We start from the raw sequence: 101571 nt of genomic DNA, 5'->3' as shown, positions 1-101571 counted from the left end.
TTATTTAGCCCTTTTTAAGTATGTGCATTATATTTGCAGGTAGTTTTTAGGGTCTGATGATGGTCCTAACTCAATTTTTTTTTTGGATTTTTTGGGAAAAAAATGTCTTGCTATAGCCTTACTTTTTATTTTGGTGATTTTTTTTTTTTTTTTTTTTTTTTGTCATTTTTTTCTGCCTTACTGCCTTTTTAGCCCTTTTTAAGTATGTGCATTATATTTGCAGTAGTTTTTAGGGTCTGATGATGGTCCTAACTCAATTTTTTTTTGGGATTTTTTTTTGAAAAAAATGCCTTGCTATAGCTTTACTTTTTTTTTTTTTGGTGATTTTTGTTTTTTGTTATTTTTTTTTCTTTACTGCTTTTTTTTTTAGCCCGTTTTAAGTATGTGCATTATAGTTGCAGTAGTTTTTAGGGACTGATGATGGTCCTAACTCAATTTTTTTTTTTGGATTTTTTTTGAAAAAAAATGCCTTGCTATGGCCTTACTTTTTATTTTGGGTGATTTTTGTTTTTTGTCATTTTTTGTGCCTTACTGCTTATTTAGCCCTTTTTAAGTATGTGCATTATATTTGCAGTAGTTTTTAGGGTCTGATGATGGTCCTAACTCAATTTTTTTTTTTGGATTTTTTGGGAAAAAAATGTCTTGCTATAGCCTTACTTTTTATTTTGGTGATTTTTTTTTTTTTTTTTTTTTTTTGTCATTTTTTGTGCCTTACTGCCTTTTTTAGCCCTTTTAAGTATGTGCATTATATTTGCAGTAGTTTTTAGGGTCTGATGATGGTCCTAACTCAATTTTTTTTTTTGGATTTTTTTTGAAAAAAAATGCCTTGCTATAGCCTTACTTTTTATTTTGGGTGATTTTTGTTTTTTGTGCCTGACTGCTTATTTAGCCCTTTTTTTTTTTTTTTTAAATGATTTTTTTGGCTCCAGTGGCCTTTATATGACAACTGCTTGACAGGAAAGGGGTCAGAGAGAGCAGGGAATGACACGCAGGAAAGGGTCCCAGGCCGGGAATCGAACCTGGACCCGCTGCAGGTGAGGAACTACAGCCTCCGTACATGGGGCGGGCGCTCACCCACTGAGTTCCTTTTTTTTTTTGTGATTTCTGTTTTTTTGTCATTTTTGTGCCTTACTGCTTATTAGCCCTTGTTAAGTATGTGCATTATATTTGCAGTAGTTTTTAGGTTCTGATGATGGTCCTAACTCAATTTTTTTTTTGAAAAAAAATGCCTTGCTATAGCCTTACTTTTTATTTTGGTGATTTTGTGTTTTTTTTTTTTTGTCATTTTTTGTGCTTTACTGCTTATTTAGCAATTTAAGTATGTGCATTATATTTGCAGTAGTTTTTAGGGTCTGATGATGGTCCTAACTCAATTTTTGTTTTTGGATATTTTTTGAAAAAAATGCCTTTCTATAGCCTTACTTTTTATTTTGGTGATTTTTGTTTTGTTTTTTTTTGTCATTTTTTGTGCCTTACTGCTTTTTAGCCCTTTTTAAGTATGTGCATTATATTTGCAGTAGTTTTTAAGGTCTGATGATGGTCCTAACTCAATTTTTTTTTTTGGATTTTTTTTGAAAAAATGCCTTGCTATAGCCTTACTTTTTTTTTTGGTCGTTTTTGTTTTTTGTCATTTTTTGTCGCTTACCGCTTTTTTTTTTTTAACCCTTTTTAAGTATGTGCATTATTTTTGCAGTGGTTTTTAGGGTCTGATGATGGTCCTAACTCAATTTTTGTTTTTGGATTTTTTTTTGAAAAAAATGCCTTGCTATAGCCTTACTTTTTTTTTTGGTCGTTTTTGTTTTTTGTTTTTTTTGTTTTTTTTTGTGCTTTACTTGTTTTTTAGCCCTTTTTAAGTATGTGCATTATATTTGCAGTAGTTTTTAGGGTCTGATGATGGTCCTAACTCAATTTTTTTTTTTGGATTTTTTTGGAAAAAAAAATGCCTTGCATATAGCCTTACTTTTTTTTTTTTTGGTGTTTTTGTTTTTGGTCATTTTTTGTCCCTTACTGCTTTTTTCAGCAAATTTTTAAGTATGTGCATTATATTTGCAGTAGTTTTTAGGGTCTGATGATGGTCCTAACTCAATTTTTTTTTTTTTGAAAAAAATGCCTTGCTATAGCTTTACTTTATATTTTGGGTGATTTTTGTTTTTTGTCATTTTTGTGCCTTACTGCTTATTTAGCCCTTTTTAAGTATGTGCATTATATTTGCAGTAGTTTTTAGGCGTCTGATGATGTCCTAACTCATTTTTTTTTTTGGAAAAAAAATTCCAAAATACTTTTTTATTTGGGTTATTTTTGTTTTTGTGCCTGACTGCTTATTTAGCCCTTTTTTTTTTTTTTTTTTTAAATGATTTTTTTTTTTTGGCTCTAGTGGCCTTTATATGACAGTTGCTTGACAGGAAAGGGGTCAGAGAGAGCAGGGAATGACACGCAGGAAAGGGTTCCCAGGCCGGGGAATCGAACCTGGACCGCTGCAGGTGAGAAACTACAGCCTCCCTACATTGGGCGGGCACTCAACCCACTGAGCTACTTTTTTTTTTTTTGTGATTTTTGTTTTTTGTCACTTTTTGTGCCTTACTGCTTATTTAGCACTTTTTAAGTATGTGCATTATATTTGCAGTAGTTTTTAGGGTCTGATGATTGTCCTAACTCATTTTTTGTTTTTGGATTTTTTTTTGAAAAAAATGCCTTGCTATAGCCTTACTTTTTATTTTGGTCGTTTTTGTTTTTTTGTTTTTTTTGTCATTTTTTGTGCCTTACTGCTTATTTAGCCCTTTTTTAGTATGTGCTTTATATTTGCAGTAGTTTTTTGGTTCTGATGATGGTCCTAACTCAATTTTTTTTTTGGATTTTTTTTGAAAAAAATGCCTTGCTATAGCCTTACTTTTTTTTTTTGGTGATTTTTGTTTTTTGTCATTTTTTGTCGCTTACCGCTTTTTTTTTTTTTTAACCCTTTTTTAAGTATGTGCATTATTTTTGCAGTGGTTTTTTAGGGTCCTGATGATGGTCCTAACTCATTTTTATTTTGGATATTTTTTGAAAAAAATGCCTTGCTATAGCCTTACTTTTTTTTTTTTGGTGTTTTTTGTTTTTTGTCATTTTTTGTGCCTTACTGCTTAATGCATTTTTGCCCGAGTTTAAGTGTGCACATCATATTTTTATTATTTTTTTGCCTTACTATAGCTTTATCTCTGATTTTGGATGTTTGTCACTTTTTTCTAATTTTTCATTCCTTACTGCATTTTTGCCCCAGTTTAAGTGTGCACATCATTTTTGACCAAATATTTAGGTTCATGTGATAGCCTTATTTCAGAAAAAAAATTCCAAAGTTTTTTTCATTTTTATGCCTTATCTCTGATTTTGGGTGTTTGTCCATTTTTTCTAATTTTTCATGCCTTACTGTATTTTTACCTTAGTTTATGTGTGCACATCATATTTGATCTAGTATTTAGGGTCTTGTGATAGCCTTATCTCAGAAAAAAAATTCCAAAGTTTTTTTCGTTTTTATGCCTTACTATAGCCTTATCTCTGATTTTGGGTGTTTGTCACTTTTTTCAATTATTTCATGCCATACTGCATTTTTGCCCCAGTTTAAGTGTGCACATCATATTTGAACAAGTATTTAGGGTCTTGTGATAGCCTTATCTCAGAAAAAAAAAATTAATATTTTTTTCATTTGCATGCCTTACTTATAGCCTTTTCTCTGATTTTGGGTCTTTGTCATGTTTTTCTCATTTTTCATGACTTACTGCATTTTTACCCCAGTTTAAGTGTGCACATCATATTTGCACTCGTTTTTAGATTTTTTGAAAGCCTTATCTCAGGAAAAAAATTCCAAGTTATTTTCATTTTTATGCCTTACTTATAGCCTTATCTCTGATTTTGGGTGTTTGTTACTTTTTCTCATTTTTCATGACTTACTGCATTTTTACCCCAGTTTAAGTGTGCACATCATATTTGCACTAGTTTTAGGGTCTTCTGATAGCCTTAATCTAAGGAAATGTTCATCCACTCCGCCTTTTTAAGTTCAGGCATTACGACAAACAGTTTTTCAACAACATTATAAACTTTATTGCTCTGTATTATACATAATTACAGTAATTACATGTGAGGCAGTAAAATATGACCATAATCATCAGGTTAGTAGAACATATGTAATTCATAAAAAAAACTATATTATACTTCATTTACATTAAATCCTTCTAAAATCTATCAATTTCCAAACAAAGACAGGATGTGTTTAAGCCAAAGTCACACGTTGTCCAGGTTTAAAGGGGACTTCTCCAGTTCCAGCAAAGCTTTCGTACCTACAGGAGAAAAAGGAGTTTCATTAAATCACACTCAGTCAATAGGACAATTTTATCTGCATAAATCTTATGCATAATAGTCCCAGGAGATAATTCATCAACAGGCTCATGTAATGCTGTGCAATATAACGATATACAGTATATCGTAGTGCAATATAAAAAAAGTCTACTGTACGATATAACCATCTATTGTTTATAATGCTTGTTTTACGTGTGTGGTCTTGCACTAGACCTTTACACTGTAATGGAAATGAACCATATCTTTGTCAAATTGTTGTGAATGTACTCTTTTCTGTATTGAAAAGAAAGAATTGAAAAGCAATCAGGTTTTTTTTTTCAATATAATAAAAATACTCAAGCATTATTGTAAAAAATAAGAAGCCTTAGTCAGAACTTTTGAAACAATATTTGGAAAAAGCTGCTGCAAAATCAGGCATTTTAGGCCGTAACAATCACAGAAATTGGTCGGGAAATCCTAAAAGTACTAAAATAGGAAAAGGTTATGTTACCAATTTATTTACAAAACCCATGTTATAGATAATAAAATATATAGGGGTCTATTCTCCCGTCTGGACTTAAGCGCTTTTTTGCACGCCTGCAGTTACGCACTTCTCTCCAACGCGTATTCTCCGGTCCAGGCTGCTGACACGCCCGCCGCATGTAAGGAGCCAAAAAGCGCGTATGTGTGAATGAAGGCGGGCTGAAGGAAAGGAGGCGTTGATGTCATTTTTTTTGGGCTATCTAGAAATCACGGAACCTGGAGTTTTCCCAACGCTTGTAAAAGTCATTGAAATCCGTGAAAATGATAAAGTACATTTTTAATTTGAAACGCCTTCATTGATAAACAATATAACAGGTTGATTTGATCAGATTATTGCAGTGTGACTGAGTCACAGTTAAAATCTCTCTCCTTGATCATCATCATCATCGCTGTAAAGCGTGACTGAGTTAGATGCTGGAGATATGAGGAAATAACACGGCCGCAGAGCGTCCTGCTTTAATACAGAGGGATGTTTGCAGTGAAACAGAACTATTGGCTTCCATAATACGCAGTTTTAAATATAAATAGTTTAAAGTGACCTGAGCCTCATTAAAATATGTGTGGGAACAGTTTCTGGTCCATCCTCATCCACATATGACAGCCTGTTTCACTCTGTAGTGGATCAAACTGTGACTTTACGTTGGACATAGAATAAAAATAGTTGAATCAATGTGACCAACGTGGACAGAAATCTACGTCTGTCAGAGTTTTAATTAATCACACAGCAGCAGCTGAATCATCACAGCTGCTGCTGCACGAGTCCGTGTGGCTTCAAATGTAACTAAGTCCATATTTCTAGTGCAATATATTGTTTCACCTTATTGGGGCGCTACACTTATAAGAGGTAAAGGACTTACGCACACTGAAGAATGCGCGTAAAGCCAGGTTTGAATGGGAACACACACATTTCAGGGCTGCTCCACCCACAGTGCGTAACTGGGGGAAAGGCGCACAGCGACTGACTTACGTACAGGGGGGAATAGCACACAGCCAAAAACAGCATCGCTGTACGGCTTTTTGGACTTACGCACATGGGAGAATAGAGCCCATAATAAACAGAAATTTTCCATATATTTCATGTAATTTTAAGGAAGAATTACTACATTGGGATATACTGTATATCGTTATTGTGAGATAAAATGTTCTCCATATGCCACACCACTAGACTCATGTGACACTGTTAGTTATTTAATGTTATTTATTCTGTATTCTTTATCATAAGTATCTTGTATCATCGGGTTTGATTGCTTGTGAGGGGACCGACTCCTTTTTGGGCGGCTCTTGAGTCTGTACGAGTGTATATTCTGCACTATTTGTGTTATCACAAAGTCAGATGTCTTGATACTCACAGTTTGGAGTATCTGTTCCAGTCGGCTTGACTGAGGGACGGTCTGGTTACAGCCAAGGCGGCGTTCAGATGAGCTTGACACAGCAGCAGGGCTGGCTGGTTGGAGGCTGAATGCACCCTCACACACTCACTCTACATACACAAACGTACGCAGTTAGCTTACGTAAACGGTCGAAACCGATCGAAAGACTGAGTTGTAGTTTCTTACGTTGCCTAATTTGTAGCTTGCTTTGATGGTATTGACGTCTTGTTGCAGGCGCTCCAGCTGCTCGTGGCTGAGCTCTTCGTATCCTCTTTGTATGGAGGGCATGTAAGCGAGAGGGAGTGAGCTGATAGGCTCACGGGCTGATCCCGCAGGGGAATCCTGGTTCACGGAAGTCGGCCTCGAGATGCCTTGGGAATTCTGAGGTCAGGGAGAAAAGTTTGTTTTAAATAAATCTCGTAATCTCTATTAAAGAGACTCTAAAACACTCGCACAGTTAAACTGAAATGAGGAATATGGATCTTTTGGAATTACGGCCTTGACTGTTGGTAAATTGTCTTTACCATGACACAAATAGCAATGCTGCTTTTCTCTATTCAAATCTGATTCAGGAATAAGAGAAAGGGGGTGCTTTGAGTAGCACTACTTTAGACCATTCAATTCAGCCCACAGGAGAAAGTTAAAAAGAGAGAAAACACACTCAAAATGACCAAATAATTAATTTGTAGGTATCTCATCCCTTCTAAATACACAAATTCAATGAAACTCCACAATATTTGGAGGGTTGCAATTTCCCCATGGTATTATCACCTGACTGCAGTCATTTCAAATCTCAACTTGTTCAAAGAAGTACATTTTCCTCAAATTAAATGAAAATGGTAAAAAAAAAAAAAAAAAAATCAATAAAATCACAGGGACTTATACCTGTCAATTATTGCCTGGAAATTGTCTGGGCCTTAAATCATTTATATGTTGTGTAAAATGCAAACTTGGGGACATTAATGTTGAAATGACTAATTTTCCTGCCTAAAATTTGTAGCCCACTTAAGATTAAACTACTTAGTATTTCGCCCCTGAATTAAAACTAGTTTGACACCCCCGATCTAGAAGGAGCTTTTTAAAATGTTCAAATCATACATTTAAGGAAAAGCGGATTAGAAATCAAAGATGTCTTTGAGGCCAAACTAATGAATAAGTGTGATCTAATAAGCCTGTAAAGTGGTGTTGGCCTTTTAATGTTTTCAGTATATTAACAAATATCTTAATTTCACAGGTGTGCGCAGCATACCCCTCCTGAAATGGGTGAATTTCTTGAGTCAGACTCGTAGGAGCTTCCAAAGTAAAGTCTCCAGACGTTACTGTGCAAGTGTTCATCTTGGGCCTGGGGCTCGTTGTGCTCTAGAAGGACCATAGACTGCTCCAGCCCCACGCTCAGCTCCCCGTCTCCTACCGAATCCTCCGAGCCGCTGCAGTTGTTTGGGAAGGTCATGGAGGACAGGCTCATGTCACTGTCTGATCCAGAAGTCAATTCCTGAGAGTCACACAGAAGCAAAAGAAGAAATGAATAAACGTGGTGTGTTAAGAAGCTTCACTTTGCCGTATCCCCAGTGCCTAAAGTAGCTCAGATTCATCAATCTTCTTCTTGTCACCTTGGTGGAGTTAATTGAAGTGCTGTTGTGAGCAGTTAATGGATTCAAAGGTGGAGCAGCTCACACAGGCTGAAATGCATACAAATCATCTTAATTTAATTAGGCTTCAGGGGAGTGAAAAACAGCCTGGCTCCTTCCACAACAGCAATAAACAATATGAAAACGGAGCACTCAACAATCCCCAGCCTGTTTTATATACGCACAGCCCATAATAATCAACTCATCGTCCTCATCCGTCAGGTGAACTCACAGCCTGTGCGCTGCTGCCTAACAGGATGTGGATAGCCTCTAACTGGGCGTTGTAGAGCAGCGCCTTCAGATCGGCCCCAGTGAAGCGCTCTGTGGCTGCTGCGAGCTGCTCCAGGTCCACGTCAGGCGCTAAACACACGTTTACACTCAGAGCTCTGAGGATCTCCACACGGGCTTCCTGTAGATGTCACACAAAGTCATAAGTACATTACAAGCAGCCACACAGATGATTTCTCTTTTCCTCTCTAATAACAATTGTTTTAAAACCTGGTCTGGAGGGGGGCAGTACAGGCATTTGTCCAGTCGTCCAGGTCTCAGCAAGGCCGGGTCAATTAAATCTGGACGGCTGGTGGCAGCGAGCATATACACACCTGCAAACACATTACAGAGTTATTAAACCGTGCATCTAGATTGGAAATTTAAAAAATGTCTTGATCATGGGCGGGGCTCCTGGAGCAGTTATGACACACTGAGTTTAAACTATAAAATCTCCAAAGAACAATCTGTGCTATGCTAATTAGCTACTCATTACTCACTGTACCTTTCTATTCACAATCCAACCTAATCACCACAGATTAAAGAGTCCAGGTGCTTGTTTTTATAAGAGGGGCGTGGCCAACAGTGATGGTTTGTCCAGTAAGAAGCCACAAAAACTTCAGCCAATAGCAAAATTAAATTGTAATAGCCTGGTTTCAACCCATAGAGGGCAGTCACTCTTACATTTTTACAACAAAATATGCCAAATTTAATTACTTTGACTAAATTTTCAACTTCATACGCAAATTGTGCCACTGACCTTTAAATTGTGTACCATTATATAATGTGTTTATTGTAATGTGTTTTCATTGAGATGTTATGTCTTATTTCCTAATTATTGTCAAGTTTGTTTTTACGTGCCTTAGGATTACAGATGCAAATTAGCATTTTTGCTAAATCCGTCATACTTACATTTATGTTTGCAATAACGTGCAAATGTCCTCATCAAATAAACAAACACATTTTAAAGTGTTTGTCTCTAAGTAGAGTCCAGTGATCTGTTATTTGAGGCAGCTCAACATTTTGGCCAAGCAACCAGAATCAGTTGCTTGTAGAATAGGCAGTAATTGGGTGAAGTGTGTGGATTGGCTCACCCTGCAACCCCTCCACTCCGTCCAGCTGGGTGAGGAGCTGATTGACCACACGGTCGGTTACGCCCGTGTTGTCGTGACCTCTTCTTGGAGCGAGGGCATCAAACTCATCAAAGAAAAGTATACAGGGCTTGGCCGCTTGTGCCCTGCAGCAGCAAACAGGCAGCAGAGGAAGTTACTTCAGTTACTTCAATTCAATGAATGTTTGTGTGAAGCAAAGCTCACCGACCTCTGGAATACTTCTCGGACTTTCTGCTCACTGGCTCCTATGTACTTGCTAAGAAGTTCAGGGCCCTGCAGATACAATAACACATATTGATGGATAAATATCATATCATTAAAAATCTCTATTACAAATGCACACAGACTTTACACGCCTACCTTGATACAAATAAAGTTCATTCCACTGTCTTTGGACACAGCTCTGGCCAGCATTGACTTTCCTGTACCAGGAGCTCCATAGAGCAGAATTCCAGAGCGGTGACGGATGGGAAGTTTAGAGAATAGAATAGGATACTGCAACACAGCAAACATCAGCAGTCAATCCGCACAAAATATGGACAATTTATGCTTTTAAAATCTGGTCTATCAATCTATGACGCACACGGGTGTCCAAACTATACCATTGAAACCAAGTTTCAGTCCTTTTTCTGATCATCAACAGGAGCCATTGAGGCTGAAATATTAAAAATCTAATTAAAAAAAATCCTAAACTTCATGGCGACTGGGAGAAGTATTTAAATTGTTCCGTGCTTTTTCACTAAACAAATATGTCTTTATCAAAATGAGCAAATCACATTAATGTCTTTAATTGCAACACAAAATATTTATTTAAGTTAAAATCTTCTAAACTTCAACTATTTTAGTGGTTGCTGAGTTACTTTCATCTGCACTTCTTAATTCCTGCCCCTGTGAGATGCTACTACAGTCGTAATTTGCACTCACTTGAATTATTCACTTTAATCATTTTTTTCCTCCTGAATGCAACTATTTTTTGCCCGACTCGCTGTGACTTTCTGGTTTGTGCTTAGCAGTACCTTAGCAGGAAGCAGTATGGTGTCCATTAGCTGCTGCCGCACCTCTTTCAGCCCCCCTACCCCCTCCAGGCCCACGCCACTCGGAGTGTGCAGGTCTACACCCCACAGTGAGGGTGGAGTGAAACCCTTCAGAGCCTGAGCAAAGTCGTCTGACGTCAGACACACCGCTGAGAAACACAAAGACAGCCAATGAGAAAAAGCAGAGCCAGTTTTTATCCTAAGGTGAAGATAAACGCTGATTGAGGAGACGTGTGTTAATACATTGCCCACTCTTTCCTATCTTCACAGTGTTAGCATGGGTTGCTCGCTCCAGCAGCAGAGTCAGGTCTTGAGGTGTGTATCCCTCTGTCTCCTTGGCAACAGCTCCTAAATCAAGCGTCTGTAATGTTTCCTCCGAGAAGTGAGGCTTCCTCAGGATCAGATGGTGTAGGATGTCAGCTCTCTGAGTCTACAAACAAACAAATAAAGATGAGTCAATTATCCAGTATCTATAAACATGATAATCTGATTAATGAGCGGAGACCTGGTTTGGCAGCTGAATGTTCACAAATCCCTGAATGAAGTGGGAGCCCTGCACCTCCACCAGGGACGGGTGAAGGGAGTGGTCACTGTGGCTGGTGATGATCAGGCTCACCAGGCTGCCTTGAAGCACCAGCTCGTCAACAACATCCTTCAGACCTGCAACCACATCACCATTATTCAACTGTTGATTCCAACCAGAGCTGGGATCAATTACAATTATGTCTTTAATTATCCATGCTTAATTACAACTCAATTACGATTATGGTGACTGACATATTTTTCCAACTACAATTACAAATAAAATTATTATTATTATTTTCCCCCTGAAAATTAATTACATTCTCAATTACTAAAGTTCAATCACAGTTACAGAGTCTGAAATAAATCAACCCCTAAAACGTACCCTTCCCCTTGTGTTAGCCGTCTGTTAGCGTCTCTTAAGTTATGATAACGGTTTTGACCCATGTCTTAAATCAGCTGTAAATTACACTAAATCATCTATCATCAAATTTGTTTTTCATCTCTTGGTTACCTTGTTAGGCTTCTTTATTCATGATAATATAGGTTTTAAGATTTTTGGTGGGGGCGTCTGAGCCTTTTATGTCCGTATATGCCTCAATTTAATTTTTTTTAAATGATAAAATCATTCACAGGTAGTGGGGAAACTTGATATGAAATATATATTATCAATTGTTAACTACATGTGTGCACGCCATATAATTAACATGGTTCACCAGTGTTGGGCTAAATTAAATTGTAGATGACAGCTTTTATATTGATTCCATGCCAATTGCAATTCAATAAATTTTCTGACTCGGTTGCTCCTTTTTCAGGGTTGCAGGGCCAATTACAATTAGAAACTCAATTATCTGAACTAAATTTCATTTTATTTTGTTTTATTACAATTACAATTATGTCATGATTGTAATTAATTATCAATTACCATTATAATTTACCCCAACCCTGATTCCAACCCACAATGAAAGCTCCACTCTAATGTCTGAGAACGTATTATGAAGCTCACTCTGCGCCACGTGCAGATGCAGCAGAGCATCAGGACTGTGCTCGTGTTCAGGAGAAGTTAGCGCCTTTGCTAAGTGATCCAAGTCATCCAGCAAAACAACTGAAGGCTGACTCCACTCTGCCTGTTCAAAAGTATCCTGCAGAATTTGTCGCACAGTTTCGGCTCTTTTTCCTGAAAAAATAAACAGAATATTGAAATAAATAGGGTTTATTTCTTTTCTTTTTCCCCAACTGTTATTTGAATAGTTGTTCGTGAAGCGTCCTTTGACCTTGTAGCTTTTTGCAGTCCACCAGCACCACATGTGCATCCAGATCCTCTCTCGCTTTTCTGCAAAGGGCTCGAGACAAAGTGCTCTTTCCACATCCCTGTGAGAGAAAAAAAAACAACTGACCAGGATCAGCTTTTATTGACCCCTGCACAGGATACAGTGGGTAATTGGTAAACAGTAGGAAAGAAACAGAAACGGTCTATAGAGACAAACCTGAGCTCCAGTAATGAGTAGCGCTCCTCCTCCCAGTCCCTGTCCTAAAGTGCCAAGCTCACGGGACAGTGGGCTACCCAGAAGGCTGTGAGAGATGAACTTGAATCCAGTGTTAGCAAGCTCATCAAATCCACTGTAGAAAATAAATATTACAATATAAAAAGAGGCAAATTACTGATGTAGAAAAGTCATTTAGTTCAGTCTCAATAAAAAGTGGAATACCCAAGAGTTGTGAGTGAAGGCAGTTCTGGATCGGATGTTTTAGCTTCACCTTTTAAAGTTGGCTCTGGTACTGGAGATTTGTCCACCTAGAAGTTTGAATACAAATTAAATTATGGAACATGGAGTTTGTTTTCCCTAAAAATACTTGATGAATGCTTGTTCTCTCTTCTGCTCCTCGACAAAGGTGGTCGTATTTTTCTCTGCTCTCCCTCTCTTCCCACCCGTATCTGTTCTTGCTGCTGCTTTGTTTTTGTCTGGTCTTGTGAATCTAAAAGGGGCCTCTCCTTGCATCTCATCCAAAACTGGAATTATGGAATTGATCAGTTGGTCTCTTCATGCAATCGACCAAATTTTTTCGACAAGAAGATAGGTCAGAAAGCTGGCAGCTTTCTGACCTATCGCAAAGTCCGTATTATATTGGCAGCTGTTTTGGGAAGGCTACCAGTCATTTCTGAAAGATGGAGCAGGGCTCTCAACACTCAGAATATTGTGATGAATGATCTCAAAAGCAAACAGGAGCTGCTTTTGGAGCGTTTATGCGAAATTGAATCCGACTTGGAGAAGTTGAATGGTCGGCTTGCTGGTTAAAATAAAAAGGCCACCTCATTGGATTACTGCAGGGAAACCCAGGACTCAAGGCTATCAGAATTGAGCTAGCCTGAATCCAAAACAAATTGCTAATCTCTTTGGCTCCCAAAGCCAGCCTAAGCTCATCTATCGCCTGATGTTATGCAGAAAAACGTGGGCATTAGTTTAAAACCTGCCTTTTCCCATCACCTCTCCTCCCGTTGTTCTCCCATTTTTCATCTAAATACGGGGCACCGTCCTTGTGGCAACGCACAGTTCTCCCGCTCCTGTGCTCCCATGTTATGTGTGTTATATGTGATTGTCTTTTGATGTTTTATTGGACGAGATGACACTGAAATTAAATTGTGTTGCTCTGTAACATGTGCAATGACAAATAAAATTGACTCTGATTATGTCTACATCCTGCTGCACATGCTTAGAAATACCTGTATGTCTTTATTCTTTAGAACAGTTGGAGCCAGAAGAAAGAGCTGGTCTGGAGGATCATCCTGGGGTTCTGGTTTCAGCACTGAAAGAGCAAACTCTGACTTGTCTGTAAATAAAAAGAAAAGGTGAAGTTTATATTGATTTAACATATTAATTCATAAAAGTAATGTGTGTATTGGAGATTTGTAATTTTTGGGGTTTAAAGCTTGAAACCAAAGACTATACTCACCGTCATTTCTATGGAGGACAACAGAGCCAGAGCGTAGAGTCAGACAGGCTAAAGGTTCGTGACTCTTTGTGTGCAGCCAACCAAGGAAAGCATTCTGTATATCATCATCATCATCCTCAGGCTGAAAAGACAAGTGATATCCATATACAAAAGCTAATCAAATCGTTTGCAACATAATTATTGCACGTACTAACTGCAGATCCTCACCAGTGGCTTCAGTGGTTGTAGGTGAATGGAAGTTGCTGTTTTGAGCGATGATTTCACAGGTTTTATTCTCACAAGTGAATGCGCCTCAATGTTTAACCTGCCGGCCAAAGGCTGAGGGATCTGAAAACATCAGAATAGAGATTGTGTCCCACAAACATGCAACATAATAAGTAATTCTATGCTGTGGACCATACTCACCCATACATTCGCACTGTGGATCTCTCCTCTGCTCCTCTTCTTGTTGACCATCTTCTCCATATTGTGACATACTACTCTGACCACTGAGGTTTTCTTCTCATCCTCCTTTCCTCCCTCTGTAGGAACATCTTCTTTAGAACTTCCAGCTTTTCTCTGTGTCTCTGCAGCCTTCTTCATTTTCTCTTTAGATTCTTTAGGAGACAAGACTTTGGACATCAAGCCGTACGTCACCAGAGCCTTACCTCCAGTCAATTGATCCTTCAAACTATGTCTCAAAGGAAATAAGTGAACAACGCCGGATGAAATACTGCTCATGCCGGAAAGAGATTGTGGAGGTGCTCCACACACTCTGTAGACTAAATCAGTGAGGATGGCGGGGATGTCGGGCACAGGTGGCTGCTCTTTAACTGTGTCGTAGGTGCCTTTCATCACATAGCGCAGGAGGCTGCGCAGGCTGGGTATGCCACCCGAGCTGTGGCTCAGCGGAGCAGAGGTGCTACTGCTGTACGAGGATCCCGAAGAAGACGTGGAACTGATGTTTTCCCGTCTTTGAACATGGTGCGCTGGGCTGGATGCTGCAGAGGAAGCCCTCGGGGGCCTGGCTCCTGCACGGATCTTTGGAGACACAACAAGTTCTGTGAACTGCTCCAAACGACCAAAGGCTCCACCTGGGACAAGAGAAGCTGTGCAGAAGTCGCAAAAAAAAAAAATAAAGTTTTTTTTTTTTTTGTTCAAAGTGTTTTTATTGTAGACATGTTACAAAACAGAAGAAAAGAAAAAAACAACATTGTCTTTTTTTTTGGCTTATAACCCCCCTCCCCCCTCCCACAGAACACTACCACTTTGTTGCACCTTAAAAAAAATTTTTTTAAAAAAAAACTAAAAAAATTACCAATAGAATAGAGATATGAATACAACATCATTCTGATAGAATAAGTGAGGGATCCACCTGTTTAATTTGATCCAAGATGGGTTGCCAGAGAGTGAAAAACTTACTGGCACAACCTCTTATAGAGTATTGTATCTTCTCCAGTGTTAGATGAGACAAAAGGTCAACAAACCACATTCTAAACAATGGAGGGCATTTGTCTTTCCATTTAAGCACTATAAGCCTTCGGGCATTAAGTGTAGTAAACTCAATCACATCTTTTTGCTTTTGATTACATTTAGAAAATTGAGGTACAATACGAAATATGGCAGTTGTGGTGCACGGTTCAACATTAATCTGAAATACATCTGAAAGAAATCTAAATATGGATTCCCAAAAGTGTGGCAATTTTGAGCAGAACCAAAACATGTGAGATAGAGTCGCTGGTTCAGTTTCACAGCGATCACAGTGGGGGTCTAGGTCAGGTTTAAATTGAGTCAGTTTCACTTTTGACCAATGCAATCTGTGAACAACTTTAAATTGATATACCGTATGTCTTAAACAAATTGAAGAGGAATATATACTATCTATTATCTATCTAAAAGTTTTAAAAACAGTATAAACATTGGCTTCGGATTCAAAAGTGTGAAATGAAGCCATAGGGAGAAAAATGTACATTACTTGAAAATATTGAACATCATGTTGAATTCTACAAAAGACTGATAACTCGTTTATTGCTTTAATACTAACCAATCTGAATGTAGATCGCTGTGTGGTTGTCCACCCACAGGGGAAACACAGCTCCCTGAAAGACCACCCTGATCTGATTCAGTAACTGCTCCTCCAGTGCAGCACTGTGGAGCTCCTGTTGGCAAAGAAAAGAGTCAAAATCATTATTTTCTAATGATTTGCTCAGGCCTGCATGTGGACAGCTTCTAACAACTGGAAGTCACTCACCAAGATCTCCCAGTCATCTGATGACAGAGGCTCCACAAAAACCTGATGCAATGAGGAAACCTGATGACAGGTTCTTAGAAAGCCCTGAGAGAAACCACAGAGCTGCTCATTGACTAATAACACCTTATGGCACTTTGCACTTTAAACAGTCTTTACTCTTTTTTAATATGTAAACAGAAAAACATGCCATAGCCTGTACCTGCTCTCCATCTTTAAGACCAAGCTTCTCTCCCAGCTGTCGACTTAGCTCCACTTTGTAGTTTTCCCAACTCGAAGAGGCTCTAACTGGAGCCCAGCTGAGGAACACCTGAGATCCATGACCCCAGGACAACTCCAAGGCCTGGCTCTGAAAAAAAAAAAAGCAAATACCATATTTCAATCTCAATCAAACCAGTGTAAAGTACACACAGATCACTGATGGCAAATACAAAGTGTCACAATTGAGTAAAGGTCAAAGCTTTGTGAAGGAGAGCAGTGAAGGTATTATGAATCATAATTAAAAATATATATATTTCAAGGTAGTTTTTAAGCACTTAAGGTCAACATACTTGGAGTATTTTTTTAATTTTTAAAAGACACGTTAAAAATCATTGTAGATACCGGTACTATATTCCCATTGATCAGTTGTCCAACTCTAATGTAGTTCATTGTCACCCCCCAGTGTGACTGCAGAGGAACTACAACATTAAACTCAAGACAAACAAGTCTTTCAATGAACTCTCTATTAACTCTCTGCTCAGAGGTGGGACATTTAGCAGCAAGTACCACATCTCTCTTTAAAAAAGCAGGTACAAATGACAAAGCATAAACTGTAGATTACATGCTAAGGGAGTAATTGTGATGACTATATGAAGAAGGAAATTGTGAGAGAAGTCAAGCTCAATAAGAGATGAACAGTGCAAGATGAAATTACTGAATAAATATAATCCTGGTTCTGATAGAGAGATTTTAGAATACACACAGAACTGCAGACCAGTCTAAGAGTAACAACAATGTGCAAGTTAGCCTCCAAAATCGATTATTACTTTCAGTGCCTAAAGGCTCAGCAGCTGAGGTCAAGGAGCAAAACAGATACCACAACACACGTTCAAAAGATTAGAAAAACCCATCCCTTAACAGCTTAGGTCTGGTTTGACAGCAAAATGGGTTCTTCAAGCCATTTGGCAGATTCTAATATTGTAAAGACCCATTGGGGTATGTAATGACCTTTAAACCAGGGGTTCTCAACTGGTCTCACCCCGGGACCTACATTTTGCCACAGTCATTAAATCGCGACCCACTTTTTTTTTCTCTTTTTTTTTAGAAATCAACCAACCAAATTTCGTTTTTCAAAAATAGCTGTTGAAAACATTCACAGATAATCTTTTTTCAAACATAAATCTATATATTTTCCTGTGTAACATGCATTTCACAGCAAGTGAATCAAAATAAAATACAAAATAAAAGACAAGTCCAATTTCAGAGGTACTTATTTTTGACCAGCAGCACTTAGTACAGGTCCGTGACCCACTTTTGGGTCCCGACCCACCAGTTGAGAATACATGCTTTAAAAAGAGAAATTTAACTGCTTTAAAATATAACAACAAAACACTGTGTCAGACTGTATCTGATTAGGGAACAGAGAGTTAAAGGTATTGTGTGAATGTGTGTGAAATATAATAAGTGAGGTCAGTACTGTTTAATCATTACAGGGACAAGAGGCAGATCTGGCTGTGAAAAGAAATACACAAACTTATGCCAATCGTTGACTTTACAGCTAAGAACAACTTCTCTTTAGATGAAAAAAATATATATATATCCAAAAAACAAACATATCAACCTCGCTTTCCCTTTATTTCCTCATTGAGAACCCCCTGAAATAGTTAAAGTAGATAATGTGATTTTTATTTTATTTTATTTTTTTGCACCATTCTTCTTTGTTACGGTTCGACTGGTTTCCATTATAACTAGTGGCTACTTCCGCCGAAGTAGCTAGCTGCTAGCAATGGCAGCTCTACACAACTATTATACAAACTATGTAACTATTACTATATATTTTCTAATAACTAACTATGTACCTATTCTAATAACACACGTTTATTGAGATGAAAGGCTGATGTTGGTTCGTTTCATTTGATTCTAGTTTTAACTTTGCCAGTACCTTGAAGCAGTCGAACTATTGATCATCAATTTAAACAGAAACCAGTTGAACCGTAACGCTAGCTTAGCTAACTCACCTCACTCAGAGCAAGATGCGATATCAGCTCCGAGGGCAGATGTAGAAAGCAGTTCTTGATGTTGTTGAAAACAACAGTTACAGGCTGAATACCCTGACTGCTGAACATATTCATACTTTAGCCAGACAGGCTATCCTGCTAACGACCAATGTGTACAAGCCTCCATCCTGGATCGACCTTATCTGAGTTCATCTAGGCAGACCAAAGTAGCTGATAGTCAAACTAGCAACTTTCACAATAGAACACTCTCCATGACTCCGCGCAGTAAACTCCACCGGCTTGGCTCTTATTTTGAAAGAACTCTTGTCAATAACATCATGGCGGCTCCCAGCAAGAGTGATTCCAGTTGTTGGAGCGTTCCGAAGGTTTACAAACATCACGAACAGAAGAGAGTTTGTATTTCTCGATCCAAATACAGAGAAGGAAGGACAGCACGAGCAGTTAAGGTAAATAGAAATAGAGCTACAATGCAAGAATATACGATTATCGCCAACCATGATGTAGCTTTGTATAATTTAACATCGTTAAAATGAGACCCATTATCAATGAATCAAAACGTAAAGATTTGCTAGTCAGGAATAAAGTGAGATAACCCATACAATCATCAGTAATGTAAGGTTTTAGAAGGAAAGAAACTAGGGAAGTGACAACGTAAGCTGCTCAAAAGCTAACCAGTGGTTCCCAATCTTTATGGCATAAGTAAATCCGCCATAATTTCATATGCTTTTTTTATTTTTCATTAAAAAAAAACATTGAACTTTTTTTGCGAATACTTCAGCAGTAAGTAAATACGGTCTTCTTTGTGTAATGTAGCTAATGGCCTCCACAGCATAAAATAATCCCTTTTCAATAAACTACAATAATATATAGTATTTTATTAAGCATTATTACTGTTAGTTTGTGGTGAATTTGTCCAAAAGAGGAAAAAAAAAGCTTTAAAAGGAACAATTATTTTTTTTAATTATTTGTAAAACATTTCCGAGTACCCCTGCAATGTGCTCCTTTAAACCCGAGGGGTATGCGTACCCCTGTTTGGGAACCATTGCTAAACCACCAACTCCTTTATTACATCCACCCTTTCACAACACAGTCTGCCACTTTATAAGAAACACAATCTTATAAATGAACATCTATATCTGAAAATAGATGGTATTTCTTTTTTTGCTGACAAACCTTTTCCATAATGAGAACAAGTTGTGATACTGGGAAATGAATCGACGTGTAAAAACATTTTGAGGATCACTGTATTTGTCTCTTTCTCACTCACTCAGCACAAAGCACTTTGAAAGTTTCAATAATAGACACAACGAGGGAACATCTAAGTTTTAATATTTTGCTATGGGGATTCTGGAAGAGGATTGTTTATTTTTTTATTTTTTTATTTGAGCAATATAAAAAACACTTTATGTACAATACATAACACGTATTCAAAGGAGAAAGTGCTCAAAGAGAATAGGCAGAAGTTCACGGAACTTATAGGTGCCTACCCCTCCTTCACAAAATAACTTTTTAAAGGTCACATTTGGTTTTTCATTGTGTAAGAATACTATACAAACATAAACATACATGTTTTTTATTGTTTATGTTCATTTGTAACAAAAGTAATGGAAAAATAAACCAGAATATTTTCTTTTTTATCTTTTATTGTCGTTTGTAACAAAAAGTAATGAAAAAATAAACTAGAATATTTACTTTTTTATCATTTATGTTCATTTGTAACAAAAGTAATGAAAAAAATATTCCAGAATATTTAGATTTTTATTGTTTATGTTCGTTTGTAATAAAAAAGTATTGGAAAAATTGTCTGGAGGAAGGTGTGATAGATTAGTGATTAGAAGTTTGGTTGACCTCTGTAAGCAAATCTTCAGTGTGTTTACAGTACAATGCATTATATGCCATCAAGCTTTATTTCAACAATGTGTAATGTGATTATGAATGTGTGTAGTGCACGTTACAGTGATTGAATGACCTAACGCAGTGTTGTGTTTCCTACTGTGCCCCCAGGTGTACACCATCAATCTAGAGTCCCGTTACCTGATGGTGCAGGGCGTTCCAGCCATAGGCGTGATGAGAGAGCTGATCCAGCTGTGTGCTCTGTATGGAGTGGTGGAGGAGTACCGACCCTTGGATGAGTATCCTGCTGAGGAGTTCACAGAGGTTTACCTAGTCAAGTTTCAGAAACTCACAAGTGCCAGGTATGAGGTTTTTTACTGCCCTGAGAAAGCGTATTATATGATAAAGTTTATTAGAAAGAGGATTATATATGTTAAGGTTTCATTTATACAGACTAGGGTTCCTCTGGAAATCCACTTTGATCTCCTGACATGTTTCAACTGACAACTGTCAGTCTTCGTCAGAGGCGTCTGCTGATCGCGTTGATGTTTCCTTTGAAGTTTTTTTAAACTTCTACGTAATAACATTTTTGTGAATAAATGAAACCTTAACATAATATTCAAAAAGAATCTTGCTGGGATTTTATTCGATCTTTAAAAAAACAACTACTAAAAATAGATTTGCGTTTTAATCAATTGTTATGAGACAGGTGGAGCGTTGTTAGCACTAGTACTTCTAATCATGTTTGCTTTCGTTCAAACCTTTTAATTAACAAGAGATTTGATGTCCAAGCTTGATGTATGTTAGCGTTATTAGCAAATGGCTCACAGTGATCAGCTTCTTGGCTGAAAAACAGATGTAAAAGACACAGATTCCACAATATAAATTCAAAGTTTAGTTTTGTTTTTCTCTATTTCAGAGCAGCCAAGCGACGCATGGATGAGAAGAGTTTCTATGGCGGCGTGCTGCATGTGTGCTACGTGCCAGAGTATGAGACTGTGGAGGACACCCGTCTGAAGCTGCAGGACCGAAGGAGTTACGTGACAAGGATGTCTCAAAGAAGAGGTGCTCCCCTACATGGATAATAATAAAACACGTTGAATTGTTCTGATGCAAACATAGAGAATAAACATCAAAAGTGGTTCCAGTGCTGAAACATCCATGTATGATTTATTAGTCACTTATTTAGTTTGATGGAGAAGACTTTCTAGTTTGATTTTTAATGCTTGGGTTTTTAAAAGTTTAAATACACCATCAGGTGCACTTAAACAAAATGCCTTGATTATGGGTGTTGCTCCTAGAGTAGTTAAGACACGCCCAGTCACAGCAGCCCCGCCCCCACAGCGGTGCACATTTCTGCTTGGAGCTGTCAATCACTGCTCAGTGAGGGCTGTGATAGGAGGAAACCAGTCCCTCCTCCTATCTTCTATAGGAGGGGCGGGGCCAACAGTGACGGTTAGTGATGTCACTGATCTAATCTCAGCCAATAGTGAAATTGAAATGCAATAGCCTGCGTACAACCCATAGTGGGCAGTCACTCTGACATTTTACAACTAAAAATGCTCAATTTAACTTGGATAACAATGTAAAGTGTGGGACTAGGATCAATAAACTACATTACTTCATATCTAATCATATATGTATTCAGAAAAAAAAAAGTGCTTTTAGGGTGGACATACACTTTAATGAGTTGCTAGCAAAGTTTTGTTATGGTGTAGTCAAATGACTGAATAGACTTTCTTTCTTTTTAAATCCTACAGAAAGAGAGAAAGCACAATTGGAAAAACCCAAAGAGACCACGTTATCGGACTCCGCTACCACTTCAGATACAATCACCAAACAGAACCAAATGTCCAACAGAAACACTGCAGAGGTGACATCAAGCATCAGCCACTACTCCAGCTTTCCTCTGCTACCTTTGCCCCCCCAAGAACAGCCTCTCTACAGTCCTGTACACCAACAAGGGAGCATGCAGACGGAGGACGGAATGGGGACTTTACACAACGCCATCACTGACCCACAGAGGCAGCGAGTGCACGGCTCTGACCACACGTCCTCCAGTCAGGGCCAAAGCGCAGAAAGCAGACCACCCACTAGTCACGCCTCTGGTGTCAGATTGATACCAAGGATAACGCACTTAGAAAACAGGAAACGCAAAATACAAAACCCTGGTCAGCACTTATCGTCCGTCTCTGGATGCAGTAACGTTTTCATTGGACCAAAGCTACCAGAACCATCAAAGCTGGATATGGAGGATGCCTCCCTGGACACGACCGTCAGTCTGATCAGAAACGCAATGAAACAGGTACTCAGTATTTGTTCATGTTGGCAGCGCTTAAGGAAAACACAGAATGGCTGTAAAATCTTTATTTATTTTCTTTTAGGTGGAATCAGTTCCAGATCTCAAACCAGCCAAGAAAAAAGTGAAACCGCGTCGTCGAATTTGATGGTGTTCATGGTCCTCACTGTGGATTTTGTTGATATTTTACCTGTCACACTGAACATTTCAGGCTTTCCTTTGAATTTTCAATGTTCACATATATTGAAATGTATGTGTATTAAAAGTGGTGAAGCAGCACGACTTCCTTCATGTTTCAGTGGCATTCTGAAGACTGAAATACAGACCGCTCAAACACCTCAGTACTCTGAAAAAGAAGAGAAACAGTGTTTAAGAAAGTTGTGAACAGTTAAGCTAGTGATACTATAAAGCAGCTTTAAAGAGTGTTTACTATAGAATCAGGAAGACATGTTCCAAAGGCTTCAAGCAGCAGGTTCTCCTCTTTCACCGCCTTTTCAAAGTCTTGGAAAGACAGTCGTCCATCATGATCGTGGTCCTTACAGAAGAATACAGAAGTGACCAAATTTGGTAAATAAGCTGCTGTGCAAACCAAAGCAGTGCTTTTTTAAAATTTTTTAGAGAGATCTGTAAATCTCTCACCATCTTTTTCAGTGCGATCTCCACCAGGTCTTTAATTCCCTCATCAGGGTCCTCCTCCGTAGGCTGTCGGATCAAGCTGCTTTTCAGCATGTGAAACATCTCTTCCCTGGAGATGTAACCATCACCGTTCAGATCATACACACCAAAGCAGTCTGAGCCACACAGAAAGAAAACAAAGTTATTCAGTTATAAAAAATAACTTTAAAAAGTTAGAGTCTGAACTAAAAACGTGGATGATTGTTGTCCAGTTCGTTTTTTAACTAATTTCATTCAAAGTACATATTACAGAGGAAATAAGAAAAAGAACTAAATGAGAATAACTCTTTTTCAGCTGTTTGACAGTTTAAGGTGATTAATTACAAGATTCCACAAAGTCAGGAACAAATCAATTCTGAATGATATAGTATTTCTGTGTTCCATCAAATAAATCATCTATATTCATACTGTCCATAGGAACTAAATCCAATATATAGTATCATGGACCCAGTGGCAAGTCAACACTCGGCATAGATCCAACATTTCTGTTTGAATCCTTAACAAATGGTTTTTTAGTATTTGGAAGTCCCAGAAAATGTCTGGTCTAGCACAGATTTAAGCTATTTAAGACATATTTGAATGTAATCATAGGAGTTTTTCAGTAGCTCATCTAATTTCGAGGTAATCTCTTTATTATAGGGCTTCTGGTGATTTTGTGTCCTTTTATGCAGGCTCTTTCCAATTTTCCATCTTCCATAACATCTATCTCAAGCATTGGAAGTGCATGTGTGGGTTTGGAGGTTAATGTAGAAAATGCAAAGCTGAATACTTGCATTTTATTCTTTCATCCAAGGTTCCCCGGAGGAACACAGACAGTCCCTTGATCCACTCTTTAACACTTAGAAATCCATCGTTGTCTTTGTCAAAGGTCCTGAAGACTACAGGAGAGAACATCAATCAGTACAATGAGGTCATCTTCATTAAAACTGCAGTGATTATTCATAAAGCTAAAAAACTGAAGTTGGGACGATAGCTCGTCCAACCATATTAAAACATCACAAGATCTATCGTCACCGGTACAAGCGGTATCGCGATACCACTGTCCTGAAAGAGCATGTCTTTTAAAGTGGAGAACACGTAGAACACATCAATGTTGAAAGATCTCAATTGCTCCCAGAAAATGTAGACATGTTAATATTGGTGAAAAAGTACATAGGCTTATCTTGAATGTGGGCTGTGTTGACTGTTCTAGTTTGGATGTTTAAAAAAAAAAAAGGCAGTGGCTATCCGTACGGTTGCCGTATCAATATACCGACATTCTATTTGTATGCAGCGCCCCTCATTGGCCAGTTTAGGTCACGTGACTAAGACTAAACCTAACCGTAAACCCAACCCTAACCCTAAAAATGATTGCAATATAGGTTGATAACCTAACTCTAACCCTAAAACGCTACGTACGTGTACTTCGGTAAACTTACCAACAGTATCAGGGGTTGTCTGTACGGCAACTGTACGAATAGACACTTTCATTTTTTTAAAGCAAACCATCTTTGGTTACAAAACATTCTAAATCCGTGAAGTACTTTTGACAGAATCCTACTAACAGACAAACAAACAAATAAACAACTCTATACAACCAGAATACAAAAGCAGAAATTGACAATTCATGCCAGTCTAAAATTAAAACTAAATCAAGCTGTCATCATGACATTCTTCATAACAATATTCCTACCTGTGCATGAACATACTTTTTTTGTTTTGTTTTTTTAGTGTTTATTCGTTGGTACGTTTACCGAAGTACACAAACATAGTGTCTTGGGGTGAGGGTTAGGTTTAGAGTTAGGGTTAGGTTATAACCCGATAGCGCAACAATTTTTAGGGTTAGGGTTAGGTTTACAGTTAGGTTTAGTCTTAGTCACGTGACATAAACTGGCGTATGGATAGAATGTCGGTATACGGCAACCGTACGGATAGCCACTGCCTAAAAAGATCTGTTTAAAAAATCAGAAAATCCCTATCTCTTAATATTGGTAAAATTTGAAAACTTCATATCTCGATTCGTAACGATCTTTATGAAATTTGACTTCTCAATTACCTCGCAAGTTTCATCCAGATCGACCTGGTTTGTACATGCTATTTTTCAAACCAACTGGGGTGTTGTCCATGCATTTTAACTTACTTTTTAAATGGTGATAAACATTTCTTCCAAGCCTTTAAAGTGTGAACGATCATGGTACCGTGATCAGGATCGATCCAAATAACGGCCAATATCAGGCAACGATATTGGCACTGTTGTTGTTTTTTTTTTTGCCTTTTCCTCCCTTTCCAAAATATTGCATTGTTATCGTGAGGCCAGTATCGTCTATCGTATCGTGAACTCACATCGCCACTAAAAGTCGGTTCAGTTGGACAGAGTACCTTGATCCATGATCATTCTGTCAGTCATCCCAAAGTCTTCATGGAGAATGTTCCTGAACTTTCCTCTGTCCACACCTGGAGCTTCTTTCCCGGGGTGATTGCTCATCGGCTCCTTCAGAAGAACATGAAACTCCCGGATGAGGCGCTCAGTTTCCGTTTTACTGACTGCAGAATTAACATAAACAATACAACAAAAAAGTGTAAGAGCGAGTTTAGAATCCATCCAAGAACAGCATGTTGCTGCACTCACAATGTTCCACTTGCTTAGAGATGTTTTCAGCCAGCGTCTGGATCACCTTCCTGTTCATCGCAGACATGTTTAGAGCTGGACCTGTGTTTATATGCTGTCGCTATGGCAACGACGTCCCACTAAGGCTCCTGTTTGTCCTGCTGTGAATAAAACCAGGACTGAAAAGTCCACCTGCAACACTGTCAGTGATCACTGAGAGGAAAACGTTCATCTCTACAGATGTCACTATTAAAATGTAAATGTAAATCTAAATGTTAAATATCAATTTAAATGTTAAATCTAAATCGAAATGTTGAATGTAAATTAAATGTTAAATCTAAATCTAAATGGGAAATGTTAAATATGAAATCTAAATGTTAAATATGAAATCTAAATGTTAAATCTAAAGCTAAATGTTAAATGTAAATGAAACGTTAAATCTAAATATTAAATATGGAGTCTAAATGTAAAATGTGAATTAAATGTTAAATCCATGACTAAATTTTAAATCTAAATGTAAAATGTAAATTAAATGTTAAATCCACAAATAAATTTTAAATCTAAATGTAAAATGTAAATTAAATGTTAAATCCACAACTACATGTTAAATCTAAAGCTAAATGTTAAATCTTAAATCAAAATGTTAAATCTAAATGTCGCGGTTGATATTTTAGTTGATATGCAAATGAACAGGATGTACCAAAATAAAAGCGTTTTGACGAGAACAAATCGCTGTAAATCTGGTCAAAAATAACATAAAATTCACGTGGCTTGTTGCTAAATGTCACAAGAAGTTGCCGTTTACATACCAGCTACTGTAAACAGCAGCAAACAAATGATCAATGTTTTCTCAATCTATGTCAGATTTATGTCACTTAAATACTTTGCACAGTATTTGTTTGCAGGAGAAGCATTTAAATGAGTTCATAGATACTGTGTGGTATAAATTATGATTTCAGCTCTACTTGTAGTTAAAGACAATTGAATGATTTCTTGCAGGATGGAGCTTGTGGCAGTAGATTCATGCACGGCACAAAAAGCAGGTGTGTCAGTGCACTATTTTACTATTTAATTCTGTTTATTGCTATATTTTTAATGCTTTATACAGCAGTTATAGCCACTGAAAAACAAGAGAAAAAGCAGGTTTAGTGATAATGATTGTGTAACTAAGTAAATACTCCTACATCCTGCTCTACCGTGTACGTGTGTGTGTGTGTGTGTACTGAGATAAACATTGTAAAACAATTTCATTAAAAAACTGTTAAAATTTCTTCATTCCTGTGGATTTAATCTACCATGGGAACATGGATCACAGATTATGAATATCTCATGATTATTAACTTGCACTGAAATATGTCACATTTTTGTTGTTGCTGTACTCAATCAAATAGCAAAACACACATTTTTCAGTCGTATACCTGATAATATAAACTGTATACAACTATACCATCCATCTGCTTCAAAATGATCAATGTAAGACAGTTGTCAACACTGTAATTGATCCAAAGCTACAAAACTGGTCCTTTGTCACAAGGTAAATCAGTCATTTATTACAGTTGTGTATTATATATTACAGTTATGACATTTGATTGAAGACTGCTGACATGACAACTTCAAAAAGTAAAGTCATTTGCAGAGCATAAGTTAATAATATTAATAAGTGTAACTAATGATAAAGACTTTAAATAAACAAAAACTCCCAATCCCAAACATTTGAGTCTGTGAGTTATTGGAATTATCTTCTTTGTTTCCAATGCTAACACCGCCATCTGCTGGACAATAGTATGAATTAATATTTATTTTTAGGAAGATACATTTATTTTGGTTATGACTGAAATATGTGGCAGTGACTTTAGTGACGTGTACAGTATAAATGTTGGAGTCGAATAAACTATTACAAATGGATGCCTCGAGTCCGATCGGCTGCACCTGCACGTGTTGAGTTTGCATATTGATGGTATAAAATCTTATATTTACAAATGTGTAAATGATCATATCATATACTTTATATTAATAAGATTTAATGGATTTCCACAGCTTAATATAAATACATGTTAGTAAGCTGGAGCTAAAAACACTTCATTTTTAATGTACATTTGCATATTAATGAAATCTCCAACCATTTAAAAAGCCTTTACCTCTTATTAGCCAGACTGAAGTTCTGGAAATAGAGACAGATTCGGTTTCAAAATAAAGGTATTGTGACAGGTTATGAAATATCTGGTAGTCAGATTAAAGGTGCAGTCTGCAACTCTTATAAAAGTGACTTTTTGTCCTATTTGCTAAAGCTGTGACTATGTAAGGACAGCTTTACATAAAACTAGTAGTTTGTGTGAAAAAAACAGACTCAATGAGGTTCCCCATGGCTGGCGACCTGGACAAGGAGGACACAACAAAATGCATACAGTACGCAGGACCTGGCAACCCACATCCAACACAAAAACATGCAACAGGTTGCAGAGGTGTAAAGATTACTGATATATCCTACTTAAAGGTGCAGTCTGCAACTCTTATGAAAGTGACTTTTTGTCATATTTGCTAAAGCTGTCACTATGAAAGGACAGCTTTACATGAAACTAGTAGTTTGTGTGAAAAAAAAAAAAAACAGGCTCATTGAGTCCCCCTGCTGCTCCTGCAGCCTTTGGCAGAGTGCCAGAATGCACCGCGACCACGCAAAAAGTACCAATCAGAGCCAGGATTGTGTTTGATGAGCTGTCTAACAGCTGTTACTCACAGGCCCCGCCCCTTTCCCAGAGCACCGTCTTTTTTACAGTGTATGGTCTGGAGGAGTAGAAGACGGAATTGTGGACTTTTCTGCTTGAAAGGTAATTACTGCTGCTTGATTTACATTATGTTTGATTTGTAATTGTTACACTAGAACTCTGTAGTGCATGTGTTCATGTGTGTGCAGCAGCCTCCGCGTGGGCTGCTGTAAGTGACACTGAGTTGTTGCTGCTGCTGAGGTGTGTGAACATAGAGAGAGAGAAGCGCAGCAGTAATATGCTTTTAACAGAGCATGTTATATTACTGTGATGTTACTGTCTGACTTACGTTAGCTTGTTAGCTCCTCTGAGGGAGGGACTTTGAAAAGTTTGGAGGCAGGGCAAGAGAGCAGCAGGGAGGGGGAGAGAGGAATCTGAAAGTTGCGGACTGTACCTTTAAGGTAAATGAACTCCTTTTGAACCTTCCACGATGACATTTATTCTCGCATTAATGATGTTTGTTCTACTTAATTATAACTGAGAAACAAAAAGTGAAACATAAACCCGTTGCACATCCAGATATAAATAATCTCATTGACACTTAGTACATGAATAAATGCACTTCTATGACTGCTTCTGTGAGTCTGTGTGCATTATTACAGGAGAGAGGTTAGACATTCTGATATAAAGAGAGTATTTTGAAATGTTACATGTTTACTGTATGTGGTTTTTAAGCCCTGAGTCATTTGGAACGGTTTGTGAGGTTAGTTCTGATCGGTAGCGTGGTGTCGATCCAGTGGTTTGGGTTATCGATCATCGAGGTCCACACAGCGACCTCCTCCGCCGTGGAGTCCATCCAGCTGACGGCCTCGCCATAGCTCTGACCTGCAGCACAAACACACGCACATGCACACGCACAGCTCATTAATCACAGTGCAGGCGTTCCCAGAGAGATGTTAACTGCAGCCACACACTTAGGAGAGAAGTTTTTACTTTGGGACGTTAGCTTGTTAGCTCCTCTGAGGGAGGGACTTTGGAAAGTTTGGAGACAAGAGAGCAGCGGGGAGGGAGGGGGAGAGAGGGATCTGAGATTTGCGGACTGCACCTTTAAGGCAAAACTGGGGAACCATGTTACAGTTATGTCTATTTCTTCACATAGTAAACAATTATTAAAACATGTTTCGTATCAAGCTTTCCCACATTTCACCATTAAAAAAAACCAACTATATTTTCATTGATTAGGAAGCCTAACCAGGTCACCAATAGATAGAAAGAAATTAATATTTGTTTTTAGTGTATTTTACAGCTGATTTAGGACCAGTTATTATAAGAGATGCGAACAGAAAGCTAACACAAGCAAAGGTTAACTTTTATTAGGTCATTTATTTATAATTTTTTTTAAAAAAAAACAATAAAAAAATAATTGGAATGAATTGGAATTGGAAAAAACGCAGGTTACTGTAATAGTAATTGAATTGGAATTGAACGTGGGTAATTGAAAACGTAATTGTAACTGAAAAATGTAATTGACCCCAACCCTGATGCACAGTATGTGGCATGGCGACATGTGAAACACAAACAGAAAAAGGAATTCCACAATGCAAATGCTGTAGCTAAATCTACAAATAACAAACTTGCATTGCAGAACAAATGCCTGATCTCCTCTCCTGACACGAGGAAACTTGGACCTATTTTGCAGTGCAGCACTGAGATCTTAAGCTCTATTAACAAACACAACAGGAATGTTTTGGAGTGTACAGTAACACTGTCAGATATGACACAACCGTCTGAAATAGTTGTCATGCCAGTGAGAGAAAAGTCGGTTCTATATGGAGAACGTAACAAAGTGTGAGACAGCGAGAGTTAAAGAAAAGAAGAAGAAGAATAAAATGTAGATAAAAACTGTATAGAGTAATAAGTTTTACTACAACAGACATATGGGCAATGTATGAGATGATGTTTTATATTATCATATATATTCATGCTGTTATTAAGGATCGGCCGATATGGGGTTTTTAGGGCCGATGCCGATACCGATTTTTTTTTTTTCCATCAGCCTTAGCCGATGACCGATACGGACTGCCGATTTTCTTGAGCCGATATTTGGAGCCGATACTACTTTTGCTCCCTCAATTTACATCATAAAATTTACACAATGATGACAACAAATGGTACAAGTCTCAATTAAAAAAAAGCAACATTTAATGAAATTAACAAAGGTGAGGTAGAATGACACCAAGTAAAAAATATTTAACAAACAATAAAAACAGGGGAAATAAAACAAGAACAAGTAAAAAATAGAGTGAGACATCTCGTGAAATTATGAAAGAGAACTGTTTGTCCTTGTCCTGAAAATAACTTTGACAAAAGTTGACCTGACTGAAGATATATTTTATTAACAGGATTATTGAGTATAAAGATATACAATTATAGTATTAAACACAAAAAGAAACCATGAATAATAGTCCATTCCAACACAATCCCAGAACATAAATGAACAGAGGAAAATAACGTGAGGTCAGATGCGCATTAAGCAACAAACTGTTCAAGTTTCTGTTCTAAATTGCATCAACATTAACAAGAATAAATATTCAAATAAGTAGTAAACTGCTTCTCAAAGTTAAAGAGAAGCAGAGAGAGGGGGAAAGAAACGCACACACGCCAAACCTCCAGCCAGCTGCTCGTTAACTACAGCTGCGACACAACACGTAGACCCACGGAACAACAAACGTTAAACGTTAAACAGTTAAAAGATGCTTTGAAAGATTAAAACCTGCCTGGGATTGAAGAGATTGCTTCACACTCTGCTAGTGGGAGGAGGGGCTCTGCAGCCTCTGTCTCCGGTAACAGGAACAGCCTGTAGCAGCCGCTCTGTTTATAAAGTTGATCGGTGAACACAGCAGCGCACATCGGCCGATACACGTAAAACACGCAAAAATCGGCCGGCCGGCGAATCGGTCGATCACTACTGTTTTTATTAACTCTCAGGTGTTTATTAGTTCTATGTGTGTTCACGTAGCATTATAGAATTTTGTCTATTCAGAGGATGGTATGGGGTCAGAATAGGCACAAGCAATACTAACATAAAAACAAAACGGTGTTAAATTGAATGCATCACACCTTTCAGTAAACAGGGTTCCAACAGCTTCATTCAAGACTTTTTAAGACTTTTTTTATTTCCATTTGAAATTAAATTGAATACCAACTTCACAGAAAACATAATTGGGGTGGGGGGAGGAAACGCCACATCAATTACAATGGGTTAGGGTAATTTTTTTCTAGTGTCTAGTGCAGACGTGCAACTGGCGGCCCCAAAAGTAAACACAAAACAACAGTAAAATACAAAAGAAAACAGACTAAAATAATCAAAATCACTCCAAAAACACAAGATGACTACAAAAATCACCAGAAATCTATAAAACAACAACAAAAATACATATTTATATGAAAAAAACATTAAGGAAAGCCATTAAGAAAACATTTTGTTTCGTTAAATTAACAATTTCACATGTTGTTTATATATTTAAAAAAAAAAAAGAATGTTACTATTGATTTTGAAATGTGAGACTAATTAAAATCATAAAATCATACTTATTATGTGTTAAAATTGAAGACTTTTGAAACATTGATTTAAGACATTTTAATGACAATTAAGGCCTTATTTATAGATTCACAAATGTAATGCCTTAAGACTTTTTAAGGATCTGCGGACACCCTCTGTGTCAAGTTTGCATGTGCTCCCTGTGCTTTTTTGGGCTGCTAACAGACAAGTGTTTCTGTGTGTAGTCCTTGGACACTTTATATGTTACGTTTATTTAAATATTTGGGGTGGTTTGAGGTGTGACCAGGTTTTTGTCTGCGATTGTACCCCGCCTTGCAGCAGGGAAGCTGACGAGATGCTTTCTATAATGATAGTTAGGTGAGAGAGTCCTGATCTGAATAATAAGCAGCTCTTTTCACAGATTGTAATTACTGCATTCCATCAGTCAAAGATTAGCACTCAGTTGTACAAAATGCTATTATTTTACTCTGACAGTTGCAAAGCTGCTTGTGTAACAGGATCACATTTGAAACATAGGATTAGTTTGACTGAATATCTCTACCTTTCTCTACAACGGCTGAATATAATCAGGGTTCCTGCACTTTTTTCACAATGATTTTTAAACATATTTTACCTAATTTCCATGACTTAGTTTGGAATCGCTAAGATCTTTTTTTGCGTATGCATTTCCTGGTTTTTAGCGTATGCCAGCTGAAGTGATCTTACATGTGCACAGTTTTATAAATGAGGCAGAGAGAGGATTTGTGCTCAATTATGCTGCCGGTATGCAGCACTTTCACTTCGAAATGCTTAACATCTTTGGGGTTTAACATATTTTAACAGTAAAATAAAATAGGCTTTTTTTCCCCAAACTTTTCCAAACAGTTCAAGTATTCCATGACTTTTCAAGACTGGAAAATCGTATTTTTAAATTCCATAAATTTTCCAGGAATTTTATGACCGTGCGGACCCTGTATAATAATATAGTTTAGGGTGAAAAGATGTGGAGACTCACCAGTGCCACAGCTCAGGCGTACTCCTCCCAGGACGTGCGTCTTCAGGCCGTCTCGTTGCCACACAGTGAGCTCGGCGCAGGCCTCCTTCAGGTCGCTGGTGTGGAGGCCGTCGTACACCATAGTGTGGTTGTATGTCGGGCTGAAGGAGCGTTTCATCACCCGGGTCTTCTGACCGCTCTGCTGACTGGCATCTGGGAGGATGTAGCTTAAAGAAGAAATGGATGAACGACATCTTTTTAGTATAAAAGAACTAAAAAATGTTGCACATTTACCATTACAGTTGGGGTCAATTACATATTTTAATTACAAGTATGTCTTCGATTATCCATGTTCAATTACGATTATGGTAATTGGCAATTTTTCTAATTACAATTATAATTTCCCCCAGAAAATCAATTACAAATATATTCTTAATTACTTCAAAGTTCAAATTCAATTACTCAAAATCACAGTCTGTACCAAATAACCCCATAAAACTGTTATATATGACAGTTTTATAGATTGCCATGCCAATTACAATTACAAAGTCAATTATCTGAACTTAATTACATTTAAATTATAATTATAACATATTTTTAAAATTACAATTACAATAATAATTGTAATTAATTATCAATTACGCGATTAGAATTATAATTGACCCCCAACCCTGACATCTACCCTAAATATTACCAAATCTAAAATTAAAAGACATGTCGAGAGTTGACATACCTCCTAACAAAGGAGTCTATAGCCCCGCCTTTATTGGACAGAAGACTTTGAGCCTCCCGTAACCAGATGTGAAGCTCTCCTGTCAGAGGCAGACCTCCACCTTCACACGCACACGCACGAGATATAAAAGTGTGGCTCCATTGAGGATAATATGCAACGTACTGTATGTGTGCTGCTCACCCTCAAACCCATCTGGAATGAACTTGATGGAGAGCATCATGTTACCTCGACTGCTGATGGAGTCTGGGCTCATATAAATCTGTGAGAAAAGGGGAAAAAAAAGCCAAGGAAGCCCATAGCAGAGGGAAGGAGAGCTCAGTGTTACGTAAAAGCTTAGTTGAAATTCACAGCGTGTCTTCTCTTTCCTGCAGCTCTCTTTAAACCAGACACACTAGAACTCCTCATATCCTGTGTCCAAAAACAAAGCAGCCAAAAGTGCTGCTTCACAGGCACTGAAGTGATGCAGACACAGGATATGCAGTGTTTTTTGGAGGTAAATATTGATTTGAGACATTTAAGATTTTTTTTTTTAATGAGATTATGAGTGCGTTTCATCTCTCCTACCCGTGGCTGCAGATCCTGCCACAGCGGCTGTGTTCGATTCCAGTCCCAGAGACCAAGGGACACCTCCACTTCCCCCAGGAATATATTCCTCCCCAGGGGCTGCGCATGCCACACAGAGAGGTTCAAAGTGCGACTCCGCAGTTCAGTAGTTCGAATTTTATACTGGAAAACATTTAATGAGAATCAGGAAACGGAAAGATTTGTTAAGGTGGGAAAGGGGCAGGTAAAACTTTATAGAATCAAGACTTATGTAACAAACATATCCCAAGTTTGAGTCATCACATTGAGTCATTGTAGCACAGGCTACATGGAGGAGTAAGGAAATGGAAAGTGTCTCACTCGCAGCGTCTGATCATAGACTGGGTTTAATGTCTTCTTTCTCACTGAAGTTTTCTTCTTACTCTGATTTGACTTGTCAGGCAAAAGATAAGTTTTAACATATCTGTGAAGAAAAAAAACACACACACGATGTTTAAATGATGTACTATGATTAGAGTTGGGGTCAATCATATTTTTTTTTAATTACAATTATGTCTTTAATGATCCATGTTCAATTACAACTCAATTACAATTACGGTGACCAGCATTTTAAAGTTACAATTATTATTTTTTCCCCTGATAGTCAGTTACAATTACATTCTTAATTACTAAAGTTCAATTAAAATTAATCACTATTGCCGAGCCATTAATCCATAAGTTAGCTTTCTGTTAGCATCTCTTGTGATAACAGGTGAGTTTGACCCATGTCTCAAATCAAAATTTAAAAAAAATACACTAAAAAATATTATCTTTCATTTAATTTGTTACTCAACTCTTAGTTACCTTGTTAGGCTTCCTTATCATAAAAGTATTGGTATTCATATTTTAAGTGTGGGCGTGTGAGCATTTTTCTGTCATTATACCGTCGATTTTTTTTTTTTTTAAATGATAAAATAAAAATAATACTGCTTACTACGTACATGTGTAAGACATAGAACTGTAACATTGTTCCAAAGGTTTGCGTTTAATTTGTAAATTAGAATTTTTAATAGAATTTCCATGCCAATTACAATTAAAAAGTCAATTATCTGAACTCAATTACAATTCAATTATGATTACAACTGCAACAGATTTTTACAATTTCATCATTTTAATTATTTATTAACTATGCTATTACAATTATATTTGACCCCAACCCTGACTATGATACACTGGTAATTAAGTGAGTGCTGCCCACGCGTGCCGTCACTTACGGATCTGACAGGTTCTTGCGTGCAGAAGCAATATCCTCACAGCGGTACACTATGACTTGCAGCTCCTCCTTCTGGGTGTCGTAAACTAATGAGTATTGAATACGGCCTCTCACTTCCACCACCCCAAAGTCCCCCGAGCTGAACATACTCATCATGCTGCCACTGATCTGCAACAGAAGTACGCAGGAGCCACACTGAGTCAGTGTCCAACGTCACTTTATGGCCTGTTGATCAGAATGTGTGTGTGTGTGTGTGTGTGTGTGTGTGTGCGCGTGTGTGTGTACCATGTAAGCAGAATGCAGGCTGCATGTGGAGCTGCTGGTTTTCAGAGACATTGGATCAGGGTCGGTGATGCTGCTGCACAGTGAGTCCGACTCCCCGTTGTGGCCATCGACTAAGTCCTCCAAAACACAGGCACCCACACACTTTCATACACAGTGTTGAAATCATTCTTTTTATTAAATATCACAGATGGATCAGAAGGTACTCCCTCACCCTGTCTTTTCAGCAACTGAATAAGATTTCTGGGCATTTGGTCCAATTACTTACTGTATGTAGCGTTTAAATACCACAGAAGAGGTAAGTGACGCCTTTTACTGTTGAGTCACTCTTTAAAGCCTTCATTTCATACTAGTTCATTATTAAAGACTCAAAACTAGATCAAAGAGGATTTAAAAAGGGTTGAGCATAGAACAACTTCATCTTGTAAAAATACCTGCTTGTTACAGACACCGATGCAAACACCATTTGTGACTAAGGTTGCAAAGGGGTGGAACATTTCTGGTGAACTTTGACTATTTATTGAAATTAACTTGAAATTGTGAGTATTTTTAAAAATAATTGGATAATATCTAAACATCCACTCAAAATAATCCACATAGAAAAATGAAACATTTTAACTAGGGTTGATAAGTCCGGGAACTTTCAAAGTTGGAAACTTTCTGTGGAAAATAACAGGAAATTTTAGTTTCGTAAGTTTGCCCTGAACAGGGAAAATAGTTGGGAAAACATATTTTAGCATCATCTAAAATATCAGCATCAGTTATTTAAATCTAGTCCCAATTTTTGGTTAATTCCAATAAATAAACCCCCATGAAAAGTTTATATTTTTAAATATTCCCAAAATTTCAGAGTTTAAGTACCTGTTGAAATTTACCAGATATTGTACACAACCCTATTGGTGAAGTGCCTACCGAGGCTGCACGTGCGCGCCCCCCAGCGGCTAGCAATCCTTTTTTCTTCATACTAAACCCCCACCTACCCCTTTCCCTTTACCCTCCCACCCACCCCCAGCACCACCTCCTTCCCACGTGCTATGTTCTCAAGTTTTTGTTGTGACTGTTCTGCTTTTGGTGCACGTATGCTGAGGAAGTTTTTTCCTAGTTTTATACTTTCCTCCCCAATAGGGAAGTTAGTTTAAAACCTGCTTTTTCCCCCTCACCTCTCCTTCTGTTGTTCTCCCACTTTTCATCTAAATACGGGGCGCCTCCCATGCCCATGGCAACCCACAGTTCTCCCATTCTTGTCCTCCCATGTTATATGTGATCGTCTTTTCATGTTTCTTTGGATGGAATGTAACTGAAATGTTTGTACAGCACTTGGTGATTTTTATCTGTGAAAAGCGCTTTATATATAAGATGTACTTACTTAATGATAAAGGTATTCATACATGAAAAATGGGAAATGGGGGGAAAATCCACTGAAATAATGAACTGCATCTCTGTTCACTATTAGTGCAGCAAAGGGAACTGACAGTCTGTCAAAACCTAGCAGGAGCTGCACATGTGCAGAAAACAGCACTTAGAATGCATTCGCCTTTCACTGTGAGAAATTAGCCATGTTTAATTTACTGTTGTAACAAAAATTATTAACCAAAAAACATTGACCGGTTGTTTCCTGACGACTCACATTATTCAAATAAAGCTTGGTAAAGGAACACTCAATTAGTGTTTGATCAGCGTTCACTAAAGTAACAATCCAGGCTAACATCCTTTCTTAAAGTAACCTGTAAAAAAAAATGTGTTAACATGACCTCAACATACAAATCACACAGTGCACTCCACGCTGGATGATCGTTAAAATAACTCTGGTATCGATTAACGACTTAGCAACAAATGGCAACTTCTGCTTTGATATAATGATGTCACACATGTTAATTGACATATGCTGAACCCACTAACAGCTGAACACCCCCATATAAAATAAAAGACTTAAAGTCAAATCTAACAATAATTCAAAAATATATTTCAGTTTAACAAATACATGAAGTCAATCGTTTATATATTGACTTTATGTTTATGTATTGACTTCATTGACTTTAATCATTGAGATAAAAACAGGAAGATGACAGCAATCTTTTAAAGCCTAGGGTTCCACATATTATTGATTGAATACTCATGGTAAATTGATACATTCAGTACGATAATGCCAACTCAGGGGATGGGTTATAATTAATGGCGTAGTTAATAGCAGTGTTTCCCACTGCTATTTGTGGTCATCTGACTCTATGTGTTATATAGTCACCTCGGGATCCTCAGAGTAGCCATTACTTCTCTTTTCGCTCTCTGTGGACATAAGGAAGAGGAATTTAAATCAAGAGTAAAGCTGCCGATGTAATACAACAGCAATACAACAAGCTTCATACCTTTAGAAGACAAGGAACTGCTTCTATGCTGATAACCCTTCAAATAAAGAACGTTGATGGTTATCCAGAAATTTTTTTCAGGTTGAGAACAAAACAAAGAAAACACAAACCTGTGGTGCGCTACTTGTTCTCTGACCAGCTGTCGTTTTCAAACTCCTCTGAAACCTGAAATCATATTCAGAAAACTGCAAAAACGAGTTGGAATGAAATAAATTGTGTGCAGACAAATCTCTCACTTACACCGTGTTCTCCTCCCGCAATCTCTCCATGGCCTCGGGTGAGGCACGGTTAGTGGAGGTTTCCCCTTCTTCTCCATTGAACAGTGTATTCAAGGGCACCTCTGTTACCATAGCAACAACCACAAGAACCATCAGTGGGATATTCCAGTGTCAGTGGGAAGGATGGAGCAGCATTACACGCAGTATAGGGCTACCTCTGCTCTTGGTCTTCCTGCGGCGGATGGTGGAGTGGACGAGTTCGAAGGCCGAGCACTGATTGTGATGGCGTTTGCTGCGCTCCAAGCTGAACCACGAACCAGATAAAAAGTGCAGACGTTTTGGGTCTGTCTCTGTCTGCTCCAGGTCTCTGCAGCATTTGATCAGAACAGAAAAAGATCTGCATTCTGCAAGTGCTGCTGCTTGATATGTTACATAATGCTAATTTTCCCCTCCGATGCTCCCATTTGACGACGCAACCGACATGTCACAACTCTACATTTTAGTCTTTAAAAGACGCGACCTAAGGAAAATCTGAATAGGTTAGGTTTAATCAATCAAGAAATATGGGGATATACATTTGTGGTTAAAAAAGGTCAAAAGTAAGGGACACATCCTTAATATTCCTCTTCTTCATATGAAACATCAGCATTTGTTGAAGAGCTACAGCAGGGGTCACCAACACGGTGCCCGTGGGCCCCAGGTAGCCCTCCTGGACCATGTGAGGGGGCCTCAGGAGCTCTAGTCACTGATGAGCTCCATCTAAATATTTAACTCCAGGTTAGAGTGAAAAAGTAACAGTTTACTTATTTTATGGACTCATTGATGTGTCATTTTATTTATATATATTTTTTTTTCCATTCATTCCTGTTAAGGATCTATGCTGATTCCTCATCAGAGGACATTACACTACCATGGCAACATCTGTCAGGGATGAAGCAGTTTGTCTATTAGTAATATTAATAATATTGTTAATATCCTGCTTGTGTGTCAGAAGTTGCCTCTGATGGCAAATAGTCACCTCTGACCTTACGCGTCCTTCATCGCGGAGACGCAGCTCCAAGTCTCGTTGCAAAACCTGCAGAATGGAGGACTGCTCCGCCTCCGTCAGGTGGTTGAGATCAAGTGAAGAGTCAACACAGTCCGCCTCCATTTCTGGGAAAGAGAGGTGTCAGAAATGTATCCTTAAATAAATAAACCAAACCTGTTTATTGTTAACAACAACACGCACTGCTCTCTGCTAGCACTGAAGAATGTCATAAAAATAAGAAAAAAAATAGTAACATGATGTACGCTTAACAAACAAAGCAGTAAAGTATAAGTAAATCCTTATTACATTTTGTTTTTGAACACTTAAAACAGCAAAAACAAGCAAAAGACGTGAGACAAATTTGAGGAGATTGACACAAACTCTCTTCTTTTTTCCAGGAAAAATATTCTAATGGATCTATTTCTTGCTATGTACAGTACAAACTGTGTGGAAGCTTAGAGCGCTGCAACCAAAGAACGCCCCCCCAGCCGCATGTTACTGTGGTTCCTTTTGAGCTAATAATTAATATTTTTATTGTTGGTTTGCCTTCATGTTAGTAAATTACCATAGGCTGTTTAAGTCTCACGCTAATAGCTTTTACTGCTTTAACTGCTGTACATTCCACAAACAGATACATATCTAAAATGTTCCTGATCTGATCAATGTGTTGCATTAAGTGTCATACAATTTGAAGCATTTATACAAATAAGATCACCCAAAAAACTGGCCTTTGGAATCAGGAGGCAGAAATTAAACGATTATTGAAGTCAACATCGGATGCCGACTGCAGGAAGAAGAAATAGTCTCATTTTTGTTGGATAAGAAACTAATTGTAAAACAAAACCATTCACATAACGCAAAACGCCGTCAAGCGCCAAATATCCTCTCAGCCAGTTATTTGCAATTATCTGGATGAGTACTCCTGATCATGGTACCATGATCATCAACACGTTTAAAGGCTTATAAAAAATTTCCATTAATAACCATACAGTTAGTACAAATGTATGAGCACTCCTTTTTTTTCTTTGAAAAATCCCAATAAAATGTGAAATCCAGATCCGATCTGGATTAAACTCGATGTGGAAATTGAGGAATCAACCCAACAGATTTAAATGTTATGATCCGTCAATTACAAACTGCTTATGAATTTATGAAGAGATATGGATCAGTGTATTGAACCGGATCCCATCCAAAATTTCATGGAGTCTTCCTCGTGACGTAAAGGTCTATCTTTGGTTCATATTTTGTTAATTACTTTTGACTTAATCCTGCTAATCAACAAACCAACAAACAAATGAGCAGACTTTCAAAAACGCTCGTTTTCCATCACTGACAAAAATTGTCAAAATCGCTGAGTCAGCAATTTGGATCGGATCCGGTTCCTGTTTCGTCAAATGTTGCATAGCCTTACAGCATCCCGCAAAAGTGAGTTTTAGAAATTTTGCCCCATGCTAAAGATAGAGAAATTTGCGCTTTCTGACCTTGATCTTGAACCCACCGTCACCAAAATTAAATGGTCTCATGTGTGGCCAAAAAACCAATTAACGGCTTAAAATTTAAGTGGATTCTTCAAAAATTGAGAACACTATGGAATACACAAACAAACGTGACGATCAATATACTTTCAAAAACCGTTTTCAAAAGTAACAAACAAATACATACATGTTGGTAAAAATATGTCATTTATCTCTTAATCTTTGAGAATACAGGAGAGACCATTTACACACTGTATGTCATTGTTTCCAAATACATATAAAATATTAGGAACATGGTGATGATGCATTTAATAATGTACTTATATGTAGGCTACTATTAAATGTTTGGGAATTTCTCCTCCAGATTTAAAATAGAAAATAGAGGCACCCAACAGCATCAAACTCAGGGCCAGTATTGTGTCTTTATTTAGGTTTTTTTTTTTTTTGTTTGTTTTTGCAAATGTATGGTACTTCTATTTGTGGAAGATTTCATAGTGAATAAAAGTGAGAAATAAAGGTTAAAGTGCTGGTTAAGGTTGTCTTACAGGATCATCGTTAACCTGCTGCACAGTTTACAGATGATGTCGTGCTTTACTTTGTTGCCTTCAGGATATTTAACCACTCAAAGTTGACACATGCGCACACCGGTTTCACGCGATCCAATAACTTATGAAACTTCATGTTTTTGTTTTTTTTTCCCCATATCAATTATCATGCGTTAATTGTTGCAAATGTTGTTTCTTCTTGATTAATGTCATAAAGTCTATCTTTGTTCATATGTGTGTGTGTGTGTTTGTGTGTGTGTGTGTGTGTGTGTGTGTGTGTGCCACTTCCCACTTCACCAACACACCGCGAGAGACCGGACACCTGTCACTACTTTGGATCCAAAACATACATGTCTCATTTCCCGACAAACACACACGATCATTCTGACTATAGTGAACACTGTGTTACCTCACTGTGCAGCTTCCGCCTCTTCCATCTGGGATAAAGTTTGGTGAGTTTTAGGAAAACTTTTTTTCCGAGCGCGTTTCTGCGAGTGTCGACGTCTGTGTGTGTGTGTGTGTGTGTGTGCTGAGCAAACTGAGAAACACGCCCTCCCTCCACACAGGCCCGGGGCTGTGCTTGCTTGCGCGCGTGCGTGCGTGCGTGCGTGCGTGTGTGAATGACCGATGACTCACACAAACACGGATATGGCACCATGATGGGTGCTGGATGGAGGTGGGATAAAACATGTCCTACTTGTTCGTCCACACCTGTTAAACACACCAATGAGTCTCTCACTGAGGTTGTATAATTATAATGCAATGATAAAGTGAGCAGAGGTGGGTAGTAATGAGTTACAGTCACTCCGTTACTTCTACTTTTACTTGTGATTTATTATTTTCTACTTTTACTCGAGGGCGGTGATTTTGTTACTTTTAATGTCAATCAAGTTTTTTTTTTTTCTCGAGGAAACGTTGATAGCCTGGTCTCAGAAAAGCTATTTCATTGGAAGTATCCCAAAACATCCAAGTCATTGGTCTATGGCTCTCCTGCCTCATCCTATACAACAGGGAACAACCAATGAAGTGTTGACAATCAAACGCAATAATTCTGCCCGTGGCAAAACATCCGCATATCCTCATGGCAGTGGCTATCCGTACGGTTGCCGTATCAATATACCGACATTCTATCCGAACGCCGCTCCCCTATTTGGCCAGGCTAGGTCACGTGATATGTCAGTCATTGGCCAGTTTAGGTCACATGATAGATCAGTCATTGTCCAGTTTAGGTCACGTGATAGGTCAACCATTGACCAGTTTAGGTCATGTGATGGGTCAGTCATTGGCCAGTTTAGGTCACATGATAGATCAGTCATTGTCCAGTTTAGGTCACGTGATAGGTCAACCATTGACCAGTTTAGGTCATGTGATGGGTCAGTCATTGGCCAGTTTAGGTCACGTGATAGGTCAGTCAATTGCCAGTTTAGGTCACGTGATAGGTCAGTCATTGGCCAGTTTAGGTCACGTGATAGGTCAGTCAATTGCCAGTTTAGGTCACGTGATAGGTCAGTCATTGGCCAGTTTAGGTCACGTGATAGGTCAGTCAATTGCTAGTTTAGGTCACATGATAGGTCAGTCAATTGCCAGTTTAGGTCACGTGATAGGTCAGTCATTGGCCAGTTTAGGTCACATGATAGGTCAGTCAATTGCCAGTTTAGGTCACGTGATAGGTCAGTCATTGGCCAGTTTAGGTCACATGATAGGTCAGTCAATTGCCAGTTTAGGTCACGTGATAGGTCAGTCATTGGCCAGTTTAGGTCACATGATAGGTCAGTCAATTGCCAGTTTAGGTCACGTGATAGGTCAGTCAATTGCCAGTTTAGGTCACGTGATAGGTCAGTCATTGGCCAGTTTAGGTTGTGTGACTAAGACTAAACCTTACCTTAAACTTAAACCCCAAACCTAAAAACTGTTGCAATATTGAGTTATAACCTAACCCTAATCCCAACCCTAAGACGCTACTTAGGTGTACTTTGGTAAACGTACCAATAGCATCGGCCGTTGTCTGTACGCAAACCGTACTAATAGACACTTTCTATCTCATTAATGTGACCATTGCGGACAATGAGCAGCCATTGACAAGTTTGAAGAAGATTGTCCACCTCTGGCCTCACAAAGAGCCCATGTTTTCTTTCACGATGCGCAAGAACAACAGCTACGTGATGCGTTGCAGCCTTTGCCAGCCAAAACAGGTCAAATATTAATTGACACAAACTAGCTCTTTTCCCTCAAAAAATGCAGGTCACCCTGGAAAGCCTGAGCTTATGTCACTCTTAAGTTTTAGCAATTATTTTTGGTTTTTCAATTCATTTATTCATATACAATTAACACTGATACAAAGTAAACAGGTAAATGAGGTTCAGCATCAAGAGGAGGGGAAGGCTTGAAGAGGGGATGGGATGGTATAGAGAGCTTTTATTTGTCACGTTTTCCTTACAAAGCATTTGAATACATAAGTTCTAAGAATAGATGTTGTGACTTTTTCACTCTTACTCAAGTAAGTATTTGGAATGACTACTTCTACTTTTACTTAAGTACATTTCATGTACATGTAACAGTACTTTTACTCGAGTACCATTTTTGGCTACTCTACCCATCTCTGAAAGTGAGGAACACCATAGCATCTATACCAGGGGTCACCAACATGCTGCCCGTGGGCCCCAGGGAGCCCACATGGACCATCTGGGGGGGCCCTCAGGACCTCTATTCACCTATGAGCTCCATCTAAAATCCAATTTACTTTCCGGGCTTCAAACTCACGAAGATAAATAAAAATATGAGAGATGTAGTAAGTGCTTAGTAAAGTTAAACACGGCTGATAAAGTTTTTGTACTAAATTAATTCAATTCAACTTTATTCATATAGCGCAAAATACAATTGTCATCTTGAAGCGCTGTCAAAACATTAATTAACCATATTTAAATGTTTGTTTTCATTGAAACACTGACAAATGTGGTATGTTATATATACTGTATATTGTGATATATTTTTTAAAAACACAAGGTGGATTTTCTTTAAAATTTTATAAAAATGAAACAATTAGATAAATTAAGGAGAAATAAAGTGTTTCATGTTGAAACCTCAACTTTCCTACCTTTTTAAGTTACTGCTAGCCTTCCTTATTATCTCACCATCTAATTAAAGTGAAACCATGAAAATGTTGTATTTAAGAAGTGCTTTTCTAACTGGTAGCCCTTTGGACTATACAGTATGAAGTAGCTCACAGTTTCAGAAAGGTTGGTGACCCCTGATACTAATTCATCTCAGTACAGGACGTGTCCAATTCATTCACACCAAAATTTGCTCATGAATCTTGTTGTGCAATGGTTCAAACGACTAATGCAAAAGAGTATTAAATTTTTGCTTTTTTGTTCTTTAGTTTTTTTAATGTGACATGCGCAAAAATGATGGTTTCTTTTAATAAAAAATAAGATTTCAAATCATTCTAAGTCGATGCCTTCATCAGCTCAGCCCTTTGTTATGAGAGCTGGATCTCAGCCATCCTCTCATCATTTGGGAAGCCTGATTCTGTGTGTTTACCCAAGCACGCAGATCCTGGCTCAGACAGAGACTCGGGCATCCGCCGAGCCCCGAAAAGGCCTCCATTAGTGCTGCAAACTGTGGTTTCTTTATACAGACACCCAAAAAGAAGAGAAAAAGAAGAATGACAGTTGTTTTTTATGTGCAAAAGCATTGAATTACTTGTTGTGCAGGTTGGTGTTGAACCAGTTTATTCTCTCAGGTAATTACAGATCTCTGCATTCATTACAGCTCGTTATTTGAGATTTGCCCTCTATTCTGGATGCAAATGAGTTACACACGTGCACCCACGCGCTCACACACACACTCACAATAAGAGTGAGAGAAGTCTGATGTTTATTTATAATTCATCCAAGCAAATTAACTGGCATCACGGAAACAAGTGTTTTGTAAAATCGAGGCAATCAAAATGCAATTTTTCTCTCCTGTAACAGCACTGTACTTACTGTACTTACAAAAAAACTAATGAATCTCAACAAACCAACAAAAAGCCCAAGAAGTGCACTCATGTAGTAAATTTAGTAAAGCCAAACATTAAATCATCATTGTAGAGAGAAACAGATCATGATTCTAGAGCATTGCAATCATATAGAAATACAAATCATTATAGTCCTATTGTAATGCAACACATCAGCTAAATAAATATTAAAAACCTAGAGCCATTGGTTGACTACCAGGATGTTCTGCAAGCCTTAACTTTTTCAGCATCGTGGACAAATATACCATTAGTTTAATAAATACAAACACACTTTTCTCTTCATTACACTTTGAAAACCTGCTTCCAGTTCCTTATATTTATGTCAGAACCTTTATCCAGTCATATGGTAGCGACAGTATCATTTGTTGCCAGGGGCAAATAACTCTGCCTCAAGAAAACATCATAAACAACTGTATGGACATTTTTAGACTAAACATATAGCAAAAAAAATGTTGCAAAAAATCTATCTATCCATCTATCAACCTACCTGTCTATCTATCTATCCATCCATCTATCTACCTACAAACCTACCCATCTATCTACCTACCAACCTACCCATCTATCTTCCTACCAACCTACCCATCTATCTACCTACAAACCTACCCATCTATCTACCTACCTACCTACCCATCTATCTACCTACCAACCTACCCATCTATCTACCTACTAACCTGCCCATCTACCTACCTACCTACCTACCTACCCATCTATCTACCTACCTACCTACCCATCTATCTACCTACCAACCTACCCATCTATCTATCCATCTATCTACCTACCCATCTATCTACCTACCAACCTACCCATCTATCTACCTACTAACCTACCCATCTATCTACCTACCTACCTGCCCATCTATCTACCGACCTACCTACCCATCTATCTACCTACAAACCTACCCATCTATCTACCGACCTACCTACCCATCTATCTACCTACCCACCCATCTATCTACCTACCTACCTACCCATCTATCTACCTACTAAGCTACCCATCTATCTACCTACCAACCAACCCATCTATCCATTCACCTACCTACCTATCCGTCCATCCATATATCTATTTACCTACCCATCTATCTATCTATCTGCAGTATCTATCTACCTGCCGTCTATCTAGCTATCTATCTACCCATCAACCTACCCATCTATTTATCTATATATGTATCTATCTACCTACCCATCCATCTATCTATCTATCTATCTATTTACCCATCCATCCACCTACCTACCTACCCGTCCATCAATCTACCTACTTACTCATTTATCTATCTATCTCTCTACCTACCCATCTATCCATCTATCTGTCTATATATATATACCTACCTACCTACCTATCTATTGATCTATTTATCTATGTGTGTCACTATTTAGAGTCCTTCATTTAAGGACAGAAAGAGGGTTTTATTTTTGGTGTAAAAAATGGGGATCTTGCTAAAAAAAAAAAAAACATTATGACGTCAAAAGTAATTTTGTGGCAACCTCGTCTGAACTACCGTCTGCATGAGATTATTTCACCTTTTTGCCTCTCCCTCTTCAAATCTTTGATGTTTCTTATCAGCTACTTGAAAACGGACACTACAAACTGTCAAGCGTGTTTGCTGACAACAGAAGAAGTATTTTTAGAAACACGCTCAAAAAAGGCCAGAGAAGGTTTTGTCGCCAAATATGACAGGGGCTCAAAAACAAAAAGAGAGAGAGGAGAATGAGTCATCACATTGCTGTCTTCAGCATCGATCTGTTTGCCATCATATGTCCTGTCTTCACTGGGGCTGTTCTCTGTGGAGGGACAGATAACACTTTATGAGGAGAAATCAGATCTTGCTCCTATGAACTGCTGTTGTGCCAACTAATAATCCACAGTCATGTTGGTAGGACTCTTCTGACACGTGGCAGAACTCGTGCATGAACTCACATGGGGTCGTAGCTGCTCTGTTCTTTGGACTTGAGGAAGCGCATGGCAAAAAAGCCGCCTGCCTGCACACACAGCACAAGTATGACGCCACCGATGAAGCTGGACATGTCGAACTTAGCCTGAGAGAACTGAGGGGATGATGTGTCGACATTGCCTCCATCACCTTGGAGGAAAAGACCGATTTCAGACGATACCAACTAGGATTAAGTGTTCACTGCTACCTTTTGTGAATGTTTTATTCAGACCACAAAGGAATAATGATTGAGTGATGCAAATGGAGGTGGACGCAGTCCGTTCAATTTACCTTCACCTGCCTTCGCAGCAACAGTTTCAACAACTGGAAAATACAATGTTTAACTGAGTCATTGACAAAAACAAAGACAGGTTTTACATCAACTTTTGTGATTTTTACTCTATTACCTGAGCACAATTCTGAGACTCGGGTCCAGCTACAGTTTCTGCCATCGTCTGCTCTATCGCCCTCATCAGTCACACACCTACCTGTATCGTTACCTGAGACAGAGACATGGAGCGTGTTTTTGTGCATGTTCCTGGAATACTGAATAATTCAGAACAGTTTTACAAACCAGTGAAGCTAGTGTTACAGCAGATGTGGTGATTGAATTACTGTCAGAGAGTGTGCGTGTTGGGTGTGTGGTGTCAGCATTTGTGTCTGTGTGTGCAGGTGGGTCACCATCTGGACAAAGCCTCCAGACACAGCCCGTCAAGTTCAGCATCGAGTCTCCCACGCACATGTCACATGACTGGGCCTGGGAACAATCTAAGGGGGGAAAGTAGTGATCAGTTTTAGCTTAAATTAGACCCAAACACAAAGGTGTCCAAAAAACTTAAGGAAAGACGACTAAAAACTCCCCTTTGGAGTCAGAAAGTATAAAGGTGATCAATAAAAGTCAATATTAGACTTCAACTAGTGTTCATTTTGACAGCAAATTTTGATGTAGTTTTAGTCCTGGTCTTGACTAAAACGCAACTTAGTTTTAGTTAAAATGTAGTCATCAGGACTATTTCAGTTATAGGCTATAGTTTTAGTCAACTAAATGGTATTACAAATTTATCCGACTAAATCTCTTGCAGATATAATCGACTTAAGTATAAAGTATACAGCATGAGAGTTTATGCAATTAAAAAAAAAAAAAAAAAAGATTAAATTAGCATTGATCAACCTGAACAAATTTGATGTGATCAATGGATAAAACCACATGATCACATGAGTTCTGATTGGATTTCTTCCCATTTGACGAAATTATAGTTTCATTTTGACAATCAGTTGACAAAAATAACGATAGTTATAAAAGTAACACTGACTCAAACTACAGGAAGAAGAAATATTTGCATTTCTGTCATGACAAAAGCTAATTCAGATAAGGAAGATAAGAAGCCAATTGTAAAATAATGTAGGCTATGCATTACCTGACTGTGAGTACACAGAGGGAGCCACAACCAGAAGAACCAAAGTGCATAAGAAGACCTTGACACCCGTTTGGTCCATCCTGACAGCCACAGAAACACCTACACCAGCCAGTGACACTTCAAAACCTTGTTTCCTGAAGTGTGTCACTAAAAACAAAAGTTTTAAATCACAAAGCCTTTAGAAGATCCTTCAAAGAGTTTCCTAGTGTTTCCCCATGAAGGTTTCTACCAAAGTGACGTAGCAAGAGTGACAATAAAGAGTGATGATGATCTGTGTAACATGAGCGATACAAAACTCGGTTCCCCAGCAACCAAATTAGTCTACCTCAGTCCTCCTGAAATGCACACCACTCTGAAAAGACTGGCACCTCATCTCTACAGACACAGTGTGAATGCACATTAAGTCATATGTAAAGATAGGCTTTGGTCTAGCCTCTCGGTATTATTTTTTTTTTTTACAAAACTTTAAACACAAATCCTTCAACAATTACAAACCTTAATGTGGTCAACATGGTAGTTTTTGAAGAATTTCAAGGAAAGGGAAACAAGTACTCTTACTGCAAGGCCTTATTACAGTAACTATAACTTATAAAGGCTGTCTGTTCTCATATTTGATTTAAAAAGGTGCTAACTTTGCCTCCCTACACCATCATGCAAACTGCTCAAAAACGGTCGCACAACAAAGCAAAATTCTGGGAAGTCAGCGCACTTTATATGCACCCGAATCCTAAAGTCTAGACAATTACTTCAACAGTTAGGGTATGTAATTTGGTTAAAAATCCATATTGATCTTTGAGAATATTGTAATCAAAGTGTTCTGAGTGGACGGTGAATCTATTCTCCTTCTCCTGGTCATGGAAAATTACATTTATAAATCCGGGAGCGTCACGCTCCTAGAATCTGGATGTCAGCCAATCAAAGCTCTTTCTACAAACACGTGTGCTCCATGAGCTGTTTTTGAGCGTTACTATTGGCTGCTCCACTGAAGTCAGACGCGTTCAGGTACCCTCGGGAATAAAAGTGAAATGACTTACGTTCCAGCAAAAGTCTCCATCACAGCGTTAGACACAACAGTTACACAGCAAATCAAAAGGAAAAAGGCAAACCGAGGTGGAGAAGCAACAGTTTAAAGGCACACACACACTGAGGAAGAACGGATCGCCGTGTGTCCTCATGGACCCTCCATCATAGTGCAAGGTCCGACTCCGCCCCACACACACATTGGTGTCAGAGATACAGCGATGACAGACGCGCTTGTAAGCCAAGAAAAGCTTATTCAAGGTGAATTAATTTTATAGTCTGGATGCAGAGTCAATAACACACGATGAAGTCCATACACTTGTCACTAGTCTATGTTGAGAAAAAAGCGGCTAAGAGCGTCCACAAATGACACAGCTTTCGAAGGTCGAGTTGTGGTTTCAAAACGGAGCAGAGAGAGGATTCTGCATACCGCAGCTTTAAGTTCATTTTGATTGCAGCCTTTCACGCAGAACCTCCATCTCCATGTTGGCATTGATCTGTGCCTTGAAACAGTTTGGAGGCCACTAATAAAAAGTTACTGAAGAACCCAAAACCACTATTTTTTACTGAAAACAAATGAATATGGCTATAAAGTTATTGAAAATGTAAGAGTGACTGCCCTCTATGGGTTGAAACCCGGCTGTTGTAATCAAGTTTTGCCGTTGGCTGAGAATGGAGCTTTGGGACGTTTTGGTGACTTCTGACATCATGAACTAGCACTGTTGTAGTAGTCATGACATTTTTTGAATTTCCAGCTATAGACACAAGTCAACCAAACCATTAGGGTTTAGTTACTATATAAGTGCTTAGTACTTACTTATTAATACTTAGATGGTGTTTTAAACCAAACATATACAGCAATTTACCAATTTTGAAATGCTACAGTTTAAATAAAATTATGTCTGTGCTTTTCTGCCACCTTATGGCCTTAGAAATTACTGTAATGGTCTCATTCTAATGTAGCCTGGAAATCCAGACGAAATCTATCTGTAATAGATCTCAGTCTCTGGTACAAGGGCTGATTCTGGAATTGTTCCAGGTCACAATTCAAATGGCCAAAATATACTTGAAAAGCCTGAACTCTATCCATAATTAGGTCACTATGCTAAGTTAAATATGAATATTGTATATAAATCTGATCTCCATTTATAACCACAAACCACGCATTTCAGGTTTGACAATTTGCCATAAAACATGTTTAAGAAGTATATTTTATTAGAGGTGGAACATCTTTAATGAAAACTTCAACTGTGGAAAAGGGAATAGGGCTTCATGTTTGTATTAGAGGTGTGCATTGCCATGAATATGACGATACGATACATGACTTGCATGATACGATATATCCTGATACTAAACCATAAGATATACATCACGATATCAATGATTAAAAGTGTCACCTTTATAAATCGGTATGAAATACAATTTATTTCTTTTTTTTTTAAACTTAACTTTTGCTTCTACAACAAATCCTGCTTCTGGCAAGTTTTTAAATTATTTAAAAAGTAACCACATACATCAATAAAAGTGCCCAGTATGTTTTATGAAATAAAGTGCAATCAACTTCCAAGCTAAAATGCACTGGAGTGAAGCATTTTAACAAGGTTTGATGTGGTTCACTGACACCTAGTGACCGGGCGTTTGCGCTAACTTATGCATCGGACGTAATTAAATATGTTTTTCTTTATGAAAAACGTGATTTAAAAAAATCCATTTGGACATTTTTCGGATCGATACGATAATCACGCGGTGAAATACCGCGATATATCGCAAAAAATCGTTTTTTATTTCTTTTTAAAAAAAATTATTTTTTTATTTTATTTTTTTATTTGTTACACCCTTAGTTTTCATTTTATAACTTATGAAGGAGATAAAGATTTTTAATGTTGCCTAACATATCTTTACATTATTAATGCAGGTAGATAACTTTGACAAGATTTTTGAAAAATTATTTGCATATCAGGTTAAATACCCTTCCAGATTTGTTCCTGTGGTGCAAACAAACCTCCAAAATGTGCCAGCACAAGACCTTCAAAGTGTTCAAAGCACTGAGTCACAACCCATTCACAGAGATGCATTGAACATGAGTCACGACACACTTGTCAGCTTTTTTTTTTAATCGGAATGGATAAATTCCATTCCACCAGCAGAACATCCTCCTCTCACACCAATGTGGCTCATCCACTCCTACGTCTCTTATGTCTGGTGTGATCTAAAGGGGATTCTCTGCAGTCCTGACCACCTGCATGCCACTACACCATGACATCATCAAAACCTGTAACAATGATTTCAATCAGTTCGATAAAAGGACGCAGTTTGCATTGGGGACGTTTCTCAGACCCGACGGTATAATCGATACGTTTGAACGTGACAAGTGTTGCGCTCCACACCTTCTCTGTGACGTAGGAAGAGATTCAACAGGAAGCATTTCCATATAAGGCTCGAGCGGGACGACTTTCCCCGCGCTAATGCGTTGCCATGGGCGACCACGTAGACTAGACAGCAGTGGTACCCACGCAGAATACCACGAGGACCGGCGAAGCAGTGTCACTACCCACTGCACTGGGGGTGAGCGCCAGTGCAGTGGGTAGTGACATGATGGATATATAGATAGAGAAACGCTAGATGTGACACAAGTATGCAGGTCGATGTGTCGCAGTGTTTCTCAAATGGGGGTACGTGTACTCCTAAGGGTACGCGATGTAACTACAGGGGGCACTTGAGAGAGTGGAAAATGTACAAATAAAGTGTCAGTCTTGGTCCCAAAACAAAAAAACTATAGACAAATTATTCAGGATCCACAAAATCGGTGTTTTCCAACCAACCTTAGGGTCAGGACCTCATGTGAAATGTTTTATTTATTATTATTATTATTATTATTATTATTAAAACAACACAATCTTTAACAACTGTATTTCTATACTTTCTATACAAATAATCATATATCTGAGATCAAACATGATCAAAAACTCATTCTAGAAAAACAAATGTATTTGGGGTTGATATTTGATATCAAAATGGGGTCACCATCCAAAAAAGAACCATTGCACTAAATACTGTTTCTTTCCACTTATTTAAGATCAGATTCTTGAAAAAGTTCATCATCACTCGTTCATTCCATCATTATTCTCTATAATTGTTTTGACATTGTTTTCTAAGCAAAATGTTGTAGTTGGCAAAGGGGGTACTTTGATTGAGAAATAAGAGGAAGGGGTACTTGATCCACAAAAGTTTGGGAACCACTACGTAACGTACAAAGATGTGTTACCTGTTCTAATTTAAGCAATTACAAAGTTTTTAAACCTCTACAGAGTAAATAATTAACTCTGCATCAGAAATGTTTCATGTTGTTAATTTGTACATTGTACATAAGGCACTAATATGTATGTATTTTATATTGTGCATAGATCAATTTTTACTGCATATAGTGCGAAAAGCTCGCCAGTTCATCACGGGGCTAAAACAAAGACAATGACACAGTCTCGACAGAGGTCTAAACGTAGCAATAATGACGATTATGTCTGAATCTAAAAAGGTGCACAATTTTACATATATATTATATATGCATAAAAATACTAAGGGGAGACGTTTAAATAATATGACAGAAATACCAGAGACGATATGTCAGAGCAGAGGACTGATTCAGCGCTGCGACAGCTAACCTCGTTTTATAAACACATGGTTACACATACAGTATTTATTCATTCATGTTCTGTACCTGGATTATGCAGTGTTTGAATAGAAGCACAGCAATGCAATGACCTAACCAAGATTTTTAAGACATAGGTTAAGTGTCAGAAGAAAATGCACACTGCCATGGGGATGCCAATTTGGAGAAAAGAACCAAGACAAAACATCACAGAGGTTTTTGACCAATGACCAAAGAAGTGACACGTGTTAATTAAAACATATATATGTTGTTTAAAAAATGAAAAAAATAACTTACAGATTATTATTTAGAAATTAATTCCTTTCAGGCGAGTTTGGGAAAATATGTTTTTGAGGTTCTTAGAACAAATGGAGGTGAAAAATGGCATGACATGAGATCTTTAAAGTGAGCGTGAGATGTGATGTTATATTGTGCATATTGTGTTGTGTAATCCATTCAGCCAGTCTGGTGGCAAGTGTGGAGCTTTAGTATAATGGTGGTGGCCGTGAACAAAGGGAAGGAGTGAGTGGTTATAAGCAAAACTGGTATTTTGGAATTGGGATCAACGTGTCTGAGGTTAAGCCCAGTATGAGTTCATCCCTCATGCCAGAGCATCCATGACCAATGTTTGTGCAAGAACAGCTTCTGTGAACCCAGCGCTCTTGATAAGATGAGAAATAAAAACATAGAACTCCTTTTGAATATTGCGTACAACCTGTTTGAGATTATTTACAGTGCTAGTGACAACATGTAGGAATGATCACAACATTTGCTGTTGCATGAGTGATGTATATTTAGCTCTGCTTTGTTGAAGTTTCATTCATGTTTTTTTGGGGGGGGCTCTCATACAGATTGATTTTGTCTGTTCTGCAGGACTTTTCCAGATGAGTCATCCTGATGCGTCTCAGCACCATGGACAGCACCGAGTCGCCTGCGCTCAGTGCGCACAGCTCAGACCGACCACCATGACCCACTCATAGTCACATCAATGAGAAAAACGACCTCCTCTAAAGCACTTTTTATCAGTAGTCGACGGAGAGCGTTTTTTGCTGCGGTTATTTACGAGAATTGACGAGCTGGAGTAAACCGCAGCGGGGTTTGTGGGAGGAGCGTCAGCGATGCCGCATTTTTCTGAATGAAATTACTCCACATACGATCCCACTGCTCCTGATTGGCGGAGAATCACAGTCAGTGACGTCAACACAGCGTTCTTGTGCACGAGTCCGCGCCGGAGCATCCATTCTGCATCCCACCGGCGACACACAAGGAAGGAGATGAACGCAGAACATCTGGCGCATCTCGGGCGAAGACACGAGCGCAAAGACAGCGAAACACTTCATTTTTAAATCAGGGACCGGAGCTTCATCCTGAATCATCATTTCCACTGGGTCTTCTAGAAGAACAAATATCCTGGGTTTTTTGTTTGTTTTTTTTTTTTTCTACTTAAAGGACGGATTTGTGTCATTAAGGTAAGATACAGATTTATGGTCTAATAGAAAACGTGTCTGTGTAATATGTGCGTGTTCGTGTCAATCCTTTGTGGCGCAGTGAACCCGCATTTGTGTTACACAACAGGGTCTCCGCGTGCAACGTGAGGGGAGATTCTCCCGCCTCAGTGGGATTGGAGGAGCAGGATCTCCTCTGATTCCCACATATTCTCCCAAAACAAACACGGTGGACCAAAAATAAGATTATTTCCTTTGCAGCAGGACATTTTGATTTGTACCAACAACAAAAAAAAGATAAGATGTGTGAGAGCACAGGCACTCTGCTGGAAAATAATCTTATAATAAAAGTCCTTATCTGAGTGCGTAAAAGAACCTGTGATACAGGCATATTACAGAGGTTAAGTGTCTACATAAATGCAATTTGCTGACAATTTAAACAATTATTAACATGTGACTAAGAATACAAGAATGAACAAAAAAATTGTGAGCCCAGTTGTGCATCTAACCCTGTGCAGCTTGTTCTTGGTTTGAGACTGAATATGATGAAGGATGAGCTACAGTATCGTAAAAACAAAGATTTAAAGATGACAATCAGGGTGTCAGAGTAATGTGGTCAGTGCAGTAAACACAAGTCATCCTTATAAAAAATAGTTTATATTTGATTTACTTTAATTTAACTACAACAAAAACTAGATTATAACATGCTAAGATACATTGTTTTTTTATTATATAATTTTCTGCCTAATCCAGTAACATTCAGCCTCTTCCCAGACTCAAACCACAGCATAAGTGTCTGGTCACTCAATAGTTGTTTGCATGGACAATCATCAGTGAGTCATCAAGCCTAATGATAACCTCCTCCTTCCTGTCATTTTTTCTCAGGTGGTGTTTGTGAGACATTGAAACCATAATGATCGTGAATGCCACTGACCTGGCCTGGTTCGAGTCCTCAGGTGAAGACCCTACCATTCCACTGGACCAGCAGGACAGCTCCCCTCAGTATGAAGTCCCACCCATCACCATGTGGGGCGTGGCCCTCTGTGTTTCAGGAAGTCTCATCGCTGGGGAGAATGCAATTGTGGTCGCCACCATCGTGGCCACCTCGTCCCTCCGTGCACCCGTTTTCTTACTGCTTGCGAGCCTTGGACTGGCTGACCTTCTGGCTGGGGTGGCTCTGATCCTGCACTTCCTCTTCCTGTTCTGTTTGAAGCCCAGCGATTGGTCAGAATTGCTAACCTCTGGACTGCTGGTGACCTCCCTGACAGCGTCCCTGTGTAGCCTGATGGGTGTTGCTCTGGACAGGTATTTGTCTTTGAGCCACGCCCTGACCTACGGCTCCAGCCAGTCCCGCCACAGGGCCGCCATCCTCCTGCTTCTGATCTGGGTGGGGGCGTGTTTCATAGGGGCGGGACCTGCTATGGGGTGGCACTGTCTGGAGGAGCCAAACTCTTGTTCTGTAGCACGACCTTTGACCCGAACATATCTATCACTGCTCTGTGGACTTTTTCTCGTGATCGTCGTAGTAACTTTGCAATTCTATGCTGGAATCTGCCGTGTGGCACGGAGACATGCCCACGCCATCGCCACACAGAGGCACTTCCTCCCCTCCAGTCAATCATATGCAAGCAAACACGGCAGTGGGAGGGGCTTCTCTCGTCTGTTCCTGGTGCTAAGCGTGTTCGTGGGCTGTTGGATGCCTTTCTCCCTGTGGGGGCTTCTAGGAGATGCATCCAGCCCTCCTCTCTACACCTATGCCACCTTGGTTCCAGCAGCAGGCAGCTCTATGCTCAACCCCATCCTCTACAGCCTGAGAAACAAAGACATTCGCAAAGTGCTGCTGCACGCCTGCTGCCCCAACCGATACACACAGAACACACACATACACTACCCCGTCGACGTGTAGGCTGCCAAAACCTGGACCAACACACGATCTATGCCAGACATATCATTCCTCACGTGCCAAGATATACACATAACTGCACTGACAGTATCCCCCACTCCCACACACACAAGCGGTATCATTCTGAGCTACAGAAGTCCTTCTGCGAATCAGAATGTACTGAACTGTCCTGGCAGGCGTCCATCCTGGGAGAAAAGATTAAACGTACTGTTCTGTGCTCTTTGTGCCTCATTCTAAGTTAATTGTAGCTCCAATGGATCCCCAGAGACAATACAATCACAAGGAAATATTAGGGACATGTTATAAAAAAGTGGATTGAAGACGATGTATCTGCACTTTAAAGACTAAAGGACATGTTCAAATCGAAGCCAATCACAGTGTGTTGACATGTGTGATCCAAAGCCCTGTGTTGATTACTTGAATGCCTAAAGAAAATAAATATTGGTCTTCTACGTTATATTTTGCACACACTGTTAAAGGCACTTTGAGAAGTACTAAAATATGTTGTTGCACAACCTTTTTTTTTGAAACAAATCAATATTTTATACTGATGAATAATAAATATGCCTTTTTCTACCCTGTGACGCAGCACTCTTTTCTTTAAGTGAGTTTGTCTCTGTCAGACTTCAACGTGGTTGGACACAGACCACTGCTCATTTTCCTGTAACCTAAATTATTTGGTGGCTGAAGCAAACTGCTGTGTTATTACAGAAGCTCAGCGCGCGCACAGCGGCCTTTAAAAAAAATAAAAATCAAACCTACAAAGCGGAGGCTTCTCTCTCCTCCTACTCATCTTCTGAACTTTTCTACATTCGATTCATTTTCACACTCCGTACACAGTCAGCACCAGGCTGCGAAAAAAAAAAAAAAGTGTTTATCACTGACAAAAAAAGAAGATGAGTCATGAGTAAAGTGTGAGGAGTCGAGCAAGTACGTTTTAGAACTCTGCAGTGAACATTTTTGTTTTGTTACATGAGCACAAAAACCTCAAATCAATTAAATTGTCTTTATTAGAATACCTATGATCAAGAGGGAATTTAAGACTGGACGAACTGAACTTTGGCTAAGCATGTGCTGTGATTGTACTTTATCAAAAAACAGACATTAAACAAAAGGCACTTAAGGGAGGACAAAAAAAACTAAATCCACACTTTACATCTATCACTTTTACACTGGACTCCTTAATGGCAGTCAATTCTAACTTTGGAAGAAGCTGATCAGTGATGTGTGGCTACACAAAAACATTGCAAACAGTGACACACAGTATAAAAAAGGCACTTATAAGGCAGCAGGATGACAGAAAAAGATAAAAGTGATTGAAGTGACACTGATCCCTATAGAAGTTCAAAGCCCAGCAACAAGAGAGAAACACATTAAAAAGCTGAAATACCCTTTAAAAAGAAAACATTATTTCTGTAAATACATCAGTTTGGCAATGCCATCAAACAGTGTCTGACAACACGAACTGATTGACGAATTAGGTTCTTTTTTTATCATCTTCAAAAAACATGCCAATTGTTCCCTTAACAACCACAGACAGAAGCAAAACTGAATACAAATGTTAAACACTGTAAATGTATGGAATTTAAATTTACACCTTCAACTTCAGTATATTTACTTTATGCAAAGATGTAAACATTACATCAAGGGAGAATACTTTGAAATGAGCATTTGTTGGCTTTTTTGTTTTATACGATTGTGCTAAAAACTGTAATTTGTCTTTAAGTACGCGACTTCTGTTATATCTGTGCTCTAAAGCGAAACTGGAATGAATTACGGTAGATATTGAAATCAAGTGAGAAGGCAGGATTAGTGTACACCCAAAAGGAGTCACGCTTCCCATCACACCCTCAATAACAGCGTGACATCCAGCTAAAGCACAGCTGTACTGGAACACGCTCACACTCTCTCATTCAGATCCTTTGGAATAAATGTACCAAGGAATGTGATTTGATAAACGTCATGACATCACACTCAACCAACTCACTTCTGCTTAACCAGTACAAAAGCATTGTGCTCACAATGGAAAGGAAATGTATGCTGGCTTAGAATTGATGATTAATAAAGAAATGATAGTGAAGGTGAAAGGAAACGGATATCAATCGGACCAATCGTCATCGTCAAACTCTGAAGAGTCATCCTCACTGTCGCTGCACTCCACCGCGATACGACGCGAGAGGATGGCGGCCACATCGTTTCCAGTGTGATCCCGCTTCTCCTGCTCCCGCTGCGCTTCCACCTTTCGCAGGTTGAATCCTTGAAGAGAATAAGGTACACATTTTTTAATGAGTTGTATCCTCATTTACATAAAAAATACAAACATTGAAAACATACACGTACATTGAATATAGGAGGACGCACCAAATACAAAAGCAGGAGACTGACTTCAATGACATTCATCAGGATATCAGGCTAAATTAATAGATTAGGTATTAATGAATATGACAACTAAAGATAATTAAAGTAGAATTGGACTAAGCTGAAATGATACTGAACTTAATATTTAAATAAAAAGTAAATAATACAATAAAGCGGGTATGTGTACCCCTAGGTGTACAGGAACACATTGCAGGGGGTACTCGGAAAGTAGGGGTGTTGAAAAAAAAAATCAAATTTGGCGATATATCGCGATATTACGTCACACGATTCTCGAATCAAAATGCATCCATATCGATTTTTTTCTTAACCTTTATTTCACAAGGGAAGTCTTTTCCACTGCAGGAGACATTGTAACTGCACAAAGAAGTGAAACCTGTGTATGTTGACCAGCTTGTGTTTTTTCAAAAAAATCTAAAAAGAAAGTACTAACTTTCTGCATTTAGTTGTTGTTCTAGGAATATACCTCAGTTAAGTTGCACTAAAGTCAAAGTTGGTTTAAAAACCACTGGCAGATTGTATGTTATCTTAAGCTGATGGCACATGTCGTGTTAAAGCCAATGTTTTGAGTATAAAATATGCCAATAAAATATATTTCATAGACAATGTTCTCATCACATTTACAGATTAGTTGTTTCTTAAGTCATAAATATATACAGTATATATATATATATAAATCGAAATCAACACATCATACTTTAATATTAGGACATTTCGTATCGTATTGTATCGTGACCTATGTATCGGGATATGAATCATATCGCCAGATGCCAGATACACACCCCTATCGGAAAGATTTAACAATTAATAATAATTGGGAAATGTTCCTAGTTCCTTTTTAGGCTATTTTTTGGACAAATTCACCACAAACTAACAGTACTATTGCTTAATAAAATATAGGATTATTATTTTATGCTGTAGAAGCCTTTTTAATCACACTAATAAGAACAAATGAGACTGTATTTACTTACTATTGAAGGAATCACATTACAGTTGTAGTTTAACTAAATTCCACTCATTGTTTTAAATTTGTTAGAGGCATATTTAGGAGTTTAAGAAAGCCCGCTGTTCCACAAATTAAAAAGCATATAAATTTATGAAGAGGGTATTATGATATGAAAAGGGGGTACACGTGATTTGGCAAAAATGCAGAGGGGGTACACTACACCGGACAAAAAAGATTGGGAACAACTGCAATAAAAGATAAAAACTAAAAGAATGATAATAATACTGTTGTGAATAACCTAATAATTATATAATTATATAAAATTGTGATCCTTTTGTAGATGTAATTAAGGTTTCTTAAGAATGATAGTACAAATAAAACCTAATCAAAAACTAGTGTTTGGACAGTAGTTGACTTCACTTGGCCTCCAGCAAATGAAAGGCGAGCAGCAGAATAACTGCAGGTGGAGCTGTTTCAATGGCTCTATTATCAGCCTTTGAGAAAAGCCTCTGGAAACAAACTGGACGTAAAACCACTTCAAGGCAATTTAATCTGCCATGACCTAGAAGCCGCTGCCCAAACAGAACAAAAACAAGAGCAAAAGCAAACTAACAACAACACAGGAGCAGGTCATGAATGATGTCCCTGGACTACAAACATGTTAGTGTTTGTGCATATGTAATGATTGTATGAGCTTGAAGCAAAAATATACACATGCTATTAACTCGAGTGTTTAATTTTATGAACAACTGATCAAAATCTAAATATTTTTTAAACTGGTTGTGCCTTGTCTGCTTTTTCACTTTAAAATTCTACCTGAAGAAATAATTACAAGTTAAATAGAAAAGAATTAAAAAGACAGCAATAGTTTCTAAACCATGAGTGAGTTAAAAAATTCTACAATTATATATTTTTTTCCAGATTCTCTGTACCCCTCAACATGAACTCTTCATTTGATTGTTTGTATATGTCTGTTTATAGAGGATTAAACAAACAAAAGCAAATTTAAAAAAAAAAAAAAAAACACAATATACTGTACATACTGTATGTCTAATCCAGTTTAAATATTATATTTTTTGTTTCGCTAATCCTTGTTAATTATGGCACAAACATCAGTCGGTTTTCTGGCTGTTTAACCTCACTGACACGTTAAAACAAATAATCTTCATCTCTGAAACACTTCAGAGAGCTTAAGGCTGTAATGATAAAAATATTGGAATTAAGCGTGGGAAAATGCAACGAATGGTGATAAACAAACTTGGGGTGACTAGTGATTGAAGTGATTGTTGTGAAAACGTTTTCCGTAGAGACGAACCTTGTCGAATGGCCTGCAGCAGGTCGCTGCGAGCGTCAGGGACTGGTTCCGGCTGAGGTTTGGGAGCCGAGCTCTGAGCCGCACCACCAGCAGATGGAGGGGGAGCAGGTGCTGAATTCTCAAAGGCTGTAGGGGGAGGTCCAGGGGGAGGCGGGGGTGGAGGAGGAGGAGGGGGACCGCCGCCTGTTGGCATGGGTGGTGGTGGGGGCACGGCAGAGGTAGCGGGTGGAGGAGAGGGAGCAAGGGGTGATGGGTAAGCAGCAGGAGAGGAGGAGAGCGTTGGAGGGGGTGGTGGGGTGTCAAAGCCAGGAGGAGGAGGTGGAGCTCCAAAGCCGGAGGGCGGTGGAGGAGGAGGAGGTGCTGGGGGTGGGGAGAGGTTGGGGCGGGAGTTGGGAGGTGAGGTTGCCATTGGGGGAGCGGGAGGTGGGTGGGTTGGACTGAGGACGCTGATGCGCTTCTGAGTCGGGGCTCCATACTGTGCATCATTATAACTGCAGGACATCAAGTTCAACATTAGAATCACATTTAACTTCATTCTATTTTTCATCTACAGTCACATCACAGAAGGTCATATATTCAACAAACACTAATCATGTGAATCTCTAAAGGCTCTGGAGGAGCTTTATAGTGATGCAGAGCTGCTGTAAGCATGCTTCACTGAACACCTGCAGCAGCAGCACTGTGTAGGCAGCATGTGCGCTGCTTGTAGGTACTACACCACGGTGCTTACGTCATGTCAGGAGGTGGAGGAGGTAAGAAGTCATCAGGGCCAGGTGGAGGCAGAGGGGAGCCGGAGTCATAGGCGTAGGAGCCTGAACTCAGCTCTAGGCCATCAGATCTGAAGCCGTCCCCTGATCCAATACTGCCATTCAGACCCTCAGATGAGCCCCTGTACAAGAGTCAGAATAAAATTTTACTGTTAGAACAAATAACACCAACAAATTCCAAAACAAGATACGGACTTGTCACTTTCAGTAATTTCCAATGCAAAATATTTAAATAAAAAAAAAATGAATAAAAGTTATCATTTATCAAATTTGTATTGCCTAGATTGAATTAATTCAAATTTGGTTAAGCACCATAACAACAACACTGCCATCAAGTGTAAATAAATATTCACGATTTTGGATCAATTTCTAAATAATTAAGGGAATTATTATGTCATAATTTAATGAAAATTGAAGGATTTTGTAAGAATTTAGAATTTTTTCAACAGTTTAGCATTAAAAATGACTGCAATAATGCATTATAACCACTGGAAAAACTATGAGCACCTGCAAATATTGTTCAGTTTCATTTACACAATGATTCATGTTTTTTTCCATCATTTTTACTTTCTCCAAAGGGCCAAACTGGATGCTCCAACGGGTCAGATTTGGCCCCTGGGCCTTGAATTTCACAAAGTCAAACTGACATGTTTACATTTTCCGTGAGTGTAGCCAGCTATTAAGACTATCAACAGATCATAATTGGTTTGTTTTTCTACTGTATGAGGGACCACCCACTTACATCATATCGGTCTTTGGTACGACAAACTCCTCTCCCATCTTACGCCGCTCCCATTCGTCTTTTCTGGTCTTGATCTTTCGTGGGTTTAGCGTTCGTTGGTTCAGGTGGTCTTTCTTCTCCTTCTACTCAGAAAGAAAAAAAATCCATGGATCAAACCTGTTTTTAACTCATATGAGGAACATTTACTCTGTGCCTATTGGTGTGTTAATGTGTCTTACTCTGTGTTTGCGTTTCTCCTTCATGATGTCTTTGGTGTCCTGCAGCATCTTTTCCTTCCACAGGTCGAAGAAGTAGGAGGGGTCAGTGTAAAACTTCAGAGCATCCCTCCCATCGTCGCTGCAGGCAGACAGTTACAGGTATTGGGACCAATGCTGGATATTAGGGCTGGGCGATATGAACCAAAACTCTTATTTTTTTCTGAAAATGGCAGTATACGATATTAATCTCAATATTTTTAATTCAATAATGTATTTGCAGAAAAAAAAATCTGAGTTAAATTTTCTGATGAAAAATGCCACACAGGCACATTTATTAACAAGCAGCTGCACTTTTGTGCCACTTTTGGCTTTTTCTCCTCTAAGGTACAGCATGTGTGAGATTTAGATGAAGGTCTGGGTTAGGACGCAAATCCATCTAACTGTGCTTTCCATGCTGTTCTGAGAAGTAGCGAAAGGAGCAACTCTTAAAACTAGTATCTTAATACAAAATAAGCTAAACAAAAAGACAGTCATCAACATCCCCCACCAGATTGGTCGTCATTATTACTCACAACCTTTTCCTACATGTCCTAAATCTAACAATTTAGATTCATACATAAGAAAATACTATTATATCAGAATACAAAATGACTATCTAAAACGGTTTCTAAAAAACGCTGTTCTCTTTGAAGATACCTCAAACAGAGTAAAAAAAAAAAAGGCACGAGGGCAATAACTGCGGATAAAATATTTGCAGGTATTGATACTCTGAAGCCACACAGTAAATTTGATGAACGAAGCTCAAACCTACATCCCCTTCCACACTTTGTGGCGGGATATATATATATATATATATATATATATGTGAAATATGTTAAAATTATGAAGGATAAAACCCTTTGACTGTACTCTATGAATAATATTAAATACTTGTATGATGAGATTTGTACTGTTTGATTGTATAAATAGAAACAAGTTCAAAAATATAGATATATCCCAAAATTTTCATTTTCTATATCGCCAAAATAGAAAACCCTATATATTTTGAATCACGATATATTGCCCAGCCCTACTGCGTATTATCCCATTTCATGATTTGGTTATTGTACATAACTAAAGTAATGTGTAAGAAAACCTAATGGGTTTTTACAGAATGAGGAAATACATTATGATGTTATAAAACTTCCCTTTTGATGGTAATATATATGTAATCTTTTACCATCAACGTTCTCTTAGCTTTCATACCTCATGTCAGCGAGGCAGGGACCAATTAATCCTCAGAACAAAAGCCAAAGTAACACACATGGCTTTTGTTATACCTACAGATTACTTTCAGTGCTGCTTCGATTCTGGGAAAAAGTCATTTCAAACCACAGACTTGAAAATAATTCAACTCACATCAAAACTGTCACTTTGTAACAAGAATAAAGAATGTCTCACACTGAGCCACATTCCTGGTTAGAATGAAAAGCAAAGAATCTAGAGTGGGAGGGGCTTATTCCCATCTGTGCACATGTGCATGCATGCGCTGGTGTAATTCTTGGCTGTGAAGCTGTGAACATGTTGGATGTGTGAGCATGTGCCCGGCCTCCTACCGGTACTGGCTGAGGTAGTCGAGTGGAGGAGGCGGATCACAGAGAGTGTAGGTGTCCTGAACAGGCATTGGCAGGGACGGCCTGGTAAACAGCTGCTGGTCCTGGGTTACACTGCTGCGGAAGGCTTTGCGGGTAGTGATGGCCTGCAGTGACACTAAAACACACAGGAAGTGTTAATGTCAGCTTTGTTGCCAACATTCAAATCTAACACATTTATTTTTTCTAAGTCACTGACAAAAAAAGAAAATTACCTTCCTCTTCTTTAGGGTCGAGCTGGGTAACTTTAACCTGCAGACGATCCACTCGCTCTCCCAGCGTGTTCACCCTGACGCTAAACGCTCTCGCCTGAACAAACAGTTCCCCAAATACATCCTCTGCATATTTGCCTACAAAGGCAATCAAAGAAAGGATTTTTTATTTTTACGAGTGCTTTAAAACTCACAATCACACAGCAAAAAAGGTTACATGATACTAAATATATAAACAGTTAGAATACATTATCTTAGTCTTATGTGTTTTTTTAAGTTCTGCACTTGAGTAATTATAACAGCTAATGCTCTACAGCAGATATGGACAACTGGCAGCCCAGCCCTCAGTATTTTGTGAGGCCCGGAAGTTAATGCACAAATTGACTCAAAAACACACAAAACAACATCAACAATACACAAAATTGCACCAAAAACACACAAGACGACAACAAAAGTGCAAAAAAATAAATCTGAATTGTATATAGAACAATAAAAATACACAAAAACAACAAGAAATTAAACAAAATGACAAAAAAGTCACTTCCAAAACAATCTTAATGTCAATATATTTAGAAAGAAACTGACGTTCCATGTATTTCATGAAATTGAGTTTTTCCTTTTTGACAACTGTCAGTTTCTATATTTGTGTTTGCTTGTGGAATCTGTAAGTTTATGTTAGTTCATTGTCGATTTTTGATTTCCTCTTACACAAGGATGAACATTTGTTGGTGTATGTATGCAATGCAATGTGTTCTCACAGAAATGTGGGGTGAGGACAAGCCTGATGCCTTCTTGACCTCTCTTTTTTTCTTTTTTAAATAATCTAATCTAATTTAAATTTATGCAATCCTTATTGTGTGCGACTAATCTGACAACAAAATTACACAAAATGACATAAAAATATAGAAAATGACAACATATTATACAAAATGACAGAAAAATATAGAAAAGACTTAAATTTGCAAAATGACAACAAAAATACATGAAACGACAACAAAACATTGCTAAAATCAGATCTATCCTGTCTCAGGGCAACGGCGAATATAGAATAGAATTCAAGATTCTTCTTCTCACTTATAAAGCCCTAAATGGACAGGCACCAGTCTATCTCAAGGAGCTTGTAGTGCCATACAATCCCCCCAGAACACTACGCTCTCAAAATGCTGGATGACTCGTTGTTCCATTTGTCTCTAAAAGTAGTATAGGAGGAAGAGCTTTCAGTTATCAAGCCCCACTTCTCTGGAACCATCTACCAACCACGGTTCGGGGGGCAGACACCCTCTCTACCTTTAAGGTTAGGCTCAAAACATTCCTCTTTGGTAAAGCTTTTAGTTTGGAACCAGCTCATAGCTCATAGTTAAGATGCAATAGGCATAGACTGCCGGTGGGGGGGTCTGGCATGCTCGGTTGGAGAGAGGTTGGAGAGGGCGTTAAGAGAGAGGTCATTTAGGTTAGAGAGGGACCGGAGAGGGTCCCATTCCTCTCTCAAACACTCCCTCTATGTCTGCTTCTTCCCTTGTGTGTTTGCTCCTGTACTCCTTCTGGCTTTTGTCTTGCAGGTCCGAGGGATCCTCAGTGTGGAGTTACAGAGTCTCAACAACTCTGTCTCCACCCTTTCCTCTGCACACACCCAACACAGCATAACGTGGATGGCTGTTCATCATAGGAATGGGATCCAAACAAGGTTCCTGCTGCTTAACAGAAGGTTTTCCTTGCCGCCATGATGAATTCATGTTGGGTGTGGGATACATATGTATGTGTATATACGTATATATGCATATGTGTGTATCCATAAAATGAAGAGTTCGTCCTTAAGACTGCTCTACTGTAAAGTGTCTTGAGATACCATTGGTTATGATTTGGCGCTATACAAATAAAAGATTGATTGATTGATTGATTGATTGAAAAAAACACAAACTGTTATTTCCTGTATTAATGCTCAGATTGATCATTATTCTAAAAAACGTTGACAATATGGCCCTCAAATTAGATGATCCCATTTTTGTGGTCCCGCTGTGATGAAAGATGCCCATCCCTGCTTTACAGGCCTGAACATACATTTCATCACACACAGCATGTGTTATTTACAAATCAGCCCATAATATTAGCAGCACACTGACTTCCAGGCACACACCAACACATCGACACTTACTCAGGCTGCCAAGTTGGCGGATGATGTTGGCCAGGCTGATGTTGGTGACACATTCCAGTTCACTGCGGATTTGGTTGGGTATGGTCTGTCGACACACATGGCGCGGCTCTATATTCCTCGTCACCAAAGGCATGGTGGCGTAGGGCGGGGTCAGAGACCCGACCCTGAAACAGAAGAGAATATGGCTGAGTAGAACTTTTTTTAAAAAAAAAAAATTATAATATGGAAAAGTTAATTATTGTTAGTCATTTATGCACATTCATAAATGCAATATTCTTTATTATTTCTATTTAGCATTAAAATGTTTTGGTTTTTTTTGCAATGACAACACTGAAGTCAGTCATAATAAGGCCCACTCTATAAAAACAGGGGCCACTGGCAGCCCAGGAAGACAGAAAAATACACTAAATGACTCCAAAAACACACAAAATGACAAAAATACATATATGACTTCAAAAATAACAACAGAAATACACAAAATTGTAAAAGAATACACAAAAACATTTGTTCTTTCCTGTATTAATGCTCCATTTGGTCATTATTCTAATCTGTGGCCCTTGGATCAAACAATCACATTGTTGTGACCCTCGCTGTAATCAAAGTGGCCCATCTCTGTACTAAAAGAAGCAATGCAACATACTGCCATGTTCTCAAAGCTCAACACACCAAAAAAAAAAAAAAAAAAACCTGCAAAGCTTTGATTGTCCTATTTGTAAGTTGTAATTTTGATATTCACAAAGAACCACCTCCACATTGGGAGTGTGACGATATCTTGATATGGCAATATATCACGATATTTTTTTGCACGATCGATTATCAATAGTTATTCGTTTACATTGGTATGTTGACACTTATTTACAGAAATGTTGCACTAAAATAGTGTCACTGTTCATAAGACACGTTTTCAATTTATCATCTTTCAGAGATATATAATAAAAAAATTATTTTTTCACTTAATCTTTTTTTTTTTTTTCTTATGTCATAGATTATCGTAGATTGATTTCTGACCAATATAGCGATAATCGCAGTATCGTCATATCGTGAGATAATTGTTTTCGTGAGCTTTGTATCGTACTGTATCGTGAGGTACCCACCCCTACTCCACATTGCACACTATCAGTGATGCTTTGTTGGAAAGGAATGTGTTTACTGGCCCCCAATCCAGATCATTGCTGACATACTAAGCAGTCAAATCAATGCACTGGTTAATATTTAATCATGCATTGATTTGTCCAGTAAAAAGGGAATAACTATTCCAGGCTTCCAGAATGAGATAATGGGCTGTCATTGCTAAAATCTGAGTTTTCTCTCAGTGCTATTTTTTTTTTTTTTTTTTTTTAAGTCTAAAACAATTTTGTGTTGTGTCCAACTTTACCATTGAACACATACGTCAGTGTCTAAAAATAAACACAGACATATAAAAGCAGAAGCAAAACCGACTTCTCCTCACCCAGCATCATCAAAAAAAAAAACGAAGAAGGGAGACTCAGCTTAATAAAGCAGATTCCCATGAGTGCTGTAGACATATGAGATTAACACTTTAATAAATAAATACATAAAAGTTTGCTGTGCCACATGGAGAGGGTGAGATTGTCTCCAGCTGCAGACTGAAAATGACTCACTATGAACACTGGTGTGGCCTGGTCGTGTTGCCCAAATACCAGTGATTATGGTTGAATTCCTCTGTTTACAACTCCATGGACTGTACGTGTGGACAAAATACTGATGAATAAATGTATTTATGTTTCCAGTTGTGGATAATATTATAGTTGTAACGACTTCGCTACGTAACTTCAGTGACAGTCCGCCACCAGAGAGCCACCCACCCACTCACTCTCCCTCCGTCTGTCACAAACATTACAACAAACCGTGTCAATTTTAAAAAAATAAAATAAAATGTCTGTAAATTGAAACTATAACGTAGCAAAGTGACGAAAAGAAGCTAACTTATTCACACCATGACATAAGCAACTCTGTACTTCAGGTTTTCGGCCTTGTCAGAGCAGGAAGTAGCTTGTAAGCACTTCTTATCTCGATAGGGCGGTTAAAACGCGCTGTGTCACACCCAGAATCAAAGCTTTAACTCAGACGTTTTTTACTTACCGTCAGTCCTGTGAGTCGGATTCCCTGCGTGTATGACGGGGAAGTTGTGCGGTCTCTAGATTTTCTGTAGAAACGTAACGTACACTTCAGCAGTCGAGCTGAACGGCTCTCCGGGAGTTCCGAGATTCCGAACTTGTGATTGGCTAGGCAGCAGCGTAGCTTGACGCCGATTGGCTGGACGCACCTGTCAATCGTCCCTACAGTGAACAGGATGTGAAAACTCCAACGTAAAGTGTGCAACTCGACACAAATCGGGGGGCAAACATCTGTACGTGCTTTGCGTAAAAAAAGGGCGGAGGCAGCGCCGCATTCCTGCGTACGTTGAAGCGGCGAGTGGAAACGCGCCTGAAGAATGAGTGGCATGAGTCAGAGCTGAGAATAGGAGCAAAAACATCAGGAAACACCCGGAAATACACTGATGCTCAGTTTATCTCCGTTACAGTGCAGGCTGGAAATGTTTAAGGGGAATCCTTCATGTGTCCACCAGAGGTGTAAACAGTACTGATATAACCTACTCAAGTAGAAGTACTGTTACTTGATTGAAATTGCACTCAAGTACAAATAAGACTTACATAAAAATATTCAAGTACAAGTAAAAAGTGGGTCAATAAATAGTACTCAAAGTAAAAGGTACTAGTTACTTTGACCCACGTTTATTTTTGGTGATAAATATTGCCACGGTTAAGCTCGCATACAGTAAACATCTCATGTATGAACTTAAAAAGGAAGAGACCAAATCTTCATTAATTTTCCATAAAGGCATCTGTATAAAATAAAAGTTTTGTCAAAATGTACAAATCTTAAAAAAAAAAAAAAAAAAAAAAAAAAATAGAACAATGACACCAATGAAATATATTAAAAAATAATACAATTCTCAGGCTCTAAGTATAGCTACATTTATGAACTCTAAAACTAAAAAAAATAACCTCCTTTCAATAATGCTGTTTTGTTGCCGTGCATTTATTACGTTTAATCTGATTGGTCGGCTATGATATGATGAGTTTGATTGTTGTCTGGTTATTTCATTTATTTATTGTTTCACAATGTTCGTTGATCATTTTAAAACAAAAATAAATAATTTACACAGTAAAGTTGGGTGTAGAAATGTAACTAGCTACTGTACTTATTTTAAAACGTACAAGTACAAGTAATATAAATATGCTTAAAAAAAAAAGTACCCATAAAAGCAACTCAGTTACAATAACGTGAGTACTTGTAATCCATTACTTTCACCTCTAAATAAAATTACTTAGTACTCACACCGCAACTGAATCAAATGTATAAAAAATATTGCACACAATAATAATGAAATATTACCAAAATGAGTTTCGGTCTATTATTCCAGGGGGAAGTTCATGTTCAAGCATAATCTTAAATTTATTTCAGTTTAAACACATATACAGTTAGTTTGAATTAGGTCTTACAGTGATTCTCAGGGGTTCAGTGAAATATATGTATTTTTTAACTGTTATTCTTGTGGTATCAATACAAAAATGGATAACTACCTATGAGGATCAATGCACCACTATAATAAACATATTGTACATGTGCAGTGTATGGATATTGGGCATGTGAAGTGCAACAACTGTCCCAATGACAATTCAAAAACAAATGTCAAATACATTTGCACATATTTTCTTTATTGGTAACACATTCAACACTTTTCATGTTGAAAAGTTCAAATAATACATAATTCCTATGGAATTTAAGGGAACAAATGGCTGTAAATTGTTTTTAATTGACGTGAGGATTATGAGGGGGTCCTTGAAAATGTTCCCTGTGTCCAAAACTTTTGAGAACCCCTGCATTACAGTATTACGATGGATAATAGCAGCAGTGTCATCAAACTGGAAATACAACGCAAATCCATTGATGTCCAGTAGAGGTAGCTGTTGATCAAAATACAGTCATAGCCTGGAATCTTTGAGTATAAAAGAATTTGACTAAAAGTCCTCCAAATGTTTTTAAGCCTTTCCATCTGTCTTCTTCACCAGCACCACACCAGTGTGTTCCTCCATGAGTGGGGGTCAGTACTGTGTGTTGACCCAGCTCAGAGTATAGGAACTGTGGGCATGTCCTACAGTCTGCTTCAGGACAGTGTGACCCTCTCCTGCTGAGCTGTGGACCAGCTTCAGTCCAGAGGTTTGAAGGCCCCTAAGGACACTGAACCAATAGCGAAGAACTTCCTCATTGGTTCCGCCCACTTCAAAGCCTGCCCATTGCAGGTGCACCTTGGCAACCAGATGATGGATATGGTGGAGAGTGTCCTCTTCAATTAGGCTATGAAAAACTCGCCATTCAGCACTTAACAGGTCAGCATAGAGGAAGTGGACCTATGGAGGGAGAACAATAGAGAGAATATAGAAATTCATCAGGGATGTGTTAATCAATGAGAATACCGACAAGAACAACACTTTGTAAATCATGAGGGAGTTTGATGGAAAAGAATCACATGAAATCATAATTAGAAAAAAACATGTTTCTTGTTAAATCTTGTCAGAATCTATTATGGTTGATTTTATACATCCCTGTGTGGATTTTTGGCTGTATTTTCTTCTGTATTTCAAAAAAGCAGGTCCAGTTTACCTGTGGCACTTATATATATATATGTAGATATTTATCCTTTATGTTTATCATTATTATTGTTTCTGTTTTGTTTTTTGTTCTTTGCACCAGCATCTACCAAGTTCAATTCCTTGTATTGTTATTAAACTGTACTTGGCGAATAAAAAAACCTTTGTGATTCTGTATCAGTAGCTCTAATCAGTAACAATAAATATAGGACAACAGATTAAACAAATATTGTTAAATATTTATTACTGGTTGACTGTGTTGGAACTCTTCCACTTTTGTTGTCCACCACTGCATACCCAAACAGCAGGTATGTAGTTCCCTCTTGTGGCTGCAGCCTATAACAGAGTCTCATTGACTCGCTTTAAGGCTGTTGCCATGGCAGCCAAGGATGGCGCAGAGCCCTGTTGCTATAGGAACATCTAAGTGAAAGAGGTTTTTGGGTTTGTTGGGGTGAACAGTGTGTGTGTGTCTGTCTGCGTGCGTGCGCGTGCGTGCGTGCGTGCGTGTGTGTGTGTGTGTGTGTGTGTTACTGATTGGTGTCCCAGCGCTGCCATGATATCTGCCAGTGTATGAGAAACAGCACTCAGGTGTCCTCCTGTCTTGTGTTTGCGTTTCTTCTGAGCCCGCCACTCCAGCCACATCTTGTGCCGAGTAACCACGCCTCTTCTGTCTCCATGGTTGCCATCCAAACTGTCGCCAGGGTGACCACCAGATGCATTAGAGTTGGTGAGATCAAAACTGTGGACTTCACATCCTAGCCTTGATACAGTTTCAATAAAATCAACATCTCCATCCATGCTGGGGAGAAGAAAGCAGAAAGCAGACGCGTGCTGGTGAAGATTATTACTCCATGCATGATTAAATATGCATTGCTCTGTTCTGTCTCTGTTAGTGAAACCGTGACTATGATGACAGCGTGGGCACATGCACCTGAAGGAATATGCAACACAGGGCCCTTCCTCAGCTGGAGGCATAGGGTCCTCAGCACACAGCAGCCAGTGCTCTGCAGCAGCAGCAGCAGGGTGCTGTTCAGCCTGAGCCTGCCCTGGTGTAAACACTCTGGAGCAATTCAGCTAAAGACACACACACACACACACACACACACGTATAAAAAAAAAGAAGAGTGAAACAAAGCAGACTGAGGACACAGGGGAGAAAGTCTGACACAGAGCTATTGTTTAAATAAGAGAAGCAGGTTCAAGTCTTGTGAAACTTCTGTAGCAGTATGTAAACTTAAAATGTGTTTTTCATTTATAAGAGTCTGTAACAGGGATACATTTTAGCTACACTACCTTAATACGAAACAGATATAGATTCGGGGTTTTTTGTTGGTTTTTTTTTTTGCAGAAATTCTTGTGTTGCACAAGTCTAAACTTTTGTTTCGGGAGTTTCCACTGGAAGTGAAACGTCCTCATATTGGCTCCAGATCTCCCACACATTGGAAGCACCTGAACTGCTCATATTACTGCTGGGCTGCAGAGCAATACCCTAGTCTGTAGTTATTCAAGAAAAGATGTTATTATTTATTATCTGTTAAAGCTAGGCAAGCATTAACCCTTAGCTGCAAACATTTTGTGTCTCTGTTGAGCAATAATGTAACATGAGACCTTTTTTCTTCAACTGGCTCAGGACATCTTTTAAAACAGTGATAAAACAAATGTTGCTAATTTATTTCTTACATTGTTTATTCGAACACAAAAAAATGTGACAATTATGACAATGAAACACTATTCTATAACAAAGATGAAACTACAAATATTAGGAAAAAATGATGATCGCTTCTTACTAATTGCATTAAGCTGTTAAGATAAAAGATGAATATTATAGATGCTGCGCAGCAATGGTAGGGGACAGGCAATTGTAGGCAAAACAAGACAGACAGCAGGTGCTAGCGTTTAAAAACAGATTTCAAATGGCTGTTACAAATTTACGGTAGTTATTTAGACAAAAAATACCCATATTGCATCTACATACAGTACATGTTTTAAAAAAGATGAAGTTCTGATATTTTCCAAACTTCATCTACTTTGATTCCAAAATGTAATTTTTCATGAACATGGCAAGACAAATTTGCAAGTATATGTTTACAATACGGTTTCCAGTCAAACATTTTGATGCACTGTAGACTTAATTTTTGATAAAATCGTAGGAGAAGTAAGTTTTACAGTTTTTAAAAAATGGAGTGATGGACTTCATAATTTGCAATAGGTTTAAATTTAGAAAAGGTTATTCATCTTTGGGGCTACATTTTGCCGAAAGTAGCAAATATGTAGCACATATCGTTGATTTGTTTTGAATTTTCTAAAACACTATCTTCACATTGTAATAAATCTATATATATATTTGTTTTTCTTTAATATTTACTATTTCTGTGCAGTTTGTGTTATTTTTTTTTAATGCTGTGTGTTGAAACAATGAGTATCAAAAATAATTCAGCCATGTAGGAAGTTCAATCTGAAACTTTATAGAAAAAGAGTATAGCATATACTGTAGACATGTTTGAAAGTAATATTGTGTTATTAATGTCTTACCTGTGCTGTTGTGATATATGTGATGAGACGAGTGAGTTCTGCTGTAAAGGATGGCTTGTCGGTTGCCCACGGCTGCACCTTCAAGACCCTGGGTTCCTTCTGGGAACACATGTATTAATGCATATTTACTTCTACAATGCAAGAAATAGGAACGTATTTACAAGACTTTGGAAAAGTGTTTGAATAATGCATAGGAACGGCAGTAATGTATGTGGAGGGCTCTGACCTCAGTGACATGACTCCACCAGAGGCTTTCTAACATACAAACAACACACAGCCCCTAAGCCTGCCAGCCCAGAAACAACCCTGTGGTCCTCATGGCAACTTATGTAGTGAAGCGGGTGGGGGGTGGGGGCTCGGTGGTGTTGATGACTCACTGGAATGAGTCAGAGAGTTTAGCCTTGGGCTTAAATGGAGACAGTGAGGAGAGAGGAATGAAAGGGTGAGGGTGTGAGGGAAGAGTTTGTGATAAACATGGGGGGGGGGATGCTAACACACACACACAGAGAGAGGTTGAGAACAGCTGTCAGCTCTCTGATCTGGGGTCAGCACCTTGCTCACCTCCTGCCCTTGCTTGTCCGATCATGCCTGTAATAAGTCAAAGAATCCTGCATGAGGAGACTGCAGCAGTATTTTTCTGTTGAAATTCATCCTCCACGGCTAATTTATCAAACAAACGACTCTCAGACAAAGGAATGCCTCAACAGAGGCTCCGATCCTTTACAAACGGCAGTACATTTCTCTTCATATTTTGGGCCAGTTGTTTAAATTTCTCATGATGGACACAAAGGAACTTTGATTTTCTATAGGCTAAATGAGTGTATTCTACTGTAATGGTTTTCTTTGTCCAGTTCATGAAAAGCAATAATCGGAGGGTTTCAGCTTCTGCAGCAAGCAAAGCTGGAGTCCTGTGAAACACACAGAAATTACACCAGTTCACTCACTAATGGCTTACTCTCCAGAGTGGTTACTTCCTGATTATACAAACGACTTCCTGTGTCATAAATAGTAAAATAGACTCCACTCCCTTTATAGCCATTATTACCTTCAGGTGCTGCAACCAAAAAACGGCAACTTCCATTCATTTGCAACAAAAAGTCCTACAGCTATTTGATGCACACGTAATAATTAGATAACTTAATCCATAATTCAATAGTATTGTTGGTTTTATTTTAATTTTTAAAAAAGCATTCTATTGGATTATTATTTTCTGTTTTTTAAATTTCATCCCGACGGGATGATGTACCCATAACACGTACCCCACAATTTGGGGCGTCAAGGAATAATGTGGATGTTTCTATTGGATTCACTGATGTGGTGTTTTCCTTTCTTTTCTTTAATATTTGGTGTTCTTTGCAAAAATGGGTCAGAATGGTTTACAACAGTTTAAAAGTCAATCCATTTTTCTTTCTCGCCTTTAATCTTCACCAGGGGTGTAAAATGCATTTTAGTTTGGGGGCCACAACATACTTTATTCTCATGTGGGTCGGAAATTTTTGGGGGGTAAAAAAACAGTTTAAACATTACTCAAATTTGGATTTCCACATGTCACAGACATTAGTAACTTCAGCGTCTTTAGACAATATTTTTATCAAAAATTTTAAAGTAATTAAAAACATTTTTGGGAGAAATTGCAGCGGTTTTTTTTAAAGGGAGTTTTGTCAAACATGTTACAATTAAAAATTACAGAAATCATGTACGGAAGAGAGAAATTACAAGTCCCCATTGGGGAGTGTGATTTTTGTGGAATCTGGAACTATACTTTGGGGTAATTTACATATTGATTCTTGTTTTTGTTGTAGATCTAAAAAAAAAAAAAAAGCACAAAAATATGAACAAAATCATCTCGTGAGCCAAAAATTAGGCTCTGGCGGGCCAGATTTGGCCCGTGGGACTTGAGTATAATAACACCCCTGATTTTAAATGTTCCCTCCTTAGTCATGTCTTTAAAAAAGGCTAAAAATATTCCCTAAATCATGAGTTTTCAAACTTTTTCACAGGGGAGAAAATCTTTCAAGGACCCCATCATAATCAATAAACAAAATATGGGCACAGTTATTTGAAAAATAAACTTGAAGTACTTTTTTTTTTTTTTTTTTTTTTTTAACACAGTTCTAAAGCCACTGAGACAGTCATTGCATTTCACAGCGATACAGATATGCATCAAATTTGCATGTAAAGTATGCTTGGTGTGATTGGTGCATTAGTTCTCATATGTAGTTATACACTTGAATAATAGTTGTTTTTTTAAATAATAAATAAATGCCTCGACTCAGTTTGAGAACCACTGACCTAAATGACAGCAAAAAAGTGTATTTAGAAGTCCATGGATGAACGAATAATATAGTTCTTTGTCTTTTATTTCGTTTATTTAATTAGATTAGGTAGACTTTATTAGATAGTTGGTCAATTATATTTCCAGCAGTATTACAGAAAGAAAAGAAAAGCAGCAAACACGGTTGAAATAATATATAACTACAGAAATACATAATATAGAGAATATACCAAAAATTAAAAATAAACTGAATGTACACGACCGGTCAAAAGTTTTAGAAGACCCTAATTTTTCCAGTTATTTATTGCAATTCAAGTCGTACAAGTCGAATGAATATCTTGAAATTGTACAAAGGTAAGTACTGAACAGTCAGAGGTTAAAAAAAAGGTTTGGTTACATAAAACTGAAAAATAGTGTACATTTCAGAATTATACAAATGGGCCTTTTTCAGGGAACATGAAGTGGGTTAAAAAATTAAAGCTGTTCTGCAGCAATGAAGGTTGAATCAGCCTTGAAAGCTGGTGCTATATTAATTCCTACAGGTGTTCCAACTTTTCTTGGTTACTTACAACCTCCTCTGTCTGCAAAAAGCAGTGTTGGAACACGTGTACTGTACTTAAGTGTAAGTTTAGAATACATTTTGGACTATACATTTATTCCAGGATTTCTTTTTCAACTCAAAATTTGCTTATTTGTTCTATGTTTTCACAATAAACTGAATAATTTTCAGTAAAAAAAAAAAAAAAAAAAAAAAAAAAAGCAACCAGAAACCTTAATTTAAAGTACAAACCTGTCTCAGCTCAGTCTCATCCTGGTAAAGACCTCCTCTCTGCTTCCTCTCTCCATCCTTCCTCCTCTCCTCCTCATCCTCCTCCGCCTGTAAGCCAAAGCGCAGGGCCCTGTTCCCCCACAGGCGGGACTTCTCCACCGGTTCAATGCTGATGACGGTAAAAGCTGGATCTCCGCCCGGACCCCGAGCCTCAGGCCCCGGTAACCGGGACCCGACCAGCACGAGCTGCTGCAGCGCGAGAAGAAGCGGCGGCACTAACAGAAGGAGGATCCCTGAACGGAGAGACAGACCTCCTCCACGGCCCCAACAGGTCCGCATACCTCCACCACTGAGCTGAGACCCTGTCTCTGAAAAGGAAAGCCCCCTCAGAGAGAGCAGAGACCCTCCGCCTTCCTCCCGCTGCCCTCAGGCAAAGTGCTGACGAAGCACATTCCTGGGTCAGCGTGTCTTATTGACACAGTGACTCCTGTTAAATGTGGCTCATCACTAACAAAGGCACTTCACTGGTCACATGTCTACACATGGGGTGCCAAGTAGGAAAAAGCTCAATCTTGGAAACTTTTCTGTTAACATTTAAGACTTTAACATCAACTTTTAGCTTATTTTTATAATTATTTAAGGACATTTCTCCTTCCCTGTCAGTCATGACTGAAGTCCCCAAACACCAGGTCCAGGACAAGCAGGAAGCACAGAGACGTTCTACATTTTTATTTAGAGAAATAAAATGAAATCATTTAAACACACCTTCACTAGGACGGGTTGCAAAACAAATATTGTTGTCCAACGCTTGACATTTTAGTCTCAGTATTTCAATATTTGGTATATTTTGTTAAATTTTGCTATTGGCTGAGAATGGTTGTTTGTGGCGTTTTGGTGGCTTCTTTCGTCATGAGCCACCACTGGTGGCCCCGCCCCCTCCTATGAAAACGATCACCTGACTCCACCATCTGTGATGAGGAGTGTCAGTGCCTGATCCTTACAACACACGTGCTCAGACTAGTCACTTTCTTTACGACGGAGCTCCTGGGACGTGATGTTTGAATGTAAACCGACCATACGATGTTTGTTAAATGTTTTGAAAGTACACATGTAAATGTGTGACTGTTTTTGTGGCGTTTTTAATTTTAATTGTAAATAAAAAAATTTAAAAAAACAGACAAAAAGGAAAAACCACCGCAAGACGATAATACAAAAACGGATCAATACACAACATTGACAAACAGAAAATAAAATGAAAACCAAAATCAATCGGAATTCACTCAAAACATACATTTCTAATTTGTTTTAAACAGCAGGGTTTCAACCTTTTAAATAGTACACGAAATGCCGTAAAATAGGGCGACCGGATGAAGATGCGTTTCGCGCATGCGTTGAAACGATCTAAAAGGATTGGGCACTGACAAGTAGGTTGGATTGAGAGACTTACGATTAGTGAGCATAGCATAGCATAGCATAGCATAGCATAGCATAGCATAGCATAGCATAGCATAGCATAGCATGTTCATTGGACATTTTATGGTAAAGACTGGGCGTGTCCGAATGACTTCAGGAGCCCCACCCATAAATAAGGCACTATTTGAATTTCTATCCCAAGACACAAGTCAGTAAAAACATTATTTTCTCTTTAAAAATACTGGAAATGTACTTTAATAAACAAACATTATACAACAGTTAGTTCTGACCAATTTGATTGGACAAGAGATATTCCATCCAGCCTTGTGTCCCTTCCAGTTGTGGATAGATATTTGTTTTGGCATAAACAAATCACAATCTCTTCTTAAAACATTTGACTAATAAAACGCGTTCGTCGAACGGTTGTATAAAAGCCTACGGCCTCGTGCGTACAGCCGAATCACACCGTTGCTGATATTTTAGCACGACCTCGAGTGTGATATTGCTTAATTATAATACTTCACCTTTAAATAATGAGCTACAGCACGAGCTAAACTAAGGGGAAAAACATAACTTGAATACCATGAAAAACTAAGGATAATCTGATACTGACCGCATAGATGTTCGATATCAGCAAAAAATAAATAAAAATATACAGGATTCAGGAAATAGATCAGTTTTATTCATACCTACTGTTGCTGACTATTGTTCTCTGTTTGAGTAATATCACTTGATAAAGCCTTTTCTAACATTCCACACTACAAAATAAGTAATACACATATGTACGATTCGTGCTGATATTGTATCGGAATTGTATCAGAAGTGAAAAATGTGTGTTGGGACATGCCTAGTTTTTCCTGCTATAGAGCATTCATTGGTAATCTATACACTTCTCCAAAGCAATGGGTGGCATCCAGAAATTGTTCTTAATGCGTAAGATTTGTTGTGGACAACATGAAAAATATTGAATTAGTTCATGAAACTTTAAAATACTCACATTATTTTCAAGTCTTTTGACGTATTGACGGTTTTGTTAAAGTTACACTTAGCAGAAAAGTTATGAGATTTAAAAATATTTAAAAAAAACAAAAAACGTCCATTAAAGCATATATGTAGCTTCAACAATAAAATATTCAAATGTAAATATGTGCCTTTTGTCTTCAAGGATTAAATGTTAGATTAAATAAATGCTTACGCTTTAAAGGCTGTGCAGTTTTAAATAATTTAATAATTAGAAATGTGCTTCTGGTGTAAGATAAGTGTAGCTGTACTTTTGCCTGAATCAAAATCTGAATAAAATAATTTGTATGTAAATGACGCCACACTGTTAAATACAGCAGAGGGATAAAAGAAAAGGCTGAAAGCAAGCTGTTGCTCTGCGCCCACCCCCTCTCTTTCTGTCATGTAGCATTGTTGACAGTTCGTGTCCCTTTCCAGCGTACAGTGGAATGTCACAGCAAACACATTTCCTCCGGCCATGTCTGAGTCTATTTAGTCAGCCTGTTGACAAACTGAACACAATATGCAGCCAGTAAAGTTCCCCCATCTGCTTTCTTTCCTTCGCATTCACTCTGTGTGACACGCAGAAACGCAAGCTACTGATGTACAATATCTTGATGGATAACAGTGAGTATTTCTGAGGATGGAAAAAAAGTGTTCCTGGGGTCCTTTCCTTGGCAGCCCAGTGGCACCACCAGCCTTTAGATTGGGTTTAAGGCTATTCCCTGTTTGGACAAAGAATCTGAAAAGCTACAGCTTTTGTTCGTTTTGTTTTCAGACCTCTTCGACACCCTTTTCTGATTTCCCCAGTCTGGTTTCTTTCTTTCTTCTCCGACACATCTTCCTCCTCTGCTCTCCCCACCATCCATTCCTCTCCTCCCCTCCCTTTCACTCCCTGTCGAATTGTGTCCTTGACTGAACTCGTTCGCTCACAGTCCCAGACTGCCTCGGCAAAACCAAATACTCTGGGAGGCTCTAAAACACACACACGCACACGCAGAGAGCCAGAAACACACCCACTCTGCACATAATCCCTGAAAAAAGTACGCTATAGACAAGATTACCAATGCCAAGAACAGAATGTGTATTTAAATATTTGCACCTCAGATACATACATGATATGTAACAGACAGATATACATTTTTTTTTTAAATCACAAAAACCACCGAACAACACAAGACCACAGAAAAATAAGGGAGAGTGTGAAAGAAAGAATGGGACTTCCACCAAGATTTTGGCGTCCGCGGAGCGTCACTCCTTTTGACCCCCCCCCACACACACACACACACACTCGTGCACAGAAACACATAAATGCTCTCACACCAACACATCCATGCATTGCTGCTGTCACACCAAAGCACTCGCTCACATTTGCACACAGAACACAAGACTCTCTTTGGGGGCCGCGGTGTAATTTCAGTGTCTCTTTCCCTTGAAATTGAAACAGCAAAAAACAGGATGTCGAGTCTCCACGCTGCAGTCCTTCCCCTGGAGCAGAAATACCAAGGCAGTACGCAGAGGAGGGTGAGATGACGATGGGCCTCAGAGTGAAGAGAGGCCTTCTGGCTTGGAGCTTGAGTTTTATGTACAAATGCTGGTTTTTGAAGAGCAGGAACTGATTTCGTCCACTTTCTTTTTGAATGAGACACGACACAAGGAGTGCACAGAGCAGGACATTTACTAGGCTCATGGTATTTAAAAAGTGAGTTTGGGCTCAGATGCAGTATCAGTTTGGGCACAAGACAAGGAATACAGGTTTGTGAATTGAGTGTGATTGCTAGTTCAGCAGCGAATAAGAGGAAACAATGGGACCAAAGAAAGCAGTGTGATCTCGTTGATCAATCCTGCAGATGTAAACTGAACTAAAGATATTTGAGGAGATGAATATGTCTGGGAAACAGAGTCCTTAGTTACAGGACTCTGTTCCTGTGTTGAGGAAGATGATTTGTCTTTTTACTCATTTGCAAGAATCTTGTACTCTTCCGTCTGCTCCTCTAGGCCGTTCCCTCATTCCAGCACATAGTGTGAGCGCTTGTACACATGTATAATCTCTTATTTATGATCATGTTTAGGTCGTGAACTAATCTGCACATGCATTTCTGTATCTTTCTATGTGCATTTTAGGTGTGCACACCCTTTTTCATATGGATTGCGGTTGACTTTGATTGTCAATGCTGGAGAATTAAAGCTTTACTGTCCAAAAGCTGGCAGCTAAATTCTCACCCTTCACAGCCTCTCACAAAGAAGTCCTTTTAACAAAGAAATAAACAAAAGAATGTTTGCAAATTTGTCAAAGCTGGGATTGAATGCACCTGGGAAAAACACACACACAGAGGAAAGAGATAGAAAAAAAGAACAATTAGTTTCTGTGTTGATGTGATTTATCAATGTGGTATATAGTACATCAGGATATTTTGTATGCCTATTTTCAACATTTCAAAATTCTGACAGGTACACTGTGGACTCGGGAGTTATGTACACAACACCGTGCCATAGTGCAGATGTTTACTTCACAAAAAAACTCAACATTAAGTGAATGAATGCTGAAGCACAGAGTTTATTGTTCCTCGTGTAAGGAAATTGCAGGCAAACGCATTCACTCCTATTGTTAATCCAGAGTTCATCATAATGAACTGTAAATTTTACATAAAACATTTAGCACTGATTGTTCTGCCACCTTGGAAACCTTTTCCAGTGCCTATTGTGTGTTAGATACCTAAAAACATCCTATTTTTAGTCTGAAATAACTCTGAACACTTCCTATAGGCCTCATTCACCTGACAAATAAACATCTTATATTCAGATATTTAAAATAGTTCTGGACAGTGGCTTTTAAATAAATACAAGGATTCATTTTTATTGCATGGATTCATTTCAACAAATTTGTCAAGATCTTCGATTTTTAAACACTTTGAAAAAGTTGCAGACACCTCTTTTTGTTTGCCAAATGGATTTAAAAGAGGCTCTTTAGCCATTACACCGTTTCATGGTTTTTACTAAAGATATTTGTGGTTTTGGTCTTGTCTCTGTCTCAACTCCCAAAAGTCTTGGTCTTGTCTTAGTGTTGGTGCATTCTGGTCTCAGGCAAGTCTTAGTCTCAGATAGTGTGGTCTTGAGTGCAACACTACTTTATTGTGCTCGGAAATAGAAAATGGGTAAAGCTACGATGGGGAGCAAGATGTGCAAAGAGCAAAGCTTCACTGTGGTGTTACATTAAAATGTTTAGACCTTAAGGTGTGTCCTTGTATGAAGATTACCTTCATATTTATAGTGTGTGTTTAACTCACCTGGTCCTACAGGGTGGTGACGCTGAAGCTCTCCTCATTTGATGGATCCAAAAGTTGGCACAGAACCCCCCCACTCTGAGTCACTTGAGAGGGGTAGCGGTGACCCATGCCCTGGCAGGACTGTTGAGAGAGGGTATAGCCACTAGTGTCCTCCTGATGGGGCGAGGAGTCGAGGGCTTTGGGGTACGGGGAGTGAGGCATGGGGCCCTGTTGATGAGCTGTGCTCATGGCATAGGACGTCATATCCCGCTTGTGGGGCGTCATTGTGGAGAGTGGGCTGCGCTCCTCGTACAGCGCAGGTGCAGAGTGGGTGTGGAGGCTAGGGCTGGAGGTGGAGTGTGGATGTGAGGTCAGGTGGGCGTTGAGGCTGTTGTGTGCATTGTGGTGGGAATGGTTGTTGCTGTGGGTGTTGGAAAGAGAGAGAGGGCTGCTCTGAAGGTGTAGTGTGGAATGCGAGTTTGTGTGTGAGCTCAGGTTTGCATGGGTTTGTGTGCTGGGATGATGTGTGTCGTGGGGAGTGGGGGTCAGGTGCATGTTCGCACTGAGGCTGGTTAGTGAGTTACTGTGTGTATTCCCATGCGGGCTTGAGTGCGGGTTGTTATGAACATGCATGGCTGAGTTAGAGTGCATGCTGTGCGAGTGTGGGTTAGGGCTGCCACTGTGTGATACCTGTCCATACCAATAGGGGGAGCTGCAGTAGCTGGGAGAGTCATACTGCGGAAACTGGGGATCTTTGGCCGGGGGGCGGGATGATGGACTCAGTGCAGTGCTGCCGAGGGGTGTAACCCGTGGAGAGGGGGAGCAGGAAGGGGAGAAAGTCCTGGATGGGGCAAGGTGGTAGGACTGAGAAGAAGGAGGGGTAGGTTTTGGCTGGTAAGAGGGGGATGAAACACTGGGTGAGAGTGACGAGGAGGACTCTCCAGGGTATAAGGCAGGGTAGCGCTCCTCAGAAGAAGGTGTGGAGGGATGGGCAGAGTAAGGGGAGGGGTACTCACAGGGATCCTGGAGGTAGCTCGAAGGTGGTGCAGGATTAGGGGTAGCCAGAGGAGAAAGGCTGCTACTGTCTCCACTGTAATAATCCAGCCCTTCCTGGAACAGCCCGGACCCCTCTGGACCGCCTGAAGACACAACAAGTCCCACTCCTGATGTCGAGGCCGCCTTTCCCCTCTTTTTTCCTCGTTCCCTCTGACAAGAAGACAGTCCTCCTCTGCCCCCTCTAGACCCTCTGCCACGTCCTCCAACCCCACCTCTCTTAGGTCCAGGTGTGGGCGTTGGGGAAAGACTAGACGGAGAATCTGAGCGCAAGTCCGAACCCACATCTTTGTCAAGTTGTACTTCAGTTCGTTTCCTACGACCCCGACCCGGTTTACTCATCCCCCCTCCCTGGATCAAGACATTCTGGCTCCAGTTATATGATGGTCCTGATGCGCTCTCATGCCAGTCCATCATCAACTTTTCCAGACTTGACAAGCTTGACTGTGCCGTCTCTCCACAAACTGATTCATTCTGCTTGTACACAAAATTTGCGGGACTCGGACCACCACCAGTGGCAATGGAGCCAGGATGGGAGGAGTCAGAGGAGGATTCTGATAAACTTTCTGGGAACGGTTGTCGTTTGGCCTTCTGGGGAGTGTAGTTTGAGATATCCAAGATGTCTTTGGATTCATTGGAGCCATATTCACTGTAGCCATGATACTGAGGCCCAAAGCTGTCAGACCAGCTGCCTTGTCTGGATAACAAAAAAATAATAATTATTGAAACCCATTTCAAAAAACAAAAGTAAAGAATCTTATTATAAAGTCCTGAAATGGATTGACACATGGCTGTTAATTAGCAGTTAGTGGACATTTTAAAAGTATATATCATAGTTTTTTCAGATATTTTCACTTGGATATTAAGCCCTGTTTTAATAATTTGTGATCAAACTTTCATTAATTAACACTTAACAATTTAAAGCAGCTGGAGAAGACATCTTTTTTTTTTTTTTTACCAGATTAAGACATAGTGTAGGCCTCATAATCAATAAATCAAAGATAATTTGCTTGAAAAAGGTTGATTTTGCCATTCCAAAGTTTGTTTTTGTAAACACACCGTTTTTGGTCATTGTCAAAAAAGTTTTGCAAATTGCATTGTGGGATGTGTAACCCCATAAATAGATGCACAAAAGTAATTTGACTTTATTCTTACACTGATTTTCTTTGTTTGAGGAAATTATCTACTATTTATTGATCTATAAGGCGTACACTATGTTTTCATATGATAAAAAAGTAGTTGCATATGAATTTGAATCCAATTATTACTACTTCAAATCTCTGTAAAATAAGCCGCATGAACATAATGAATACAAACACCAAAGCAGCTTAATGCATTTACCTGAAGCTCCATTGATTAGCGTTGTACTGCTTGTAGCCTTCTGGAAAAGAAGAACTGAAGAGACAAGTTTTGTTGACAGACAAGTGGCCTCCTCCAGGTGATTCGCCACGCATCATTGAAGAATGACTTGCTCCGGAATAGCCACAAAACCCCCGTTTGCCTGCTGTCTGATAACTGGAGTAGGTCATTTGACCAGCAGGAATGATCTTCCCGGTGTTGTGACCAGAGCCATATGAAAAGCTGCAGTCTGAGGACCTCTGTGATACTGCAGGAGAGGAGCCGGAGTAGGCAGGAGAGTAGTGTCCATAGGAGGCCGGGTGGGGGGAGCTGGGAGAGTGTGACAGAGATGGAGGAGTGGACTTTGGATAGGTACACTTGGTTGGTGATGTTTGGGCCAGGTTGCTATGACTATATGGAGGTCTAGCTGGGGAACAATGTGTCTGTGCTGAAGCCTCCATCCCAGAACTTGCACCTTTACTGTTCCACTTAGGGAATGCCATAGACCAGCCATGACTGGCAGCTGGGCTTGATGGCTCATAACCAGGGGCTGATGAAGCTTTGCGGAGATCTGACTGTGAGGAGGAAATGTCCATCAGATCTGATGAATCATCAGAGTCGAGCAGGGATCGAAAATATCCAGCGAAAAGACTTTGAGAGTCCTCCCCAACTGGTCCAGTGGCTCTACCCGCTCCTGGACTGCCGTACATTCCTCCTCTTCCCAGTTCACATGAGGAGTAGCCCCCCCTTAAAGACGCACAGAGTGGATACCCACCCAAAACTTTGTCCTCCCCCCAACCACTCGCCCCATTTGGCCACTCCTGCCCCATGGACATCCCGCCACCTTTAAATGCTCCATTTTTCCTCATTCGTCTTTTTTTGACGGCCTTCTCACTCCCGGCTACTGTTCCTACCACACCTCCTCCTCGACCTACTCCACCCCCACCTCCACCTTTACCCCTTTTCCGAGTTAATCCATGCTCAGACATAGGGCTCAGTTTGTGCTTTCTTCCAATAGATTCAAAGAAGTCACTGAAGGTACTCTTATTGTACTCACTGCCTCCGACCCCCCCTGCTCCTCCTCCACCTCTTCCAGTGCCCCCTCCTCTGCCACCTCGGGGGCGCCTGAACCCCGTGAGCCGGTGGAGCAAGGTGGAGATCCCAGGGTTTTCCAAGGGGACATGAAAGCTTTCTGGCTCACTTGGTGTCCAGCAGCGAGGGGGGGAGCAGCGGCCAGTTGCAGGAGGCTGTCGGTTTAAAAAGGCCATCTTGGAGAGAACATCCCCATACTCTGATTTCACATCGTTTGTGTCATTAACATAAGAAGGAGAAGGAAAAGGGAGTTTATTTCGACGTCTCCTCCGAGGTTTCTTAGCCTGGTCTCCATTATCACCAGCATTACCAGGATTTGGAGGCTCTACCTGTATTCCTGGCACAGGCTGCTTAGGTGGTCTCCCCCGCCTGCGTTTGAGAATAACAGGAAGCTCTCCAGGAGGGAACATCACCATTACACTCTTTCCATTATTCTTCATGCGGAGAAGTGCAGTTGGCTCACGAGCAGCTTCTGAGCCCTCCACACTGCAGTCATTACTTTTTTCTGTTCCTGTGACTGTTTCCATGTTTGAAATTTTGTAGCTCTTCTGTCGACGGCTGACATTGACGGGAATCCGAGCCACCTTGACGACAATCTTTCTCACCTGTAAGGCAAAGAGTGTAATGTAACATGTGCAAATTGTGTAACCTTTCTTTTTTGTGTAATTTGAAACAGTGTCAAGTTAAGAAAAAAACAAAACTGTGATTTGTCATAAATCAACTTACGCCAACAAAACGCCCGCGTCTGCGGTTATTGGAAGGACATACCCCCAACTCCGCAGCAGGCTCCTCCTTGTCAGGTGGCAGAGGTGCAGGGACGGTGGACACGACTGGGAGATGAGCAGTGGCACGTTGCTGCAAAGCCAAGGCTGCCTGGCGTCGTTTCATGACACTTTTAGGTCCTGCCTTTTGGACTGTTTTCGTCATGGGTCTAGACCTGGATTTAGGTCCAGGTTTATGTCCAAGTCGTGGCCCAGGCTTAGCTATAGCTTTAGGGACAGGTTTAGGAGCGGGAAGGACTGTCTCAGTATCAGTGTGACCTGTAGGTGTGGCAATAACATCCTCCACAGATGAGTGTTGTTTTTTTTCACATCCAGCCACTTCTTCCTCTTTAACCGTCCAGATCTTCTCTTCCGGGGCGTCTTCCTCTCCCTTCTTCTCTCTGCCTGCTTTTTTTTCAGTATCCTCCATGCTTCTGCGCAGGCGGGAAGATTTCCGCAGGTGACAAGGAAAGCGAGGACGTCCGGAACTTCGGAGTGCATACTTCTTTTCGGTCTCTAAAGGAAGAGAAGATGACTCTGTATCTGGGTTTGAATGCGTAGGGACTGGGCAAATGGTTGAGGCTGTGTCTGCCTCTGTAGTTTGGATTGATGCTGCCCGCTGATTGGTGGAAGCTAGGGGATTGCTAAATGCTGAAGCCAAAGGCTGGGTAGATGTGTTTTCAGTCTCTGCAGTGAGAGTTTTGGAGAGTTCTGGTCTGACAGACTCTGCATGTGCTTTAATATCTATGTGTTCACAATTAGCCATATGTGCATGTGAGAAAGCCTGTGCATGCACAACGGGATCAATGTGTGTCTGCATATTTTTAACAGCCTTTGCAAACTTTGGTGTCTCAGGGTGTGAGTGACACTCGGTCTGCCTCCTGTGCCCCAGCCTGCTATGGAGACTAAAACCGTTTGCCAGCGTAGAGAGAGCGGAGGGCTGAATGTGGTCAGTGGTCACCAGTGCCAGTCCATCATGAGCTAGATCCTGAAGCCCGGGCTCCTCAGTCCAGAGCGCAGGCACTTCCAGCTCCTCAAGCTGTTCTTTGTAGAGCTTCTCCTCAATGTGAGTGTCACCACAGTTCACTGACAGTAGGGAATGAGACAGGCCACTCATTCAGTGGACACTTTTAGCTGGTATAAGCAGCTGCACTGAATTAGGCGTCTTGTTGTGGGATCTGCTTCCATTAAATGGTACAAAAGAGGATTCAAAGATCTAAAGACAGAAATGCAAATGTTGATTATTTAATGAGTCCATACAAATATTTAGCAATAAGCACACAGTGACCAATAGAACTCAGTAGAGCCTGAGTTACTGATCGGTGTTGATTAATCAGCCACAAAGATTAATCGGGCCGATTAATCAACATCGGTCAATAACTGGCCAATAATATGTAACTGATGTAATAACTTTTTTGCTGTGTTGCTTTCTGCAGTGTAAGCTACCACTTTCCAATCAACAGTAATGTTCACAATATACAAAATGACAACACTTGGAGAAGTGCACTACTTCATTTTTTACAGCTACATTTTGCCTTTTTCTAATTTATCCATGTTTACTGTTTGCGATTTGAACAACTTTATTTTGGAATACTTTTTTTGACATTGTATTCCGGAGATGCAGTTTGCACAATTTAGCCTCTTTCTTTTTTACAGTCCTTAAGTTGACAGTGTTACTAATTAAAATTCCTTATTTTAATTTAGCAATGTTTTGCTTGTTTGACTTGAATCATGTTTTGGTATTAAAATAAATTGTGTCCATATACAGTATATATTCTGTGTACAGTATATCAATGTTTTTCTTTCATATAATATGTGACCAATATGTCAGATATCAGCTTTTTAATCAGTATCGACATCAGCCCTAAAAATCCCATATGGGTGTAGCTCTAGTCTAGAACATAATAGTAATAAAAAGTTTAAGGTTACAAACACGCTGTAGGTATAAAATTCACACACTCACAGCACAGATGGAATTCTGATTGTGTGATGGGATCGCTATCATTTTTGGCAGTGGGCCATAAGCCTAATCAGTAAAACACTCTCTACTATTAACCGTGCCACCCACACACACACACACAGCATTACAACATCAGATTACACTTAACATTCATTTCCTGCTCAAATTGTTGCTTTTACCAAAGAGTTTTGGTGCTGATTCGGATTCTGAGTGGAGTCTCGCTCTGTCTGCCTGGCTGGCTCTGTTCTGCAGAGGATCATTGGGTCATCAATACTGCAGTGGAGAGCACACATACTTTTCTCTCCCCTCTCTTCTCCTTACTTTTGCCCATGGTCGCTGGAGTGAAAGAAAGGCACAAAGACAGATAGAAAGACAGATGGAGGATGGGTTGGACAGGGAGGGAGGAATAGAAATTGGGAGATGTGGGTAGGAGGTGAGGTAGGGATGGTGGAGTAGAGAGGAAAAAGAGAATAAGAGATTAGTACATGATGTCACAGCATGATTGGAGCCAGACTAGAATCAGTATTTTGGTGAGTGCTGCACCAACATCACATCGGACCAAATTATTTTGGAAGATGACTTGCAGAATAAATGTTTAAAGTCTGATTGTAGTTGCGATTTCTGAGCCATGACTTTCTAATACAACACAACCCCTCACAGGATTGTGTATGAAATTGTTTACATTTTATCACATATTATAGTAAAACATCCTGAATTTCAATAACAATACGTGAAATCAGTAAAGGCACATCGTTTACAATTCCTGCCACATATACAGCAACAAAAGGGTTCTAATGCATTCCAAAGCACAGACAAAACTGGGTGCAACAAGAATGAAAATGTGTGAATAATCACAGCCACCAGGGGGAAGCAAAGAGGTGATGAATGGAGAGGTGTTAAGAGGATGGAGAAATGCAGGTGACAGACAATAGTGATGGAGGGATAATGAAAAAAAAGTCAAGAATGAAAGAGAAAGCACTGCCACGAGACGCCGATGTGCAATGCAAAGATTAAAGCCAGCATGCGCAAAACAGTTGGGGAGTAAACATGAGCCCAGTAAGCCTCAGTAATGTTCCACACGCTTCACATTCAGCACAGTTATGTCCATCGTCAGAAGTCTCTCCCTGCCTCTGCAAACATGTGGTTCTGATTAGGAATGAGGGAGTCGGATGGAGAAAGGGGGGAGAATAAACCAGAGGAGAAGGAAGAGTGGAGAATGAGTGATTGAATGAGAGAAAAATATGAAGGGGTGAGAAACCGGAAAGAAACAGGAAGGTGTGAGACTATACTGAGGCATGGGGACGAATAAAAGGTGAAAAAACAAGAAAAAGGCAAAGATGAAGATTGAAAAAGTTGGCGAGGAAGAGGTGAGAAGAGGAGTGAGAAGACTTTAGAAAAGGAAAAAGTAGGAAAGCTTCCATGGAGGAGAGTTTGCGGCTGTAGGCAACACATGGAGCGGGGCAACCTCAGTGTTGTGCTGCTCTGAGGAATGACACAACTGGGACAGACAAACACTCACAGACTTTCACCCACTGCTTCCCGTGCCCAGTGCCACTGCTGTCTCCCAGCGTCCCTTTCTCTCTCCTCTAATTACCAGCGCTCATTAATTAAAGCTTCATTTGACCAGCTTGTGAGAAAGGAACACATGCTTTAATTAAACATTGCATCACATGTGCTATAGCACATAGATAGCCTACGCACGCTGTCACTCACAGACACACAAACACACACGGCGACACATACCAACATGCAAACCCGCCTGAAAATATGCCCCCACAGCTTCATCCTCCCACACATCAATTTATACATAAAGACAGACGAAGCACTCACACATGTGCTAATGCAAGATCAACACAAAACAAAAGACACGCATGCAAATGTTGCTCCTCTGAGCTTGGCGGGAGCCATTCTGACAGGGTTTAAACGCCAGCCATTCAAACAGTTCCAATATGATTCATTGTTTAGGCAAAGAATCCTGGCATCCGTCAGCAACCACTCGGATACAATCTCCATCATGGATGTGTGTTGCTGTTGCTGCTGCGGCAGCACTCACTGGTGGAGTATCGTCTCTCACATGATGATCTGTGGAGCTTCACAAAGAGCCGCTTCCATATCAATGACATTGTTTGGAGTTTCTCACTCACTCCTAAAAGTTTTTTTTCGAGGGCGGGGAGAAATGGCAACGACACAACCCGCCACAATGGGTATGTGCTCGCACGCCAAAGTCATCCTAGAGCCTGGAAACTGTCAATTTCCAGTTTGGCCGATTGCCCTGCTTGTGCATAGTCAGAGGGGCACAATAACTTTGTAAACGGTAGCTTTACAGCACATCTATTCTCTTCTCATCCGTCTCACTGCTACAAAGGCTTGCAGAATCACGCGCCTGCCAACTAGGAGCTAGACCTTGTGTGTGTGAGTGCGGTTGTGTTTGTGCGTGCACGTAAGTAGTGTGTGTGCCTGTGAGCGTGTACGTGTGTGTCTTAGTGGGTGTGTTTGTAAAAGCATGCACTGAGCTCTAACGGGTGTGCAGTTGTTGCTAAGAGACAGGCAGCAGCACTGAAACAGCATGGGGGGGGGATGTAAGGGAGGGGGACATAGGAGGGGGAGAGAAATAGAGAGAGAGAGAGGTGATGAGGGGAGAACGGGGGAGGCTTCACCAGGGGGTTTAGCCAGATAGAGAGAAAGAGGGATGAAACAGAGAAAGAGAGATGAAGAAAGTGTATGTGAGGCCAGGAGAGAAGAGGAGACTGGGAGGGGGAAGTGGGTCAGGGGGTCCACAGAGACTGAGTGACACTGTGTAGAAACTCAGCCACCATCAGTTACCGCTCCTCCACATCACCTCCGCCCTGATGCAACCTCAACCTCCAACAAGTCTGCACACAACGCAACAATGAAACGCGTCTGCAGATAGCATCAGCCACAAACTGTCAAAAATAATGCAAAACAGCAACTGACAAAACAATGTTGTGAGCTAATCGATGAGATGTTCTCTGGGTAAAACTGTTGAGAAAAAAAAACCCACGTTGAACATTATCTTGATGGTTAATACAGAAGTACGTGGAATTAGACTGTTTAAAAAAAATAATCTAATACATGTGAGTAGTAGGTGATCCACTATTAAAGCATGTCATGATGAAGGTGTCAAGTAACAAAAAGCACCAAAGAATCTCCCTTATACTTATACACAGCCACAGAAATGATCTTAAACTCACAGGATGGATATTTGCAATTAAACTTGGAGCCATTCATCCAATACAGTACTGATGGGAAAGTTCCAGTTTTCAGATTGTAATGACCCAGGAGAACCATTAGGTCTTACCCACAGACAGTGCACATCCATGGCCTGTCATTCAGCCCATGATTCGCTGAACGATAACAATGCTTTCTCTTTTCCTAGACTTGTACCATTAAATGAAAGCAAAGCAGAGGCCAAACACACTTCCAACAGGGTACAGGGGTGTACAGGGTGTGCATGTGCATTGCAAATGAACTAAAAGTACGTATAAGAATATGTTACCCTTGTTAAAAAGCAGTATCAGGTTGCTTTTAAAAGACATTTAAAGCAGCAGAGCAGAAATCACATACTGTAATAAGGGATTATCATACAGAGGATAATACACTCACACCTGGTCAAGGTGATGGTGGTAGAATGTGACATTTTATCAAACGGCAGATAATTGCAGTCATATCACCGTATCCAAGCAGACATCTGAGCCTCATTCCTTTGATGTGTGAAATACATTGTGCTTGTAAAGGTTTGCTGACTTTTCTTTTCCTGATGAAAAATAAATAAATATATATATACTGTATATATCACCAAGTCATCATCCTGACATGTTTAAAAGATTTAAAGCATACAGGTACTACACTAGTCATGTTAACATAAAACGTGTTTAATGTATTACCAATAAACAAAATAAAAACACATTTGAAGTACTTTTTCAACTAATTTATGACGTCATTGTTTCTGTTTTACATTTTTATTTACCTTTATTTTACCAGGTGAGGTCAGTTGAGAACGAGTTCTCATTTACAGTGACGACCTGGGCCGTCATTGTAAAAACAGTTAAAATGCAAATTTAAAACATATATAAAAGACAGTGGAAACTAGAGAGACACATGAACACGCCCATCCATGATCACATGTAATGACATCATGTCCATTTCTCCTCGTTTGTTTTAATGTCATTTTATTTATTACTACAAGGATGTGTGTTGGAGCTACTGTGGACGTGGAGGAAGTTGTTATTGGAGCTCATGCTGCGCACCAGAGCAGCCACAGCCGGCTGTTTACACAAGAGATCCAAAAATCACTCCACACGACATAATTATGGAAGGAGGAAGAAGAGAATAAAGATTAAAAAAAAATTAGATGTATTTATTTTCTCTTTGTTTCACTTAAAAATTCCTACTTCCGCTTTAACACTCATCACTCGTGTGGTTGATTGCTGTGTTGCTGTAACGGCGTATGCAGCACACACACACACACGCAAACGCATATACACGTAAGCGTGTGCACACCCGCTCCGTTACAAAGTAGGACAAAACAAAACAAAACATCAAAGTACTTTTCTCCTAAAGTTATATTAATCCGATAAGGACAATAGTTGAATTAATCTGACATTTCCTGCTTAAACAAACTATTTGAGCATGTCTACACACTGTTAAGTTGCACTTCATTCAACATGGAAAAGTTGATTTCCTAGGATTTCCTGGGACTTTTAAAGCACTATTATTGTTAATACTAGTTTTTTCCTTTATTTATTCACATATACAGTATTTTGGTTATTATTATTAACGTGGTTTCATTTGAGAATCTTTTACCAAATGTAGAATGTGCAATGATAGCTTGCAGCATGTCTGTTTTAAATATTGTTTTTGTTTTTCCAGTGGTTTGATTTGAAAAACTGCTGATGTTGACACAAATTCATGTTAAGCAACAAACAAGGTCATGTTTCGCATTTTTTCTAAGGACGATTTAACATCACACGTCCCGTGTTTAATGATTCTTTTTCCGTTACTACAGAAAACGAAAAAATAAAACAAAGAATTGATAATGGTCTGTGCCATGGTTGGGGTCAATTATAATTGTAATCGTCACGTAATTGATTATTATTAACAATTATTTGCAATGTTTATAATATGTTGCTGTCGTAATCGTAATTAAATTGTCATTGAGTTTAGATAATTGACTTTTTTCAATTGTAATTACCATGAAAATTTGATAAAACTGTTGAACCATGATACAGTTCTATAAATATTTTAATAATTAACTACACGTTTCATATCAAGCTTTCACACATTAAAATAAAATTAAAATCGAGGGATATACTGACACAAAAAAGGCTCAGACGTCCACACCAAAAATATTATAACTTATATTTTTATTGATTAGGAAGCCTAACTAGGTAACCAACAGATAGGAAGGAAATTAGGTGATTGATATTTGTTTTTAGTGTCTTTTGTAGCTGATTTAGGACCCGGTATCATAAGGGATGCTAACAGACAGCTAACACAAGAGGAAGGTTAACTTTTATTATGTTATTTATTTCAGGCTCAGTAATTTTGATTAACTGAAATTTTTTAATTGAGAACATAATTGTGATTGACTTTTTGAGGATAAAAAATGATTGTAACTGGAAAACAGTGGGCTCTGTAATCATAATTGAATTGTAATGGAAAACCCTAATTGTAACTGAAAAATGTAATTGACCCCAACCCTGGTCTGTGGCCACCCCGCCACAGTCGCCCTCTGGCCCACCTTCACCCACCAGTAAAATTGACCTGGACACGCCACTGTACACACTGAGCATTAAAATGCAAGTGCAGGGTCTTTGCCCACCAGGCAGTGAGTAACTAACTAACAACTGAACACATCCAAACTCTTCTAATCAGCGGTGATTGTGCTGTCAGAGCTGGGGGTACAGGCGACTGTGCCAAGAAGGGGTGAGGCAGGACTTAGCAGACAAACTCAGCCCTGCAGAGCTGAACTTTGAGCTGTGGTGGGCTGCTGCTGCAGCTCCCTGAAAGTCCGTCACTCAGACCGTCCACCCAACACACTCACATTCATAGCCTCTCTCTCTCACACACCCACCCACACTCTCCTTTACTCTGACCTCTCCTCTTTCTCACCCACTCACAACGCACATCCCACCCCGTCCTGCTGCGTTTCCCCCTCCGCTCCAAAAAAAACCCCACCAGCACCTCCCCAGCTGCAGGAAATTCCTAATGATCTCCATCATCAGAACACACGCTGTATCTCCTGCCAAGAGTCGGCACGCACGCACACACGCACACACCACAAACATGCACACGAAGCATAAAAATGAACAGAGACCACCACATAAACCATATGTACAGACAAACAAAGCAGCAGAAACACACCTGCATCTAAAACAGACTTTACACACACACACACACACACACACATGTACACGCACGCTTCAGTGGCAGCTTAGCCAGAGACGCACACAGGGGACAGAAAAAGTAGCTTTAAGCATTAACACGCAAACTCAAGACCCCCACCCTCATTTCACTGCCTCTCTCTCTCTCTCCTGTTGTTTCTGCAAAGCTTACATGCTGTAGTTATTTTAAGATACGGACGACTCTATTACCCCATCATCTTCCTCACCCCTCCTCATTTCTCCTCCTCACTGTTACCACCCCCCCCTCCCCACCACCCCCCACCCTCATCAGCTCAGCCTGACACGCTCGCTCATCTCGCTCACTCTCCTGCAGGCAGTTTCCTGGCACTTGCTGATGGCCGCCCCTCAGTCGGGTCATGTGATCGACCGAAGCCAGCTGGGAACATCTACGAGTGCCTGCATGTGCACATGTGAGCACACGAAACGCCACACAAGTGAGAACACACACAGAGACACGTCGGAAAGAAACACACGCACACACTGAAATCAAGGAGGAAAGACCATATGAGGTGCAATCCAGGGTTGGGGTCAATTACATTTTTCAATTGCAATTACATTTTTAATGATCCATGTTCAATTCCAACTCAATTCCGATTACGGTGACCAGCATTTTTTCAAATTCCAATTAAAATTCCAATTATTATTTTCCCATGTAAGTCAAAAACAATTACATTCTCAATTACTAATAGGGATGTCCTGATACAACTTCTTCATTTCCGATATGATACCGATACTGCAGCCTTGCGTATCGGCCGATACCGATATTGATCCAATATCAGCATGAATCATACATACTTTTATTACATTTTTTTTCTATAATACAAAAATAATAATGACTTATTTTGTAGGGTGTAATATTAGAAAAGGCTTGATCCAGTGATGTTACTCAAACAAAACAATAGTCAGCAACAGTAGGTGTGAGAAAAACTGACCCATTTATTATTAACCAATTTGTTACATACATTTTAACCTTCAACATAATATCTACAGTATTCTACAATTGAATAAAATAAATACAAAATTAATTGCAAAAAAATAATAATTGGAAATTTGAATCCGCTATTCGTTTTCAGGCTCATAGGGACCGATATCCAATATCGAATCGAGAAGTTAAAGTTAAATTACAATGAATCACAATTACTGAGCCTGAAATAAATAACTCCATAAAACGTATCCTTCCTCTTGTGTTAGCATTCTTTTAGCATCTCTTATAATCACAGTTCAGTGTTGACCAAAGTCTTAAATCAGCTGTATAATATACTAAAATGTATAATCTATCATTTAATTTGTTTTACATCTCTTGGTTAGCTTGTTAGGCTGACTTATCTATCAAAATATTAGTATTAATATTTTGGGTTTGAGCATCTGAGCCTTTTTTTTTCGATTTCAATTTTTTTTAGTTTAAATGGTGAAATGATCCTCAAGAGAGGTGACAGGTAGTGGGAAAACCTGACATGAAACATATTCTAATAATTCTTAACCACGTATGTGTACGCGATACATAGTTTTGTAATTGCAGTTTTTATAGAATTTTCCATGCCAATTACAAAGTCAATTATCAGACCTCAATTACAATATATTTGACCCCTGGTGCAAACACACAAAATAAAAGTAATCAACAACAACAACAAAAAGGACTCTCACTATAACACACACTTAATAAGAAGTAACAGACTCCTGCAGCACATACACGCAATCGCACATGAACACAATCACAGATGACTTTTATACGGGGGGGACACACAGACCAGATGCTTGGACCCCAAAACACACTCAGACCTTGAAGCCAGTGTTTTGAAGAGGGGCCTCCGAGCTGCGGCCCTGACTTCCTGACTCCTCCTTCCTTCCTCCGTACTCCTGCTCCACAGTTGCCGTGGGAGACGCTGCTGCTGCAGCGCCCGTTGCCAAGGAGAAGGCTGCTGGCTGTTTGAACAACAATGGCCGTCTTCTGAACATTCCAACTGTAGGTACTGACAGCTCATCATCCACACTCTCAGCAAACATACGTTTCAGATACATCGCGCGCACACACACACACACACACACGCACGCACGCACGCACACGTTACACTACAGAACCTCCAAACACTCCTTTGGCCTAAAGGAATTATGACTTCTTCTGCTGAGAGGATAAGAAACCTTTCTGTCCGAGACAACCTGAACCTCCTTCCCATCTCTGTGTGTTTTACTCACACACACACATGTGCACATTCGCACATACACACACTCCTGGTGTGCATTGCATTCATCCATCTTCCCTTTCTCCCCAACTGTCTTTCTTATCTCTTTCTCCTCCCCCTCCACAGCTGCTTTTCTCTCTCTCTCTCTTTCTCATTCTCTCTCTCTCTCTCTCTCTCTTTCTCTGGAAGTGTGTGTTCTCACCCTCATGCACGAACTGTCAGCTTGGCAAATGCAGACATGTGAAGGACACACATTTCACTCACATACGCACACACACTTTCTCCTTTTTTTTCTCCTGGAAGGTAGAGAATCTTCTTGTCCCTCGGGGGCACGCACTTCCTCAGAGAAGGAGGGAAAAGGGAAACAAGAAACAGAACGAGAAACAAGGGTGGAACGGGCAAGGGAGAGAGAGAGAGAGAGAGGTAGAGAGAGAGAGAGGGGAGGAAGTGGAGAGAAGGAAAAGAAAAAGAAGGAGGGTGAAAACTATATTTGCAGCTGGAATTCATAGACAGACCCCCCCCCCCCCCCCACCAGTGCTGTGATTATCTCTTCATATTGATGGGACGACATCGAAGCTACGCTGGTGCAATGTTGAGCCAGTGCTGGAGCCAAACTGGGTAACTGGAGGCTGGGAGGGGCTGTTGGACTGGGAGGAGGGGAGGAGGGGAGGGGGTGGGGGGGATTGTTGGGGAGAATCACTAACAAGTCTCTGCTTATTCTCTGACTCACCAATTTTAAACACACAAACCCATACACACGTGCACACAGTCATGCTGCACCTAAATAGAAAGAGAAACATAAACATCAGACGTACTGTAGTGTTACACGTGCTAAGAATGATGATCCGTACGCGTGTGTGTGTGTGTGTGTGTGTGTACGATCCATGAGCACACGTGTGTTCCAGAGGTGGCAGGTATGTACTGAGTGCCAGACACGGAGAGATGCTTTAGCTTGTGTGTGTGTGTGTGTGTGTGTGTGTGTGTGTGTGTGTGTGTGTGTGTGTGTGTGTGTGTGTGTGTGTGTGTGTGTGTGTGTGTGTGTGTGTGTATGTGTGCGCATGTTTTCTCCATCCCTCGCTTCTCTTTAATAATTGAGCTGATTCTGTCCAGCTTGTTAGGGAGGCACACAGCAGCTTTACACTCTTTCTCTCCATCACTTCATCTCTCTCCTCGTCCTTCCATTCCACTGCTCTCCCTTCATTTATCACTCCCTCTTCTCCCTGACCCCTCTGTCCTCTCCCTCTTTCTCGCCCCCCCCACCCCCCCACCCACCCCCACTTCTCTTCGTAAATCCCTTCTGTTCTTTGACCTCTCTCTCGCCACATGCAGTTTCATCCCCCTCCATCCCTCCACCCTGCTGGCCTTCATCATCCCTCTCCTCTTTCCTCCCTCAAGAGGTGAGAGGTCAAAGCTTCCTCTCTCTACTGTCAGACTCAAACCGGCTCCAACCAGCCCTAGGGAGGTGTGGACGGGGACAAGAAGACCAAGGAGAAAGAAAGTAGGTGAGGAAGGGCATATGAGAGGAGACAGGGAAGGTAAAGACCCATATAAAGATGGGAGGAGGAAAAAAAAAGTGGGAAATTAGTCTTTTAATAGATGCATTGCAATGCAGCAATGGTCCATTCTGTAGTGGGGAGGCAGTGGGGGTGGGGTTTGGTAGATTAGGTTCAATCGCAGTTTGTGTGCCAAGTTGCTCCTGTTAGAGGGCAAGTGCTTTGAATGGTCGATGTGCTGCTGACGCTGTGTGAATTGGTCAAATATTAGGGTATAGGTTCAGATTTCCAAAATCAATTCAATTCTCAATGATAGTTAAGGACATTTCAGTCACAGTTGCAATTTAACTTGAATATGGAAGAGATTCTCAGAGATTTAATACTGTTAATCATGTTTTCCAACACAGCCCTGGCAAATATGACCAAAACCATAAAGGAGTGGTCCCCAACCTTTGGGCCACATATGAAATAATTTTCACACCTGCTCTGGTCATTTTATTTTGAAAAATTGTCACTTCTGCTTTTGAGTTCAGATCTTCTTAACTTGACTGCATGTCATTAGACGTGAAGCATGCCAGAGCGAGAGCACGCAGACGCTGCCGCAAAGCGTATTTCCTGCGTGGGAGTTCTGTATACAAGTCCCCACGAGACCCATACTTAAAGGTTAAAATGTGTGTAACCCACTGGTTAATAATAAATGGGTCAGTTTATCTCATAACGACTTTTGCACTTTCTAACATTTCACACTATAAAATAAGAAATGAAAGTTTGTATGAATCATGCTGATATTGTATTGGATCAATAGTGGTATGGGCCAACACTGAAGGATGAAGAAGAAGTGATACACCCCTTTTTTTTTTAGGGTAAATTTCATTTACCATTACTTTAATGCAGTATCCTATTAATGCTATCAGGCATAAAATGTGACATCTTTGGCCAGTGACACTGTTTCAAAGAGTCTCATGATACATTTCACCTGACTCACTCACTCCACTGATGTCTGTGCCAGGAAAACAGGAGACATCTATGAATGCAAACAGTGCAAAAATAAACAGGGAGTAAAAACCCCGAACTTAAAAAACATGTTGTACAATGCGGTTCTAATCCTCGCTCTATGGGTCCAAATTTAAATAACAGCTGCTGCGTTTATTAGGTGCACGATCTGCTTGTTTAATAATGTTGTACATGGCTTTGTTCTCGTGCTGACTGACAGTGTACACAAGAGCTAAATAGGACAGAGCAGCCGTTGCTATGACCAAGTTCATCCAAAGAAATAGTTCACAATCACAAGCCTGATTGGAGGCTGAGGTTTTTATTATTGACACTTTGTGTGAGAAAGTCTCACCATTGTTTATTCTGTTTTTCCATATGCACCTATACAGGGTCGTCTTTTAGGTGATGGGGGACAAGTTTAGGGGCCACGAACAGGACTAACTTGAGTGCACAACCTATACATAAAAGTGTAGGCTATGATGAATAATCAATCACATTTCACTTCAGTACGATCGTACAGAAAATAACGGGCTGAGAGGAGAGACCTGTGGGAACCAAAGTGGAGAAATAGCACTTGATTTGGAAACCATGCTATAGCTGCAGCGTGTGTGTGTGTGTGTGTGTGTGTGTGTTAGATGCTGTCCAGCCACAGAATGATGATGAGTGAGCTACTTGGAGCTAATTCTGTCACATTTTTGGCAATAAAAAAGAGCCGCTACAATAACTGAGTCACTATCTGCTGATGTTTCAATATTTTTTTTTTTTTTTATCACACTTTGTTCACACACTATAAATGACACCATGCGTTAGGGGTAAGCTGGACAAAGAAAGCAGCCGATGTGTTTCATGCAGAAAAACTATTCCAAGTAATAGTAGAACATTTTACAATAAGTAATAATAGATCAGGGGTCACAAGCATGGGGCCTCATGGACCATGTGAGGGGCCCTCAGGAGCTCTACTCACCAATGAGCTCCATATAAAATCTGATTTACTTTCCAGGATTGAAATTCACAAAGATAAATACATATGACAGATGCAGTTAAATACTGCTGATAAAGTTTTAGTATTAATTTAACCATCTTTAAATGTTTATTTTCACTGACACATTGTTACAAATGTTTTTAGGTGTGTCAGATCGTGTGTATGGTCAGTGGTAGGTTATATATAATATTAGAGCTGTCCCGATCCAATATCGATATTGGATATCGGTCCGATATTAGCCTGAAAACAAATATCGGATATCAAATTCAAATTTAATTTCAATTCATTTCTTATTTATTTTATTCAATTGTAGAATACTGTAGATATCATGTTGAAGGTATAAATGTATGGAACCAATTGGTTAATAATAAATGGGTCAGTTTTTCTCATACTTACTG

At 39.4% G+C, this 101571-nt stretch overlaps 9 protein-coding genes across 14 annotated transcripts; 2 read left to right on the top strand and 7 right to left on the bottom strand.

The window, feature by feature from the left end:
• Positions 1-4050: 4050 nt before the first annotated feature.
• Positions 4051-18392, bottom strand: pex1 (peroxisomal biogenesis factor 1). 2 transcript variants are annotated; one of them, XM_028461407.1, is made up of 24 exons: positions 18183-18392; positions 16166-16312; positions 15967-16050; positions 15760-15874; positions 14142-14824; positions 13944-14063; positions 13737-13857; positions 13507-13613; positions 12494-12579; positions 12272-12404; positions 12059-12155; positions 11791-11961; positions 10768-10922; positions 10506-10692; positions 10245-10411; positions 9589-9723; positions 9437-9501; positions 9211-9353; positions 8348-8451; positions 8082-8258; positions 7471-7713; positions 6408-6602; positions 6201-6331; positions 4051-4310 (listed from the first exon to the last, which is right to left on the bottom strand). In XM_028461407.1, the coding sequence occupies exons 1-24, from the start codon at positions 18294-18296 to the stop codon at positions 4244-4246; spliced, it is 3747 nt and encodes a 1248-aa protein (XP_028317208.1). In that variant the 5' UTR covers positions 18297-18392; the 3' UTR covers positions 4051-4243. The 2 variants fall into 2 exon arrangements, with proteins under 2 accessions (XP_028317208.1, XP_028317209.1); XM_028461408.1 differs by lacking the exon at positions 15967-16050.
• rbm48 (RNA binding motif protein 48) lies at positions 18295-22591 on the top strand. Its single transcript, XM_028461410.1, has 5 exons — positions 18295-18628; positions 20187-20377; positions 20935-21080; positions 21776-22320; positions 22400-22591. The coding sequence occupies exons 1-5, from the start codon at positions 18434-18436 to the stop codon at positions 22460-22462; spliced, it is 1140 nt and encodes a 379-aa protein (XP_028317211.1). The 5' UTR covers positions 18295-18433; the 3' UTR covers positions 22463-22591.
• clxn (calaxin) lies at positions 22340-25664 on the bottom strand. Its single transcript, XM_028461411.1, has 6 exons — positions 25598-25664; positions 25348-25512; positions 23763-23867; positions 22954-23105; positions 22745-22849; positions 22340-22660 (listed from the first exon to the last, which is right to left on the bottom strand). Exons 1-6 carry the CDS (start codon positions 25662-25664, stop codon positions 22610-22612), a joined length of 645 nt encoding a protein of 214 aa, XP_028317212.1. The 3' UTR covers positions 22340-22609.
• A 2924-nt stretch (positions 25665-28588) lies between these two features.
• sytl1 (synaptotagmin-like 1) lies at positions 28589-41780 on the bottom strand. 3 transcript variants are annotated; one of them, XM_028460898.1, is made up of 15 exons: positions 41661-41780; positions 39230-39356; positions 38420-38571; positions 38227-38326; positions 38097-38151; positions 37987-38023; positions 37866-37906; positions 35627-35767; positions 35343-35509; positions 34450-34552; positions 34111-34272; positions 33727-33805; positions 33547-33646; positions 32835-33040; positions 28589-29163 (listed from the first exon to the last, which is right to left on the bottom strand). In XM_028460898.1, exons 2-15 carry the CDS (start codon positions 39352-39354, stop codon positions 29021-29023), a joined length of 1611 nt encoding a protein of 536 aa, XP_028316699.1. In that variant the 5' UTR covers positions 39355-39356; positions 41661-41780; the 3' UTR covers positions 28589-29020. The 3 variants fall into 3 exon arrangements, with proteins under 3 accessions (XP_028316699.1, XP_028316700.1, XP_028316701.1); XM_028460899.1 differs by having other exon boundaries at positions 35627-35743; XM_028460900.1 differs by lacking the exon at positions 41661-41780 and having other exon boundaries at positions 39223-39358.
• A 4474-nt stretch (positions 41781-46254) lies between these two features.
• Positions 46255-49852, bottom strand: cd164l2 (CD164 sialomucin-like 2). The gene is made up of 6 exons (XM_028460902.1): positions 48615-49852; positions 47878-47964; positions 47604-47696; positions 47488-47520; positions 47184-47346; positions 46255-47047 (listed from the first exon to the last, which is right to left on the bottom strand). The coding sequence occupies exons 1-6, from the start codon at positions 48691-48693 to the stop codon at positions 47032-47034; spliced, it is 471 nt and encodes a 156-aa protein (XP_028316703.1). The 5' UTR covers positions 48694-49852; the 3' UTR covers positions 46255-47031.
• Positions 49853-54696: 4844 nt separating this feature from the next.
• gpr3 (G protein-coupled receptor 3) lies at positions 54697-57140 on the top strand. The gene is made up of 2 exons (XM_028460897.1): positions 54697-54749; positions 55611-57140. Exon 2 carries the CDS (start codon positions 55639-55641, stop codon positions 56629-56631), a length of 993 nt encoding a protein of 330 aa, XP_028316698.1. The 5' UTR covers positions 54697-54749; positions 55611-55638; the 3' UTR covers positions 56632-57140.
• A 560-nt stretch (positions 57141-57700) lies between these two features.
• Positions 57701-69229, bottom strand: wasf2 (WASP family member 2). Its single transcript, XM_028460896.1, has 9 exons — positions 69070-69229; positions 66967-67130; positions 64818-64952; positions 64567-64720; positions 62993-63110; positions 62775-62896; positions 61996-62154; positions 61266-61756; positions 57701-58884 (listed from the first exon to the last, which is right to left on the bottom strand). Exons 2-9 carry the CDS (start codon positions 67097-67099, stop codon positions 58727-58729), a joined length of 1470 nt encoding a protein of 489 aa, XP_028316697.1. The 5' UTR covers positions 67100-67130; positions 69070-69229; the 3' UTR covers positions 57701-58726.
• A 1566-nt stretch (positions 69230-70795) lies between these two features.
• Positions 70796-77766, bottom strand: LOC114471934 (methyltransferase-like protein 24). Of its 3 annotated transcripts, none has more exons than XM_028460933.1 (5): positions 77240-77766; positions 74175-74273; positions 72574-72716; positions 72174-72441; positions 70796-71402 (listed from the first exon to the last, which is right to left on the bottom strand). In XM_028460933.1, the coding sequence occupies exons 1-5, from the start codon at positions 77555-77557 to the stop codon at positions 71097-71099; spliced, it is 1134 nt and encodes a 377-aa protein (XP_028316734.1). In that variant the 5' UTR covers positions 77558-77766; the 3' UTR covers positions 70796-71096. The 3 variants fall into 3 exon arrangements, 2 of the variants coding, with proteins under 2 accessions (XP_028316734.1, XP_028316735.1); XM_028460934.1 differs by having other exon boundaries at positions 72174-72402; XR_003675044.1 differs by lacking the exons at positions 70796-71402; positions 72574-72716; positions 77240-77766 and adding an exon at positions 74401-74463 and having other exon boundaries at positions 71413-72333.
• A 2786-nt stretch (positions 77767-80552) lies between these two features.
• Positions 80553-92519, bottom strand: ahdc1 (AT hook, DNA binding motif, containing 1). The gene is made up of 5 exons (XM_028460932.1): positions 89280-92519; positions 87106-88356; positions 85291-86984; positions 82918-84646; positions 80553-81942 (listed from the first exon to the last, which is right to left on the bottom strand). Exons 2-4 carry the CDS (start codon positions 88255-88257, stop codon positions 82924-82926), a joined length of 4569 nt encoding a protein of 1522 aa, XP_028316733.1. The 5' UTR covers positions 88258-88356; positions 89280-92519; the 3' UTR covers positions 80553-81942; positions 82918-82923.
• Between the last annotated feature and the right edge of the window lie 9052 nt (positions 92520-101571).

This window comes from Gouania willdenowi, chromosome 11 (genome assembly GCF_900634775.1).
Source record: "Gouania willdenowi chromosome 11, fGouWil2.1, whole genome shotgun sequence".
Classification (NCBI taxonomy): domain Eukaryota; kingdom Metazoa; phylum Chordata; class Actinopteri; order Blenniiformes; family Gobiesocidae; genus Gouania; species Gouania willdenowi.
This window is presented reverse-complemented; position numbering and strand designations above follow the sequence as displayed.

Bases quoted from the DNA above. Each gene is read 5' to 3' on its own strand.
- ahdc1 (XM_028460932.1), bottom strand. From the start codon at position 88,257: ATGAGTGGCCTGTCTCATTCCCTACTGTCAGTGAACTGTGGTGACACT. The intron at 86,985-87,105 runs GTAAGTTGATTT...TTTGCCTTACAG, and splicing joins GACGCGGGCGTTTTGTTGGC to GTGAGAAAGATTGTCGTCAA. The intron at 84,647-85,290 runs GTAAATGCATTA...TTTGTTATCCAG, and splicing joins GCTAATCAATGGAGCTTCAG to ACAAGGCAGCTGGTCTGACA.
- rbm48 (XM_028461410.1), top strand. From the start codon at position 18,434: ATGACTCCGCGCAGTAAACTCCACCGGCTTGGCTCTTATTTTGAAAGA. The intron at 21,081-21,775 runs GTGCTCCCCTAC...TAAATCCTACAG, and splicing joins AAGGATGTCTCAAAGAAGAG to AAAGAGAGAAAGCACAATTG. The intron at 22,321-22,399 runs GTACTCAGTATT...ATTTTCTTTTAG, and splicing joins TCAGAAACGCAATGAAACAG to GTGGAATCAGTTCCAGATCT.
- LOC114471934 (XM_028460933.1), bottom strand. From the start codon at position 77,557: ATGCGGACCTGTTGGGGCCGTGGAGGAGGTCTGTCTCTCCGTTCAGGG. The intron at 72,442-72,573 runs GTGCATGTGCCC...TCTTCTCCCCAG, and splicing joins TGTGTTGCATATTCCTTCAG to CATGGATGGAGATGTTGATT. The intron at 71,403-72,173 runs GTAACACACACA...CTCCCTCCATAG, and splicing joins CAGCGCTGGGACACCAATCA to GTCCACTTCCTCTATGCTGA.
- wasf2 (XM_028460896.1), bottom strand. From the start codon at position 67,099: ATGCCTTTGGTGACGAGGAATATAGAGCCGCGCCATGTGTGTCGACAG. The intron at 62,897-62,992 runs GTAAGACACATT...CTTTCTGAGTAG, and splicing joins AGGAGAAACGCAAACACAGA to AAGGAGAAGAAAGACCACCT. The intron at 58,885-61,265 runs GTTCGTCTCTAC...ATTCTCTTCAAG, and splicing joins GCTGCAGGCCATTCGACAAG to GATTCAACCTGCGAAAGGTG.
- sytl1 (XM_028460898.1), bottom strand. From the start codon at position 39,354: ATGGAGGCGGACTGTGTTGACTCTTCACTTGATCTCAACCACCTGACG. The intron at 37,907-37,986 runs GTATGAAGCTTG...TTATGTCCACAG, and splicing joins CAGTTCCTTGTCTTCTAAAG to AGAGCGAAAAGAGAAGTAAT. The intron at 33,647-33,726 runs GTGAGCAGCACA...GTGCGTGTGAAG, and splicing joins CATTCCAGATGGGTTTGAGG to GTGGAGGTCTGCCTCTGACA.
- gpr3 (XM_028460897.1), top strand. From the start codon at position 55,639: ATGATCGTGAATGCCACTGACCTGGCCTGGTTCGAGTCCTCAGGTGAA.
- cd164l2 (XM_028460902.1), bottom strand. From the start codon at position 48,693: ATGGACCAAACGGGTGTCAAGGTCTTCTTATGCACTTTGGTTCTTCTG. The intron at 47,965-48,614 runs GTAATGCATAGC...TTCCCCCCTTAG, and splicing joins CTCTGTGTACTCACAGTCAG to ATTGTTCCCAGGCCCAGTCA. The intron at 47,697-47,877 runs GTGACCCACCTG...TCTCTGTCTCAG, and splicing joins CTGGAGGCTTTGTCCAGATG to GTAACGATACAGGTAGGTGT.
- pex1 (XM_028461407.1), bottom strand. From the start codon at position 18,296: ATGAATATGTTCAGCAGTCAGGGTATTCAGCCTGTAACTGTTGTTTTC. The intron at 16,051-16,165 runs GTACAGGCTATG...GGTTTCTCTCAG, and splicing joins GTCTTAAAGATGGAGAGCAG to GGCTTTCTAAGAACCTGTCA. The intron at 12,156-12,271 runs GTTTGTCTCTAT...TTTCTCTCACAG, and splicing joins TACTCATTACTGGAGCTCAG to GGATGTGGAAAGAGCACTTT.
- clxn (XM_028461411.1), bottom strand. From the start codon at position 25,664: ATGTCTGCGATGAACAGGAAGGTGATCCAGACGCTGGCTGAAAACATC. The intron at 23,868-25,347 runs GTACTCTGTCCA...TCTCTCCTGTAG, and splicing joins CAGAATGATCATGGATCAAG to TCTTCAGGACCTTTGACAAA. The intron at 22,850-22,953 runs GTGAGAGATTTA...TTCTTCTGTAAG, and splicing joins AGATCGCACTGAAAAAGATG to GACCACGATCATGATGGACG.